Raw genomic sequence first — 144,179 nt, 5'->3', positions numbered from 1 at the left:
CTGAATCGAAGGCTTTATGTGTTTTCCTTACAGATTTATGGAGGTCCTATGAAATGTACGAAGATGGAATTTAAGCCTTCAAAAAGGGCATTTCCCCCGACCGTACGCATCCAGCAACGCGAGACGGATCCCAGCATATAAACTCCAGATCTATAATCAGATGCGCTGGCCAGGAGTGTCAAAGCCGCCATTGAGTAAGTGTCTGGAAGGAGCATAGCCGGCCACACAATGCCGGAGAGGAGAAGATGTGACCCCTCTGTTCAAAGGAAATCTAAGGTCCTGCACATGGGCAGGAAAAAAAGTCTCCATTAGGGTGGACGCTCACTGGTGATTTTTTTCTTTCTTGCGCTGCGAGAGCACAAGAAAACTCTCGCCTCGCAGCGCAAGAAAGACGCCGGTATAGAACCGGCATATCGCTAGTAGTTTCAATGGGGCCAGCAGCAGCGCTAGCCCCATTGAAAACATAGGGAGAATGCCGCGGACTTCTGCCACAGCCGTGGCAGGAGTTTCCTTCATCCCCGCGGGGACCGCGGGGATAAAGAAATCCTCTGTCACAGCTGTGGCAGAAGTCTGAGGCATTCTATCCCATTGCTTTCAATTGCCGATCCCATTAAAAGCACTGCTTTGTCAAGCCCCACGGTATGATTATCGGGGAAGGGCTTAAAATATAAACCCTTCCCCGATAATCAGCAAAAAGTGTTAAAATTTTTTTTTTTTTTAATTACTCACCTCTCCGGCGTTCAGACGCGTCCTCCTGCTGGCTCCCCCGCACTGCTATTAAGCTCTTTCAGCAGGCGGGGATTTAAAAATCCCCCCCTCCTTAAAGGGCTGTGCTGATTGGCTGAGGGCTCAGCCAATAGCAGCTAGTGGTTAGCTATTGGCTGAGCGCTCAGCCAATGACACATAGCCCTTAGCTTAAGGAAACTCCTGCCACAGCTATCACAGCTGTGGCAGAAGTCCCCAGCATTCTCCATCTCTTTTCAATGGGGCTAGCGCTGCTGCCGCTGGCCCCATTGAAAAGACTGGCGATATCCCGGCGTGATGCCGATATCCCGGCGTGATGCTGGTTTTTTTCTCGGACTGCGCTGCAAGACTTTAACTTTACTCTCGCAGCGCAGTTGAGAAAAAAACGCCACATTGATTGGAGTCGGGAAGGAATCTTTACCTCTAAAATGAGGAAAATTGACTTCTACCTCATTGGGGTTTTTACCTTCTTCTGGATCAACATTGGGGAACAATAGGCTGAATTAGATGGGTGTGGGGCTTACTTTTGGCCTCAAGTACTATATTACTGTGTATATTACTGTGTTACTATGTATGTTGCTATGTATATTACTATGTATGTTAAGTATATTTCTATGTTGCTATGCATGTTACTATATATTACTATATTTTTTTTTACGAGAGTAACTAACAGAGAAGTCTGGAATCGTATAAGACCCGATATATCACCGGAGGACAAGATGGTCAGACTCAGACTCACATATTTTGGCCATGTAATAAGAGCAGAGTCGCTAGTAAAATCTATAATGCTTGGACAGATCAGTGGAAAAAGAAGACCCGGCCGCCAAAGGACACGATGGCTGATACTGTCAGAGCGGATACTGCTATGGATACCACACAACTGAAAGAAGCAGTGCAAAACCGAAAAATATGGAGGGAGCTCGCCTTTAGGGTCGCGGAAGGTCATGAACGACTAAACAGCTAACAACAACAACAATATATATTACTATTGTGGCAAGGTAGTTCACAGGATGGCCTGCAGAGGGCGTGAAATCAAGCATTCTGTGTGCTAATCAGTAGGGACAGCTGTATGGGTGTGGCTGGAGGAGTAAAAACCTCCAGACACATTGAGTTCCCTGCTGAAAGCCAGGAAGAGAGGCTGCTGAGGCAGCTACAGGAGCTGCAAGCCTGAGGTCTGGCATGGACCAGACTATGTTGTTGCTAGTCTGACAGGGGAGGACGCCCCCTAGACACCCGTGTAGGGTATAACGACAAAAACACTGCAGGTTCTTTCCTGTGTGGACATTAAAGATGGCAAATGCCCGAGTGTTGAAGAATCCAGTGTTCAGCGTGTCTGAGTAGCACCAACCATCTTAAAGGAGAAAATGGTGGTCCCCAGCAGCGAGTGGCCCCCAGATCGCCACACTATTGTTACTCTGTATGTTACTATGTATATTACTATACTCTTTCATAGGTTTACCCCTTCGCAACCCTAAAGGTGAGCCCCCTCAATGTTTTCCAGTTTTGCACTGCTTCTTTCAGTTGTCTGATATCCATGGCATCGTGTTCTTTGATGGTCAGGAACATGATGGCGGATACTGTCAAAGCTGATACTGGAATGGATATCAGACAACTGAAAGAAGCAGTGCAAAACCGAAAAACATAGAGGGAGCTCGACCTTCAGGGTCACTGAAGGTCATGAACGACTAAACGGCTAACAACAACCTATTACTATGTTACTATGTATATTACCATGCTACTGTGTATGTATTGTGTATATTACTATGCTACTATGTATGTTACTATGTATATTACTATGCTACTATGTATGTTACTATGTATATTACTATGCTACTATGTATGTTATTGTGTATATTACTATGCTACTATGTATGTTACTATGTATATTACCATGCTACTATGTATGTATTGTGTATATTACTATGCTACTATGTATGTTACTATGTATATTACTATGCTACTATGTATGTTACTATGTATATTACTATGCTACTATGTATGTTATTGTGTATATTACTATGCTACTATGTATGTTACTATGTATATTACTATGCTACTATGTATGTTACTATGTATATTACTATGATACTATGTATGTTACTATGTATATTACTATGCTACTATGTATGTTATTGTGTATATTACTATGCTACTATGTATGTTACTATGTATATTACTATGCTACTATGTATGTTACTATGTATATTACTATGATACTATGTATGTTACTATGTATATTACTATGCTACTATGTATGTTATTGGGTATATTACTATGCTACTATGTATGTTACTATGTATATTACTATGCTACTATGTATGTTACTATGTATATTACTATGCTACTATCTATGTGATTGTGTATATTACTATGCTACTATGTATGTTACTATGCTACTATGTATGTTACTATGTATATTACTATGCTACTATGTATGTTATTGTGTATATTACTATGCTACTATGTATGTTACTATGTATATTACTATGCTACTATGTATGCTATTGTGTATATTACTATGCTACTATGTATGTTATTGTGTATGTTACTATGTACATGACTATGCTGCTATGTATGTTACTATGTATATTACTATGCTACTATGTATGTTACTGTGTATATTATTATGTATGTTACTATGTATATTATGTATGTTACTGTGTATATTATTATGTATGTTACTATGTATATTGCTATGCTACTATGTATGTTACTGTATATTATGTATTTTATTGTATATTATTATGTATGTTACTATGTATATTACTATGCTACTATGTATGTTATTGTGTATATTACTATGCTACTATGTATGTTACTATGTATATTACTATGCACTATGTATGTTACTATGTATATTACTATGCTACTATGTATGTTACTATGTATATTACTATGCTACTATGTATGTTACTATGTATATTACTATGCTACTATGTATGTTACTATGTATATTACTATGCTGCTATGTATGTTATTGTGTATATTACTATGCTACTATGTATGTTACTGTGTATATTATTATGTATGTTACTATGTATATTATGTATGTTACTGTGTATATTATTATGTATGTTACTATGTATATTGCTATGCTACTATGTATGTTACTGTATATTATGTATTTTATTGTATATTATTATGTATGTTACTATGTATATTACTATGCTACTATGTATGTTATTGTGTATATTACTATGCTACTATGTATGTTACTATGTATATTACTATGCACTATGTATGTTACTATGTATATTACTATGCTACTATGTATGTTACTATGTATATTACTATGCTACTATGTATGTTACTATGTATATTACTATGCTACTATGTATGTTACTATGTATATTACTATGCTGCTATGTATGTTATTGTGTATATTACTATGCTACTATGTATGTTACTATGTATATTACTATGCTACTATGTATGTTACTATGTATATTACTATGCTACTATGTATGTTACTGTGTATATTGCTATGCTGCTATGAATGTTGTGTTTTCATACCTGTTTCATTTTTTAATATTTTTTGGCATAGGTTCCATAAACAAGAATCCTTTGGGGTTTGCTGTCTGCAGATGATTTATAATCGGCTCCCCTCCATGTTTTCATATTGCAGTCAGGTAAGAGTCAGGAAACAATACAGACTCTCCGCATGTTTATTGTATGGAGCCCAGAATTACATGAAATGATGTGATTTTCATGTCTAAATTGTTTTGGTTCGTTGACTTCCTGGGTAATTACACTGAGCACATCATGTGGATGTTGGAGTATCCTGAAGTAACCTGTGTATTCGGCCTGTAATCTGCGGCGATCTGCAGGAACATTCAGTGGAGCTGGCAGTCCTCATGTTATAAATTAATTATACACTTGGAATGTTTTTTTTCCAAAACTCACAATATTTGCTAATTTTTTAAATAAGCCCATATAATGGCACATTGTTAGAGAACATTCAGTTTCTGATTATACTTACAAGAGGTTACTCATGGCGCCAACATATTCCACAGCGCTGTACATCATGCCCATCAGACTCTGTATCTAAATTTGTATAGAAAGCTAAATATCCTATTAGTTTCATTTTGCAATGTGGGAGAAAGCAGAAGTACTTGGAGAAATCCATGCAAACATGGGGAGAACATATAACCATGCCGGCCTGAGGTGAGATGGGATCTTGGGCGGTATTTTTAATTTTTTTCCCCCAACCTAAAAAACCCCAAATATATATATATATATTGCGCTTATAGGCAGTCTGCCTATATAGTGCTTGTTTCAGAAAGTTGCAAGATAGCAGGATACCCACACCAGAACAGTTCGGGAATAAATACTGTACCAGAACCAAGCTCATAATATCAATACAGCACCAGAACAGCACATTATATAAATACTGTACCAGAACCAAGCTCATAATATCAATACAGCACCAGAACAGCACATTATATAAATACTGTACCAGAACCAAGCTCATAATATCAATACAGCACCAGAACAGCACATTATATAAATACTGTACCAGAACCAAGCTCATAATATCAATACAGCACCAGAACAGCACATTATATAAATACTGTACCAGAACCAAGCTCATAATATCAATACAGCACCAGAACAGCACATTATATAAATACTGTACCAGAACCAAGGTCAGTACATAAATAGAGCCCCAAAAGCAAGCTCGGTACATAGGTACAACAGAACCAAACTCATAACCTAAATTTAGCCCCAGAATGAAGCTCATGACATAAATACAGCAGCAGAAGTAAGTGAATTTGGGGCAGCAATTGTCAGACAGCGGCACCTTGGAACATCAGAGGGGTAGAGCCAGAGCCAGGAGGAGGATAGCTCATGTTGCTCCACAAGATTCTGCTGCACAGAAGAAAAAACATCATGTCACCAGGTAGCCCTGGGGAAGGGGGGGGGGTAATCGCCCCCAGCTTACATATGCATGGTCCTCCCCTGCAAGCTGGTGGCTGATGCCCTATACGACTACGCGGGTCACATGTATCCAAGTTCAGCCATGCATATTAGGTCCAATGAGGGTCCCCACTGCTGGGACCTCAGTGATCATAAAAACAAAGTGGCCTTCAGAAGTGTCAAGTAAAACATGGGGCCAAAGTGCAACTTGACTGCATAATCAGATACAAAACATGTATAAAGGTGGCGATATGTTCGGTAAAAGCTGAGATTCCAGTCGTTGGCACAATCAAATATTCATGGCATCTCCTAACGACACACCAGTTGTAATTATTAGTACAGAACCCCTTTAATGAGACATTATAGTTCTCTCCTAGAAGCATCGCTACCAATAGAGAATATCCCCGTAATATGGTGGCATGTGCGTAGCGTATACGGCTATACCGGTGAGCTGTATGGCTCTATAGTACAAGACCATCCACCCTTGTGTCTTACCAATGGGTCATGTGCTGCTGGATACTAAATAAGATTATTTCAAAAACACAGGCTAAAAAACGCCTCCCAGTAAATTTGGCCCATTTGGGGGTGTCTGAAATTAGAAAATAAAACCTCTGCCTGTTATGAGCAGATGTAGATTTATGCCACCATTTGCACCATGTGGTGGGGTGCGAGGGCACGCACTTCTCTCATAACCTAATGTATTTAGCAAATGCCAATAAAAATAACAACTTTTTGGACAAGTTTGGCATTCATGAAGTTTGCTGAAATAGCAGTTGGACGTATGGAAGATCTTGGGCACCAGCTATAGCTTGCATGTCACATCTTAGGCCGGTGACAAACAAGCGTATTCCGGCCCCATTTATACATCTGTAATAAGGACGGCTGTCCTAGCGACCGCAGGTATCCTGGCCTGAACTACAAGCATCATAGATTCCTCTGATAAAGGGTTCACCAGAAAGGGTTAAAGTAGAATTAGTCGGCAGGCCTGCTGTAGGAAGTAGGGCTTATATTAAGGACATTGAACTGTTGGCCGGTCTCTCATGCTTGAACCTCTGTTCATGGTCAGAGCTATTTAATAGCGAAGGGAGAGTCGACTGTCACCTGGGGTATCGAGTAATCCTTGGGCCATATTCCCACAACCGTATATACGCAGCTATTTAGCTGCATCCAAAAACCGCGACCATCTGAAGCAACGGATTCCGATGTAATCATTCAGATGAGCAATTTTTGGCCACGTAAAAAAAATTGCGCCGAGAAAGATAGCACATCGGCGGCTGTTTTCGGTTGCTAATTTTATAGGCTGTGTCCAAAGATAGGCCTTGCCCTATCTTTGGCTGAGATACACTGGAAGCTCCCATAGAGTTCTATGGGAGCTGAAAAAAAGGGAGAGGGAGTTTACCTGTGTCCAACACAGTGAAAAGATTTACAGCTGGCGCCGCAGTGTATTTTTTATGCTGCAGCCACCCGTGTGAACGGCAGAAATGATGCTGCTAAAGATCGTGACTATTCATCATTCATTTTACAGCGTGTACAGCCGAACGTAAAAATGCATACAGCCGTGTGAAAGAGCCCTTAGGGCGCCCACCCACTGGCGTTTGCGATTTTCGTGCATTTTCTGCGCGTTTTTTCCCGCGTTTTCGCGGCTTTTCCATTATTTTCCATTGACTTTCATGGGTGCATTAGGAGAAAAATAAGGACACATATGCAACTGACAGTTCCTATGTTAAAAAACGCAACGCAACGCAAAAAAAAACGTCAGTGGACAGGAGTACATTCAATTCTAATTGCTCTTGAGAAAAAACGCAAAACGCAGAGAAAAAAAAATCGCCAGTGGGTGGGCGCCCTTAAAGAGACAATGTGAGTATATACTGTAATTGGCCTTTCTAACTGATTATATTGAAGTATTAACCCCCAAAGGAAAGCTGTGCATTATATTCTGTAACCTGCGTTATTATTAGGGCGCCTACCCACTGCCATTTTTTTCCCCACTGCGAATTCGCTGCGTTTTTTTCCCCAATTGCAATGGGATTTTCTAATGTTAAAAGCACAAGGCACAAAAAACGCAAGTTGCCATTTTTGTGTTTTTTGTGCGATGCGTTTTTAACATTAGAAAGTCCCATTGACAATTGGGAAAAAAACGCAGCAAATTTGTAGCGGAGAAAAACTGGTAGTGGGTAGGCGCCATTAGTCGAGTGTTATGATATTATTCACAAAGTTGTTACTGCTACTACGGATTGGTCAGAACATGTTGTTAGTCTTGCATTGTAGTTAGTCCTAAAAGCAATAAGGTACTCGAAGGTAAAAGTTTAGTTGTTCAGGCATCATCATTCTATTGTTCACTTTTATTTTGTGTCTATTGTAGACTTTGGCTCTGCTGCGTCGTATCCTGAATCCTGCGCCGCTGTACCTCTACACGCAACACATTTATCTGCCAACGGCCTTTAATATAGTGAAAGGGATTGGATTTGGTTAAAATATTTCCGTTCAAATAGTAAGCTATTGCCATTATTTGCAATTTTGCTGACCATGTGATTTACGAACTTCAGCTGCTCGCTGAGGAGACATGTTGGCTCATTCCACCACTGGACAACGGTTGACTATTAGATGAAGGCTGGACTGGTGTTGGCGGCATTAGCACTTGAGATGACATGATATCACGTTCAGGAGATATGAAGATAGCGGTGAATGACTATGCATCAATGTTGTTGGTCACTATGCACTGCCAGCCATGTATGTGGACATTTGTGAGGTGTCATTTATTGGAGTCTCCACACTGGTGTCCAGCTGTCTCACAACCAGCTAAAAACTGCCAGACTGAGCACTGCTGTATCCATAGCAACTGAGGCTGTGGGTGTTTGTGGGGAATGTAGTCTGCCCATAATCCCTCATTCAGTGCACAGGGATGAAGAACCTGTAATGACGTCACTGTCATGTGATCAGGGGGGGAGCTCAGAGGCCCGGTGACTAATCACATGATGGTGACATCATCACATGTAACTCACACAGTCACTCATCACTCACAGTTGTTAGTAATGTGTGTTAGGGTGGATTCAGACGAGCGTATTTATGTGCGCACAAAAACACGCGTCTGTTAGAACCATTGGTTCCTTTGATGCGTTCACATGTCCGTGTTTTACAGGTGTGCACACTCGCGCACCTGTAAAAAAATAGGACATGCGTGCACCATAGGTCCGTGGTGCGTGTAAATATTTCCCGCGGGGGTCCCCTTGTCACTGAACACTGTGATAGCACTGTAGCAGTGTTCAGCGACAAGGGGACTCCCCGCGAAGAGTAAAGAATTCCCTGTCACAGCTGTTCTCCCATTGTTGATCGCGATGTTCTCCCATTGCTTTCAATGGCACCACCTGCAGTCCCATTGCAGAAAAGCCCTGCAGGAATTTTCGGGGAAGAGCTTTGAATATAAGCCCTTCCCTAAAAATCATCCATAGAATGTGTTAAAAATAAAAAAAATATATACTCACCTCTCCTCAGCTGCCGGGGCTCAGGCATGTCTAGCCTGTCTTCTCCCTGCACTGCTCTGAATCTGTTTCAGCAGGCGGGGATCATAGGGAGCACTCAACCATTCATTAAATGACAGCTGGGTGCTGCCTGTGATTGGTCACAGCACTCAGCCAATCACATGCAGCACTTGGCCATTGAATTCAATGCTGCACGGACCTGCATTCACATGTGTTTGTGCACGTACGTGAGCATGCGGTTTTGTGCACACCTATGTACGCATACGCTCATCTGAATGCACCCTTAGGCCTTATGCACACGGCCGTGACTGGCTCTGCAAGTGGAATACCGCAGCGGAGTCCGTCATGGTGCCCCCACAAAAACCCCATACTCACCTCCGGATCCGTTGCACAAAGTCCCACATGACGCGTCGACGCGCATGCGCAGTACAGCACATGACGCGCTGGCGGTGTCACATGACCCGCGGGCAGCGTAATAGGACGCGGCCGGCTGTGGGCGGGGTGTGTATTCATGCTATACTTCCGCTGTGCTACAGTGGAAGTATAGCATGACGGGCAGCTTCCATTGACAACAATGGAAGTCGTCTGCCCATATACCCGCGGCAAATAGAACATGCCGTGGGTAATTTCACGTTGCAGAATTCCGCTGTGGAATTCCGTAGCGTGTACATTGAGCTGTTACGCGGCGGAAATCCGGCCGTGGGCATTAGGCCTTAAAGAGGGATTCTGGTTGTATGACATTATGTCAGGTTTTCGCCTATTCACAGGATACTTGATAAATCGAAGGGGATCCAACTGCTGGGATTCCTACTGATTGCCTGAACAGAGGTCCTGAAGGGCCCACAAGCAGCAGTCAGATATGCACATTACCGCTCCATTTATTTCAGCATGTCGGAGATAGCCGAGCGCTTGAACTGTTACATTTGTCAATTCCATAGAGATGAATAGAGCAGAGGCAGCGAGCGTGCCCAGCCGCCAATCCATTCAAGTGGCGGGTACACAGGGCCAGTGGGTGCAGCCAGACCCAAACCGCGATCTACCAGTTATCACGCTGTTATAATGTCCTAAAGAACTAAAGACACAACTGTAAGGGATAATCGTTTTCTAGTGAGGGTCACACGCCGCCCCGCAGTGAAGAAGGTTCTCATTGTAGGTCACTTCAAGGCGTTTGTTCCAATAGAAATGCAGTCAGATTATTCTGCAGCTCATCAAAGGAGGCAAACGGGAGATGAAAGAGGAAATCAAAGATTTAATCCCAGGCTGCAGTTATTAGGATAATTACCTCATGCCGGCCGATTCTACACGCTGGGGGGATCACATTACTGATGATGACAATGGTGTTCACAGTGCAAGACAGTGAGGCATTCTGGGTAACGCTCATCTTACTATATCTACTTGTAGCCGGAGAAGACCGGTCACCATCTTGTTTTATGGGTGTATCGCAATTAATCCGCAGCACTCTATAAGGTTTGTTGACTAAACGCCTGACCTCACAGGTCCTTCAGTGCACATCACAGGTGGGAGTCTGAGCCCACCTGAGAAATGCAGATAACAGTTTATTTCACCATCTTGTTTTATGGCCTGAAACTCTTGAACAACATCATACCGTACGCCTGAAATTCTTAAGATATTCTGAGTAATTGAGGAAGAGACTCATTTATAAGAGTGGGTTAATCTTTCGTCCCGCATTCAGATCACCAGAGGTGGTAAAGCAACAACCACATGGTGGTCTAAGAGTGTGAGATGTTTTTGACCGTCAAAAACAAATGAAAAACTGTATCAAGAACTGCACTACATTTACCACAATTACGTTTACCACTGTGATAGAGTTGAAATGGGGACTCTACGGAAGAGTCTTCCCAGGTTTGGGGTTGGCTGCTGGGTGTTGTAGTCTTAGGGACCTACCTGTAGCTCCGATTCCAGAGTCCTCCAAGTAGAACCTAGCATCCATATCATCTGCCCTGCTCACATACAGTCTCTCAGCCACCGTCTTGTCTACCGCTAAAGGTAACTGGTTCTGCTTAAAGGAGATGTCTTGAGGAAGCAGTGAATTTTTTTTTTTGCCCAGTCCCCCTAATTAAACATACATTACTAATTACCCCTGTAAATTACTTTCCTAGCTGGTTTCTACTTACCGTTCCAGCGTTTCAGCAACTTATAAAACTTTTTCCCAAGACGGCCGCCAGCTCTTTTCGCATCGCTTGCTGTAGCCCGACGTGCGCGCTCCCGAGACGCTACCAGCTGTGTCTCCATGGCAACCAAATGCCCCGCAGCCGCCGACCGGACCCCTGGAGTGAACACCGCCGACCTGTCACCCACCGCCAGGCATAAGGTAACCGGCGCAGCGGCCCCCCCCCCCCCCATCACAGCCCCCGCGGCCCAGCGACAGCCCCCCCCCCCCCGGCCCAGCACTAGTTCCCCCGGCGCAGCGGCAGCCCCCCCCGGCCTAGCGACAGCCCCCCCCCATCACAGCGGCAGCCCCCCCGGCCTAGCGACAGCCCCCCCCATCGCAGCGGCAGCCCCCCCGGCCTAGCGACAGCCCCCCCCCATCACAGCGGCAGCCCCCCCGGCCTAGCAACAGCCCCCCCCATCGCAGCGGCAGCCCCCCCGGCCTAGCGACAGCCCCCCCCCATCACAGCGGCAGCCCCCCGGCCTAGCAACAGCCCCCCCCCATCGCAGCGGCAGCCCCCCCGGCCTAGCGACAGCCCCCCCCATCACAGCGGCAGCCCCCCCGGCCTAGCGACCGCCCCCCCCCCATCGCAGCGGCAGCCCCCCCGGGCTAGCGACAGCCCCCCATCGCAGCGGCAGCCCCCCCGGCCTAGCGACAGCCCCCCCCCATCACAGCGGCAGCCCCCCCAGCCTAGCAACAGCCCCCCCCATCGCAGCGGCAGCCCCCCCGGCCTAGCGACAGCCCCCCCCATCACAGCGGCAGCCCCCCGGCCTAGCAACAGCCCCCCCCCATCGCAGCGGCAGCCCCCCCGGCCTAGCGACAGCCCCCCCCATCACAGCGGCAGCCCCCCCGGCCTAGCGACCGCCCCCCCCCATCGCAGCGGCAGCCCCCCCGGGCTAGCGACAGCCCCCCATCGCAGCGGCAGCCCCCCCGGCCTAGCGACAGCCCCCCCCCCATCACAGCGGCAGCCCCCCCGGCCTAGCGACAGCCCCCCCCATCACAGCGGCAGCCCCCCCGGCCTAGCGACAGCCCCTCCCATCGCAGCGGCAGCCCCCCCGGCCTAGCGACAGCCCCCCCCATCACAGCGGCAGCCCCCCCGGCCAAGCGACAGCCCCCCCCATCGCAGCGGCAGCCCCCCCGGCCTAGCGACAGCCCCCCCCATCGCAGCGGCAGCACCCCCGGCCTAGCGACAGCCCCCCCCCCATCACAGCGGCAGCCCCCCCGGCCTAGCGACAGCCCCCCCATCACAGCGGCAGCCCCCCCGGCCTAGCGACAGCCCCCCCCATCGCAGCGGCAGCCCCCCCGGCCTAGCGACAGCCCCCCCCATCGCAGCGGCAGCCCCCCCGGCCTAGCGACAGCCCCCCCATCACAGCGGCAGCCCCCCCCCCCCGGCGCAGCCCGGCGCAGCGGCAGCCCCCCCGACCCATCACTTACCAGGACAGCTGGACGGCGGGACAGCTGGGCGGCTTCTCCGGACAGCTCGGCAGCTCTGCACCTTCCTCTAACAGAGGAAGGTACAGAATAGCCGCTCCAGCGCGCTCCCGAGCAGTGACAGTTCGTCTGCGCATGCGCAGAAGAGCTGTAGCGGGGAGCACACTGAAGCGGCTCGTGCTGAACGGAGAAGACCGGACTGCGCAAGCGCGTCTAAAAAAGCAAGCTGCCGGCGAATTTAGACGGAACCATGGAGACGAGGACGCTAGCAACGGAGCAGGTAAGTGGAATAACTTCTGTATGGCTCATATTTAATGCACGATGTATATTACAAAGTGCATTAATATGGCCATACGGAAGTGTATAACCCCACTTTGTTTCGCGAGACCACCCCTTTAAGGTTTTCTGGTTTGGCCTCACAACAATGAGAAGCAATGGAGCCCACATCCATCCTCAACTTTAACTGATTTTATTGCGTTACTTGGTTTCTCACTGGACGCTGGGGTGGCACAATCAATGGAGCACAGTTGATCATCCAAGCCTCACTACCTGCTAAGCCTTAAGCTTGGCACACTCTGTAGACTCTCTCTACCTTTGACTTGACTCACACGCTTTCTCTGATTCTGGTCAATTGGGCTAGGACTCTGATTAACATCCATTCATACGGGCTTCAGAATTTTTATAAATAGACTGATTCCCAGGACTACCGGGTCACAAGTTACCATTTTCCTGTTTTACAGTTAATAAAGCCTTGTTTATTCAGCAATGGTGACTCGTGCGTCATATGTCTGTTGGGCTGAGATTGACCTGGAAAACCAGGAAAGCTCCGAACCCGCTGCCTGCGGTCCCTTAGAACTATATAACCATATAATACATGACCAGGCTGTGGCCTCAACACAGGTAAAGACCTGTTGCCTGGTTAAGCAGGTCAAGGGTTAATGCACCATGTGAAGAGTTTGCTGGTGCTGTCTGCCTTTGCTATATTAGTCATGCCTAGGAGTAGGGTAGAGGTGTGGCTTTCTATTCACTCTGCCAGTTTTCAGGTGCAGAGTGGCTATATATTCTCACCCCTCCTGGTGATTAGTGCTGCTTATTCCATTCCATGGTGGAGTCCTTGGAGTTTAGAGCTCTTCCTGCTGGCTGTATTGCGACTCGCAGCTTTCTGCTATTTCTGCTATTGCGAGTTGCAGCGGGTTCCTTTTCAGTTGTTTTCCTGCTGTTCATTTCTGTTTTGCTTTGTGGTGTCAGTTCATCTCTCCAGGGTTTCCTATAGGGACAATCAGGGCCCAGAAAGAAGACCTTTTATCGAGGCGATGATTCCGCTTTAGGCAGGGGCCCGTCACCTCCCTGCTAGATTAGGGCCAGGCTTCCTTTCCCTCTGGAGTGGTGCTACTGATCCGCATAGTGTTGCCCTGCGCCGTGCTCTGGTGTCGCACGGGTTTTACATCTGGGCTACGTATTTCATGCGCACTGTTCTGCAGGACATAAATCTATCTACTACTACAGTTGTTAACATCACCCTGCGTCCGTGATGATTGTGGTTCTTTAGAGCCACACGGATGTTACACAGACCATAGTGGGAGATGCACTTTCTTAGCAGTCCACAATATAACTAATAGACGTTGGGTGTCTATGACATTCAGATGCCTTAATAGGGTTTATGGAAATGGGGTGCCTTTCTAAGAGTAAGAAAATCCCTTTAAATGCTTCCATGATTATATTTGTGATACAGACTCTAATAAATCATTTTAAAGAAGACGCCATATTTTGGCAATGAAGAAGATATAAAATTATATTTTATGGGGACTGATGAGCATTGACGGTGGCGCGGTACTCAATGTACTCCGCCCGGGTTCATAAACCTAGAATGGTAGAGCTCTCAGTTGGAGGCATTGATCTGCGTCTAACCAGGTGAGCATGCCGCGCCTCATGTCAATACATATTTCCGGCCCAGCTGAGCCCATTACACCGCACCATGGTTCTCATGTATTTACAGGTTGTTTTGGAAGTTGTCTGTCGTTTCATATTATCATGAGTTATTTTATGACTTATGGCAGCTCAATAACAAATCCGCACTCATTCATTGTGCTACCGGTATCAACAACGCCTGCGGGGGTCAGCTTAACGTAGCGTGCTAAACTGTAATGGGAAATGAATGAGTTCTTCCATGCATGGAGGTAGGTGCAGTGAGGGTGATGTACTTGTCAAAGGGCACCGGAATTCAGAACAACAACACGGGTGTCAAACTAGTGCATTATGTATCTGTGTTGTAAAGCATGTTGTGTGCCATGTAAGGTATCAGGCTGCTCCTGGCCGCTGACATCAAGTCCAATCAAATCAAAAATACTGTAAAATTCCGACACCCGAAAGTCCATAAATTCTGACAGTCCATCCAGCATTTGTTTTCTTTCTCAAAATTGGCAGATGATCTGTTAGTCTCTCAAGGTACGAAGAAGAATGTTTATGTAACCCAGTGGATGCGCCCTTTATGTTGGCTGTAGGCGTTATTAAAGCTGCATGAACTCATGAGATCTTCAATTTTGAAAATCCGTTTTTATTGACCCTTTTTGTGGAATCTGAGTTAATAGAGGGGGATCGTCTATTCAGGACCCTCACCCTTTGGCCAGAGTGGAGAGTAGTTATAAAAAACATTAACCATTCTGGAAGACCTGTCCATTATTAGACCTATTGATTTGAATAGCCATAGCAATACTTCATTTTCCCTGTGGGGGAGCTGCATGGAAATTGAACACTTACTGTCAGGTTTCCCTAGAGATAAAAGAGCTGATTGCTGGGGGTCCCTTTAAGGGGACACAGGTTGTGATCAGGTTATTGTCAAGGGACCCTTCTAACAAGTAGAAATTGTCCAAAGTAGACCAGACAAACAGACATATTGCAAACTGAAGCAGGGGTGGATTGGCCATTGAACCCACTGGAAAAAAATCTTAGTGAGCTGGTCAGGTCCTGAGTCTGGTGAAGGAGAGGACATACCAGTGAATAAGGGTCATGATTATTGAATGGGGCATAAGGGTAATTATTATTGACTGAAGGTCATAAGGGTATTATTGCTGGGTGAAGGCCATAAGGGGCAATATTACCAACTGAAAACTATAAGGGGCTTTATTAAAGCATTAAAGCCATAAGGGGCATTATTACAAACTGGAGGCTATAAGGGGCATTAGAATGGAGGATATGAGGAACAATATTACCACATTTTCACAGATTATGGTGAGTGGTTCAGCAATTACCTCTGCTGCTTTATTTAGGATCCTAGGATGTAATTCATCTGGATCTGGAGACTTGGATTCATGTAAGTTTGCTATGTGTTCCCTCACCATCTCTCTGCTTACAGATAGCCTGTATTATTTTATTCCCCCAATATCACAGGGAAGATCAGCTGATGTTACATCTACTTTCTGAGAGAAAACAGATACAAAATAGGAATTTAAAACTTCAGCCGTCGCAATATCATTTTTAACCAATACAGCATTTTCATCCTGTAAACTGCCTATAGCATCTGTGACTTTTCTTTTGCTTTTGACCCCAAAATCTTTTTTTCTTGCTTTTGGCCTCTGTTACAAGCCTCAATTCATTAGCTTTTTTGACACTTGTCAACTACATTATATTCTTCCTTAGATATTCCCCCCTCTTTCCAGTTGATAAACATATTTTTCTTTCTGTTTAGCATGTATTTAAGTTCTGTGTTCCCATTCTTCCTTCTTTTAGGAATAATCGATTGTGCTTTGAAAATCTCATTTTGCAATATTTCCCAACCTTCTTGGACATTTCTGTCTTTAAGAGTTTCCAGACATTGAACTTCTCAAACGAATTAAATACATGGTTAAAAAGAGCAATTTAGAGTGCGTTTACAGTACTTATATAATCAAAGATTTATAGCCAGAAACGCGGTGTACAGTAGTCCTGAAATTACCTCTTTCCGAGTCCATTAAAATCTGCCTGTCTGAAATCCAACCTTGAGGTCTGAGTTTTCTCAGGTCTTCCTCCCCTTGTTATCCAACATCCAAGGATATCATGATCACTGCCTCCTAAGGTCCCAGCCACCCTTACTTCCTCAGCCATTCCCTCTTTGTTGGTAAGAATTAGGTCCAAGATAGCAGATCCCCTTGTTTTCTCTTCTACCTTTTGGAAGATAAAGTTGTCAGCAAGAGCGGATAAGAATCTGTTGGATCCATTACTTTTACCTGAGAGATTCCCAACAAATGTCTGGATGGGTATAATCTCCCATGGTCACTATGTTGAGCTTTTTTGAGAGCTTGGCCATCTGATGTAGAAAGAGTTCCTCCATATCTTCTGCTTGTCCTGGCGGCCTATAGTAAATGCCTACAATGGTGTCCTCTCTGTTCTCTCCTTGTATTCTTACCCAAGCAGTTTCTACAGAACTTCCATTCTACTGGGGGGAATAATAGGAATATTTCAATGCATGGTTCTAAGAAAAGAGGCTTCAGAACTGTAACTAAGCCCTTCCTGACATGTGCCTTTATTGTATGGTGCACATCAAGTGTCATTGTATAGCGCAGACTGAGAGTGTTGAGCCTGCTGCATACATGGCAGTTGTGAGCTGTCCTTGACAGCTGACACCTGCCTATAACAGCTGCGATCAGAGATAATTCTGATTGTGGCTATTAACTCTTTAAATGCTACTGTCAATTCTGACATTGGTATTTAAATATAGCAATCGGCATAGAAAGGCCCTGAACTGCCCACCCATGCTGACACTGCTGGGTGTTGTCCTGGCATCATAGCAACCAGGAGCTTTCTGAAGACCGCTAGGGCTGTCATGACTGTTTGCCTATTAAGACGTGCCTATGGCACATCTTAATAGAATGCCTGTCAGAATAGAGTATAATGCAATACTGTAGTATTGCATAATAGTGTAGATGTGATCGAATGATCACAAGTTCAAATTCTCTGTAGGGCCTAAAATAGATGATAATAAGTAAAATAAAGATTTTATTTTTTGTAAAACATTAAAAATGAAAGTTAAAAAAACAACTTTTCCCAGTTGTTTTATAAAAAAAAAATAACAATCGTTATCACTGCGTGTGTAAAAGTCTAATTGATTAACAAAAAGCACGTTATTAATCTCACATCAGGAAAAATATACAGTGCCAGAACTGCTTTTTTTTTATTTCTCATTTTTAGAAAAAATTGAATAAAAAGCTATCAAAAAGTCTTATGTACCCCAAAATATTATCAAAAACTACAGGTCAACCCCCCCCCCCCCCCCCCAAAAAAAAAGATCCCTCACACAACCCTATTGAAGGAAAAGTTAAAAAAAGAAAGGATGGCATTGGCAACAAAGTAATTTTTTGAAAGGCATTTTTAATTAGTACTGTATAAAGAAACTATATAAATTTGGCATTGCCGTAATCATAGTGACCCACAGAATAAAGATAAGATGTCAGTTTTACTGCCTGAATAAAGAAAAAAAGTGATTTCTAGCCACTTGGAAATGTTTTAATAGTTTTCCACTACATGAGGGTGGATTCAGACGACCGTATATCGGCTCGGTTTTCACGCCGAGCCGATATACAGTGTCCTCATCTGCAGGGGGGAGGATGGAAGAGCCAGGAGCAGTGCTCTGAGCTCCTGCCCCTCTCTGCCTCCTCTTCGCCCCTCTGCACTTTTTGCAATTAAAGGAGGCAGGATGGGGGCGGGGCTAAATCGCAAGAATTAGCCCCGCCCAGCCTCTCCTCATTGTAAATAGTGCAGAGGGGCGGAGAGTAGGCAGAGAAGGGGCGGGAGCTCAGAGCACTGCTCCTGGCTCTTCCAGCCTCCCCCCCTGCAGAGAGAGATGCCGTATATCGGCTGGGCGTGAAAACCCGGCCGATATACGTTCGTCTGAATCCAGCCTTACATGGTACCATTAAAAATACAACTCCTCCTGCAGAAAACAAACCTTCATGTTGCTCTGTCCCCGGAAAAATCAAAATGTTATGAGTTTTTGAAAGTTGGGGCAAAAAAGAGAACGCAAAAACAAAAAAGAGTTGCGGCTGGAAGGAGTTAAAGACGCTCCATCAAGGGAAATATGGGGTTAACATATCTTGAATTTCACAAATTAATTAAATAAATGGTTAAGAAGAGCAATTCAGAGCACATTTAAGGTACTTATGTAATTAAAGATTTATTGCCAGCAATGCGGCACACAGCAGTCCTTAATTAGCTCCCCCATGCTCCGGCCCGGGCGCGGCGTGTAAACGGTCAGTCAGACGGCGCAGGTTTTCAGCTAAAAACAAATCTCCTTGGATAAATAAGTAAGCCGTTAAAAGCTGGATTAAAGCACAAACTCACTCTGCCAAATATATTGCAATTTCTTTTTTTTTGCCTTCGCTAGGCTGGATTTACCAGGTTATTCCACAAAGTCATTAGATTGTCATTATTGCTTCCCCATGTAGAACACTAGTCGAATCCTGCAATTAACTATTGAACTACCAAGTAAGGGAGGTGTTAGAGCAGCAGGGTTTAGTGTCTGAAGCACTTAGGTGACTTTGGCCATTGTTACGCCCACGTGTGGTGTCCGGGGTGTCCCTGTGTTCCTGGTAGGCAGTGATTAGTACCAATGTGGCTTTAGTACAATGTGCGCAATTGTGGAATTTATGTCACACTCCCCATTCTTGTAGAAAAAAAAAAAAATGACGTCTATTGCACTGATAGACAGTCTGCCGATACGGAACCAAGCTCATAACATGAATAAATCACCACAACCAAGCTCAGTATATAAATACAGCACCAAAACCAAGCTCAGTAAATAAGTACAGCTCCAGGACCAAGCTCATAACAGGAAAACAGCACCAGAACCAAGCTCAGTATATAAATACAGCACTACAACCAAGCTGACTACATAAATACAGCACCAAAACCAACCTCCGTACATTAATACAGCAACATAACCAAGCTTAGTAAATAAATACAGCACCAGCACCAAGCTCATAACATAAATATAGTTACAGAACCCAGCTCAGTACATAAGTACAGCACCAGAATCAACCTCAGCACATAAATACAGTTACATAACCAAGCTCATAACATAAATACAGAACCAGAACCAAACTCAGCACATATATATATATATATATATATATATATATATATATATATATATATATATATATATCACTGGAACGTAGCTTATAATATAAATACAACACCAGGACCAAGCTCATAACATAAAGTAGCAGACGTTAGTGTGGCACCACTGATAGAATTTACTCGTAACCTCAAATGGGAGGAGAAAAAGCCAGGAGGAGAATGATTCATGTGGAGCGACTGAGACACGAAGAACACCACTGAGGAGATGGCGGGGGTAGTTGTTAGAGTTTGTCACGGTGTCACTAGCAAACTCCTCTCCTGAGGGGCGCATGCAGCCCCCCGCCAAGGCTTTGCTAGGCCTCTTCCAGGCGACGCTATTGCAGCGGGTTACCTGAAAAAATGGTGGGCTTGATAAAAGATGTCACGGGTGACGCCACCGTTCCTTACTCTGCAGGATGTCCAACAGAAAAGTAAGAAAGTTCACACACAAATATTTCACAACTTCAGTCACTGCGAACGGTCAGACGGGAACTTTACTTTCAGAGATTATGACTTCACACACCAGTGCAGGAAGAACAGGTTAAGGAGGTCAGGAAGGAGAACACAGGGTGACCGGGGCTACAGTCTGAGTTATCTGTATGACTCCACTCCTGGACGCACACACTGGAGGCAAACACTCCACTAACACTCACTTGCAGACATTAACCTCTTACATGCTGCAGCTGTGCAATACACATAACTGAAGACAAGACAATCTGCTCAGTGCATCCACATAAAAGACATGCCATGTATGACATTTATGGAGGGGCCGGATATATAGACTTTGGGACACTACACAGTAGCTCCTCAGGATGCTGCTGCACGACAGAAGATTATCTGGCTGGGCAAACCAAAGAGGAGGATCGCCTACAGCCTCCTGCTGCCCCCACTAATAGCTGCTGGCCGACACCCTGTGCAACCAAACAGATCGCACGCAGCTAATGCCAGCCATAGTTAATATCTACCAAAGGTGGTCCAAGGAAGTACAACTGGTGAACTGGCACTGGGGATGTAGATATCCAACGCTCACTGATGGGTGTAGGGACTGCAGTCTAGTCCATCTTGTCTGATCCCACAGAAGACCTACTGCTGGCAATGATTTCAAGTTGTCAGGTCACACAGGGTATTGCAGCTTGTCTGAGGGAACACGGTGAGAACTTGACCTCCAAATTCACGAGAACCCAATCTGACGAAGCATCTGTGGGATGTGGAGAATTATGTCTCTTGGAGGCAGCACCGGGCACCTTACAGGACGTATAGGACCTGCTGCTAATATCTTGGTGCCAGACACCACAGGATACATCAGGGGGGTTCGGGGGTCCATGGTGGCTTTAATTATATGACTTATTCGAAAAGATGTGTGTTTTCCAAAATGGTAACGGTACAACTAAAGCTGACCCCACAGAAAACAAGCCCTCACACGGCCCAATCTGAGAAAAAATAAAAAAGTTACGGGTCTCAGTTTGTGTTTAACCCCTTAAGGACATGGCCTATTTTGGGCTTAAAGGGGTTGTCCCGCGCCGAAACGGGGTTTGTTTTTTTTTTAACCCCCCCCCCCCCCGTTCGGCGCGAGACAACCCCGATGCAGGGGTTAAAAAAACAACCCGCACAGCGCTTACCTGAATCCCGGCGGTCCGGCGTCTTCATACTTACCTGCTGAAGATGGCCGCCGGGATCCTCTGTCTCCGTGGACCGCAGGGCTTCTGTGCGGTCCATTGCCAATTCCAGCCTCCTGATTGGCTGGAATCGGCACGTGACGGGGCGGAGCTACACGGAGCCGGCATTCTACACGAGCGGCCCCATAGAAGACTGCAGAAGACCCGGACTGCGCAAGCGCGGCTAATTTGGCCATCGGAGGGCGAAAATTAGTCGGCTCCATGGGAACGAGGACGCTAGCAACGGAGCAGGTAAGTAAAAAACTTTTTATAACTTCTGCATGGCTCATAATTAATGCACAATGTACATTACAAAGTGCATTAATATGGCCATACAGAAGTGTATAGACCCACTTGCTGCCGCGGGACAACCCCTTTAAGGACGCAACGATTTTTGGCGGATTTTATTCTCCATTTTTCAAAAGCCATAACTTTTTTATTTTTCTGTCGACGCGGCCGTATAAGGGCTTGTTTTTTGCGTGGCGAACTGTAGTTTTTATCGGCGTCATTTTTGGGTACATAGACTATATTGTAAAACTTTTATTATTTTTTTTTATGATAGCAGGGAGAGAAAACGCATTAATTCTGCCATAGATGTTTTTTTTTTACAGCGTTAATCATGCAGCATAAATGACACAATACATTTTTTGTGCGGGTCGGTACGGTTACAACGATACCAAAATTCTTACAGTTTTTTTTAGGTTTTCCACTTTTCTGCAATAAAAACCCTTTTTTTGGAAATCTTTTTTTTTCTAAATCGCTGCATTCAAAGTCCTGTAACTTTTTAATTATTTTATGTACGGAGCTCTGTGGGGGCTTATTTTTTGCTAGACGAGCTGTAGTTTTGATTTGTGTCATTTTGGGGTACATACGGCTTTTTTGATCACTTTTATTGCGTTAGGGAGGCAAAATGCTAAAAATTAGCATTTTGCCTCAGTTTTTTAGCGTTTTTTTAAACACTTTTTCGTGTACACAGTCAAAAGCATATGCAGCTTATTGTACGCATCGTTACGGATGCGACAATACCAAATATGTAGGGTTTAAATTTTTTTCCCCTTTTTAATGCTAATATAAGAAAAAGCATAAAAAAAGGGGTTTTTAATAGAGATGAGCGAACGTACTCGGTAAGGGCGATTTCGCAATCGAGCACCGCGATTTTCGAGTACTTCACTACTCGGGTGAAAAGTACTCGGGTGCGCCGGGGGGCAGGGGGGGGGGTGCGGCGGAGCGGGGGGTAGCAGCGGGGAACAGGGGGGAGCCCTCTCTTTCTCCCTCTCCCCCCCACTCCCCTCTGCAACCCCCCGCTCACCCCCAGCGCACCCGAGTACTTTTCACTCGAGTAGTGAAGTACTCGAAAATCGCGGTGCTCGATTGCGAAATCGCCCTTACCGAGTACGTTCGCTCATCTCTAGTTTTTAACTTTTTTTTTTACATTTTTCTTTTTTATTCATTTTTCTTTTCTTTTTTTTTTTACACAATTTGTGTCCCTCTGGGGCACTTACAGTACAGCACTGGTGATCGCTGTGATAAGGCATGGCAGGGCTACTGCCCTGCTATGCCTTATCGCTTATACAGCGACCACAGGCTATAGCAATACAGGACGCCAGTGTCTGGCGTCCTGCTGCCATGGCAACCAGCCGGGCTCTCTGCCATTATATCGCGAGAGCCCGGGGATGTCACAGAGGGAGCGCTCTCTCTCTGTGAAACAGGTGTTAACCCCCGGTGTTGCAGCGGGAGGCTGGCTATAACTTTCAGCTGGCTCCCGCTGTGGGATAGCGCGAGATCATAAGTGATGTCGCGCTATCCCCAGAACGTACGTTCATGCCCTGTTGCGAGAAGGGGTTAAGGAAAAAATGTAACTACTTTTTAGGGTGACTACCCACTAGCGTTTGCGAATTTGCTGCATTTTTTTTCTCAGGTGTCTATGGGGCTTTCTAATGTTAAAAACGCATCACGACAAAAATCGCAATTTCCAGCGAAATCGCGATTTTGCGCAATGCGAATTTAACATTACAAGTCCCATAGACACCTGGAGAAAAAACAACACAGCCAATTTCGCTGTGAAAAAGAACTGTAGTGAGTAGTCAAAAAAAACTGTACAATTTTGATATCACCGCAATCATACTGATCCGTGGAACAAACTTCATATGTCATTATTACTGCACTGTGGACGCTGTAAAACCTAAACCCACTGAAAATGGTGCAATCACACTTATTTTTTTTTTTATTTCTCCCCACTTAAAAGTTTTTCCATGCATTATGTAGTATATTAAATAGTACTATAAAAATACAACTTGTTACGCAAATGACAAGCCCCCATACGGCTATGCCAAGGGAAAAATGAAAAGTTTTTTTTTTTTTGGAAGGCGGGAATAAAAAAAAACAAAAAAAAATCAAAAATCTCTGGTCCTAAAATGGTTAAAAGAGCCAAAATAAAGTGCAACGTTGCAATAATTATTTCATTTCTTTTTTCCATGGAGTTAAGCATCGCATTGTAATCGGCGCCCCATTTCCACCCATGATGGTTAATTATTTCACACTGAGCTCTGAACGGTGACATAACCATAACAATTACAGCTTCGCCTGGAACAACCATGTTTTTCAGACTCTCCCAGGCTTTAAATCCAAACCATATTTGTAGATGTATTGAATTTTCTGCAATAATTCCGGCCGACAGATGAGAAAATGAAATGAGAAGGGGCCCCTTGCCACCAATTATAGCCCTTCATTATGCAGCAAATATGTCTCCTCTGTTGATAAGTGATGACATTAAACTGAACCGGCTCCCAGCATAAGCACTAGGTTCAATGTTGTGCTGCCAGGATGACTTCAAATCACAGCCTCACCAGTGTATAGATTTGCATTGGCTTGGTATACAAGAGCCAAGCTTCAGTAGGCCTCACGACTCTCATGTACAGCTTGTGCATTAATGCACAATTAAATAAGAATGCCCAGGCTTATACTATCCTGACTGTGCCAAATATATCCAACCAAGCTCTGGAAAGAAAGAAATGCTCCCAAATCCCATCTTCTATTATGTATGGGCTATTTATTTCACATACATAATAAAACTGTAGGCAGCGATCCTAAAAAAAAAACCACTAAAACATAACCATATAGAATCTGGATAGCTTTTTAGTAGAGGAGTAGCATATTTTACTTGCTCATGGGTGGGTTCAAATAAAGCAGGGGCGGGGCATGTTCTCTGGGTGCCCAAGGTGGGGTTTTCAGAATGTCATGGCTGATGGATGGAAAATCATTCACTAAAGGGGTTGTGCCAAAATGGCATGTCCTATTCATATTCCCTACTAGGGCATATGAAGATCATATACTTGGCTTCCCCACTTGGAACCCCTCTCTGTGACACAGAACTGAGAGACCCTCAGTAAGAAGGCTCCCATTCTGGCAGACCTTGTACCTTCTTGCTATTACAAGATGGCCATTCATGTGAATGGCTGTCCTGTAATACTACATTTCACCTGCAGTGGCTGCTAGAGGGAAAATGCTTGAATGGCTGCAGCTTCCCCAGCAAAATCAGCAATTTGCTAGGGTTGCCGAGAGTGGGACCCGGGGCGATCAACGGTTTGCCCTAAACTATGCATTCAGGGGGAGGTTGTGTATAATGGCACAGCCCCTTTTTAATTGTCCCCAGCACGCTGATAGCTCATTGAACCTCAGCACCTAGAGCATTTTCATCAGATTGGTCACAGTCCTACTGGTTGTACAAACAAACTTCAAGGCAAAAGATATGCAGCATCCGAGGAGCAGGCCCTTGCCTGGGAGACAGTGGGGATTAGTGGTAGGTCCTTGTCACAGGAGCTCTACTGTCTCCCACCTGGAGGGTAGCTAGGGGCCCGTCCAACAGGGTCTCTGGCAAGCTATTAAAGTGGGGGTAACCGGGGACTTGGTTACCTGGTTTCTACTGCTGGATTGTCACGGGTGATGCCACCGTTCCTTTCTCTGCGGCGAGGCTAGGTTATAGAAAGATAGTCCACTCACTGAGTAGTTGAAAGCAAAGCCGGGAACGTTCGGCAATGTTGCTTTACTTGTAATCTAATATTAAACAGTTCAAAAGTACATAAATCCAATACAGCACAACTATATATGGAATTAGTAGTGAGACGGGAAGGCAGAACACAGGATGAATATCGGGCTCACAGTCCTAGTTATCTAATCAGCTCCTGGAAAATCACACGCTCTTTCCTCTCCAGACTCTCAACCTGTCAACACTCACTTGTCAGACGCTTCTCAATGCTGCATGGCAAACTCCTCTTGCTCACAGGGGTTTGTAGTTATCCCGCGGTCTCCTGAGATTAGATAAGTCCAAGCGAGACGGGTGATACCTTTCAGCCTCCTCCATTCCTAATAGTTTAGGCCAAACTACTTGCAGATACACTGGCTAGATTAGGCTCTTCACAAACACCCACACATGCACTGACTGACTAGACTCTTTGCAAAGACTGACTTGCACTCACATTCTGCAAACGATAATATCAAGCATGGTCAGGTGACCACAGACTCACAACACAAAAAGCATACATTGCCAGACAGAGACGACTCATGCAGACATTAACACTTGCAGTGCTGCAGAGGTGCCCGATACATACTTCATGCTTGACAATGACACAAGGCTAGGAGGGATAGCTAACACTAGGGAAGAGAGAGAGAGGATTCAAAAAGTTCTAGAAAAGCTTGCACAGTGGGCAGCGACTAACAGAATGGTATTTAACAAGGATAAATGCAAAGTCCTACATCTGAGCAAGAAAAATGAAGAAAGCACATACAGAATGGGAGGAATTGGGCTAAGCAGCAGCACATGTGAAAAAGACTTGGGTATACTAATAGATCACAGACTGAACATGAGTCAACAATGTGATGCAGCAGCCAAAAAGGCAAACACAATTCTGGGATGTATTAAGAGAAGCATAGAGTCTAGATCACATGAGGTCATTATCCCCCTCTACTCTTCCTTAGGCCGCCTACCCACTTGCGATTTTTTTTCCTTTGCGTTTTGCGTTTTTTCTGAAGAGCAATTAGGATAGAATGTGTTCTTGTCCACTTGCGTTTTTTTTTCCGGTCCGTTGCAATTTTTAACATAGGAACTGTCAGTTGCATATGTGTCCTTATTTTTTTCTTAATGCACCCATGAATGTCAATGGAAATTAACGGAAAAGGCGCAAAAAAGCCGCGAAAATGCCGCGAAAAACGCGCCAAAAACACAGCGTTTTTCACGCACGATAATCGCAAACGCCAGTGGGTAGGTGCCCTAAGTCAGACCTCATCTGGAATACTGTGTCCAGTTCTGGGCACCCCAATTTAAAAAAGACATTGACAAACTGGAGCAAGTTCAGAGAAGAGCTACTAGGATGGTGAGCGGTCTGCAAATCATGTCCTATGAGGAACGGTTAAAGGATCTGGGAATGTTTAGCTTGCGGAAGAGAAGGCTGAGAGGAGACTTAATAGCTGTCTACAAATATCTGAAGGGCTGCCACAGTGCAGAGGGATCAGCCCTATTCTCATCTGTACAAGGAAAGACTAGAAGCAATGGGATGAAACTGAAAGGGAGGAGACAGATTAGATATTAGACAGTGAGGGGGATCAATGAGTGGAACAGGTTACCACGGGAGGTGGGGAGTTCTCCTTCAATGGAAGTGTTCAAACAAAGGCTAGGATGAATTAGTGATCCTGCACTGAGCAGGGGGTTGGACCCGATGACCCTACAGGTCCCTTCCAGCTCTACCATTCTATTCTATGATTTATGCACTTAGAAGTTGCAGACAATACAAATGCACAAGACAAATATAAAAGACATTCTGAAGAGGCCTATAGGTCTGGGCCACTACACATACTGGCCACTACACATACTGGCCTCTCCTGTGCTCTTCATGTTGAGTAACAGCTCTCACACACTATAGACAAACTGTCTTTGCAGAACGTGCAATATCGGACAACAAAGCAACTGTGTAGCCAAATTACATAAATGTCATTAGCATGAAGATAAATTGTTTGCAGCTTTTCAGCGAGCGATGTGTGACAAAATATTTAGAGCGCTAAGCAGCCAAATTTGCATTCTAGCAGGTAGCGTATGTCACGTTTAGTCACACAAGTGCGCACATACTAAATTGTCTCCGACAGAAGCAGCAAAACTGGCCAATGCCCTCAGGTGCTGACAAGACGATGAAAACGCTGAACTCACAGATGAACAATATGTCTCCCTCGCTGTGATACAAACGAGAGGAAGAGAAAGAGGCAGAAAACCACTTAGCATTGTAGCCATAACAACTCCACAGAAGTGCGTAGTACTCGGCTCCAATGCCGCCGTCAGCAGCTTTATATAGAGCTGAAATAATGTTGGTAAATGTATTTTAAGGACATTGAAATTGAAAAACTGAGCTGAAGTTCACTTCAAGAGCCTTAAAGGGGATGTATCACTTATGGGTTTTACTAATTAAAACAAAATATTGAAACATTTTCTATTTTTTCTAATGAGTTTTTATTTTCTGACCGCAGACTATTTATTCTATTGTCGGTACATGACTGTATGGGAAGCCCTTTTCCCTGAGTTGCATTTAACAGCATTTAGAGATATACTTTACAGCAGCCTCATGGGCATCATGGGCACAGTGAACATGAGGGGGACTCATTGACTTCTTCAGAAGACTGAGCTAGGCATGTTCTGTGACTTGTGGAGGGAGAGGAGGTGAGCTGTGACAATTGCCTAAAGACATATATCAGAGATTGCTGTGGGCATGCTCTGCAACCTGTGCAGGAATGGGGAGGAGGTGTTGCTGTGACCATCAATTATTGCGACTGGTGGATCCTGTGTTATCTATATATGAGTGTTGCCTCTCAGTGTAATCCTGCCTGTGATGAGATGGAGAGGACAGCTGAGAAGTTTTCTCTACAGAGCAGGAAGTGTCAGACTATTATTAGGCTTAGTGGCCAGTGTGAGAACTGCAGGTTTTCAGGATTTATATATATATATATATATCTACATTGTGACTTAGAACATTTTTAAAAATATCAGCAAAAATTCTCTTAAAATATGCTTAACATAAAAACAACACAATCCCCTTAAAGGGTTTTTCTGTGACTGGATTATTGATTATCTATCCTGTTCCTGTGCCATGGCTGTTTTAGTGCTTACAACAGGGGTGCAGTAGCAATGCAACCAACTGGGAAAATTGCCTATATGGGGCATTATTACTGAGTAGGGAACTATATAGGGCATTAGTACTGAGTGAGGGCCTATATGGAGTATTATTACTGTGTGAGAGCCTGTGAGAACCATTATTGCCAAGAGGGGCCTATATGGAACATTATTACGGAGTCGGGGCCTGTATGGGGCATTATTACTGAGTGGGGGACTATATTAGCATTAGTACTATATTAGAGCATTAGGAGTGAATGAGGGCTTATATAGAGCATTATTACTTAATGGGAGCCTGTGAAAGACTTTATTACTTAGTGTGGCGCCTGTGATGGGCATTATTATTTAGTGGGGGTTTATATGGAGCCGTATTACTGAGTGGGGGCCTATATGGGGCATTATTACTTAATGAGAGCCTGTGAGAGGCATTATTGCTGAGGGGGGCCTACATGGGGCATTATCACTGAGTGGAAGCCTGTGAAAGACTTTATTACTTAGTGTGGGGCCTGTGATGGGCATTATTATTTAGTGGGGGTTTATATGGAGCCGTATTACTGAGTGGGGGCCTATATGGGGCATTATTACTTAATGAGAGCCTGTGAGAGGCATTATTGCTGAGGGGGGCCTATATTGGGCATTATTACTGAGTGGGGGCCTCTATGGGGCATGATTACTGAATGGGGGCTTATTTGAAGCATTATTACTGAATGGGGCATAAGGGGAGCATTATTATTAAGTTGGGGATATTTTTACTGTCTGTGAGACATAAAAAGTGGCACTTACTATGTGGGACCTACAGAGAGTACAAAATGGCAGATGCTACTACTGTGTGGGTCACCTCAGGTGGCATTTTTGCTATCTGGGGCACTATGGAGAGGAAGTTTATGTATAAATTTGGAAAACACAGCCAGGTCCCAGGAAAATTAAGGTGTCAAAGGTACTGTGTCTAAGGGCCCATTTACAGATATAAGATGGCTTTTGAGCGATCATTTTGCATAAACTACTAATTGGTACTAATGCCAATTAGTAGCTTATTAATGCGTGTGAGCCGCCGGGAGCTATATTCAGAGAACAGTGGGTAGTCTGTTCTCTGAATATATTCTCTTTGTTCTGCCGCGGAGCTAACAGCTGAGACAACATTATCAGAGCTCCCCGCGGAGAACAAAACGTAAAGTCCCTGCTCTTCTGCCGAGCGATGGGGTTTATGCGGAACATAAAATCATTGTCTTAAAATCAAGGCTTTTGAGCGCATTTTGAGCGATAATTGTTGTGTGTAAAAGAGCCTTAATTCTGCAGAGACAAGTTGTGATCCGGAGAAGTCATCATGACGATCTGGGCCAGAAGAAGAAAAAGGGAAAGTGATCAACTCCAGTCAGAGGGGACGTCACCTGTGATCACTGGATATAACAGTATTGTAATCATTTATACGGTCGGCAATGTGCCTGTGTAGCTCTAGTATATACTGCTATATGGTCACTATATGGGGCTATAATATTGGTCTTTGTATAGGGTTTTTCTTTTCAGCAACACTATGGTGATATTACGTGGTGACAGTTTGGGGGTATTATTTAACCCTCACATAATGTTATTATTGGTAGTATTGATCTCTGCAGTGGTCGTTATTCAGTGACAGTATGTTGGTATTAAGCACTATGTGGTGGGGATATGTGATCATGGTGTGGCGGGGTTATTTGCCCCTTATGTAGTGTTATTTATAATGTTGGTCTTGGTATACTATGATTTGCTCAGTGACAGCATGGAGGTTGTTATATGGATACGGCGATACTGCGGGTGGTTTATTTTTCTTCACTTCTACAAAGTAAAATAAAGTTGTTGTTTTTTACTGTGAAATGTTTTAATTTACTTTATTAATGTTTATTCTGTTATTTGGACCCCCAAGGGACGTCACAATGTGGTCTCTGGTATACTCAGATAGCTAAGAATTATCCCTTGTGCATCTAAAACTGCAAAGCCGTCTATTAGGTTGTGTTGAAGGCTCTGTCACACCGCGCTCACCGCACGCACACCTTCTCCTGGGGGGCACGTAGCCGTTCGCAATACATTGCATACTGCTGCATGCCGACAAATCCCCATACACTATCCTGATAGTCCTTGTCATGTTCTTTTTGATGCACGCGTTTCGCATTCTGTGTATGCGATGCACCATTGAAAGTAATGTAAGGTTAGTGACCGCTTATTACGCACGCAAAACCTGTGATGTACGAAATGTTAAAAAATGCTCGTGTGAGAAAATCTTAATGGTCACACAGCTATGAAATGCCTAGAGGGCCTCTGGCTGTCATGGTTGCCCATCCGCATCCCGTGATTGTATTTGTAGGATGCCGATGTGGGCAGAGAGAGCTCCCTCTGTCTAACCACCTAGATGCCATGGTCACTAATTACTGTGGCATCTAGGGAGTTAAATGACAGGGATCAGAGTTTTTCTGATCCTGGCCATTACAACGAGGGCTTGGTTGTCAGTCAGCACCGGGATTATTTGGGCGCAGGACATGTGACATGAATGTCCTTCATAGCAGCTGAAGACAAGCCGATCTGTGATGTTCATTTACATCATGGAGGCTTAACGGGTTAGAAATAGGTGGCACTTTAATGTGACCTCCATCCCAACATGCTCTGTGCTTCATTGGAAATTTACTGTGGCGAGCTCTGCACGCCACATAGGCTCCTCCCCTCCTACCACCTTCATGACTGTGGTTGGCAATTTCACCCCACTTGCTGCTGATTTTGGTCCTCATTTATATCATGGAGCCACTTTCTATAGTGGCCCAGAGTTAACAGGGCCCCTCCATAGACGTGAATGCATTTGTCTTGTGCCTACGTGTTGTCAGTGTCTTATATGTTATATATGAATATGATGTGTATTGCATAGCTGCAGCACTGAATGGGTTAACTGTCTAGGTTATGTCTGGGAAATATATCTTGTTGTGTGTCATGTGACCTTGTTTCAGATATGCATTTGCAAGGTGTGTACAAGAAGAGAGAGAGGGAGAGAGAAAGGGAGAGAAGAGGATTGGCCGGAAACAGAACCCCGCAGATAACATGGTCTGTGGACTCGTCTGTTATCCCGTGAATCCTCCCTGTCACACCACTTTGAATTTTTGCACCATTTTTCATGCTAGTGTATATTTGACTTTTGAACTGTTATACTCAAGTAAAAGGAGCCCTGTCAACCGTTCCCGGGTTTGCTTTAAACATTTCCCTGTGTGTGGACCGCTTATTTTCCTACCATCTGGATTCATTGCAGAGGAAGGAATGGTGGCGTCACGAATGACAAAAGAACCTTCCGGTAATCCACATCTTGGGTTACCCTCGTGAAACTCCCCCAGCAGTAACCTGGACTACCGTACTACCCCCAGGGGAGGGGATGGTAGAGCCCCGTGACAAGGCCTCAATCTACCCCCCTATCTCCTTGGCTGTGGGCCCATTCCTCGGACATTGCATTTGTAATTTTCTTCAGAGCCACTTTGATTTCCAATCCGCCCCTGCTTACCAGGTGCAGCTCCATACATTGTATAGTGACATTGTCTGGTATAACGGCTAATCTAATTCACTTGAATGGGACTAAGCTTTTAGCCAGACCATGTGACCAATGAACATAACACACATAACCTCCCTTTGTGAACCCTTTACATGCCGCGATCAACATTTATCGCAGCATGTAAGGTGCTAACAGCAGGGATCGGTGTTCTCACCCCTCCCTGCTGTTGTAGCATGAGGCCGGCTCTGAGTCACAGCTTCTGGGCCTGCACCATCCATAGGACGACGTCCTGGGGAGGAAACTGCTTCTCAGCCACAATGTGAATTTATGTCCTATATCGTTAAGGTGTTAAAGGGGTTGTCCAGGAATGCAACAAAATGGCTGCCGTCTGTGCAGCCCCCCCCCCCTCCTATGATGGGATACATTCTCCCAACATTTGCAGGCAGTTTGTATCTTCTCCCCATATTTTCATAAGTTCCTTCCACACATCAAAAATCAGCGGAGGATAATTTGATTCTTGAGTCACTGACCCAATAGATGTTCTTGAAGGGATTTTGAGTCAATTATGTTCTCTGAGGTTCATCAGGAAAAGGGAAGTCACACATAAGGCTAGGGAGAAAGGACTAAAAAAGACTGATGAATAGGTGCAAAACTCTAGATTTCGTAGAATTAGGAGGTCGTGGATTGAGTAGTGAAGAACTTCTCTTTTTATTGGACAATGTGCAAAGCCAGCATATGAAAACACATTTAGGGGTCACGCCCCTTTGTCAGTTCGGTTGATTTAAAACATACATACAAACAGTTGGAGACCTGGGGGTAACAAAGTTCCGAGAGTTTGTGGGAATCCCAGAAATCCTGAGCAGGGTGACGGGGGACCCGAGGAAACAGGAAAGTCAGCTGTCAGTAAAAAGAGGAAGTTGATGCAATGTGTATTCTAAGCAGGGGTGGAACCCTTCATGAATATTCAGCATAGGCAATTGGAGATGGGGAGGGTCCAGGCCATTGTGCCAGAGGGCAGCCTCAGCCATAACTGTGGACAGCAAGAGGGATTTTGGCTCCCGTAGCCTGGGTTTCCATGGATAACCATTTAGATTCAAACAAGAAGCTCATTGGAACCAGTTCCATACTTTATACAACTGCAATTTACTTAAAACTTCCCCAGAGAGTCTCTGGGGCAAATGACAATAACAGGAACTGTTGTAACTGGGGAACTCAACAAATGTGGTTAGTGAGACGCAGGCCTGCACTGTGGGTGGAGTCTCTATCACTGAACCGATCCGCTCTAGTAGAGTCTCTGAGACTCCGGTACAACTACTCTGGTACCGGACAGTCTCTGAGGCATCACACCTCGAAGGCCGAGGGGCTGTGATACAACGTGTTTTACCTCTTGCAGAAAAGAGAGGCAGATGTTGCCAGCATGGAGTGGGAGGAGCATTTGCCAACAATGTCGCTGACTATTCCATTAATTTTTTGCCTTTGCTACTGGTGGGCGTTGTTGGATAAACCTCTGGTCTCCTTAGGGTAACCGGGGTGTCCACTCTTCAGGCCGAATCCCCAGAAGAGAATTAGCCACTCACATCTGCGCTTGTGAAAACTCTCCTCACTCGAACAGCTCCAGCATAACCAACCTGAGCATAAAACAAGTAAGAAAATGTAAAATAGGAAGGTAGGAAGAAATGCAAGTGGCAAAATGTCACACTCCCCCCCCCCCCCACCTCCCTCCTTGCATCTACAGTTATTTTTCAAAGTGATCTTTGTTCCTGATACGCCAGAGAATTTTTATCGCATGGTTTAGGAAATGAGGACCTATGAAGCAACGGATGAAGGATGTCCCGCTCGTACCTTGGACTGATCACCTCAGATCAGGGGCGTAACTATAGAGGATGCAGGGGATGCGGTTGCACCCGGGCCCAGGAGCCTTGGGGGGCCCATAAGGCCTCTCTTCTCCATATAAGGAGCCCAGTACTATGAATAAAGCATTATAGTTGGGGCCCCTGTTACAGGTTTTGCATTGGGGCCCGGGAGCTTCAAGTTACGCCTCTGCCTCCGATGATTGGTGGTAGAACCTCTGGATTCCATCATATTCGTGAAGCAAGACACTGATTGATTATACAACTCACGTCTGAATGTAAGCGGCCGACGCGGGACGCCTCGGTTCAATTAGAAAAACCAAAAGCAGACAAAAAAGTTCTGGTAAACATTGTCGCAGTCATCTGTCAGCAACACGGACCACGCTACACTGTATACAGAGGAGTGATGTTACCCGGGCCGTAGCTATACATCACTGCCACCTTTTACAACCACAGTTATATAGAGTATATAAGACAGAGAGATATGAGAATGTACAGGGGGTTATCAAAATAATGGAAGCATCTAACGAAACAGGGGCTCTGCCGCAGAGTCTGCTGCCCCAGGATTGGGATTGGCTGATAGGTGTTGTAGTATCTTGCGGGTCAGGAGCCTACCTGGATCTCAGGATGCGGAGCCCTCCACAGGGAACTCGGCCTCCACATCATTCGCCCAGCTCACAAATGGTTTCTCAACCACCGTTTTGTCTCCCGCTCTAGGAAACCGGTTCCCATCCCCATGAGAAACAACAGAGCTCACATCTATCATTAACTTTAACTAAATGTATTGCATTACTTGTTTTCTCTGGGCGCTGCGGTGGGACACTCGGTGGAGCTCAGTCCCCACCTCACATACTCCTCAGATTTAGGCTCAGCACACTCCATAGACTTGAACTAACTCAGGACTGGCTCCCTTTCTCTCTGCCAGGGGCGGTCATGACCCTACAATTTATACCAAACCCTGAATATCAGGGTAACAGGGATTTTTCATGGTGTCCCAGTAGTAATAGCGACCCCCATAGTGATCTCAGTCGTAATAGTGCCACCATAATAGCCCCAGTAGTAATAGTGACTCCCATAGTGGGCTCCAGTAGTAATACAGCCTCCCATAGTGGCACCAATAGCATAATGCACCCATATTAGTCCTAGTAGTAATAGCACCCCCACAGGGGTGCCAGTAGCAATAGTGTCCCCTGTAGTAGACCCAGTAGTAGTGATCCCCATAGTGGCCTTAGTAGTAACAGTGCCCACATTAGTAATCCCAGTAGTAATAGAGTCCTTGTTAGTGGCCCCAATAGTAACATTGACCACCGTTAGTAGCTCCAATAGTAACAGTAACCCCTGTTAGTGGCCCCAGTAGTAATAGTGTCCTTGTTAGTGGCCCCAATAGTAACATTGACCACCGTTAGTAGCTCCAATAGTAACATTAACCCCTGTTGGTAGCCCCAGTAATAATAGTGTCCCCACTAGGGGTCTCAGTAGTAATAGTGACCTGCATAGTGGTCCCAGCAATAATAGTGTTTCTCGTTGTGGTCCAAGTAGTAATAATGTCCCTCAAAGTGACCCTAGTAGTAATATTGACCTAATGGTGGCTCCAGTTGTAATACAGACCCACATAGTGGCCCGAGTAGTAATAGCACCCCCATAGTGGCCCCAGCAGTAATAGAGATGTCCATTAACAGCCCAAGTCTTAATAGTGACCCCCATAGTGGACCCAGCAGTAATAGTGCCCCACGTTAATAGCCCCAGTTTTAATAGTGACCCCCATAGTGTGGCTCCAGACACTCGACAAGCATTTAACACACTGCTAGTCCGGCAGCAGCGGTACCACTGCTGTAATTAGTGGGACCTCTGACTTCTCAACCGGAGTCTGTGTGCAGGAATGTAAACGCCAAGGTAGAAGTCAGGGGTCACATTGTTTACAGCAATGGTGACTTCTGCCACTGGGCCTGGGAAGGGGAGAAGCCTTGACGTGCTTCTTGCCTCTAGAGACTTCGGGACTGTCTCACAGAATCTGGGTTGGTTGGGAGGCATGGTAAAACAGCAGTAGTTCATCCGCATACGGTGTTTTGTGCTGTGGATTGTGCAAGATGTCTGACCTTATTGACTTTCAGCAAGGGCAGATTGTTGGTGACATCTGGTTGGAGAACCTGTCAGCAAAACCACCAGTTTACTTGGTGTATCAATAACTATAGTATCCAAAGTCATAACTGCATGCACAAAACAATAGTGCAATAGTGGCCAAAGGTGTAAACTCAGTTACAGAAACAGAAGGGTGCTGGAGCAGATTGTGACCTCTAATAAGAAGATAACTGCAGCCGGACTCACCGCCGAGCTCAATCATTGTCTGCAGCATCCGGTCTCCATCATTACAGCGTGGAGAGAACGCCACAAACTGATATTTCGCGACAGAGCAGCAATTCACAAACTACTGGTGACACAAGCGAATGCATGAAAACGACTACAATGTTGCCACAAGCACAAATCCTGGTCTGCTGATGACTGGACACATGCCACGTGGGTCAATAATCCTTATGTTATTTTCCACCACTGGACATGTTTATGCCTGGCGAACGCCGAAGGAAACCTATCATCCCACCTGTCTGTTTCCCACAGTCAAGTATGGTGGTGGATGCATCATAGTTTGGGCCGTAATCTCATGGTTTTCTGCAGAACCTATTGTCGCCTTAAAAGGGAGAGACTGCCAAGGAGTCAAGGACTATAGTGATGTTTTAGCTGATCAGGTCCACCCAATGGTGTAAATATCACAGGTCAAGGTATGGCAATACAGAGTTCAGAATACAATGCAGAGTAACCAATATTTATTTATAAACACAGAAATAAAAGTGAACAATGGAGTAATAAGAAGTAAACAATTCTCTCCTGACATAAAGTAATATTAACTAGAACATAGTGATACCTCCAAAGCAACGCTGCTAACACTTTGGTAATGTCAGTACAGTCTCATGAAGATGCAGGTTACGTTGCCTAATACCCAATGCCTCTTTAGGAGTTAACACTTCCTCACCTATAGGATGATTCTCTATTCCCCCTTACAGAATATCTCAGTCCTGAAATCAGCAGTAACCGATGCCTCCCCGATGTCACTTACAGTCCAGTCTCTATAATTGTTAGTTATTCTGCTGCGGCCCCCTAAACAATAATCACTGGTTGATAAAAAGTTGTTTGGTGTAAAGTCAGTTGTTCATATTTGAATGACTTGTGAACATATTTGCATTGAGATCCTCTCTGTGATCAACATATCTGCCAATGACTGAACAATCTGCGCTTTATGTAAAAGCAAACAAACAACTGTTTCTACAATTTAAGCGGCTTTCATGATCCTAACATGTCAATACAAAGATCTCTCCCATCATCTATTATACCCAGGACTGCAACAAGGGGGCGCTCTAATAACTATGTATAGATATATCAGGGGTCAGTACAGAGATCTCTCCCATCATCTATTATACCCAGGACTGTAACAAGGGGCGCTCTAATAACTATGTATAAATATATCAGGGGTCAGTACAGAGATCTCTCCCATCATCTATTATACCCAGGACTGTAACAAGGGGGCGCTATAATAACTATGTATAGATATATCAGTGGTCAGTACAGAGATCTCTCCCATCATCTATTATACCCAGGACTGTAACAAGGGGCGCTCTAATAACTATGTATAAATATATCAGGGGTCAGTACAGAGATCTCTCCCATCATCTATTATACCCAGGACTGTAACAAGGGGGCGCTATAATAACTATGTATAGATATATCAGTGGTCAGTACAGAGATCTCTCCCATCATCTATTATATCCAGGACTGTAACAAGGGGGTGCTCGAATAACTATGTATAATATATCAGGGGTCAGTACAGTGATCTCTCCCATCATCTATTATACCCTGGACTGCATCAAGGGGGCTGGAGTAGGTTGGGTGTAGGTGGAGCCTTGCAGTCTGAGCAGAGCTGAGCTACTGAGCAGACGTGTCTGGAGCCCTTTCCCTCTCCCTGGAGAGGTGAGGGGGCCTCCATGAGTGTGCAACCTAGCACATCCTCCACCGTTCCCCGGGTGAGACCAGCGGGGAATGATGGTGTGTTACTGGTCTCAGGAGGAGAGCGATTAAGAAGATCCCAGAGGCTGATGCAGCAAGACTCCATAGAGAGTGCAGGCCATCCTGGAAAGAAAGGTGAGTCTTCCCAAGGACGGGATGGTGGCAGTTCCCTTATCCAGTACAAGGGGTGGGGTGAGCGCCGTCCCGGGGAGACCACCAACAAGTATAGTACTAGAATTCATCTATGTACTAATGAATTTGAGGCGTGCGGTCAGAGGCTTAAAAAGCTGCAGATGGAGCTGAAATCTTTGAAGGCTCGGGCAGAGACTGCTGCAAGGAAAAAGGACCGTGTGACTATATCAGAAGAGATGGGGAAGGTGAGAGAGGCCATCAAGCTTCATTCCACAAGAAAAGAATACATTTTACAGAATGCTGGTGCATTTAAAGAAAGACTGAGCAACCAAGAGAGGTTCGACAGCATGAGGAACCTCTCTGGGAAGGAGTTGGCAGTAACCTCTGTGTCTGACAGTGAGGAGGATGAGGCAGCTGTAATGGCGTCTCCAGGTGTGATGTCCTGCAGGGCGTCTCCAGATCTATCACCTGTGGAGATTTCCCAGCCCATCCCCCCAAGGCAGCCCAGCCCAAGGCTGAGTGCTTCTTACTCCTCAGATGAGGAGGAAAGGGAGGGAGAAGGTGGTTATTTAATGGCAGAAATTAAAAGAATGGAATCCCCTACTAATCTGTCTAATCTTTCTTTTGGGGACGACCTACCTGAGGAGGGCAAAGAAAGATCAGTAAAAGGCAAGCAGAAGAAAAACAAGAAGAAGAAGCAATTACAGGTCGTATGCACACGTTTTGTACCTTTTCCTAGCCCCTCTGGTCAAACAGACTCGGCATCTGTGGTGGTCCCGGGAATGGATCAGAGGGAGAGAATCTTTCCCAGCGGCACCCAGGGGGAGGATGGGAAAGACCCCCCTGCTCAGCCGACCCCAGTACCAGTAATGGTGTTGGATGCTGAGCAGGGAGGGAAAGCTATGCCATCCGTTGTAAGTCAGGCACCTGCGGTGGGTGTTGAGACTCCCATGGACTGCACGCTCGCGGGTGGCGTGCCGTCTTCCGAGATAGACCCCGCCCTCCGGAGCACGCAGGCATCCGGGGAGGGGGTGCAGGCTATCACCTTGTCAGAGGTGAATCCTGATGCCCGGAGCAGGCAGACATCAGCGGCGGTGTCAGAGTCTGGGCGCGATATTGCAGCTGCTCCGGCAGCACGGGACACCAGGGCATCGGCGGCGGTGCCGGCATCTAGGAAGGGGGCGGAGCCTAGTGACGTTACAGTGGCAAAATCGGTGACATCAGGTCATGGAGGTCAAATGGCAGTTGGAGTGAAGAAGGCTTCTCCTGTTTCAGGGGTACTAGTGTCAACAGGGATGCAGGTGGTGGGACGTGAAAGTGTGAAGGAGGTCCAGGGGAAGGGGCTACATGAGGGTGGGTGTAGCATATCTACTGTGATTGCAGAGGAGGAGGGTGGTAGTAGGAATGCTGGTAGGAGCACTGAGGATGGTAGTGGATCCAGAGTCACAGGAGGGGAGGAGAGGATGTCTGGGATAGTACAACAGCCAGAGTCTAGGGATGGGAGGGCGGTTTGTCCAGAAAGGGATGCTTTGGGGATGATTGCCCACCCATCTGGTGCTACAGATAATAGGACTGGTGCCCAGGAACAGGCCAGGGCTGATGTTGCCGTAGTAGGGGGTGCGGTGGGGGCTGTGTCTGACCCATCTCCCCTCCCGGTGGTGCCTGGCCCCAAAAGTTATGCTGGAGCGGTTACCGGGGGGGCAGAGAGGCCTTTTTCCCGTGGGGCTGGACAGGGAAATTTACAGCGGCGTCTCTTGGAGGCCCTGAGGCGGGGAGAAAAGACGGCCAATATAGAGGGTGAGCAGGTTAACCTCGAGTTCTGGATCCAGCGGCATGGACTTGGGGCCTTCCGAGAGAATAGAGGGAATTGGTCGCTCCCAACAAGCGGGCCATCGGGGGCCAGAAGGAATGTAGTCCGTCTTCGGCACATAGGTAGCAGAGATACATGCCCAAAACGGGGGAAGGTGGTTGAGCTCCTGCTGAATATGGGCTTCAGGGCATATGACATCTTTGCCCTGATCCATCCTTTTGGCACCTCGGAGTTTGATATCAGCTTTGTTCGGTCAGAAGGTCTTGAACTTTTCTGGTCGAATTATGAGCTGGTTCAGACTAGGCCCGACTGGCGGGATTTCGAGGTGATTCCCGTTTCCCGCCAGGACACGGTGAAGTCAGTGACCGTTTTAACCCGTAATGAGTCACTGTCGTTCATTGACATCATGACCTGGATATCTCGTTACGGGGAGGTGCAGGGTAACCCCACAAAGAACCGTGACGAGTACGGCATCTGGTCTGGAGCCTGGACTTTCCTGGTGAAATTGAGGCGGTCCGGAAACTCTGTTACCCACATTCCCTCCTCTGCTTTCTTGGGAAGAGATAGGATCCTGGCCTTTTACCAGGGGCAGCCGAAGGTCTGTCACAAGTGCGGTGACCCCACACATTTCAGTGCGGCATGTACCAAAGTGATGTGTACATTGTGTGGGGGAGAGGGTCACCATGCCGCCTCGTGTACAGACATTCGCTGCAACCTGTGTGGTGTCCTAGGACACCCCTTCAGTCGCTGTCCTCAGCGTGCCCGTGCTGATGTTGCTCCTGATCCGACTGGGGTACCCCGGGGCAGCGGGGCCTCAGCTGGAGAGGGGGAGGGCGGAAGTAGGGGGTCTGGAGGTCCGGTGATGGAAAAAGGTGGAAGAGTGAGTAAGACCAGACAGCAGATGTCCCGAAAGGAGGCAGGGGAAGGGGGGGAATCTAGTAGGATGACCCTGGTCCCTGTTTCCCAAGGGCCAGTGACCACCTCTGAGGACATAAGGGGCAGCGATTTGGAGGAAGAGGTCAGGAGACTGGCAAGAGAGGAGGACGAAAGGTCCAGTTCCCTATCAAGTTCCCATCCAGAAGACAGTTTGGATGAGGAGAGTAGGGAATGGCAAAAGGAAAAACGTAAGAAGGGTAAACAGAATAAAAAGAAGGGGAAAAAGAAATCTTCTCCCCCTCCAGGTCAGATGCTAAAGGAGGGCCAAACCGGCTCCCCTCTGGTCATCTTAACAAACCGCTTTCAGACTCTGGAAGGAGGCGACCCTGAATCCTCCTCATTAGAGGAGGAGGAGGTGGGGGAGCCAAGGAATAGAGTAGTGCCGGTGGGGGACGTCGCTCCCCTCCCCCCTGGGGGGCCACAAGTTCCTCCGGGGGTTAGGGGAGACTCAGTGCCACGGGACAAAGGTGAGGGCTCCTCTCCGAATCTGGAGGGGGGTTCGCAAAAAGAAATAAACAATCATGTAAAAAATATAAATATTGTAGAAATGGATATGTCGGAGTGTTTAAAAAGGGGTGGTAGGGATTCTGGTGGGGAATCGGGTAATGTAAAGAAGAGAGCTGTCCAACTCGATCACCCTTGATGGCGGCACTCACCCCGTTGACGTTGGCGACCATTAATGTCGCTAGCATTAAGTCTGATATGGCTCGCTTTATGGCCTTTGATTTTTTCAGCCGGAATGAAGCTGATATTTTGTTTTTGCAAGAGACCAGGCTAACAGACCTGGCCAGTATCCATAAAGCAAAGAGGGAGTGGACTCATGGGCCCTCCTATTGGTCTCTTGCGGCCGAACCATATAGCGGGGTGGCGGTTCTTTTTAAAACCGCAGCGGTTGAATGCAGACGGGTAATCGAGGTGGAAATGGGGAGGTGCTTGGTCTTGGACGTCCTTATGAGAGGTCAAGAGCTTCGGCTCATAAATATTTATGGTCCTCAGAGCAAGAACGAGAGGAAGGACCTCTTCATAAGGATCAAGCCCTTTCTTTTTACGAGTCGACTGGTGATCTTTGGCGGAGACTTCAATAATGTCTCGAGGCTCTGTGATAGGGGAGGTGCCAGAGACAAGTTGGCTTACGACAGCGTCGCTTTGAATAATATAGTGAGTGAGGCTCGCCTGGTGGATGTCCACGTTCGGCACACCACAGGCGACACGGGGTTCACTTTTTATCGAGGTAGTTGTAGATCTAGAATAGATAGGTTTTATTTAAAGGAGGAGGCTGTCTCCTCACCAATTCTGGTGGTGGAGGTGGAATTCTCCGATCACTGTTTAATTATGTTTTCTCTGAATGTTTCAGAAACCCCTCGGATGGGAAGAGGTTTATGGAAGTTAAATTCGGCACTCCTGGAGGAGGAGGAAATAAGACAGTCCTTTGAGGATTTTCTGCAGAGCCAGCTTCCACTGATGGGCCTTTGTAACAGTAAGTCAGAGTGGTGGGAGATCTTCAAGAAACGGGTTGCAAAATATTTCCGTGAGCTCTCAAACCTCAGAAGTTTGACCCAGTACCGTTTATATCAAGCTTTGAGGAGGAAACTCGAGCAAATTGTCTCGACTGGGGGCAGCCGTGAGGAGGCCTCCAGGGTGAAAGCCTTGCTGAAGGGATGTCAGTATGATAGGCACACATCTTTAGTTTTTGAGAGGGATTTCGGGAAATTCCGCTCGCCCGACCCCTACAGAAACTGTAAGTTGTCAGTGAATAGTAGGTTGGTAACGGGTCTGGTTGATAGTACAGGATCTCTGAAAAGGTCCAGTTCAGGGATCTTGGAGGTCGTCAGATCTTTCTACTCACACCTTTTGGCAAGGAAAGATCTAGATCGAGTCAAGATGTCGGCTTTCCTGGCTGATACCATCCCTGAGCAGGGGGTGGCGTCGGCGCTTGACGTTTTGACGGAACCGATCAGGGAAGAGGAAGTGAGACTGGCCTTTGATGGGCTTGCGCTCAAGAAAACGCCAGGTCCGGATGGCTTAACATCCGAATTTTATAAGACCTTTAAGGAGCTGTTGGCTCCCCTGTTGACCGAGATATTTAATGAATGTCTATCCTCGGGCATTCTGCCAGAGTCAATGAGGAGGTCGGCCCTGATCATTTTGTCAAAGGGTAAAGATCCATCCCGGATTGAGAATTGGCGTCCCATAGCACTTCTCAATACGGACCGGAAGGTTCTTGCAAAGATCATTTTTAACAGGTTAGTGCATTTTGCACCCAAACTACTTTCGGGGGACCAGCACTGCTCTGTTCCTGGCCGAAGTACTTTCAGTGCTGTACTGGGTGTCCGGGAGGCTGTGGAACAGGGTAGGGCCGGTAATTGGAAAGGGTTCTTGCTGTCCTTGGATCAGGCAAAGGCCTTTGATAGGGTTGACCATGAGTACCTCTGGTCAGTCCTTCTGAGATACGGTTTACCTATAGGGTTTATTGATTGGCTTAAAGTTTTGTATGCAGGGGCTGAGAGTTTCCCGCTGGTGAACGGTTGGGTCGGGCGCCCCTTTGGGGTGGGGTCCGGTGTCCGCCAGGGTTGTCCTTTGAGCCCATTGCTATATGTGTTCGCAATTGACCCCTTTTTAAGGCGGTTGAGTGGCGGACCATTGGCGGGGGTCGGGATGAGCCTGGAGGGGCCGGAGTCTGCACTTAAGGCGGTGGCCTACGCTGACGATGTCACTGTCTTTGTCTCGTCCAAGGAGGAGGCTGGATGGGTGATGTCAGAGGTGGTTAGGTATTCGGAGGCTTCCGGATCCCGAGTCAATTGGGACAAGTGTGAAAGTCTCTGGCTGGGGGTAGGAGATCCTGATTTCAGTCTCCCGGACACTCTCCCGGAGCCTCAAGAATTTGCAAAAGTTTTAGGCATCCAATTTGGCCAGGGTGATTACCCAGGGAGAAATTGGGACGGTAAACTGAAAGATGCCAGTCAGAAGGTTGACCAGTGGAAGGGATGGTCTTTGTCCCTGAGAGAAAGGGTTAGCCTTATCAAGACTTTCCTGCTCCCGTTGTTAATCTATTTGGGCAGTGTATGTATCTTGCCGGAGCCTCTCTGGACACGGGTCTATAGTCTGTTCTTCCAGCTGTTGTGGGGGAACCGACTAAACCTAGTAAAGCGGGAAGTCACATACCGCACAAGGAGACTAGGGGGGTTGTGTATGGTCAACCCTGTGGTATTCCTAGTGAATACCTTTCTTAAAACCAATATAGCAAACTTCTGGAATACAGGAAGGGCTCCTTTGTGGGTAGTCTCCTCTAAGGCATGGTTTCAGCCTTTCTTCCAGGAATGGGAGACAGGAGGGCGTGTGAAAGATTTTCGTTCAACCCATGGACATCTCCCGGCTTACGTTGCGCCGGTTCTGAAGGTCATCCGTCGCTGGGGTTTGGGAGCTGAGGAGATTAGGACTCTGTCAAGGAGGTTCCTTGATAATAGGGTTCTGGTCACCCGCTTCCAAAATCCACTGGCCCTCAGGGACTGCCCAGGTCAGGACCTAGAGGTAGGGTTAGTTTTGTTAAATTCAGTAAGGGTCCCATTGAAGTTTTGGGATTTGGCCTGGCGCTCCTTCCATGGTAAGTTGTATGTGAGGGATAACTTGAAGTACAGAAAGGTGGAGGAGAGGGACTGTCCCCGGGAGGAGTGTGGCTCTGTAGTGGAAACTATGGAGCATTTCTTACTTCAGTGTCCCTTTAATACAGAGGTCTATAGAAGGGTAGGGGCTTCCATCGGTTGGCCTAGGCTGGCTGTCCTCTCCTATCCTGAGTGGGCCTATGGGGCATTCAGAGATCTGGGTGGACGGGACAGGTGCACATTATATCTAGTTAGTCTAGTGGTTAGGTACTACACGTGGCACGCGCGGTGTTTAGTTTCGACGCGTCAAAAAATCCTCCCTGTGGATGTGGTGTGTAGGGACATCCTCGGTGACCTGGTGAAGGTGCGTTCTTTGGAGTTCAACAGGTTGGGTGCACTCAGGGCCTCTCGCCTATGGAGGGGTCTTTCTTTTGGAGTGCCCTAGCCCGGGGTCTCCTTTCCCGGTGATGGGCTAATTTTATTCTATTCACTTGATAGCTTTTTGTTTTAGTAAATAGAGGAAGAAAAGAGGGCTTGTAAGCACTGAACTTGAGCTTCTTAATGGTATAAGGTGTGTGGTATGTAGGGTATAAGGTGTGTGGTATGTAGGGTATAAGGTGTCGTATTAGTATAAACTAAGAAGAAGAAAGTATAATATAAAAAAAAAAAAAAAAAAATTTGTATTTCTGTCCATTATTTCTGTAGACGGGTATTTGGGTTATGTTTTCTTTTTGAGATATGGTTTTGTTTTTAGGTTTATATTTAGGCCACATGGGGGAAAAAAGAAGAGGGGGTTAAAAAAATAAATAAAATAAAAAAAAATAAATAAAAAATAAAATAAAAAATTTAAAATTAAAAAAAAAAAAAATTAAAAAAAAAAAAATTAAATAAAAAAAAAAAAAAAAATGCGTGTGTGTATATATATTGCATATGGTAAACTGTATTATGGAGAGTATAATTATCACAAATTAATAATGATATATATATTCAAGTTGTAAGAGAGATGGGTCAGTGCAGCTCCTGCTGTGGCTTCTGCTACAATTTCTGTAACACATCTTTGTGCAGCATCGGTCTTGGTGGGGTATGACCTCGTCAGTAATTGCATCCTTTTCTATTCTGTTTCCGGACGGACGGTAAATACCTGAGGAACACCTGGAGTCCGAAAAAAAGGTCCCTAACCAGAAAACATCTGGCTTACAAGGAAGTCTGAAGTGGGCGCATACTGGAGGTCCCATGGATACAGTTTGAAGCAAACCTGTTTATGTTGTCTTGGACATTTCTGTTGTTTTCTTGGCTTAGTCCAAAAAGGCTTGTTTTGTTATGTTTTTCATTTTTCTAATAAAATAGACTTACAGTGATCTCTCCCATCATCTATTATACCCTGGACTGTAACAAGCGGGCACTCTAATAACTATGTATAATATATCAGGGGTCAGTACAGAGATCTCTCTCATGATCTATTATACCCAGGACTGTAACAAGGGGGCGCTATAATAACTATGAATAGATATATCAGTGGTCAGTACAGAGATCTCTCCCATCATCTATTATACCCAGGACTGTAACAAGGGGGCGCTCTAATAACTATGTATAATATATCAGGGGTCAGTACAGAGATCTCTCTCATCATTTAGTACACCCAGGACTGTAACAAGGGGGCACTCTAATAACTATGTATAGATATATCAGGGGTCAGTACAGAGATCTCTCCCATCATCTATTATACCCAGGACTGTAACAAGGGGGCACTCTAATAACTATGCATAATATATCAGGGGTCAGTACAGAGATCTCTCTCATATCTATTATACCCAGGACTGTAACAAGGGGGTGCTCTAATAACTATGTATAGATATATCAGGGGTCAGTACAGAGATCTCTCCCATTATCTATTATACCCAGGACTGTAACAAGGGGGCACTCTAATAACTATGTATAATATATCAGGGGTCAGTACAGAGATCTCTCTCATCATCTATTATACCCAGGACTGTAACAAGGGGGCCATCTAATAACTATGTATAATATATCAGGGGTCAGTACAGAGATCTCTCCCATCATCTATTATACCCAGGACTGTAACAAGGGGGCGCTATAATAACTATGTATAGATATATCAGTGGTCAGTACAGAGATCTCTCCCATCATCTATTATATCCAGGACTGTAACAAGGGGGTGCTCCAATAACTAGGTATAATATATCAGGGGTCAGTACAGAGATCTCTCCCATCATCTATTATACCCTGGACTGTAACAAGGGGGCACTCTAATAACTATGTATAATATATCAGGGGTCAGTACAGAGATCTCTCTCATGATCTATTATACCCAGGACTGTAACAAGGGGGCGCTATAATAACTATGTATAGATATATCAGTGGTCAGTACAGAGATCTCTCCCATCATCCATTATACCCAGGACTGTAACAAGGGGGTGCTCTAATAACTATGTATAATATATCAGGGGTCAGTACAGAGATCTCTTCCATCATCTATTATACCCAGGACTGTAACAAGGGGGCGCTCTAATAACTATGTATAATATATCAGGGGTCAGTACAGAGATCTCTCTCATCATCTATTACACCCAGGACTATAACAAGGGGGCGCTCTAATAACGATGTATAAATATATCAGGGGTCAGTACAGAGATCTCTCCTATCATCTATTATACCCAGGACTGTGACAAGGGGGTGCTCTAAAAACTATGTATAATATATCAGGGGTCAGTACAGAGATCTCGCTCATCATCTATTATATCCAGGAATGTAACAAGAGGGCGCTCAAATAACTATGTATAGATATATCAGGGGTCAGTACAGAGATCTCTCCCATCATCTATTATACCCAGGACTGTAACAAGGGGGCACTCTAATAACTATGTATAATATATCAGGGGTCAGTACAGAGATCTCTCTCATCATCTATTATATCCAGGAATGTAACAAGAGGGCGCTCTAATAACTATGCATAATATATCAGGGGTCAGTACAGAGATCTCTCTCATTATCTATTATATCCAGGAATGTAACAAGAGGGCGCTCTAAAAACTATGTATAATATATCAGGGGTCAGTATAGAGATCTCTCTCATCATCTATTATTCCCAGGACTGTAACAAGAGGGCGCTCTAATAACTATATATAGATATATCAGGGGACTAGACAGAGATCTCTTCCATCATCTATTTATACTTAGGACTGTAACAAGGGGGCACTCTAATAACTATGTATAGATATATCAGGGGTCAATACAGAGATCTGTCCCATCATCTATTATACCCAGGACTGTAACAAGGGAGCGATCTAATAACTATGTATTATATATCAGGGGTCAGTACAGAGATCTCTCCCATCATCTATTTATACTCAGGACTGTAACAAGGGGGCGCTCTAATAACTATGTATAATATATCAGGGGTCAGTACAGAGATCTCTCCCATCATCTATTTATACTCAGGACTGTAACAAGGGGTTGCTATAATAACTATGTATAGATATATCAGGGGTCAGTACAGATGTCTCTCCCATCATCTATTATACCCAGGACTGTAACAAGGGGGCGCTCTAATAACTATGTATAGATATATCAGGGGTCAGTACAGAGATCTCTCCTATCATCTATTATACCCAGGACTGTAACAAGGGGGCGCTCTAATAACTATGTATAGATATATCAGGGGTCAATACAAAGATCTCTCCCATCATCTATTTATACTTAGGACTGTAACAAGGGGGCGCTCTAATAACTATGTATACATATATCGGGGGTCAATACAGAGATCTCTCCAATCATCTATTATACCTAGGACTTTAACAAGGGGGCACTCTAATAACTATGTATAATATATCAGGGGTCAGTACAGAGATCTCTCCCATCATCTATTTATACTCAGGACAGTAACAAGGGGGTGCTTTAATAACTATGTATAATATATCAGGGGTCAGTACAGAGATCTCTCCCATCATCTATTTATACTCAGGACTGTAACAAGGAGGCGCTCTAATAACTATGTATAGATATATCAGGGGTCAGTACAGAGATCTCTTCCATCATCTATTATACCCAGGACTGAAACAAGGAGGCGCTCTAATAACTATGTATTATATATCAGGGGTCAATACAGCGATCTCTCCCATCATCTATTTATACCCAGGACTGTAACAAGGGGGTGATATAATAACTATGTATTATATATCAGGGGGCAGTACAGAGATCTCTCCCATCATCTATTATATCCAGGACTGTAACAAGTGGGTGCTCTAATAACTATGTATAGATATATCAGGGGTCGGTACAGAGATCTCTCCCATCATCTATTATACCCAGGACTGTAACAAGGGGGCGCGCTAATAACTATATGTAGATATATCAGGGGTCAGGCCTTTGGAGGAGGTGAGGCGGAGCGCCGTATAATATGAAATCAGCTGTGGATACGCGGTTCATTTCCAGTCAAAATCTGCACCATTGATGTGGATTTAGAATTTTTTTTATACGGAAATGCTGTGCAATTTGCCACAGAAATCTCCACTGCGTATATTCCGCAGCATTTCCGCCACGTGTAACATAACCTAAGTCAGATTGAGGTATGCTGCCATGTGCAGAGTGGCCTCATTAGTAATAGTGTCCCCTGTATCAGCCCCAGTAGTAATAATGACCCCAAAATAGCCCCAGTAGTAATAGTGACCCCTCACAGTGGCCTCAGTAGTAATAGTGTCCCCTATATCAGCCACAGTAGTAATAGTGACCCCCACAGTGGCTTCAATAGTAATAGTGTCCCCTTTTCAGCCCCAGTAGTTAGTGTCCTCTATATCAGCCCTAGTAGTAAAAGTGACTCCCACAGCGGCCTCAGTAGTAATAGTGTCCGCTATATTGGTCTCAGTAGTAATACTATTACTAATATTGTTCCCTATATCAGCCCCAGTGGTAATAGCGCCCATGCCCCCCCCCCCCGAAACCCATATACTTACCTCCTCCTTGTCGTCGAAGCGCCTCTGCTTTTCTTCTCCAGGCTGCTGTTGGAGGAAGTTTGTGCGCCGCGGGTTTCCTGCATATTTACGCACGCCCACTGATTTTAATAGCCTTCTACAGTGCATAATATGCACCAAGATAGGACATGCCTCGCATTTTTTCACGTGATTGCGCATCGCATGAAAAAATACACTCAGGTGAACCAACCTATTGAAATCTATTCACTGTGTATTGCAAAATTTGTGTGTGTAATATGCTGTGCAAATACGGAAATGTGAACGAGCCCTTAGATACCCTTTAAGTCCATCTTTCTTTTTTGTCACACACTCAGGGATCCAGGCAGCTGAGATGTGGGCGAGAACAGTACTGCACAGCCCTCATTTAACACATTGAATACTTGCTTTAGCCTAGGGCTACAAGACGACTTTGATCGCACCACATCAAATTTCAGAAAAGTCATACCACCAAGGAACCTGTGTGACTTGTCTGCGACTTGCTGTCACATGACCATCCTAGAGCTGTGATTAGGCTGTTAAATGAAAAAAAGGTTTGGTATCGTGTGGCCAATAAAGCAGAATATGATTGTTCTCAGCAAGAGAAACCACATACTCTTGTAGATATGAGACCTTTTAATGGCCAACAAAAATACATGATGTAATAGCGAGCTTTCGAACCTCTCGGGTTCTTCGTCAGGCTTAAATGAAGTAGATCCGAAGAGGCATGCATATTTATTCACACATACCTATGACAAGGCACAGACATGGATGTGATTAGTTTACACTTAAAGGAATACTGCAACAGAAACAGAAACATTTTTATCTAGACACTGATAAGGGAGTGAAAGTGTTATGGTCCCTGAATTACTGTTGGGGGGTTACCAGGCCAGCAGTGTTATCTGTGCTATAGATGTCTTATACCTCTCAGTCACGCATGAATCCTTGTGAATAATTTAACCCTCTATTGAAAGTGTATAGAAGCTCTATAGAAGAATTTGGGAATATAAATTTATAACAACTTTGACACTTTCAATAGAGGGTTAAATTCTTCATGAGGATTCATGCATGTTCGGGAGGTATAAGAAATATATAGCACAGATCCTAGAATCATAGAATGGTAGAGTTGGAAGGGACCTCCAGGGTCATCGGGTCCAACCTCCTACTCAGTGCAGGATTCACAAAATCATCCCAGACAGATATTTGTCCTGCCTTTGTTTGAACACTTCCATTGAAGGGGAACTCACCACCTCCTGTGGCAACCTGTTCCACGCATTGATCCCCCTCACTGTCTAATATCTAATCTGTGTCTCCTTCCTTTCAGTTTCATCCCATTGCTTGTGCAGATGACAATAGGGCTGATCCCTCTGCACTGTGACAGCTCTTCAGATATTTGTAGACAGCTATTAAGTCTCCTCTCAGCCATCTCTTCTGCTAAACATTCCCAGATCCTTTAACCGTTCCTTATAGGACATGATCTGCAGACTGCTCACCATCTTGGTAACTCTTCTCTGAACTTGCTCCAGTTTGTCTATGTCTTTTTTAAAGTGGAGTGCCCAGATAGGACTGCTGGCCTGGTAACCCCCCAACAGTAATTCAGGGACCATAACACTTTCACTCCCTTATCAGTGTCTAGTTAAAAATGTTTGTTTTTCTGTTGCAGTATTCCTTTAAGTGTAAACCAATCACACCCATGTCTGTGCCTTGTCATCAGTATGTGTGTACATATATGCATGCTTCTTTGGATCTACTTCATTTAAGCCTGAAGAAGAACCCTGCGTTGGTTCGGAAGCTGCTATTACATCATGTATTTTTGTTAGCCATTAAATGTATCATATCTACAAGATTACTTGGTTTCTCTTGCTGAGAACAATCACATTAGCCTGTTAAAAAGACAGCCCAATTGTAGCCAGGTTGCATTTGCACTTGACTTGCATTGCAATCTATGATGACAAAGTCACGTGGGACTTACAACCTGAAACCAAAAATAAAACAGTTTTGGATTTTTTGTGACTATCACATTGCAACTACGTCAGGTCACAGTGCGAGCCACATGCAATGCTACAGTGTGACTGTGTGATCCTCATGTTCTGCAGCCCAAGTCGCCGTGTAGCCCCAATCACATGCAGTTTCTTTGCTCATCTCTGAAATGGGAACAACAAGTTGCTACCGGAATATTTCGTTCCTAACAAATTGTGGATTTGTGAAAAACTGAAAATAGCTTTTATTCCGCAGCTAACCACATGTCCTCGTTTCATCATGTCGTACGCTAGCACCCGGTACATGAAGGGTTAATATATCGCCGCGCTCTCACCTTTGCAGCCAAAAATACCTACAACAAATATTCTCTAGAAATACTTTCTATTTTTAGAGCTAATCAAGAGAGCGAGCGATCCGCCGGCTGCATCCTCTGCGTTTCTGGAAAGAAGAAGCAGCCCGTTACCATGGCGATGGTTGCTCAGATTTTGCTTTCTTCATTAAAGATAAACAGCACCCTAAAGAATAAGATGCATCTGAAAACACAGATGTAATGGTGGGTTTTTATGTCCGGGTGTTTAATAATTGAGAGCGAAGCTTCGTATTCTTTTAATGGAATGCAAAATATGTCTTTTGTATACGTTTCTAGCATCTTGAATAATTTACGTATCCGTGACGCCGGGGAGCAACTAATGAGAGCTCTGCGGCCGTATCTTTGCTATCCATGTTGTTTATATTGCAGGTTGTGAGGAATATTTGCTCCTCTGGAGCAGCAGGAGCTCCATTAGAAGATATGGGTAATAGCGCCGCCGTGGAGGGGCACAAGGGCTCTGCGGTATCTTACTACACAACCCTTTTTATATAGAGGCATATATGGGTTTTCAGGTGGACTTTGTAAGAAAACGACATAAAAAAGATCACTGCATGCTCTATCAGACCGCATACATACAGAGGCATCGTACCCTGCCAGCATGGCTCATTAAAGGGGCCGTGCCATCAAAAGACGTTATCCCTTATCCATAGGATAGGGAATAACTGTCTGATTAGTGGGGTTTGACTGCTGGAAATCCCATTGATTATGAGAACCAGGTAGGTCCTTGCATGAAGGGAACCATGGTTATGCATGCAAACTGCCCCTCTCTTTGTTGCAAAGGGACTGCTGGAGATAGCTGAGCTCCAGCAGTCGTCTATTTCCCATTGAAGGGAATGGAGTGGTGGCATGCATGCTTGACTGCAGCTCCATTCATTCAGGGACCTTTGGGACCCCGGTTCTAACGACCAGTTGAGTTCCCAGTGGTCAGACCCCCACAAATCAGATAGTTATCCTCTATCCTGTGGAGAGGGGATAACTTCTTGTGTTGGGATGACCCATTTATGGAGCCATGTAAGCTCTATGCATTGCTATAGGCGCTAGCACAGGCAACTGCTATGAGCCTGAGCCTGTAAACTGGCCATTAATATTAGAAGAGTCCTCCGGTTCAATGATCTCAGAGATTGACACCGAATGAACCCTTATTAGAGCCCCAACCATCTCATGATTGGTGCTCCCCTGTATGGTAATTCTCCCCGTGACCCCGGAGGGCGGCATAAAATCACGTGACAGGCTTTCCGTGGATCAGTTTCAGTGTGAATCCACATTAGATGGGGAAATCCAGCGTTCGGAGTGACTTCCATCAGCGCTAGACTAGCCGGGGTCTCACTGCCAACCGCAGGGGTGTTTCTCTTGTAACGGTATAGAGAGTATACAGAGAATGGCGCGATCGAGGAAAAACATGCAGGGAAAGGGAATCCTGTGGATGGAAACAACTAGATACCAAAACGGGTCTGAGGAGGATGTCAGGAATCGTTCTGAGGAACGGACACTGCACAGTCAAGAGTAGCGAAAGAGCGCTGGCGCTCCAACTGATGTGTCCAAATGCACAACTCACCACTCCTTCGCACGGATGGGCTATAAGAGCAGACGACCAGTTCCAGCGCCATTGTGTCTAAGAGAAGCAGAAAGGCGAGACACCAGCGGGCAAAAGAGCGCAAAACTTGAATCACTGAGCAACGGAAAAACATCACCGGTCAGATGGAGCCAGATCTCTGTTGCCCCGTGCTGATGGGAGGTCGGGCTTTGGTGCAAGCAGCATGAATCGATGACCCCTTCCTGTCAGCTGGTGGGAACATGTCAGCACCGCCATCTAATCTGCAGCAACTCCAAGGAGCTTCCCGTCCGCAGGGGCCGATATTCATGCAGCACTATGTCATCATCTAGTGGAATCTATGTCACAAGAAATTACTGCAGTTCTGAAGGCCAAAGGAGGTCCAACGCTACTAGATGGGGGTCTACTAAAGTAGTGGCTATTCAGTGGATACATCCTAAGTCGCTGGCTCGGTCACTAACTTATAGCAACGCAGAAAGTAAAGGCTTTGTCTGTGCTTTTTAGAATCTGCCTGTATGTGATCTGCCGCAATGTGAAAGGTTGCAGTTAGTATCTGGCATGATCTACATCTACAGGGAGATAGAGGTACTAAGTGAGCGCAGTGATAAAAGTCTACTTGCTGGTCGGATCATAGCTTTTTCAGATGGTCATTCTGTGAGTATTCACCCACAGAGACACCTTTTCTACAAGGTCACACCGAAATTGAAGACACAAGTTGAATGAAGGCACTTATTCCACCCAAATACAGGGTGAAGCAAAAGTCTGGACACACATGTTTAACTGATGTAATAATGAGAAAATTGACTTCCAATATATGAAAGTATTAATTGGGAGGAAGGCTGCATTTATTGGTAGAGGAGAGGTTTCTGGTGGCCATTTTAGACTCTGCCATATTGAGTTCAGCTCCGGTTTTTCAAATTGGAAGCGGGGTCATGTGACATATCAGTCTTGGCTAGGATTTACTCTGAAAGACACTGGTTTTGCTCTATTTTTACTTGGTTAGGAGTTAAGTGAATGTAAAGCTGGTATTTTGTGTTTGCCATCCAGCACTTTTTTTCCATTGACGGATCACTTATTGGTGGGAAGTCCGTCCAGATGTTACAGGATACCGTATTCCCATCTATGCTCAATGAAAACAGTGAGTTCCCATATTCCTTTCCACAAGATGGCGCACTTCCATACTTTGCTGTGGCTGTATGTAGATGTGCAATTCCCTGGGCATAAGTTTGGGTGAGGAGGTTTGGCTGCCAAGGTCACCCGAATTAACGCCTTTGGACTTTTATCTCAGAGGTGATTTAAAGTCCCTTGTGTATGCGAAAAAAAAAATGCAATATGGTTCACCTGAAACTTCAAATTCTACATGGCTATGAAGACGTATCACCTGAGGTTCACCAGCATGTTCATAAAGACTGGATTAAACGTATAGCCATGTGCATCCGGCAGAGTGGTGGACACATCAAACACGTAACCACTTTGTGAAACTTTATCCTCACATAACTCCTAAACACGTAAAGATAGGGCAAAACTGACACTTCTAATGTGTTTCTGAGTCAATTCTAGCCAAGATTGATACATCACATGACCCCCTTCCCCTATTTGAAAATCCTGAGTTTTTAATTCAAAATGGTGATTTCAAAATGGCCACCAAAAATGTTTCTTACACCAGAAAATGCCGCCTTCTTCCCAATTAATACTTTCACATAGAAGTCAATTTTCTCATTATTACACCAGTTAGATGGGTGTGTCCAGACTTTTGCCTCATCCTCTACATATTGTGGGTTACCCTAATTACATTAAAAGGACCACCTAGTTAACGATAACATGTCTAGCACAAGATCCTTTTACAAGACCGCATGGTTCTTATATCAGAAATTGGAATGTAGCTTTAAATGTGAGCAGAGAAGAAAATCTAAAACTCCAAAGCAGTACAATACGGTATTTAAGAAGGTTCATACTGTGACATTTTGTAAAATGGTTGTTAAGAGTGAAGCATTTAAGGATTTTTAAGGGTTGGCAACACAGCTGGAGGATAAATAGGCACGAGAGGGGAGGAGAGGGGAGCGGGATTCTGGTTCCAAATTTTTTTTTTATAGACAGTAATCAAGTTCGTATTCCACAAAACAGAGAACACGATTGTGTTTCAAGAAATGTGATTTTATGAAAATGTTTCAATTACAATAAAAAAATGTGATTTGAATAATAGGTACAATGCAAATTCCATCCACATGACAACGAAACAATCTGCATCTGATGGTGGTTTATACTACACATGGCGAGGAGAGGGGAGAGGAACGTTGGCTTTTCTGCTACATCTTGAGCGACTTCGAACAATAAGCGCTAATTACATATTCATGTAATATGTTCATGTATTTCTGCCCAAATGAAGGTCTTCTTCAAAAACATTCCTTGGTACAATCTGAGAGGAAGAATTCAACAGCTGACAGATCCTACGTGGTGGAGTCAGCAGCGGGCATGGTTTGTCCCTTTATATACGTTATTAACGCAGCTGAATCCTGCAACACTTTCAAAAGGCAGCGAGCTGTGAAAGAACAGATCGCAGGAAGCCTGCATGCATGCAAAGACGAACTATTTGTGCCAGGACTGTGCCAACTACAAAACAGTTTTCACTATGCTTGGAATGGATATTACATTTAGGTTCCATGGAGCCACCGCTTATCATAGACATTTGGTTGATTTCAATGGAATGTTAGGGGTGCACATGAGGCTCCGAGTTTGGGTTTGGAGACCCGCGGTCAGGCCATCACACACCTCTGGACTCCATACGTAAAAAGGATGATACAAAAGACAATGTGGTTAGCCCCTTCGTTGGGTTCATCCAGCAGTCATCAAATGTCTTTGGGTAGATCCAAAAGGAGTTGTCTCAAGACGACAATCGCTTTTGTATATGATCATCATAAAAGGGCGGGGGGGGGGGGGGTTGGATGCCACCTCTGGGAACCAAAATGGAGAGACAATGTATAAATATAGGCTAAAACATTGTTACAATCATCACTAGAAATACTGATGGAAATAAGGAGTATGATCTAATTGGCAACAAGATCCATACAAGGAAAGAAAAATTCCCCCCTAATGTCTTCCAATGTTTCCTGGAACTAAATTACTGATGAGCAGCCTTAGGCTAGTTCATTAATAGTTGATCAACAGGGGTCCGCCCTTTGGAATCCCCGGCGATCGGCTGATTGAAAGGACAGTGGCGCTTGGAATGCTCTCACGTCATGTGACCAATGGACATGACATCACATGAGTGAGATCGAAACATAGCGCTCACCTGAGTGCTGCAGCCTTTTCAATTAGTAAATTGGCGGGGATCTCAAGCGATAAATGGACTCCAATCAACTATTGATGTCTGATCCTGAGGATAGGTCATCAGTCGTTTACTCCTGGAAAACCCTTTTAAAGCCCTTTCACACGGGCCAGTGATTTGGCAAGAACAGTTGTTAGCCCATCATGTGCCCGTCTGAATATGCTGGTGATCAGCGGATAAATGTGCAGTTTTTGTTCGTGGGCAGACAGGATCTTTCATGCTGGCACAAAAGCGGTCGCTCGTCGGCAGCACAGCAACCCCCACCCCACCCCACCCCCATGTAAAAGGGGATGTAAACTGCTGCCAAATGTAAACCCTATAGGGATGAATGATCATAGTAACAATCATCTATCCATGTAACAACAACTTAGCGAGTATCAATCAGCAGGCTGTTTGTTGACCGGAGTCCGTCACAATGGGTGAGAAACTTCGACCAAATGTAAATAAACTGCGGCTCATCCACTGGACTGAATGAAATAGTTACAAGACGTTTCAGCACTATCTGTGATGGCGCTAATGTATAGTGTACCCGGTTAACAGCCGATGGATTGTCTTGGCTCCATCTTGGCTCGTAAACAAAAGTTCCTTCCAAATTGTATTTTTCAGGAACTCAAAGATTAAATAAGAAGTTCACATTTTACCATAAGTGCAATCAGATTGTGTGCTGTTGGACCTAGATGTGTCACAAGGTCATTGCAAGACCATAGGGTCATTGATTATTATGTCAGAGGGCTTCCAGCTCCATTTCTGAATCGCAGGGTACGTGGACTTCTTTTTATGTCCGATTTATGGAACAATGGCAATAGCACCCATTTATTTGAATGGTGTATGCACATAAAAATCTAAAATTACAGCATGCCCCAGTCTTGTTAGTCTTGTCAGACTTTCAGAGAAGAATCGCACATGTCAATATACTGTGTTCAGCAAATAGGAGAGCACAGTCACAGGATGTCCCATGTGAGCTGCACCAGAGAATCTGGCGCATAACTTTTAAACCGCCCCTATGCAAGTGCCCTAAGGCCTGGTTCACAGGGGAAATTCTATGCAGAATCCGTTCAAATCTGCCCGCGGCTCCTAATCCTGGAATTAGCCAGCCATGTGGACGAGATTTTGCAAAAATCTCATCCACATGGGGCAGCCAATCCATCGTGGCAAAGCCGGGCAGAACCGGCGATTGACAGCCGCAGCAAGTCAATCCTTTTTTTTTTTTCCTTTGCGGCCTCACTCCACTCTATGGGGAGAGAAAGCCACAATGGAATGCCAGTGGCCGAACCGCTAAAAACCCACAGCAAAATGCCACTGGTTTTGAAGTTGCGGCTCTCCTACGGAAATCTTGCGGCTTTTCGGTGCAGCCGAGCCACGAGATTTCCGCGGGATTTCCTTCCCGTGGGAACCTAGCCTAATGCCTTTGTATTCATTCTCACTGGGCTGTGGCAATCTAAGCCGAGACATAAAAAGTCTTCAAAGTCCTTTGTTCCTGCACTATATGGAAACCAGGAAACTCCAAAAATGTTGAGTCGTTGTGTTTTCTTTCTGTATAACAAAAATTCCAGAGGGATAAAATGTAGTTTATCCAAACGACCACGGATGGTGCGCCGCGCCCGTTCAAAATGGTGCAAGAACAATTTCAACAATTTCCCCTCTTTATGTTATTCGCCTGCACATCAATATAACTGCAACCAGCAGAATAGGAGCTGTATGGGCTGAACCGGTGACCGGTGGATCATTTACCCAACTGCAAGCTGAGCGTGAAGATAAAATAGTCATTTCAGCACTTTGCTGAGTGCAGCCGACCATCTAATATACTTAAAGGGGTTTTCTGATATATAAACATTAAAAAAAAAAAAAGTTAGCGATTTCCATGCTGCTAGATATAAGACGGCTCCCACCCCTGACAACACAGAGGTCAATAGGAGGCAAAGTGAATGTTGGGCTCATGTGATGTTACTTTCTTGGAATGGACTAGATAAGTCGGGTTGGGTTAATATGTGATTGCCTTTACTCCGCACCCCACCATCCTGTGTACATTCATACAGTCTGGCTTGACAGGAGGCAGTCAACATGTGACCAGCTCTTCTCATAGTTCCCATGTGCATGCTGACCGCTGGGATTCTGGTGGGTTCTCCTCTATATAAACTATAGGGGAACCATTAGGATATTAGCCCTGATGATGAAGTGTCCAGTGTGGATGCCAGATGTGTATTCTGCTGTATCTGCTTGTTATGTTCAAAATAACTTAGTGAGTGTTTAAGTTTACTCACAACTTTCTTTCTAAATCTTTGAGAACTCCAGTGCCTCCCAGCCTTTCCCTGTTTGTGTACTCCAGCCACACATTGCAGCAGAGTTCTGACAACTATTATGGGAATAACAGTTTTTCTATAGCAACCAATCACAGCCCAGTTTTCAATTTCTAGTGCAAAAAACGAAGTGAAAGCTGTGATGTGATCAGTCGCTATGGACAAGAAAATTAGTTTTTCCTTATGACATTTTTCCTAAATTTGCCCCATTGTATCTGCGTGGTGCCCAACTTTCACCGCTGCCATGCAGGAGCTTTACAAATCAACCGTGTATGCACCGTCGATACACGATGCACTACGGAACGGCCCCGACACAGATGTAACTGCTGACGTCACGCGACTAGACTGGTTAAGATTCGCTCCATCACCCCGCTTTGTACACAGGACTTATGTACAGTAGTCACAAAACATGGCATCCCACAGTCGGCAGCAGGATCGTGTGACTATGGAGACATTAAATTCCTAATGCTCTAACAAGTTAAGACGAGTGTCAGTAATAAGGTCTAACTCCTAAAACCTCTTAAAAATGAGGTCTATGCTACAGAGGAAGTCACTAATCTTTGGGTTTGCTTCACTACCACCAAGCATCCACAGCTCATATCTGGGTCACATACAGATAGGTCTATGTAGATGGAGGCAAAGTCCAGTTAGTCCAACATGTTCCAAAAATTTACCATTTACAGGGTCGAACCTCATAGGATACTCTGTTGACTATAGAGATGGAGGAGAGGGTTGGCTGCATTTGACATTTTGGTTCAATGAATGAACAATCATATGAAAGTTCATTTGTGTGAAAAGGTCTTTTATCTAGCGATAGTTTGTCCTTCGCCTGGTGTCGGTAAACATGAATGGTCCATTTGAACAACTATAAATACCAATATGGACAAAAATATGTGCGGCTCCATGGATGGAACAACTGTTCACCAGACGAACATTCATTCAATGGTTGTTCTTCCATCAACCAACGTCTATCTAATGGGCATGTCCACCTTAACATAGAGGTAAGCGAATCATTGCCAATCCATCCAAGAGTCTGATTATAAATAACAATAGATCTACTCTCTGGTGATCAAAATGGTGAGTTCATATAGGAGATACAATACCTCCAATAACACCTCTGGATGTATCAATAAGCTGGAGCACCGGAACCTTCTTGGTGTCCCAAACTGTACACCAGACAAGGATCAGCTAAGGTGCCCATATACTCATTAGACTAAACGCAATGAAAATGGAAGATTTCAACCAAAGTGGTTGTTCATTGGGTGAAATTTAATAATAAACTATCAATTCAGGTGACCGTTGACCCACTGTCATCGTTTGGAGAGTCTGGAAACTTTTCATCCCATAGTTTGACAAAAAAAAAAAAGTGATTGATCCTTCCTTGAAGGAATGTTTCCAGAAAGTTCTTTCACCCATCACCCAGTGTCACTGAACATATATGGCCAGGCTGAACGACAAACAGCCAATATGGACAAAAATGTGTATTGCTGCATCTGCAAAATGATCGATGATCAACCAGTTGCTCAGTGATTGTTTGGCCATCAACCTGCTTCTATCTAATGAATATGGCCACCTTAATACGTAACTCATGCCCCTTTGTTTTGGGTAAAGCAACCATTTAAAACGTACAAAAATAAAAACTGTACAATAAAACGGGCTCCAATGAAGTTGCTCTATTATACCCCGATTCCCCCACATTATACAATCCTCTACCGAAAAGCCCAAATCAGCTGTGACTCAACCACAGTACCAAAAGCAACACCTTCGTCAGTCTTCATAGAGCAGCTTGAGGTTTTATAAAGACGGGAGGGGAGAAAAGTCAAGACAAAATGACGTAAAACCATGAACGTTAGAGAAACGGTGACAGTGTCAGTTATTAACATCATAACACCTTCATGTGCAAGGAGATAAATCCTTAAGAGCCGTTTGACACAAGTTGTTCCAGTTCCATCGTTTTCCCAAGTGCATCAAGATCAGTGCAGGAAACGAAGAGCTTAGAAAGCAGGTTGGTCCGTGGTAGGTAGTGTCAGTAGACCACAGTATGGTTTATTTCAAAAAAAGTTTAGTTACAGCAGAACTCAGCACTTGGTCCACAGAAATGTAACAGGATTGTAACATTTGTGGAAATGTGTCCCGTAAAAATGGTTGATATTTTGTACTGTACCAGACCGAGCTCGTGTGACTCCCTGCCATCATGGAAGTGATGAACTCAATGCATAAAATAAATCACATACAAATGCTCTTGATACAATGAGGAATATTACAAAATTCACATTTACAAATATAATGAACAAGTTGTCCTCTGTCTACAAACAGGGTTTGAGTCCCCAAATAAACCACAGTCCTCAAAAAGCCATCCAATCAGCAAAATCCATTCATATCGGTAGAGTTGAAACTGGCATAGCCTGGGCTCATCTGCTGCAAAGCTGGAATTCGAGATTCCAATGGGTTTTCAGGTTTAGGAGAGGTAACCTGACTCCTCTTTCTCAACATCTGTCCAATGCCCATCATAGGAAACCGACCACGGCTTCGTACAGAATTTGGGCTTCCCAAGTTGTTGGATATATTGTTGTTACAAGATGGAGAATGGGGAGAATGGGGAGAAGTTGGGGACATGGATTCCGAGCTAGATGGGCTACTTTTGTCCTCGTAGATGAAAGAAGAAAGAGTAGAATGAGCCTTCACGGGAGTTGTGTTGTCAAACTGAAAAATGGGGGACAAAATTCTTTCATTGGAATGGCGTGGGGAGAAGGAAGGCGGGGAATCAATGACACGATACTGGTGAGATGGAGACAATTCTATTTGGTCTTCTCTGTTCACGGACTCAAAAGAACGTACGACATTCAGATGAGGTTCCCTCATGCGGACGCCCATGTTCATGTTCACAGTTTCTTGGGAGTGGGAGTCTTGACGCCTCATGATTTTAGGTGTTCTTGGATCTGGACTTTGCAATTCCAAGTATTCCAAAGAACAAGAGGTGACGCAGGCTGGCTTGTTTAATCTGACTTCATGGAAAGGGCTTAACCTAGTGATGGATTCTGCAAAAAAAAGGAATAGAGCATTAGTTGTTTCAAAATGGGACGTTCTTACATAGCTAATTGCTAGACATTAGTGCTAGATGTACATCTTCTTTAACCACCATCTCCTCCTAGATGAGTAAAGAGGAAAACTCGGGACACATCCGTTTAACCGATGACCTTGACGGCCATTCTACCAGATAAGGTGCAACTGACACTTCCAGTGTGTTTCTGAGTAGATTCTAGCCAAGACTGATATATCACATGACCCCCTAGTATTTAAAAAACCTGAGACGAATTCAATATGGCGAAGTTCAAAATGGCCACCAAAAAGGTTTTTCTCCACCAAAAATTGCGGCTTCAATTACTTTCATATATTGGAAGTCAATTTTCTCATTATTACGCCATTAAAATGGTGTCTCCAGACTTTATATCTTTTACCTCACCCTGTATAATGGTAACTTACTTGGAAATATCAACCACATTGTGAATACTGTAGAGCGGTAGCCACTTTTTGAGCCTTCAGTTTATGAGGCATGCCCACTATTGTCCTTCCTGCTATCTATATCCTCAGTCACTACTGAGATGAATGGATGGATGGATGCCAGTTTCCCATATATGGTAGAACACGCATTGGTGTATGTTTATTCAAGCATGAAATGTATCAATGTTTACATGTAAAGTGAAAAGGCCTTCAGCTCGGATTTTGCGTGCCACTGAGCCATCAGCCTGGGAAAATAATTCAATCAACATATAATTGCTTAATTACATAAAGAGGATAATTGCTTACAGAAACCCACCCACGTATCATATTCATATCGCTGGTTACATAATGATATGTTTTAGGATTTTGACTTTATTATGCAAAATAGAATATAAAACATTTAAAGTCAACATTTATCTCAAAATCAAAGGACTATTTTAATAGAGAGACAACGGGGCTTATTTACTATACGTTAGTATTCAATATATGTTTTTAGATACTTTGACAGGTCTGGGGAAAAGGGGCGTGGCCTAAATTACATCCAAAATTGTGTCTAATTTCGACTGAATAGACTTCATCTAAATCTGATAGATCTGTCATTCAGTGATGAATCTGGTGCATTTTAAGACGGTCTAGTCTTAGTTTGCACGGTCTAATTTTTAGACAGTATTAGTGAATAAGTCCCAATGTGTGTCGGTATCAGAGCTAAATTAGCTAGTTAGCAAAATAGGAGTATTGGAAGAACATTTAAAGTTGTACATAGACCACCCATAGCCATCAGTCCGAGGCTCGTTTGGCCGACAGCCATGTATTCGGACTCCCCCGTAGACATGAGCACTCAGTTTGGTTTAGTGTTGTTTTTTTTCAATAGGCAGAAGGACATAAGGACATTTTTACGCACAACGACTGTTGGGCATTTAAGTCTCCAAGAACGGTACCAACAGCTAGGAGCGATCATCGTTCAGTGAATGGAGGTGGAGCGGGCCAGAGATCTCTTCCAGCAGTCCGTCTCAATTCACAGGCAACAGGTAGGTCATAAAGGGTAGGGCTGATAGTTGGCCCGTGTGAAAGTACTCCAAGAATGAACTGGGCCATTGAATTTCAATGCTTTTGTTCTAGAGGAGATAAGATGTCTGACAGAAGCTTATCTCCCTAGAACAAAAAGGCCTGAAATCCAATTGCCCAATTCATTCTTATCTGCAGATGTTGCGGAGGAAGAATCAGGAGCCCCCCCCCCCCCCTATACATTAGATCAGTGGCGTACAAAGAAGAGAGGGGGCCCCATAGCAAAGCTCAAAATAGGACTCTTATTAAAAGGTGTTGGATTTGGGCACCCAGGACAGAAGGGTCTGGTGTCTGCTTTCCTTTTGAACCGCTTTCCATCACTCTTAAGACAATTCACAATTCCTTTGTTTTTGAACAATACAGTTCCTTTGAAGAATGGATTCCTACACTGGTCCCAGCCAACCACTAGAAAAGGGGTGGGACCAAACCCTTCTAGGCTCCTCTCTTCATGGGCCCCATCGCAGCGTATAGTCTCTCTCTATGGAACGTACGTCCTTGCTTTAGAGGATTGACCAGCCATCTAATGTATATGGCCACTCTTAGGCTTGAGCTAGACAAGTCCTTCTGCACATGTATATACAATAGTGGCGGCCCATTAGAATAGGACATCGACAGAGCGGCCACATAGCTTCCACTAACTTTAATGGATGGTTAAAAAGAGCTAATCAAATCCCATAAATGCATTTAGTGCAATATACAGTATCAACAGTGGGCTCACCCGAGCGTCCACTGCATATGTACTATGTAGTTAAATCCATAACGGCGTGGGAAATAGGGGAACAATTCTACTTCCCTGCAGTGCACATTTTTGAACATATCCAATAGAAGCCTAAAACATACCTTGGGAGCATTATTGAAGCGCCCCCTCCCCATCCCCCACCTTCCCCCACATAAAAAGTAATAAAAAAAAAGAACTACTTAAAAGGAGTTGAAAAAGTTGGAGATTTTTCAAAATGGACCAGGGTTCCCAGATTGTCTGATCACAGGGTATGATGTAGCTGGGACCCACAGCAATCAGCTGTAGTCAGAGACTTCAGTAGCACGTGTTAAATTTTCCTGCAGCGCCTCCAGAGGATTAACGAAGCATTACACAATTTCCATTCAAATGACTGGACTGTCCATGTAATGCAAGGATTTGATAGTCCTCCAAAGAGGAGTCCCAGAATTTAACACTTTAAGGTTTATCATGATGCTGCAGGCTTTAGACCTTACCCCGCTCAGACTTTGAGGACTTCCTCTCCTTGGCGGCAGGCTTGGAGTTATGGCCTTGGGTAATGGCACAAGGGGGCTGCCTGTGGGATGGGGAGCATTTCTCCATCTTCTTTTGGCCGCAGCGCTGTTCTCCTCGTTTTTCTGAATCTTTAGGTTTTCTCTCCTGTTGAATAGAATCACATATCTCAGACATCGCAGGTCAGGAAGTCAACCAGTCATTATATTAGCCAGGTTTTATCTTTAGGGGGCAACATTTTTATATAAAAAGGGGTTTTACCACTAAACACATTTATTCCCTATCGGGAGGAACTCTGATCGCTGGGGATTAGACTGCTGGGACCTCCAGCAATCCCACGACCAGAGCAAATGAATACCCCATGTGAACTCGCTGGTGCGCATATTTGTTTGACCGCTACTCCATTCACTACTATGGGATAGATTGCTGAGGGCATTGATCTCCACCTGTCTCATAGACGTGAATGGAGCAGCAGTAGAGCATGCACACCACCAACCCGTTAACATGGAGCATTTGAGTGCATCAGTCTAAGGTTCGCCGAAGGTCCTCGCAGTCAGCCCCCAGCGATTAGATCTAGTCCAGTCTAGTTATAAACTATTGATGGTCTGCCCTCAGGATAGGTCATAAATAGTAGATCGAGTGTCTGCTGCATGGGACATTCATCAATAAGTTGTTTTCTAGGCCTGTGTGTATGTACACGGAGCGGATTTTTGCAGGAAGAAGACAGCTCCGTTTCCGCTGCAGTGGCCAGGCTTGGTATTGCAGGCATTGAAGTGAATGGCAACTTTGCCTGTAATACCAGGCCTGGCCACTGCAATGGGAACGGAGCTGTCTGCTTCCTGCAGAAATCAGCTCAGTACAGGAGTCCACAGCTGATCAGAGGGAGTCCCAGGAGCCAGATACATGCAAATCTACTATTGATGAACTGCCCTGAGGATAGATCATTAATTATTTACAAGTAGACAACCCCTTTAATGGGAAAACCCCTTTAATATATCAAAGTCTTGTCCATTCTGGTCATGTTATTAACTATTTAAGTGTGGGAAAAACAAATGTGTTTGCCATCACAATGCCTCACTGTTTGTCACCCAGCTTTCCTAGAAACCTGAATGATAATTCTAGTTAATTATACAACAATATAGGAGTCAGGAGGTCGGATTGTAACCGGCGGCGCAAATGGAGACGCCAAGTGGGATTTTTGTGGCGTTTTATTATATTTTTGAGACAGGTTTTTAAGGCTTTTTAACAGTGTGACCAAAAACAGTGACTTGCCAAGTAAGTGCGTGTTTACAGGGACAAGTGGGATATCGGTCTGAGCCCCTTAGATTGATACTGCACTTGTAAACCCGGCTCACATCGCCCGGCTGCACTCCACTTGCACCTTCTCATAAAATGTTGGAATGTCAAGAATCTTTGTCTCTTTCTTGTAAGTTGGCCCTTTCGTGGTTTTAGTTCTTCCACTGAACCTCAAGTTCGAAGGGACCTTCCAATATTATTTGTGCCATTTCTTGTTTTCTGTAGACAATGTCACATGCAGACAGTAAGGCACACGGGCGTCCTATAGAGCCCATAGGGGTGTATGGGGCCCTACTGCACATCTATATGCTTCCAGTGTCATAGAGAGATATATATACACCGCTTCCGGATGAATCCACTAATCAACACTACTGTGGCTTGCTCCATCCAACTCACTGGAAGCACTGGCCTAACTATAGGGGATGCAGGGGATGCGGTTGCACCTGGGCCCAGGAGCCTTAGGGGGCCCATAAGGCCTCTCTTCTCCATATAGGGAGCCCAGTACTATGAATAAAGCATTAGAGTTGGGGGCCCTGTTACAGGTTTTGCATTGGGGCCCAGAAGCTTCAAGTTATGCCTCTGCATTAAGGGGTTAAAAGAAGATAAACCTTTGCACGTGGGCCCCTGAGCCTTTAGGTATGCCCCTGACTGGAAGTATTACTATATTGCAATACAGCACAATATGGCAGCACAAGTCGTGGCCATGGCTCCATAGTGTAGAGCTGCCAGGACTCTGTACTTCCCGCTGCTCAGGGATCCAATTTTTACGCCCTTTTGCCCACTGGCATCTCAACTTTGTTTCTCTTAGACACAATGGCGCTGGAACTGGTCGTCTGCTGTTATACCATCCGAGCTAAGAAACGGCGAGTTGTGCGTTCGGACATATTAGTTGGAGCACAAGCGTTGTATTCAGCTGACTGTGCAGCCTGTTGGTCAGAACGATTCCTGACATCCTCCTCCGACCCCTTTCAGTGATGAGTTGTTTCCTTCCCCAGGATCTCCTTTCGCTGGATGTTTTCCTTGATCGCGCCATTCTCTGTATACTCTCCACACCGTTACATGAAGAACCCCCTTGTGGTTGGCAGTGACATCCTGGCCCTGGCTAGTCTAGCACCGATGACCGGCCTCGTTGGAAGTCGCTCCGATCGCTGGATTTCCCCATCTAATGTGGATTCACACTGAAACTGATCCGCGGAAAACTTGTCACGTGATTTTATGCTGCACTTCGGGGTCACAGGGAGAATTACCATACAGGGGAGCGCCAATCATGAGGGGGCCGGGGGCTAATAAAGGGACTGTTCGGTGTACATGAACAGTTCTTCACAATTTTCACAATTTCTGCTTACTGGTCTTGAACAGAAATCGGATCTTATGCTGCTCACAGTTGCAGGTTTCGTTACAGTGTATCAGATCCTACTTTTGTAAGCTGTGCATCTGACATGATCACAGAGTTCTCTGTCTCGGAATGTAAACCACATTCACTGACAGCTTGCAGAGATTTTGAAAATGGAGACAAATTGATAAAAGTTCTGCAACTTTCCAATATACTTTTTTGTTTCGAACTGCATGTCAGTCTGACAGTCTTTGTTCTTTTCCCATGTGCTGCAATGGGTTAATCCTCGCACTGCTGGCTGAGGAGGGCGGATGCGCCGTTCCCTTGTATCACTCGCCCGGCACATCCTCCACTTTCATTCCTTTAGAAAGCAGAATCCTAGGAGGAGTTTCCGATGGTCTTTTCCCTTTTCGTTGAGCAGGAAGCGACTGCCCTGACCGCTGCGGAGACGCTCCATCCGGCAGGCCTCGGCCGCATGTCATCGCCTCACTATTGTACAGCATCCTGAGCGTGAACCGCGTCTGCTTGGGGGTTCAACGTCTACATAATGGGGGCTGCAATACTAGGCATCTACAAAAGGCGCTTCCTTTACCTGTTCCCAAACACCGTGGTCGCTGCGACTGCCTCACATCTTAGCGGCTTTCCTATTGTTTTCCCAAGTGCGATGCTTTCTAACATCCTCCATGTATATAGCGCCAGCACATTCCGCAGCGCTGCACAGTAACGGGAGGCAGTTTTACCAATACCTTGTACATTAAGGCTGGGTACATATGGGACTGAAATTCTGCGGAAATCTAGCGGAATGACCGCACGGAAATACCGTGAGATCTCCACGGGAGAGACGCAGCTTCAAAACCCACGGCCGTTCCCCGCTTCACCGCCTGCATTCCGCTGCGGCCATCTCTCCCCATAGAGCGGCCGCTGCGGAAATAGGGAAAGAATTGACATGCCGCGTCTTTGAATTTCGCACAGCATGTCAATTTCAGCGCGGCTTGGCCGAGCGTGGGGACAAGATTTTTGCAAATCGTCAACTTTGCGGCTAATCCCGGGATTAAAGATGCAGGTGGAATTTCTGTGCAGAAAGTCTGCATGGAAATTCCACGCCAATGTAACCACGTGTGAACCCAGCTTAATGCTTCTGCGTCATCTATCTGCCCCCCCATACCTCTCGCCCCCCCCCCCCTCCCATGGCGTGCTTCTCATCATTTGCTTTGCATTCTAGGAAAAAAAAAAAAAGCGCATGCGGCTTGCGGGACGCACCTCGTAGGAGTTCTTGTTCGACTTGTACTTTTCGAACGCGTGCATCTGGTTCTTGTGGCAAACGTTGTCATTAATGTCGGGTTTCTGCATGAGAAAGAACAGATGTTAATTACAGAGCGCTGCAGATAACAGAACAGCAGCATCGGGGCTTGTAAATCATCCTTCCCGTAATCCCCCCATCTCCTCCAAAGACCCTTTCCCCCCCTCCTTAAAGCATAAAGCCAGACGGCAAGTTAGACCTACCCTCAAAGTGATCAAGTAACGCTCCAGTTTTCGGTTTAGCAGGAAGTAGACCGCGAGGGTATGACACGCGCGGTTGGAGAGAATGACGTTGATGACATCACTGTGCTTATAACCGAGCTTCTCCGACATGTGGCGGATCACGCTCTGACTCAAGTCTTCAAGATGGATCCTGGAGGGAAGAAAGACACTGGACGTTAGTGGCTGTTCCAAGGATGAATATGCCGTAGACTTGACTCGTTTTTGTTCGCAGACTTCAAAGTTTTCAATGGGATTTGCCAAGTTAGGGTCATGTTCATGCTAGACACGGGTCCTGTGGTTTGTATTATGGTTTGATGAGATATGCTGAAAACAAGCTTTACTTTAGACACCTAGAGGCTCATTTACACACAAAGACAATCTTTCAAAACATTGAAAGATTGACAGTTCCAGCGATCATTTTGCATAAAGTGCTAATGGACACTAATGCCCATTAGCACTTTATTAGCTTCATTTGCGTGTAAATGAGCCTCCAGGAGCTGCTTGCAGAGCACAGCAGGTGGTCTGAGCTCTACAATCAGCTCCTTTGTTCTCCATGGGCTGTCAGCTGAATACAATGTAATCAGCAGCTCCCGTGCGGAACACAGTGTGCAGTCTGTTTTATCTACTCTCAGGCTGAAGGATGGATTTTAGGCTCACCTTAAAATCAGTCGAAGAGTGAGCGATGGTAGCATTAACACACAACAATTATCACTCATATGCCATCGATTGAACAACTTTTGAGCGATAATTGTTGCGTGTAAATGGGGTTTAAGACAGGCAAAGTAATGATACATTCTTGTTCACGGCCTCGGAGTGTTCCAATTAGACTAATCTCCTTAAGAAGCAGATGTGTTCCTGACCAGCATGTGTGATACTCAACACTTCTCCCTACTGGGTTGTCTATGCATGGCCAGCCTGAGCTACGGCACAGGGTGCCGGCCACCAGCTTGTAAGTGGGGCACCCGGCAGATGTTGGTTGCAGCGATCGTCCCTTTTGCGTCCGCCTGGCCAGATGATATTTTTTTCAAAAGAAAGCAACACTTTCTTCTAAATATCCAAGCATGCGCACAATTTTCTAAAAGAGGAGGCGCCACTCGATCAGTGTATTAATGTGCAGAGCTTGGTTCTGGTATGGTATTTATTTACGGACTTCTGCTTGGTTCTGGTATGGTATTTATTTACTGAGCTGTTCTGGGTTTGCTGCACTTGCAGAGTACAGGCAGTACTAACAGTGCTATATGTATTTGTTTTTTCTTAAGATGTGGAGGGGCAAAAAAATCTGCTAAAGTGCCATCTGACTAATGCCAGGCACTGTATATATGTTACAGATCACATCCATCTAAAATCGCTAAATTCCCAATAACTAGTTTACACTTTAAATGGGTCACCAGTCAAAGAAATATTGCCCTATTATGGCACATGGATGTCAAGGCGAATCTTCCCCTCCATCTGCCAGAATGAAGAGCGTGCCCACAGGTTGTATGAAGGGTCCTTCGTGCGGACGGCTGGCCTAGAATACTACATTCCTGTTGCAGCTTGGGAAATCTATGCCTGGATGTAGCGGGGATATAATTGGCATATAAATGGCATCGAAGGGTCTTGGGTGTTAAATAAACCTCAATATCATAAAACATTGCTTGTTCTGGAGGGGAAAAAAGTCCTCGCAGCATTAAGGCCGCCCGCTGATCCCATTTACACAGCCATTAAAGGCATAGCGCCGCGCTCGCCCCAGAAGGAGCTTTCATGCCACCGAGTACACAAGCTGCACTTGAAGGGATCCTTGTAGGCGACTGCTGATTATTACAGCTTTGTCTGCATGTAAATACAATTACCCCCTCGGTGACCACAGGAGGCCTTCAAGGGATCCTGTTGGAGGTTTATCTATTGTCTCGCAGGAGCTGCCAGAATCACATTCAGAGAAGTCATCACTAGTGGCTACAATGTAGCGGTACGGTCACGTTCACATGGCAGTACTCGCTGCGGATCGGACGTGGGATCCGCACCCGTTTTGCAGCAAAGTCCACATTCAAAAGTGTCCCATTAAGTTAAAGGGAAATCCAGTTGGACCTTACTCTTTTTTTTTTTTGCGCATGTGAAAAACGAATTGTCCACGGACTGATAAAAACAGTCGAACTGCAATCCGAAATTGCATCCATCCGGTATAAATCCGGGAAATCACCGGTATAAATACGCCACACGGGGCGCCACAGTGCAGATATGGAACATTTTTGAATTTGGCCCAACTGCTATGGATATGGCGATGTGTTATCTGCAGGTTTACAGGAGCCCCTCCTGCATCGCCGCTCCTCATGAAGCACAAGGGGTTAACTCCGACCTCTGCTACATCTGTATCCGCTGCTACTTCATTAGACGAGCAGCGCTTTCCGTGCAGCAGAACCTTTCACGTGTTTAGAAGTGGAATTTCTAATGATCGCTTCTGGAGCTTAATTAGTCTTTTCCCGATCCGCCTCATTGACCAGCGAGATGCAGAACAATGGAGCGCCGGGGTCCGCGGACGCGCCTCGCTCTACATTACAGCGCAGCCGTTTAGAAACGTTCGTTTTATTTCCAAATTGTTTGATACAATGAAACCTGGAAAAGGAGGAGAATTTTAGGTCGGAACTACGAGAAAACCGCGGTCGCATCTGGAAGACTCCACGAAACGAAGACGTGGCCGCAACACTGAGGCGTAAACGTTATCGGAAGAGACGTCATAGATTGGTGCATTTAAAGGGTTAAGACGTGATCAGAAGTCACATTGATTACGGCTGTTGCAGGCGGGTGTCAGCTGTCAAAGACAGCCAGCACCCGCATTGTGTGCAGCAGGATCGGCTCCTGATCTCGCTCCGAACCTCTATGATGTAAGTATACGTCCTAGAGCATTAAGGGGTTAAAGGTAGTTTGTGGATGCAGATTATACATCAGGGGGTCCAACCTGCGGCACACGATGGCTATGAATGTGGCCCAGCACAAAGGGGAAGCTGAGAGGAGGCCGTAGGCGGTACCTGGCAGCGGCAGGCTTACGGTCGCAGACAGCCTCATACAGACGAGGCGGCAGCGGGCAGCACCTGCAGCTCTGTGACTGTCTGAATCACTCCGGCTGCGGTGGCATTTATCCTTCCAGTCCTGACCCCCCTATGCAGTAAGGAGGTGAGGCCGACGCGGCGTGGCCCTTCCCTGGGACCGTGGCCGTGAGCTGCATGTGAGCCTGGATAGGTTCCTGTGCCCAGGCTTGCATGCAGAGGCAGTCTGCAGTCCGTATGGCCTGGCGGTGGGGTTGGTGGAGGACCGAAGGACGATAGAGGACAGTGGATTGGGATAACTATGTGAGGACTTCTGCTTATCTGTGGTTATTTGGGACCTTTTGCTTCCGTTACTGTATCTAATGGGCGGCCCAAGACAACTCCTCTCCCAATGTGGACCAGAGAAGCCAAGAAGGTTGGACACTTGTTATACATCACATGTTCTATACAGTCAGACGGACAGTTTGGTGATCTACCTGTTCGGATAGGTGTGAATTCCTTTCCCATGAGAGCTGTCGTTTAACCATCGATTTGCCAGTGCTTGCTGGATGTTGGGTCTTTTCAGTGGATCCGGTTCCAGCAGAGACCGAAGGAAATTAATAGCAGCTGAAATACAAAACAATCGTGTTACAGAAGCTTCTAGAATACAGCGAATACAGCGAGTACAGCGAGTACAGCGAGTACAGCGAATACAGTGAATACAGCGAGTACAGCGAGTACAGCGAATACAGCGAATACAGCGAGTACAGCCGTCACCCAAACTGGGAGGTTCTATATGTGGTCAGAATTAAGAAAAAGATGGTTGATTTGATGTCAGGTATATCTGAACGGCCGCTTTATTAGACCCCCGCATTAGATCTGTTTTGGTCTTCAGAACCGCAGCAGTTTATCGCGGCGTAGATCCCACTCAGTGATGAAATGGTTCTGCAGGAATATCGGCCCCTGCGGACAGGAAGCTTCTTGTAGTTGCTGCAGATTAGATGGCGGTGCTGATATGTTCTGACCGGCTGACAGGAATGGGTCAGCGATTCATGCTGCTTGTGCCAAATTCTGACCTCCCATCAGTACGAAGACACAGAAATCTGGATCCATCTGACCAGGAGATGTTTTTCCGCTGCTCAGTAATACAAGTTTTGCGCTCTTTTGCCCGCTGGAGTCTCGTCTTTGTTTCTCTTGGACACAATGGCGCTGGAACTGGTTGTCTGTTGTTATAGCCCATCTGTGTTAAGGAACGGCGAGTTGGGTATTCAGACACGCAAGTTGGAACAGCTGTGTTTTATTTTCTTGCTCTTGACTGTGCAGTACCTGTTGGTCAGGATGATTCCTGACATCCTCCTCTGACCCCTTTCTGTAATAAGTTGTTTCCATCCACAGGAACCTCGTTATGCTGGATGTTTTCCTCAAATCACACAACTCTCAGTATTCTCTCCGCACCGTAAACCCCCCCCCCCCCCCCACGGTTGGCAGTGAGACCCCAGCTAGTCCAGCACTGATGACCGGCCTCGTTGGAAGTCGCTCCGATCGCTTTAGATTTTCTCATCTAATGTGGATTCACACTGAAATTGATCCACGGAAAACTTGTCACGTGATTTTTCGCCGCACTCCGGGGTCACGGGGGGAATTACCATACAGGGGAGCACCATGAAAGTGTGGGGGGCTCTAATAAAGCAGCCATACAGAGTATATCACTCCAACCACATAAGAAAGTTTCCATCATCACTCATAATGTGCAAAAACTGTTCACAAAATCTGCAGCATAAAAGCTTTTTTTATCTACAATCAATTCTATAACTCCTACTTTTTGCTGTTGAATGCAATCTACTGTTCACAGTTATCAGCTGTTTTAGCAGAGAGACTGGCTGTGGAGTTCTTTAACAAAAGCAATCTCAGCTCAACAAGTCTTCTCTGTACCCCATTAGGACATAAACATTGTCGATGGGCATCTTATTCAGGACGGCAGTGACTTCACTTAAATGGCCACATGTAATACCACATTCCGCCTGTAGTGGCAGCGGTGTGGTCTACGATGACACAGCCCTCTTTAACAAACAAGGTCACATGAAATCTAAACTGTTTTTGGATTGTCCCCCTCTGATCTCCTTGTTCTACGAAAGCTAATCCCAAAATATTCCCAAAGTACATTAATTAATATTTTTAGTCATTTTAACATTTTCTATAATTATTTGCCACAAATTACAAAACCAAATCTACAGCAGAAAACCGAATAGAAGTACTGGAAGATTTTCTAGACGTGCAGGGAGGGCATTCATCTGAAAATGCTAAAAGTCTCGGCTCACCAGCCAGCGGCTCTACAGAATGGGCAACGCGGGCGTTTTCACACAAAACACTGAGATTGCAGAACGGCTAATTTTCCTTTCTTGAAGTATTAAAGCCATTATAGAAAGTGTGGAGCAACATGTGAGCGCTGCCCGGCGCCGGCGGATGAATGGCCCACGAGATGCGGAATGACTTACCAGGAGAGAGGTGGGAGGGCAGCGGATTCATGGCTTTGTCCACCATCTTCTGATACAAAGCTCGCAGGCTAAAGGGCTCCACGGTGAAGGGCAGCGTGCCAGTCAGCATGGCATACATATTAATGCCACTTAAAAAGAAAAATAGTGAGCGTCAGTTTAAGACGGAGGATGGCTAGATACACCGCTTGTCATTAATAGCCCACCGAGGACTTGGTCCCTTGACGCCATGGTGGAACTGGCTTGGGATTCATGCCACCTTGTTGTTAGTACTTTGGTCTGGTGGCATTTTCAGATGACACATGCAGTCCTGGGACACAAATGTATCCAGAGACTGGAGGGGGGAGAAGTTATATTACTTAGTGCCATCCTTTCCCATGTTCCACCACCATTTCTCCAGGGATCGGAGAGGGGGAGTGTTGCATTACCCGCTGCTATCCTTTTCCCAGTTCTACTGCTGATCTGCCTGTTCTTGGAAGTCCATTGTGGTGTTCCAACATGACCACCACGCTCTTGATATACAGCATGCATCAGTAGTCAGACAGTACTGCTTCCTAATTGGCCAGCACTGCTCACTTAAGCAGCGCTGGCCAATCAGAGCCGTGTAAAAGGTCTTAGACTACATATGTATTACCAGTGTTCATCGGGCAGTCTAAGAATCACCCTGACCATCTTAGAGGGGCACTAGGTGGATCGCCAGCTGAACCGGGAAGAGGATGGCATTAAGTTTTAAAACTCTCCTCCGGTTCTCGGGCAAATTTTTTCCCAATATCAGAGGGTCCCTTTTAAAGCTTTGAAAGGATTTTCCAGGACTTATTATTATTGATGGCCTGTCTTCAGGCTAGGTCATCAATAGGTGATAAGCAGGGGTTCACCACTGGAGATCCCCAATGTTCAGCTGATTCCTGGCACTGCTGTCAGTTCGGATAGAGCTGGGAGCAGATAGTGCTGTCAACATTGCAGTGCCCCGGTTTGGTACTACAGGCGCAGCTGCCACTGAATTCAGTGTCTGCAATACCAACCTGGGCTGCTGCAAAAAGTTATCAGGCAGAATTATCAGCTTCCAGCGCTGTTCACACTGACAGCAGTGCTAGGACTCAGTGGATTGGCAGGAAGCGACAGACCCCCGCCAATCATCTATTGATGACCAATCCTGTAGATCGTTCATCAATTGTAAAAGTCCAAGAAAAAGGCCTCTCAGGAGTATTTCTATTTTAGATGCTTTATGGACATAGAGAAACTAAAACAGTCAAAAGATAAAGACAATGACTTGTGTTCACAGCTCCTACACAGACCGATGTGTCTTCATGGCAACAGAATACAAACGCGATGCAGTCTGATCCCTTTAAGCTTTTACCCACTTCAAGATAAGATTCATCAAATAGGTGAGAGAAAAGGAAGTAGGACTGCAAGAATTGGTTACACAGGGTTGTTTGTAGTCTGTCACCATGGAGACACATAGGTCTGCATTGGAGCTGTAAACATAAAATGTTAGGAAAAGGTTTCATGTAATAGATAAGAAATCAGCCCATTTTGAGAAAACATTTCCTACTATACTTTATATCTAGAGATGATCGAGCGTACTCGAAAAAGCACTACTCGCTCGAGTAATTTGCTTTATCCGAGTATCGCTGTGCTCGTCCCTGAAGATTTGGGTGCCGCTGCGGCTGACAGGTGAGTCGCAGCGGGGAGCAGGGGAGAGCGGGCGGGAGAGAGGGAGAGAAAGATCTCCCCTCCGTTCCTCCCCGCTCTCCCCTGCAGCTCCCCGCTCCATGCCGGCACCCGAATCTTCAGGGACGAGCACAGCGATACTCGGATAAAGCAAATTACTCGAGCGAGTAGTGCTTTTCCCAGTACGCTCGCTCATCCCTATTTATATCCCAAGAGAGTTATCAAGAACTTCCATAATCACTCCTGGCACATCTTGGACATTTTCCCATAATAATCATACATTTTTTTCAACCTCCCAAAATAAAGCTTTTCTTTTGGCCTCTTATCCTAGAGAAGTTGGGTGGTTGAACCAACTTCAAGGACAATCCACACACACGGACGTATTGGGGACCTCCTTACCAGTAATGATCTACTGAACTGTCTTAATGGTGTGGCATCAGCAATCATGGCCGCTCTCCCATTTGGTGGGTACAGGTGCTGGGTGATAGTGTCTATCTGGACTCAGGATAAGCTCCTGGTGATTTGACAGGCTATTCTGAGATTCCAGGGGAGGAGGCGTTACCCCATTATGCCATATTGGGAAAACCTCCCCCATTAGAGTGAGTACTCAAGATCACTACTCAACCACTATTCTCCTATTTGAGCACACAGCTAGCTCTCTAACAAAAACCACTAAACATGTCCCTGCTTGCCGTTATTTGTGGAGGTGGACAGCCTGTTACTACTTATTGCCATTGAGCTTTGTATGTAGTAATGGAAAGCTAACTTTTGGTGAAGGACATCTATGTGAACAATAAGGTCAACAGCTTCCCTTATCTACATTCCACTACAAGAGTGAAGAGAGGAGTCAGAGATGGGGATGTTGTACAGCAGGTTTCCTTATCTTGTACCAGAGGCAGCCAAGTACCATGTAAGGTAGGCATGGACTCAAAGACTTGTTGCTACATTAATCCAACAGGAAAGATACATAGAAAATAGGTTTTGTGGAGAATTTTTCCAATTGTGTCAAAATTGTAAAAATGTTATTTGTGCATTGGCCAACACTAAGCATTTGGCCTACGATCATGACTAGCATCTAAGAAATGAGTCAGAAATGATCATTGTATTTCATAGTATTGTCCGTGGCTAGAAGGTATTACAGTCTGCCACGTCTTTGCCATCTAAATCACATCTAGTATAAGTGGGATGTGGGACCTGCTGCTGTGTAAATTGGTAGCTTTATTGTCTGAGATACGAGCCTTGACCCGTGAGGTATGCCAAAGCCAGGTGGACCATCAATGGTCCAATGGATGGTTCAGCTCCCTCTCTGGTCCTTCATCTTGTAAGCATGGAGTGGTGATTGGCACCTCCAGCTCCGGCCGCTGGAAACATCCTGCATGGCAAGTTTTTAGCACATGCATTGCATTGAGGGTTTGGATGTATGCACAGCGACTAAAGGGTTCTTTTACACAGGACGACTGTCGCTCTAGGTTTAGGTAGCAGAAGTAAGGCAATAGGCTACATTTAAAGGGGTTGTACCAAAATACATTTTTATCGCCTATCCATAGAATAGTCCTTCTCACTGCGGGTTCACTGCACCTCCCGCAGCAAAGAGTAACCCAAATGGAGCGGTGTTGAGCATGCACAGTGCTGCTCTATTTATCTTTAATAGGACTGCCAGAGATAGGCAAACTCGGCTATTACCGTCAACCCCAATGATATGAATGGAGCGGCATTGAGGATGTGCAACGGCTACTTCATTCAAACCCCACATCACAGGGAGTGGGTACAGCGAGTGACAAGAAGAGGAAGACGCGGGTGCCCTGTTCTCGGGGTCATGTGACAAAAGTTAAATTTGGTACAACACCTTTAATGGCCTACTCACGGACCATGATCAGGGTTGTAATGCAGAGGCGTATAACTTGAAGCTCCCGGGCCCCAATGCAAAATCTGTAACGGGGCCCCCAACTATAATGCTTTAGTCATAGTACTGGGCTCCCTATATGGAGAAGGGAGGCCTTATATTTAGGAAGGGGGCGTACTGCTCTATGAAATAATAGTTATAAAAACCATTCAAAAGATACCTACATAGACCAGACGTCCACCTTGGGCCCATATTTCTTCCTTGCCAGCAGTTCTGGAGCAGCATAGGCAGGACTTCCACACTGTGTGCTGAAGGGGTCCGTATAACCCAGGATTCCGGCACAGTTACTCAATCCGAAATCTAAAAATATACATAAAAGTATAATTAACCACCAAATAAACCAAGCAGCTTTCATACAGGTTCTTCTTCCAGCTACGGCAAAGTATTGAGCAGAAGTGTATACGGAGAAAGCAACACAATATATCTGCTCCATCTGAAAGGCATGACGGGAGGGGAAGTCTTGGTCATCCATCAAAAAATACTCAAAATGTGGGCCCCAGTAGCATATTTTTGGCCTCATTGACTGTATTGTTGCAGTAAGATGTCCAGTCCTGAATATATAGTAAAACTGTTTTAAAGGTGTTGTCCTGATGTAAATCATTGCTGGCCTATCCTTAGGACGGGCCATCAATAGTAGATCGGCCGGGGTCCTTCACTCGGGATCCTTGCTGATCAATAGTTCACTGGGCTGGTACACTTATATACTGAGCAGACTTCTGCAGGAAGCAGACAGCAATGTTCCCACTGCAGTGGCCAGAGCTGGTATTACTTTCACGTCAATAGGAACTTTGCCTGTCATACCAACCCTGGCCACTACAGTGTGGATGGAGCAGTCTGCTTTTGCAGACATCACCTCTGTGCATGAGTGCACTGGCCTAGAGAATAGCTCATTGGTCCTGGGCAGCAGACTCCCGCTAGTCTACTATTGATGGTGTATCCTGTGGATAGGTCATCAATAGTTTACAACTGGACATCCCCTTTAACAAGGCACCTAATTAGTGCCGGATTACCACATGTTCAAGTATATAAAACTCACTAGTAAGTATTCTATGATAGAAACAGTTCGGAATAATCAGATTTTCGGGATTAAAAGGAATTTCGCTGCATAATGAATGAATTGAACTCTTCAAATTAAGTCAAATTCCACAATTTCGGGAAAGAAAAAACTCCCCAGTGCTAATGTGTCACTCACGGCCCACACTGAACAAATTAATGACGGGGCGCAGAACTTCACAGACAACTAACTGCACAGTCAGCAGTGAGGTTTGGCAGGAGGAAGAGGAATACAATAGAAGCACAGAGACTCCATTGAGACAACATGCGATCTCTGCTTGGACAGATCAGATGCGAACGGAGGAGACAATGTTAATGGGAGCTCATTAAAGAATTTACATACCGATCAGCTTGATGTTGTTGTTCTCATCTAGTAGCAGATTTTCAATCTTCAAGTCTCTGCGGGAAAGACAACAATTAATGACTGTGCAGATTCGTGGGAAGCAGCGATCATGCAGGGGTTAATGTCAAATTACAAGTCATTATTATCGAGGCTTCTCTGGGCCCGGGGAGAGATTGCTAGTCATTATCAGGGCGTTCAGTTCTGAAGATAAAGTGCTGGCTCGGTGATATATTAAAGGGATATCAGCGCAGCAAGTGTTCAATCTCCCTACAGCTCCTCCACAGGAGACATGAAGTATTACACAGTGCCTTTTGAAATCAATGGATTGTTCATGTAATGCGTGAACATGTTTAGTCTTCCAGGGATAAACATACATGGATAATTGATGGAGGTCCAAATTGAAGGTTTCTCTCTATTAACACAGAATGTGCTAATGGGCTACATTAAAAATGGATTTACTACAGCAGACAACGCCATAATTAGTAGCTCTCTAATAGTCGTATTATTGGAATCATTTGGAGGAATCACTTCGCTGTCATTGCATTGCTAATCGGTCTGCAAACTGCTAATTTATGGATGATTGTTATGGCGGTCTGTGTTGCTGCAGACTTACTTTGAGGACCCGTGGAGAGGGCTCCAGCTTAGTTTGGCTACATCAGCATATGTATTGGCATCTGATAGAGCAGGGTTATAATATCTCGAGGTGGGGGAAGATGCATGACCGGCCTTAGCTACATCAGACAGGACGCTGGCCACCAGCTTCTAAGTGGGGCCCCGAATTGATACAGACTGGGGGCGATCGCCCACCTTAAGTCTGGCTGTACAGATGATCATCTTCCTCCGTGCAGCAACATATTGTGGAGCTACATGAATCTTGTCTCTTCCCCTTTGATGTTACAAGGCGCCGTTGCAGCCCATCAGTGCCTCCGCAACATAATTGCTTAGTTTTGCTGCTGTATTTATGTACATAGCTTGGTTCTGTGGCTGTATTTATGTTATGAGCTTGGTTCTGGTACAGTATTTATAAGTTTGGTTATATGTTGTATTTATGTATTGAGGTTCGTTCTGGCATAATATTTATTCACTGAGCTGCTCTGGTGTGGATATGATGCTACGTTGATGCTTTTTGCACAAGCAGAAAACAGGCAGACTGCCTATCAGTACACATATATATATATATATATATATATATATATATATATATATATATATATATATATATATATATATACACACACACTATATATATAGCGTTTATTCCCATGATGAGGGGTGGAGGCAGCGCCAAAGCAAATTGCACACAGTGTGCCATCTAATCGAAGGCCGGCCCTGTGGACAAGCATTGGAAGAAAGGGGGGAAGTGGGGCTCTGATATTGTGCAGTACCCTAGAGAGGGGTGCAGTTTGGAGTTGTTTTTCCTAGTTTCTGTAAGTTTGCGGTGGTACGAACACATTTGTGCTCTAGAACAAAGTCTCATGTTGCTACCCACCCTGTGTAATGCCTCTCGCAGGGCGATAAGTGAACAGCGCTGATCCACTGCTGCAGAGGAGCAGCTTCAGCAATCAGGCAGTAATTGTACAGAATAGAAAGCATTTGTCAGTTCCCATTATAGGTGATGCTGCCTGTGGGCTGCAGATCATCGCGTCTACGAGCCTTACACGCCTCTGTGGCTCCTTGCTGAAAATCTTTATAAAAGGATCTTCTATTTATGTACAATCAACATCTTGTATTTTTCCTCCCGGCTTTATGTTTTATGTATTTCTACATTTGATGCATACATTTTTCGTGCAGGAATTTCAATCTTTTATTAAAGGGGTTTTTTTTCTGCGCGCTGCCGGGAGCGTCGAGTCCGCTGCACTGAACTTCAGGGATGACAGCGCAGGCAACAGGAGGTAAGTATAAACCAACCTACCGCATGAGCACCAGAACTTAGTTTAAAGGGAATGCATTACCTGCATATACTATGCGAATTAAAACCAAACCAGGGAAACATTTTCCATTTTCCTCATCTTTGACTCATTGACTTCTATGGGTCATTGTTGGGGGCATGTTCTGTAATCAGTGCAGGGAGGCAGAAGAGGTGAGCTGTGACATTACCTATTGTGAATTATGGATCCTGCACCTGCTTATGAGCTAAATTTATAATCGCAACACATTTTCTCTTTGTTGTGGTCATAAAATAGCAGATAATACGAAGTGCAGGAGAGGAGAGAGCAGAGGGAAACTCCCGGTCTTTGTTGTTGAACGGATACCACATGACCACTACAGCCAATCAGAGGATGCAGCGTCACCGTTCTAAACTCCTGGCATCATAGCGCCTGAGCACTGATGGCAAGAGAATGGACGGTGACATTGCAGCCTCTGATTGGCAACCACCTGACATCCTCTATCACCGCAGACCGGGATTGTTGCCAGAGCCACTGTGCTGTTTGCCGGGGATGGAAGAGGCAAGTATTGTTTGTTTTGTTATTTTATCGCATGGCCAGATGTTTAACATTTTTTTTAATGTTAGACGACTTTTAAAATGGAGCAGAATAGAAAAACACGTAATAAGTGTCAAAAAGTGACAAAAAAATGTATTTATAGACATTTTATTTGTATCAGTTTCTAGGAAAGTCGATACTGTTACACTCCACTTCTCTGCTGCCATACATCCATCTACTTCTTTCTTACTTTGTTAGTAGGCATGAATAGTCTCTAATCATTGTAATCCAGATAGGAACACTTCAAGCAAACCTAATGCATGGCCCCGCCTACTGAGGGGCGAAGCATGATACATTCTCTTGTTGCTGTTCTTTGTCTTTGTGTCATGCTCCGCCCCCTGAGTATCATTTTTAGGCATAACACAGTACATCAACTTTACCTGGCGCTTCCCTTTAAGTATCACCTGAACTGACTTTCTAACACAAGACTCGAGACTTGAAATAACCGTCAATTCTTATTTTAGAGAGCAAAGCTATGGAATACAATAGAATTCTTCATCGTCGCTCAGTAAATTGAGGTCCCTGAACTTTCCTTTCTACGGCATCTTGAGAATTCTGAAGGAGCGGAGCATTTCCTGTCCCCCAGGATTATTATTTCACAAAGCCCCTTCTGTAGGATCCTATTTTAAACTTCATCCTCTACACAAAGGCGGCAGGTACATCCATGTCTTGCCCTGACTGCTCTCCCATTGTATTTGGATCTCCTGTCGTTCGTACATTTTTTTTCTCCCGGCAGAAATATAAGAATAATGGAAACTTCACACAAAGTTGTGATCTTTCGGCTAACAATATGGGTGACTCATTCATTCATTCATAGAAGGCGGCACATGGGAGCTGCAAATGTTTTCGACAACTAAAATTGTACTGTGCCATTTTTAATGCCGCTGTCGTAAATAAATGGCCTGTTTTCTGCTTGCGCTCCGCTTTTGTCTTGGTAAATGCTGGCGTAAGCGAGAAAAATATCAAATGGCTTCTAAATTTGGAGCAATTATCTGCCTTTGTGTTCATCTATAAGTAGATCAGAGCTTCGGTGCAGAGTAAACATATGTCAATCCACCGGTAATTGCCATGCAAATCTCCTGACCTTCAGGCCCTAACGACTCATGACCTTAATAACAGACGCTCCGCCGCATAATGAATTTAATTGGAAAGCAATGGCTACGATTTAATAAAAAAGGACACAAATCAGCAGGACAATCATCGCTGTAATGGGGTTTAATTAAAATTGTTGCAGCGTTTGCCTTCTGCAGCTTTTACATATCACTAATTAATATATATATGTATACATTATCTATAGACATTGCAGCCTAAGTTACAATAGAAGATCCGTCAGTGAGGCTGGACTGACTGCTTGGTTTTAAGCCCTTAGCTCTCCTCTCCTGCACTTTATCAGCTCGGGGTCGGACTGTCCCACTAGTCACCAGAGGATTCTCCCAGTTGTTCCAGATACTGAAATAATACCATGTTTCCCCGAAAATAAGATCCTGTCTTATATTAATTTTTGCCCCAAAAGAGGCACTGGGTTTTATTTTCGGGGGAGGTCTTATTATACTTACCTAGCAGGCTCGGTCCGCATCCCTTCTGCTGCTCTCCAGAGCTCCAACAGGCTTGCTGTAGCCCTCTGCCACTCACAGAAGATCGCTTCCTGGTTATGGGATTCATAAATCCTGCCTCTTGAAAGTGAAGGCTCTGATTGGTTCTCAAGCGCTGCTCAGCCAATCACAGCCATCGCATTGATTTATGGAGTGCTGCATTGATTGGCTGAACAGTGCTCGAGAACCAATCAGAGCCACTGCTTTCTGGAGGTGGGATTTATGAATCCCGTAACTTGGAACCAATCTTCTGTGGGTGGCCGAGGACTGCAAGAAGCCTGCTAAAGCTGTGGGAACAGCTAGGTAATATATTGCTTTTTTTGGTAACTCCGCTGGGGCTTATTTTTGGGGTAGAAGTTATATTTCAAGCCTCCCCAAAAATCCTGAAAAATAAGGATAGGGCTTATTTTTGAAATGGGTCTTATTTTCAGGGAACCCGGGTAATGCTCCAACAGAAGAAGACCTCCTTTGGTGGTGACTTTGGAGACAACTGTAAGGACTATAAGTTAATTGTGTAAAAGTTTGGGGATATGTGCCTTTAAATTTATTTTTCTAATACTGTCAAGTCTGGTACGGCGGAACTGGAAGGTGGCGGGGCCCCATGTTAAGGGTTCAGGGGTAGAGTAGAACGAGATACAGACAGGATGTAGAAGAGGGTTCTTTGAGCCTCCAATCTTTATTAACAGTTTTACTTGTTTTAATGGTTTTATACATTGTGTTGGTTTAAGTGGTCTATGGATGGATGATGATGACACGGCGGCCCTCTCTTGCGAGAAGCTAAACGCTGCAAGATGTCAAAAAGCCGAGCACAAGAATCTCGCTCCTCAGTGGTGATGTCGTGTTGAGTTACGGTCATCCGGCAGAAGAGAAGCGCTCTCCCGTGGGATGCCACTTGGAAAAGGTTGTTAAGCTAGTTGTCCCATGCAGTAGAGTTGGACGACTGCGACATCGCAGAAGTCCAGTGCGAAGTGTTCCTCCAAAGGAAACTGCGACCGAGAGTAAAGACGGTGCTCCCTCCCTGTGCTGTGACCGCGGCTGACAGTTGTCCTGTCTTACAGAGTTTGTGTATTAAAAGACGTTGAGCATGTAGCAGTTCCCTGAGGGTACTTGGCAAACCCCCTACTGGGGAACGTCTCACAGGCGCATTTTAGCTGTCGATCACCGATCGACAAGCGAGCCGATCACCAATTTTCAGCAAGCACAGAAATGCTTGCCAATTGGCTATACGTCTGCCCTTGTAAACCCATGATAAAATGAGTGCGCCGCGGACTTGTCCATTTGCGCTTCCATTGTTAGTGAGACATCTCACTACTAAACTGCACTGTAATTAGGCAAAGATTTAACAGCCCTTTTTGTGATCTGATGGAAATCATGATCAAATCATCGATCTAAAATGGGACTCACTTTTACTGATCAAGTCCCCCAACTGCTATAGAAAAAAACGCCCCAGTGAAGTTAACCTTATAGATGAGGAAGCCATTTTGAACCAACAGCCTACAACGGTCAAGCTAAAACTCAAATCGAATTGCTGGAGCGGATGAACATATGATCAGCATTGCCAGCTGTACTAAGTCTCCAACTTCGCTGAATTACCTTATTGCTAGAAATACAACGTGAAGCTGAACAGTAATTATAGTCACCTGTGGACGACTCCGGCTCGGTGCAGATGTTCAACGGCTTGGATCAGCTGCCGAATGTATTTTCTTGCTTCGTGCTCTTCAAGCCTTTTTTTCTCATAAATCTTATGCATGAGGTTTCCTCCGCAGCACAGCTCCATCACCAAGTAATAACTGTTCTCCGTCTCCAAGATATCGAGCAGCTGCGTAATGTTGGGGTGTCGAATCATCTGTTGGATCTGACCCTCCCGGCGCAAGTTCTTGGTGACATAAGTGTCTTTCTTGGCCTTCTTCTTATCGATGACTTTCACGGCCACCTGCACAATAAAGACATTGGTTTATTAATGGGGGCAATTAAAAAACAAATGTATCAGTTTATCGAGTTCCTCAAGGCCAAGACTACAGATTTACGATTGTCTACTTGAGTGAAGTTTAGTAGAAGAACCAAAACAATGTTGAGGTTTACAGTTTTCCTTTTAAACATTCTTGGTGTCCGGGGACCATTGGTGGACATATTGGTGCGTTTTATAGGACAATGGTTTCTAAGCTAGAATGGAGAATTGCTGCAAAGACTTTATATGTCCGTTAAAAGCAGATGGAGGGGGTACGTTATTCTCCTTGTGGAGAGCACCAAGTAGGTGTAAAAAACTTATAAGACATGCAATGCTCCTCTGGGAAATTTGGTATCCAAAATGTAAGCTGGTCCAGTGTCTCATCAGCTCCACCCATTGGAAGGTAGCATCCCTATAAGTCAATGTCCAAACTTCTAATAGGCCTTGCAACCAGTGCTGACCTTTGGTTCGATGGCACGCTGCAGATTGTTTTTTGCGCGACCACACCCTATTATAATAAAACAAATATTCATTGCATTGATAGGCAGTCTGCCTGTATTCTGCTAATGCAGAAAGCAGCAAGATAGCAGAGTACTCACCCACACCAGAATACCTCATTGCATAAGTACTGTACCAGAACCAACCTCAGTACATGCATACAATACCAGAACCAAGCTGATAATATAAAAAAAAAAACAGTCCCTGAACCAAGCGTAGTACATAAGCCTATATCTGCCCGATGCCTTCCCGACAAGCTGGTGGCTGCTATCTTCCTTACACATGGATAAGGCTCATGATGCTTACTCTGGAGGAGCATTGTGTGGCCTCTAAGTCTACTTTGTGCTTTCCACATGAAGAAACAGCACCTGTTAGAAGGTTGGAGCTGCAGAAACATTATGCCACCTCCAGAGCAACAGATGATCTACTGACTTCATTGATTGTTGAGATGTAGCGTTGCTGTAGAAGAAACAGACATGGGGCAATAACAGTCGAATTCAGGGGCTCCCGAGAAGAAGAGGGGTTTTCCAAAGTGCCTGGATCGCATACCATTACATGATCGTATATCTGTCCTCTTAGGACTACACAACATCGATTCATTACAGAACTACAAAAATATCCAGTTGTTCCTTTAATGGTTTCTTCTGAGCTCGTGTTTCATCTGCAGGTATGAGTCCCCCGAGATCTTACACAAGTTTCTTACCAACGTCTTTCTTAAGAAGCAATTACAAGGCAACTTACTTCTTTTGATTCTTTACTGGAACACTTAAAAGAACTGAAATGCTCAGGGATGCGAGCGGGAAGCCTGCGAGTAAAAATATTTTACAGCCTATCTATCATCAGTCAAGGAAAATGGGGTAATGGCAAGACGAAGAGAGAGCGGGGGAGGGGAGAAGGAAAGAAGAAATCGTAGCGTTTCTTGGTGGGTCTTGGATTATTATTGCACTAGATAACTAATTTTGCAAATATGCTTTTTGTATATTTGCAATATAATTGGATAGACTTGATCAGGTTATAGCAAAGCAATGACCAGGGACTCTGCTACCGTAAGTGCCAACATCAGACCTGTTGGCGTGGCATGCCACATCTAAAGTAGATTGGTAGTGCTCCACTTCGTTCCATTGAAGAAAGCATTGATCTATTGGAGCAGGGGAAAAAGAAATCTGGCACTGTAGGAAGGACAATTGGACGCTTAGACCGGGTTCTCCAGCATGGTTCAGCCCCGATTCCTTGTTCCTTGGGGAGAACATGGTGCTGCACATACATAGAGTGCCCATGGCTCTGTAACATGGCTACTTATGGCACTATACAAGCTCCATGCACACAGCTTTGCTATGCACATGAAGCCTAAAACTACACGACTGGTTTTCATGCCTGTTTTGGACACTTATAGTCTAAGGGGTATCAACAGTGACTGGTGTCAGGACCAGTGGATGTAGACCCACTTTTTCACACACTAGTGGGGTTTTGGCCAAATCCAGAGGTGAAACCCAAGGTACCCGGGTTTTTCCCCTTTAAAGGGGTTACACCAAGATTTCAAGTTATCCCTTAACTTGCTGATCGATGGGAGTCTCGACTCTGAGAGCCCAACCAATCTGAAGAATGGGGATCCCGTGTCCTTCTCTGCCTGTCACTGTAGGGATCACTTCTTCCCCCTACAGTGACGTCAGAATGAATGAAGCGCTGGCCAAGCATGCGTGGTTGGCACTCCAGTCACTTCAATGGGGCTCTTGCCGCTCGGGAATCTCAGCAGCCCCATTGAAAGCAAATGTAATTTCGGAGCACTTATGTGACCAACGCTCCATTCATCCTCCTCCTCACTGCGGGGGGGGGGGTGCAGTAACCCCACAGTGAGGACGACAGGGGACATGTAACCCCCGTTCTCAAGATCACCATGGGATTGAGCGTGAGACCCCCACCCATCAGGAAGCCATCCCTTATCCTGTAGATTAGAGATAAATTGTAATCTTGGTACAACCCCTTTAGCCCCATCAATCGGGATCTGGGCTTCGTTGGGGGGTTCCCAGGCCGTTACTTAGGAAATGGTTCCAGTAATGTGACAACTGATGCTACTATAGACCAGGATACGGTACCTCAGCATGTGAACAAAGGTGCAGTCAAATCAGTCTGGGTTGGGGACGGTGGCGTCACTTGAGAACAGTCCAGAGGGGTTTTCTAGTCCATTATCAAACACCTTATTAGGAAATTCTGAACAGAGAGGGGTCCTCTATTCAGGATCCTCATCTGGTGAGCATAGAGCAGCTACAAAGAGTGTTTTTCACGCTGGAGGACTCATCTTGTCCTACATTACACAGACAACTCTTTGATTTGATTGGACATGGTGTAATACTTCATTTTTCCTGTGGAGGTGCTGCAGTGAAACTGGACACTTACTGCGAAGTCTCTCCACAGATCCCGATCGCTGATCTCAGAAGGACACTCTGTGACTCTGCTCAGCTTACTTTCAGGGCGCCCTCCTAACAAAAAGGAATATATCTCCCGCAGAATGTTCACACTTGTAAATTAGGTCTAATTGGCTATGGAAAATTTCTTTTCTTCCAGAGAAATAACGACTTGGCAAGTTATCACAAAATCAAGCAAATATTATATATATATGGCCGCAGTTAGCGGTCTGTAATTTAATTGTAATCCTTATTATTCCAAAATATTATTTTGCAGCCCTTATTGATCTTTTTACCCGACCGTGACTTTTGGCTTAAGGAATTCCTTTTTCTGCCTGTGCCCCGTTGTAGACAGATAAAGCTAATGATGTTCTGCTCCCCTCCCGCATGACCTGTGCCCTAGTTAAAAAGCCATTAGAGACCACCAGCTATCCGCAAACTGCTGATTGTTTTAATTAACAATCCGGTCGCAGCAGTTCATAATATTATTTTAGCGCGGACGCCATAATGGCCAATTACACAGGGATTTTGGAAGTCAGCCGGTCCTCTGTACCCTCCAAAGCCTCATGTGGGTTTTATTAATAATTTAGGGTTTGTGTTAAATGAACTGAGCCGGTCAGAAGATACGAACCCTGCAAAGTTATTGCTTCAGTGCGAAGACATTGTAAATTATTTAGCGCTATTTTGCTTTTAACCTCTCAATAACCCCCAATGCAAATATCCCGAAAATGTGAAGGTGCAACTGTGGCTGCGAAGAGTTAAAATGAATGAAAATAACCAGAAGTTTCCACATAAATGCTGAAAATGTTTTTGCCTCCTGACCTCATGGCAGAAGTACAAAGCGAGGGCATCACAGGGCCAAGTGATGGGGTTCAGGGCAGAAGAGTACTTAAAGGGGTTGTACCAAAACTGACTTTTATCAGCTATGCATTGGAGAGGTAGTCGCCTGCTTGACCATCTCTGGTAGCTCAGGATAAGTAATGTATGTACACAGTGACCCCACCAGCAGAATAGTGAGTGCAGCTCTGGGGGATAATACAGGATGTAACTCAGGATCAGTACAGGACAAGTAATGTATGTACACAGTGACTCCACCAGCAGAATAGTGAGTGCAGCTCTGCAGTATAATACAGGATGTAACTCAGGAGCAGTACAGGATAAGTAATGTATGTACACAGTGACTCCAGCAGCAGAATAGTGAGTGCAGCTCTGGAGTATAATACAGGATGTAACTCAGGAGCAGTACAGGATAAGTAATGTTATGTACACAGTGACTCCACCAGCAGAATAGTGAGTGCAGCTCTGGAGTATAATGCAGGATGTAACTCGGGGTCAGTACAGGATAAGTAATGTATGTACACAGTGACTCCACCAGCAGAACAGTGAGTGCAGCTCTGGGGGATAATACAGGCTGTAACTCAGGATCAGTACAGGATAAGTAATGTATGTACACAATGACTCCACCAGCAGAATAGTGAGTGCAGCTCTGGAGGATAATACATGATGTAACTCAGGATCAGTACAGGATAAGTAATGTGTGTATACAGTGACTCCACCAGCAGAATAGTGAGTGCAGCTCTGGAGTATAATACAGGATGTAACTCAGGATCAGTACAGGATAAGTAATGTATGAACACAGTGACTCCACCAGCAGAATAGTGAGTGCAGCTCTGGGGGATAATACAGGATGTAACTCAGGATCAGTACAGGACAAGTAATGTATGTACACAGTGACTCCACCAGCAGAATAGTGAGTGCAGCTCTGGAGTATAATGTAACTCAGAACCAGTACAGGATAAGTAATGTATGAACACAGTGACTCCAGCAGCAGAATAGTGAGTGCAGCTCTGGGGGATAATACAGGATGTAACTCAGGATCAGTACAGGATAAGTAATGTATGTACACAGTGACTCCACCAGCAGAATAGTGAGTGCAGCTCTGGAGTATAATACAGGATGTAACTCAGTAGCAGTACAGGATAAGTAATGTATGTACATAGTGACTCCACCAGCAGAATAGTGAGTGCAGCTCTGGAGTATAATACAGGATGTAACTTAGGATCACTACAGGGTAAGTAATGTATGTACACAGGGACTCCACCAGCAGAATAGTGAGTGCAGCTCTGGAGTATAATACAGGATGTAACTCAGGGTCAGTACAGGATAAGTAATGTATGTACACAGTGACTCCACCAGCAGAATAGGGAGTGCAGCTCTGGAGTATAATACAGGATGTAACTCAGGATCAGTACAAAATGAGCAAGACCACTCCTTTATCCAGACAAGATTACCAGTGACAGATTTCAGTTCCACCATATTATATGCATACCAGCCATATTTGAGAAGACCCTTTTTCTGTGCAATTACAAAGAGATTTCACTGCATTTACAAAGTTTTTTGACTTTTTTTTGCAATTCCTCTTAATTGTTTGTTAAATACACTGACGCATTCTTCTAAAAACTGTAAAAGAAAAAAAAATCCTGCTTTAATAAGATTCAGTAAGATTAATGAGATTTCAAGTGTTACAAAGTCCCAGTAAAGATGCTGCACACGTGTTCCTGGAAAGAACATTCTCCGGTTACGGGTTTATGGCCCTCAGCCTGGGGAGGGTGGAGGCGCAGGATGAGCTAAGGTATACAAGTCATGTTGTAAAACTGGTTCCCACATGTTCCTGGCCTTCGGTTTTGGATACCAAGTTCAAACAAGATCAGTATACAAACCCAAGGTTCAGATGTGGATCACATGAGGTTAACAATTTGTAAGTGATTGACTAACGGATTACATTTACTAACAAACCCAACAACGGATCCTACATGCAAAAATATACAAAAAATATATATTTTTTTTGTTAAAAACACCATTCCAGCCCACTTTAAGGAAAGATAATTGGACTCTTGCTGGAAGCTCAGATTTACCCCTACGTGGCCACACAAAAGTTTTGGGTAGAAGGTTTGAAGAGTTCGTCGATCCAACAAACAGCAGGAGAAGATGTGACTGCAGAGGTTCTGTGATTTGCGCTGTCAGAAGAGATCTTCCACTTCTGCCCACCAAGATTAGATGCATGAAAAAAGCGCGGCTTTCCTACAAGGACTTCCAGCCCGCTAGATTCAATTATGTCTGAGGAACAGGTTGAGGACGTGAGAAGTAGGTTAGCTGTCGGAAACCATTACTTTTCCACATAGCTGCCAGTGTTGGAAAGTTCACAAAAAGCTATTTTTCTCTTCATAAATCGAATGACAGTTAAGGTTGGAAGACAGAAAGGTCACGAAACCAGGAAATACGCGGTTAATGGAAGACATATTTCTATCTATAAAGGGAAAAAACACCACAAGCATCCAACCAGCCGCCTAGAATGGAGCGAGCAGTGTGCCGTCATGGGCCGCTTGAGACCGAACTGCTATACCAGACACCGCCCGTGGACTGGAGGGGTGCGGTTACTAATATCCCAACTATGTATTTATTTCAAAGGGTAAAAGGAGAACACTGCCAAACACAAAGACATCGGCCATGTAGAAAACAGTCGCCATCTGCCAGTGGGGGAAGGTCAGGCGGCCCCTGAGTCGTCAACTGATGCAGCCAGAATCGGTGGGTTTTTACGACTTATCATATAGGCATCTATTCCCATTGACCCCGAAATTCTAGGTAGATCAATTATGTGATATCTTTCACCAATAATCTGTGAATATTAGAAGATAATAAATGGGGCTTATATATGTTATCTCAGGCAAGAATCAGTGTCATAGGAAGCCAAGTAACCAACACTGAATGGCCACTTTGTTATATCTCCTGACCCTCTCATAATTGGCAATTAACTATTTTGAAGTTCTCCCTGTTACCCCAAAGTGTAGCATAAAGTCATGTGACACGTTTTCCATGTCAATCTATATTAGATGGGAACATCCAGTTATTGGAGTGACTTCCAGCGAGGCCCGGTCATCAGTGCTGGACTAACCGGAGCCAGGATTTCACTGCCAAACGTGTGGGGTTCTATCATGTAACAATGTGGAGAGTATACAGAGAATGGCGTGAGCAAAGACATCCACTGAGAGGTAATCCTGTGGATGGAAACAACTAGTCACCGAAAGGGGTCGGAGGAGGATGTCAGGAATCGTTCTGACCAACAGGCTGCACAGTCAGCTGAATACAACGCTGGAGCTCCAACTAATATGTCCGAACGCACAACTCGCCGTTCTTTAGCAAATATGAGCTATAACAGCAGATGACCAGCTCCAGCACCATTGTGTCTAAGGGAAACAGTAAGCCGAGACTCCAGGGGGTAAGAGAGTGCAAAGTTTGTAAAAACATCTCCTGGTCCGAATTTTGTTGCCCCATGCTGATGCAAGGTCAGAATTTGGCACAAGTAGCATGAATCGCTGACCCCTTCCTGTCAGCCGATCAGAACATGTCAGCACCGCCATCTAATCTGCAGCAACTACAAGAAGCTTCCTGTCCGCAGGGGCCGATATTCCTGCAGAACTATTTCATTGTCTAGTGGAATCTACACCACGACTAATTACTGCGGTTCTGAAGGCAAAAAGGAGTCCAATGCCACTAGATGGGGGTCTCTAATAAACCATTCAGTGTATGGTTATTCTCCATTGAGATGCTAAGTCCAATTATACAAAACAGTGTAGAAGGAAAATCCCCAGAATCCACTAACTGGTAAATGCTGACTTAAATTAAAGCTGAACCCTACAATTAGGAGGTGCTGAAAAAGCTGTTCTCTCAGCATCTTCACTGCACGATGTGAAAGCATGTAGCAGCCCGCGGGTGAGGAGGGCACCTCTATGTGAGGCTGGCACATCACGCATGCATCGCCTGGTGCGGTGACAAATATTACCCTCCTGGAAGGTTTCTGCAGAAAACGCTTACACGCCAAGGCTCCTGCGGAGAGACGCTCTGCAGGCAGCGCTGCGACTCTCATCCCATGCCGTGATCACCCGCAGAATACCAACCCAGCACTGAACTGCCATACGGCGCAACGCTTGCAACTCTTGTAAAAATATTTATAGAGAAACTTGCTTCCCTCAGGATAGAGAAAGTGCATACCGAGGAAATTACACGCCGACTACCGGATCAGAGATATATAGAAGTCTGGGAGGCTTCCAACATCACAAAGTCCACAGAATGGCAGACCAAGACGTCCTACAGAATGGCTGCATATTGGCCTCCGGTAACGTCCCGTACAAAGGGGTTGCTACAAATGTATCCAATGCTGATGAATGGCAAACCTGCTTATTCAGCAAAGGGAGCCGAGGAAGTATCACCGCATAGGGGGAAGATTAGCAAATGACTTGGAGAACAACACGGCAGACAAGACTGGAAGCAGATTACTGGCAAGCGGATCATCGTCTGCCGCATGTGTCCCGGGTCAGATATAAGACGGTGACTTCATAACAAAAGCCGTGTCACGGGTACAAACATGTATTGTATGTATAGAGTATTCCCCACAGGCAAACCTGAACTGCCAGAGAAAGAAGTCCATAGTACTACAAAATAGGGATTCAGAAAAGTTGAAAAGTTTCTTTGTACAAACTGTTGTTGGTGTGACAGTGGTGCATTGCAAAAATTGTGCCACGTATAGGGGAGTAGCTATAGGGGGTGCTGGGGCAGTAGACAATTGTGTCCGAGTGCCTGAGGGACTCAAAGTCTCTTCTGCCACATAAGAGGACACTAGAATTATAATGCCCCTTGTAAATCCAACTTCTACGTTCTTCTTCATTAATGTGAATGAGAGTTATTATAGAAACCAATCTTAAGTGAGAGGCAGTGTCAATGGAGAATGATGGTGCATGTATGATCACAACAAGAGATGAACGAGCACGCTCGTTTAAGGCTGCTGCTCGATCGAGTAACTGTGTACTCGCCCTTAAACAAGCGTGCTCGCTCATCTCCAATCATAACTGAAGCCGAGGAACCCTGATTAGATTCTCTGGGACTTTTGCTATAGATGACCTATCCTCAGGAGAGGTCTTCAATAATTGATCTGCGGGGGTGCAATGCTCAGGATCAGCTGATCCCTTGGCCAATGGATAGTGCCTGCAGTAATGTTGACAGTGCCATCTGCTTCAGGCGCTGTGTACTTCGGTGATCAGCTGATTGGTGCAGATCCTGAGCGGTGAACCCCATGCTGACCAACTACAGTACTGATGACCTATTCTGAGGATAGGTCATCAACAAGTCCTGGAGAACCCCTTTAATGCAAGTATATTACAGAAATGATGAGGCTAACACAAGCTAGCAGAAGTTGTCTGAAAAGTTACTGTCCCTTTAAATTTAGTTGACATAACTGGTTTAGTCCCCTGTGTGTGGGCCACTTAGAGGTTATTCTTGCCATATACGTTAATGTTAAACTCAGTCAAGTGAGCCCCTTTTACGCAACACGATCATCATACAAATCACTCATTGGATCGAGCGGCTTGTACGATAATCGTGCGGTGTGAACGCATGCAGAGAAAGAATGATCAGCCATAAATCGCCGATCGGTTCTTTCATGCAGGCCTAACAATCGTTGGTATTCTGTCACATCGTTTCATTCTATCAGCAATGTCCCGTTTACTGTGAATTGAGGCATGCGGGCCGGAACGATCTCCGACGCACTCCATTCACTGAGCAATGATCGACTATGGGGCACTGAAGTCCTTGACAGTTGTCCCATGTTACTGGGGCTTCAGGCATGCGGACGAGCTCCTCGTAGACTACAGAGTAACACAGTATCTTAGGCTGAAAAAAAGACTCGAGTCCATCCAGTTCAGCTTATTTTCCTGCAATGTTGATCCATAGGAAGATAAAAAAGACCCAATGAGGTAGAAGTTAATTTTCCTCATTTTTGGGAAAAGATCTAATCTTACATCGTCGTTCCCTGACTTTTCACCTACCTCTAATTTTGTCATTGGTGCTAATATGTACCATGACCGTTGGATCCTCACCAGGACCTCCCAGTAATCTGTCAGCCCCTCCCCGTGATGTGGGAAACTCAAGCGCCAGGAAGACAACACAAGGTTCGACGATCCCAGTCTTTGTGGCAGATTGCCCTGGTGTCCCCCAACTACCCACTACCGGGATCTGTCTAGCCTGCCCGGCGCTCCCCATTCCTTCCTTCCTGAGCAGTCATCTCCCTGGCGTTCAGATGCCATGTCGTGCTGCAGTGGGGCTAACCCTGTAATGGCATCCACCTCATCTGCCAACTTTACAAACTTGTTGTCAGTTCAGGACTAGCCTTTCTGGATCTCTTCCCTCCATCCCTCCTCCTGTCATTGAGTTAGTTGCCTGCGACAGGTTGAAATCTAGAACAACCAACTTTCCCAGATGGACGACTTGGTGGACTATTGGGCGAATCTTATAAACTTAGTGAATGATGTCAAAATCGGCTTGACTTGCCCGGAAAAAAAAAAAAAAATTTACATCTCTGGTCAACTGACGAGAACTTCTGGTGTTACCATCCAGGGTACTCTGCCATCTCGGATCGAGGCCATATATGTTCCTTGGCATCACAGATAAATAATCCTATAGACTGCCATTTTTAGTTAAAAAAAAAAGTTTGAAATAAATACTTTCCTAGTAAAAACATCCCTCGCCCATCTGTAATACTACGTTTCATTTTTTGGAGATTTTCCATACATTTCCATGCAGTCGGATGCAGTCCCTGAAAAAAAAAAAATCTGTCTTTTGTACAGAACGGAAAGCAGCAACCTGATAGCCCCTAATAATGAGAGGGCTTCAGCTACGATGGAAACTCAATCCAAAAGAAAAACAAACCGCCGAGGGTTTACCGAGTTATTTCCCTCTGTTAGCAATTTGGAATACTCCGATTTCCTCACACATTGAAATGTATTTTTCAGATTAAAATAGCAGGGAGGGATTCTAATAGAAAAATGATGTAAACTTTACTGAGGCTGGACTGTGATACCGGAGCCCGAACTGCAGATCAGTAACCCAATATATCATTAAAGCTCCCAGCTGGGTGGAACAACAGCATGTAACAATGTTCTTGTGATAAAGTCAAAATTTGCAAACAATTTTTTTTTATCAGGGACCCACAAAAACATGAAGAACTGATACTTAATGGCCACATTATTAGAGCCCCTGGACCTTTATTACAGCTGGAAAGAGTTGGAATGTATCCCCGTGACCCCCGAGCGCAGCATAAAATCACGTGACAAATCACAGTTTCAGTGTGAATCCACATTAGATGGAAAAATCCAGCGACCTGCTAGTTTATATCTATACTCCTTACTTGTCCTTCTGTGTTCTTCAATAAACATTGCACATTTTTGGTAACTCCATCTGCTGCATCGTGTTCTGGAACCTGCATTGTGCACCACCAACTGTAAACCCAGCGATGACTACAAAGACCACAATGTAATTCTACGTGCACATGTTCTGTGTAGATGGAGGGTGGACTCTCAGAATCATGTCCTCTGGCGCGTCCAAGGAACCCCCACTCCGACTCCAACATCTTAACTTCTTTCTTCAAGCAAAGTGTTGTGAAGATCAAGCGGTAAAGGGTTGAATTCTCTGTAGTGAGCTAAGGGTATTATAGGCTCTTCAGAGGGTCAGACGTGGGATGATACCAGTGGGAATAAGAAGAGTGCACCCGGTGTAGAAGGACGCCACGCTAGCAAGGAACAAGTGTAACGGCGCATGAGAGGCCTAAATGCAAAAGCAGGAAGAGAGGCGCTAGCTTGTTGTGACGCAGCAAACCTATAGTGCAGTGGTTCCGCCACCATCGAAGAAAAGGCTAGGCCTGAAGTGAAGGTGAACGCCGAAAGAGAAGAAGATACCCGGTATTCGGGTGAACAGTGCCGCACCAAGTTTCCTGTGAATGCTTCCATTTTGCTGGACAAGATAATCAGCCGTACCAGCAATGGGGATGCCTGGAAGATGAGGTATACATGACCCCACTAGAGACTCCCCAGTCCAGATCAGGGGAACGATCCATCCAGAGACCCCCCACTCCCACATGGACACTTCACAACCAACATGTGCACCAAGTCCTGGTACTTTTTGCAAGGTGTTGTCTCTATGGGCACTCAGGCAAGAGTTCACTGGATACCGTCTACATTTCCTGCACTCTATTTTGTACTTGTCCCATTTTATGGATTAAGCGCGTATAATCACTACACGGACACGCAGAAGACACTACTGGAACACACCGACACGTCTGACTCTTGACCTGACTACAACCCGCTCATCGGCAGGATTTGGTAACTTTCGAGCCTCCGGTAATCCTGTGCGTCTGGTACAGAATGGCTCAGTAATGACATTTCACTGTCTGCGAGGCTAAAAAAAAATTATAAAACCCGCCCTGCGATGTTCTTTTCTTGCCTGATTGACACAAACCTTGGGCGAAGGGTCCAGAATAAATGCCCTTTTGTTATTGAGGATGTATTTTTAGCCACTTATTATTAATCTCGTAGAAACGCTCGGATATTTTTAGAAATTCATTATAAAAAGGTCCAATTCTGAATAATCTGCATCACAAACACTCATTAAGCAGAGAGGGAAGTGAGGGGGCATCTCGTCTTTATAGACTTCCAACCGAACACAGGAATGAAGCTTTGGAATAAGAATGAGCAGCCGAACGTCACGCGTGTGCATTTCCTTTGTGCACAATGTATAAAGGGACCTCGTGCAGAACAAACAGTTCTCGCTGCTATGCGACCCGCGTTTCACGTCTTGGACACAGAAGATCACTTGATCGACACAATTCCCGGCATCTCCTTCAAAGGTCTTGATGTCAAGGGGCTAAATGCAGTGGATGGCAGGGGGCATGTGTAAGGGGGTCGCCCATCTGAACCTTACAAAAATGATGATGTTTAATAGGGTCCAGTTGGATACAATGTATAGCATGTTACCTGCTGGCAGGAATATGTGTTAATGCTGACAATTACTGAGGGTAAAGCTGTACTTGCTGGAATATTTACCCGGGCAAATAAGCTATGTGTAGTAATGCGGCCATTCATAGAGTTAGATAGAGAGTGTGAATGTACGCTAGTGAAACCTACATGGAAATTTATATTGCTGGACTGAGGGTAGATGGCACCTTGTAAAGAATTTCAGCTGTGCCACCCCCTCCATCACAAGAAATAAAACTATATATATAGTGCTGTATTCTGGTTGTATAGAAAGCGGCAATATAGTAGCACCCGCTTCCCCACCATAACAGTTCAACGAATAAATACAGCACCATGACCAAGCTCAGTACATAGGAACAATACCAGAATCAAGCTTATAACATAAATACAGCCCCAGAACCAAGATCATAACAAATATGGTCCCAGAAAGCAGCACATAAACAGATCAGAAATCAACCTCAGTACATAGATACAGTAGCAGAACTAAGGTGGTGGCACCTATGGTCGGACAGCAGTGCCTCGGAACATAAGAGGGGAGGAGACAGTAGGAGAAGGATTCATGTAGCTCCACAAGAAGCTGCACTTGTTTCTCTCTGACGTTCCTCCAATTTACCAGTTACTTTTAGCTACAGAAGTAGTCTGAAGATTGCATCGGCCATCTTGGATGGCCAGAAACAGGAACCGGTCAATCAGAGAAAATGGCAAAGACGACCAGCTGCAGGTAATATACTCCTCCACCGATTCTGTCCTGAAACTGGAGGGTCACTTTAATGCCACTTCTCTGGCGTATAAAAGTCACACATTTTTGGGCGCACTATAGAGGAACAGAAGTTCGCGATCACTTTTGAAAAGTGTCCAGATAAGGGGGGCAGATTTACCGTAACTATGATAGAAATTATAGCGCAAGTCTATACAGCTCATGGCAGGCATAGATTGATATTTCTGGCACACGGACGGCCCAAAGATGCCCAAGTTTATTAAAAGTTGTCGCCTCTTAATAAATCTGACGCATCTTACGCAAATGGACTTCGGTTTTTGACGGGCGTAAGAAATGCCAATCTTAGTAAAAACCCTTCAATGTTTGAAAGTCTTCCATCCTTGAATCAATGTTTGAGTTTGTGGTCAAATACGTGTTTCTTCAATCTCTTGGGGAGGAAAATAAGAATCTGCCAAGGAGTGGCTGGAGATGTGAAGATCCACGGCCAGAGTAAACACGAGCTGCAGCCAGGCGGTACAGCGTGATGGAATTAATCAGCCATAAGATGATGAGGAAGCGATTCATCAAGAGGCTTATGTATAAATCTCCTCCTATGCCGTTACCTGCCTGCTGTTACATAACCAGATTACAGACTTCCAGGTGTAGATCTGATGCGTCAGCTAGCGGCACCTCCAGCCAAGTGCCAGCGGAGCCTTATGTAACGCCAGGCCCTTCCACTGCAGGGTCATTGTCGGGGTAAGTCCAAGAGCAGATACTATAGTCCTCTGAAGGACAGTTTTGCACACAGGTAGATGTCTGAATATACACAGCGAAATATGGTTTTGCAAGACTTGAGTTCCGGTCGTGTCGTCTATCGTAATGTAGGATAAAGAAAAGTGAGAAAACCGTGAAGTAGACACAACGGCGTTACAAACCAAGGCAGCAGCTCTGAGCGGTGTCACATCAGCGCCCGGAGTTCTGCGTTCCTTCGGGACAGAACTGAATAGCGCTGGACGGACCTCATTGACTATAATACGGGCCATCTGCTTTTCGCCCAGCTCCCCGGCTTTTGGACGTAAGAAAAAGCGCTGCAAGCAGTGCTTTCTCTTCCGGCATTTAGAGCTGGATCTGTGACGTTACTTCCAGCCGGACGTTGCCACGCAGATGTGAAACCGGTCTTTGCAAGTCAACTTTGGGAGAAAATAAAACCCATTATTTCCAATTGGCTTATTTCCACGGGTGATTTTTCTCTTGCAGCGATGCTGCAGGATAGAAGATCACAGGATGTCCTATTTTTGGGCAATATCGCCCATTATATCCTATGGGACTAAGAAAGAAATGTAAAAAAAATGCATCACACTTCTGTGCAGATGCGATCATCATGTAAGTGCGATGCGAATTGTAGTTTTCCTATAGAAATAAATGCGATTTTCATGTAGGTGGAAATTTCGTGTTCAGCGATACAATGCGTTTTTCTTGCAAAATGCATCGCACTCGCAGGCAAACTTGCATGTTTGTGAGCGTGATATTGTTTTGAGTTTCTTGGACCAATATCGTGCTCGCCCATTTAAATACACCATCTCTAAGGGTTCTTTTACATGGAGCAATAAAAGGGCTTATTCTAAAGTTTGCAAGTTACAGGATATCCATAGGATAGGGAATAACTTGCTGATAGGTGGGGTTTCTCCGCCGACCTCCAGGACGGTACTTCCTTGTCCTGCTTTGACTGTTACCGTGGAGGTCGCTTCTTCCCTCATGATGACGTCACTGTGAATGGAGCCATGGCCAAGCGTACAGCTGGCAGACGTACCCAAGCGGGTGCCATTCAGGTCTTGTGCAACCGGCGCTCCATTCAGTCTTTTCATTGTGGGGAGTACAGTAACACCACAATTAGGACGACTGGGGGGTGGGGGTGGGAGTAGGGGGACATGACTCCACCATTCTCGAAAAGCCCACCAATCAGCAAGTTAACCTAATCCTGTGGATAAGGGATAACTTGCAATGTTGGTACAACCCCTTTAAAGGAGTTTCCAGGCAAATACTATTGCTCACTGGCGTCCACGGCTCTGTACCCCGGCCGATCAGCTGATTGGCTGCCCGCAACACACCGAGTTACAAGGCGGCAGCAGTTAGCTTCAACCCGTGTAGTTTCCGGCACCGGTAATTGTAGGAGCAGCTCTTGTTGACTTATTAAAACCAATTTATTTCCAAAACACAGCCCCAATCTTGTCCATCCAGTCCAATATGGCCGAATGTCGCCTTTATGAAATACACAACACTCTGGAGGCCTTGCCATCACCTTGAACATCTCTTGCCAGAAGGAACCCTCCAACAGATGACCTTGAACATTTATAGTCAGTAACAAGTCAAACAGAATATTCTCTCTGTATTATCTGCACCGCGGAGACACTCCGGCTTCTGAGAAATCAGGGGAGAATATAGGAGATGTCAAGGCTTATTTCTTCCAGGGTAGGAGAAGACGCTCCACATCTACGGTGATGGGCACGAGGCAAGCTGTCGGGAACAGAACAGTTAACAGATAACACGGCCCTTACAGAAGAAGGGACAATTCCCAAGTCTCAGTCTATTCTTATTCGCCCAATGAAAAGTATCCGGCGTCTATTCATAGAAACCATTACAAGCAAAGGTACTTGAAAACCATCCAACATGGATTTAGTAAACTTGGGATATAGAAAGAACATTGCATTGAGGAGATTAGGACACAAAGTATCGGAACTGCTGGATCATGAGAGGTAAAATACTGTCACACTTACTAAATCAGTTCCTGGGCAAGAGACATACAAGGAAGCCACGTTAACGAGGAATGGCCATGGGAGGACCCTTTATTTATGAATGAAGTCACCCCACCAAGACTTCCTGCCGAAGGTACAAGTGGGCGTATGGAGATTCTGACCTCCTAACAGTATATGCCAAAGTCACAATTTTGTAGACCAGGTTTATGGTCCATATTTTGACCACAAGACCTGAACCTCATATGGTTTGAGTCATCCAAACTTAGATCACCATTGAAGTCTATGGTGATAAACATTTAGCTCAGTAAAACAGCATCCATGTCGGACTGGCATCACTATGCATCTGCATTAGGAATATTGGAAGCAAATAACCAATCTCATATTATATTATCACTTGCACCATGGTCGAGAGAAGGTCTGCAGTCCAAACCTCTGGACTTTACATTATACCGAATGCAGGAGCAAAAGAGCCCGAGTCACAGAGATTAACACTTGGGGGTCTCACTAAATCATGTCTAAAGCTGCTCGTAGATGCAAAGACTTCCCATCTGACAGTTTGCAGAAATACATTGAATGACCCGTCTATTAGACCCCCTCATGATTGGCGCTTCCCTGTACGGTAATTCTCCCCGTGACCCCGGAGTGCGGCATAAAATCACGTGACAAGTTTTCCGTGTATCAGTTTTAGTGTGAATCCACATTAGATGGGAAAATCCAGCGATCAGAGCGACTTCCAACGAGGCCGGTCATCGGTGCTAGACTAGCCGGGGTCTCACCGCTAACCGCGTGGGGGTTTTCTCATGTAACGGTGTGGAGAGTATACCGAGAATGGCGCGATCAAGGAAAATAATCCAGTGAAATGGGATTCCATGGACAGAAACAACTTATCACTGAAAGGGGTCAGAGGAGGATGTCAGGAATAGTTCTCATGAACAGGCGCTGAACAGTCAAGAGCGGCCCAAATACAACGCTGGAGCGCCAACTATTGTGTTCGAATGCACAACTCGTCGTTCCTCCACACGGATGGGCTATAACAGCAGACGACCAGTTCCAGCGCCATTGTGTCTAAGAGAAACAGAAAGATGAGACTCCAGCGGGCAAAAGAGTGCAAAACTTGTATCACTGAGCAGCGGAAAAACATCTCCTGGTCAGATGGATGCAGATTTCTGTTGCTGATGGAAAGTCAGAATTTGGTGCAAGCAGCATGAATCGCTGACCCCTTCCTGTCAGCCGGTCAGAACATGTCAGACCCCCATCTAACCTGCAGCAACTACAAGAAGCTTCCTGTCCGCAGGGGCCGATATTCCTGCAGAACAATTTTATCATCTGGTGGAATCTACACCATGATGAACTTCTGCAGTTCTGAAGGCCGAAGGAGGTCCGAAGTGCTTCTACATGGGGGGTCTAATAAAGTGATCACAGAGTACATTTCTTCAATGGTGGGAATCATTCTTCCATGAACAATCCAACAGTCGGGTGCCAAGTAACGACCGCCTCAACTTGGAAGTTCTCACCCAATTATCATCATTACTATATTGTTTAATCACATCTACTAAAGCAAATCATTGAAGCGCAGCAGGTAAATGTTCCAACCAATAGATTAAACCTCCATCATATGGAAATGATCATCGAGTCCAATGACTATCCAAATGGCCATGTTGGCCAAATTATCGGGATAGTTTATAAAAAGCTGACGGATTCTCTTCCCCGCCGAATATATGAAAGAAGAAGAAAAAAGAAACAGCCGCCCAGACGCAGTCCGGCCCGATCTTCACGCTACCGGCTCTCCTTTGAAACGTTAACAGGGTGATCATTACGTCTCGCCCTTCATCCTCTGTGTTCTTGAACTTGTGACCTATATTAAAGCATTATCCTGGGTTTATTCTAAGGAAATAATGGGCAGACCCGAGTACACACCAAATGTAAGTCTTCCCAGGTGCGGGATTATAAGCAAGGTGAGCGCAGCTGCCAGAGGATCTGCAACGCTTCACGAAATAACAAGGGCTGAAAGGTTTAGAGGCGTTTGGGCTTGTGAGAGGCATGTTGGAACCCGGCCATAGGATGCTCGCAGAACAGAGCTCGATAAAGTCAAGAGTCTTGGAAGATGATGGATGGAAAGCTTATAAATGCGGGACCTCTGAGGGGTAATCACATATAATAAATGGCGCTGAGTCTCGGGACTATAAAATGTATCCGTATAATGGGATGATCTCCGCAGCTGAAGGGACACCGGGCGCAAAAGTTTATATAGCTGCTTATCGAGGTCAACTGAAAAAAGCCTTCACATGGAAACAGCTCATCCAAGGCGGGCTTTGGTGGTAAATTTAGTGCACTACGGTATTTGCAGTGCGGACGCCCGCCGCCGATTCCGCAGCAAAAATCTGTTCGTGTGCAGGCGGCCCAGGTGACTAGATAAGGAAAAGCATGTTTCCGTCTCAGACCGTTTACTCCCAATTCCATCTTCCCGGAGATCTCCATCTAGATGCAACCCCTTCTGCTTCCAATTAGCGCTCTACAGCTGTACGGCTCCCACGAACCAGCTCTGATGGGCTCCATGGGATTATTCCGTTCATTCAAATCACAGAAACAACAGAAGAAACTTACAAGAAAACCCAAGAACAGCACAAAACTCTCCAACCCCAAATCTGCACCCTCTCTGCAATCCCAAAAATCCCCCTGAGGACGGAAACATGAGCCGCAATAGTAGGTATCGCTAACAAGCCTCCTCGCTCATCTAGCAATAAAGATAGCGAGAAGAAGAAGGATTGTGTTACTGGTTTTCTTCCTGTGATCGTATGTAAGACGTTTCTCTTGTGGGAAATGTCTTGGTTCGGTCTTGGCCTCGTTAATTGTGCATAAAGATAGTTTGAGGCATTTTTTTCATTTCGGAGTAATTTGTCCATAAATTCAATTCCAGGCTAGTATTGAATATGTATGACCCCAAATAGCTGTCATAAGTGCTCTCATGGGCAACCAGCATAAGATGAAGCATGTAGATGCCAGTAACTGGCATAAAATGCCAAGGGCGCTGGGCAAAAGATCCTGGGCACGTGACTCTGGTGACTGGGCTTAACAATGCCCTGGTCCAAGAGCAAGAGACTCAAGGTATAGGAAGCGCGGCTGTGGGAAGGCGAAGTCCCAGTAGGCGCACTCACTGGGTGCCTCCTGTATTGGGTCAATGGAGAAAGCAAAGGAGTCGCCTTAAAGCACTCCAGCAATTTGGGGACGGTCATCCTTCTATATCAGTGTCCCTCTCATCTACTTGTTTGGGATTCTGTTTTCAGCCATCTAGATGGCCACTGTGATTTTCTAGTTTCCCAACGTACACTATGCACTGCTCCGATTAGCCAGCAGTGATCATGTGACCAGTGGTAGCCAATCAGAGTGCATTGGTAGTCTAGGGGATTAGGTAGTCTGAGGACTGCATCAGCACCTTGGACAGTTGAAAATAGGACCTGGGACCAGCGGATCAAAGGAGCTTCAGCGTAAAAGACCAACAGCAGGTAATGTAACTGCCGCCTCTGAACCCAGGACAAGGCTTTGTCCCCAAACTGGAGGGTTGCTTTAAGGACCTGATTATTGGGCATGTATATTTGTTTGCCAACTGTTCATTGCTTTTGTGCAAGCATAAAAATGCTCGCTGGTTGGCTCTACATCTCCCCATGTGAACAGGAAGATGTGCTGCTGACCAACGCTAGATGTGTGAGGACCAAGGGTCATATGGACAATCCTTCGTCCCGCTAATACTCTATACTCTGCCCTCTAGAGGCTCATTCACATGGGTGTATTTGCGCAGCGTATTACGCCCGTCATACACTGCTGAATCCTCAGACGGGCGTATCTTTACATGACTTTCAGTTGCGTAAAAAAAAAAACGCAGCGTGTCCTATTTTGGCGCATATCCCATTTATGACCAAAAATTGGCCCCGTAAAAAGGACCCTTAAAGTGCGGATGGTCATCGTGACAACTCCTCTGCGCTCCACTGACGGAATGCAGCTGGCAGAATCAGAAAGGGCCGCCGACAGGAGGTTTAATCTTCATGCCAGCTCCCATCTACCCAGAAAGGGAGCAATTTACAGCAAGTCGCAGAATTACATTGGGAAATTGCTGGTAATGCAATTCCCTAATATACTAAACAATGGAAAGTCCATCAAAGAGGAAGGTGCCCTGCGACTATAGATTCTCCAACACTAACATCAGACTGGTAAATGATGCAAAGGATGGGCGATGCAAACAATAGCGGAAGGGTTGGGGGGTAAAGTATCGAAGTTGTTAGGGTCTTTAGAAGTCCTTGAATAAAGGATACAGTGATCACGGACTTATCTTCATTGTTCTTAACTACCTAATTGCACACTTGCACCGCGTCATTGTTTTACCAGCTTTTGTTAAGCCAGGTGTGCAGAGTAAAAGCTCCCAGAAGGTGTGCAGCTATTACAGCTGGAGGCGCTTCCTCTCAGAATGGGACCACCTAAGGCTTCCCACAGACCCAGCATTCCCAGGCTTGTTGTAGATACATTAGACAGTACCAGCTGTTGAAAGAAAACGAAAAGCAGGAGGATGGTAATCTGTAGGTTTGTGGAGTGTGGAGGAAAAGCAGAAGACATCCACGCAAACATGGGGAGAACATACAAACTTCATACAGATGTTGCCCTAAGTTAGTCTTGAACCTAGGACCCCAGCGCTAACCACTGAGCCACCGTGCCACCCATAATTCTTTCCATGGCATATGCACTAGATATGACACAGAACTGCAATGGTGGGAGCTCAACCAGGGGACTGATGCAGAGAAGAGGGTTCCTGGTATCCATTCATGACTCAGGAGTGATGTGAATGCAGTCACTCTTCATTAGAGGGGCTTTCAGCACTAAACTATACAATTTGATAGGTCATTAATAGTTGATTGGTGGGGGTCTGCCACTCAGGATTCCTGCTGATCAACTAATTTAAGAAGCTGTGATGCTTGAGTGAGCGCTGCCCCTCTTCTCAAGCATGTGATGTCATGTTCATTGGCCACATGAGAGCAGCTCAGTCCAATTCAAGTGAATGCAACTGAGCTGTAATACCAATCACAACCACTATACAATGTACGGCGCAGTGCAGTTCAGAATGGACTGAAGTGACAGCAGTGCTTACCTGATCAGCTGATCATTGGGGATCACTGCCAATTAACGATTGATGACCTATCCCAAGTATAGCTCAATAGTTTAGGGCCAGAAAACCCCTTTAAAGTGTATGAAAGATAAGGAAACTGCAGAGTAATAAAGGCAATTTGTTGAAAAAAATGCTTAAAAGGGCTGATTGGTGGGGTCTGACCACTGATCCCAAGATATCTCTGGTGCATCCCATGCGTGAGCACCTCTGCCCTATTCATTTCAATGGGATTCTGGAAAGGTGGCAGTGCTGAAGCATTTAGCTAGAAGATACTAAGCACCCCCACACAGAGAAACAGGGGCTCAGAGTCGTCTCTGTACAATGCTGAGACTATATAATTAGCAGATAACATACAGAACATCTACTAATTCAGTACAGCTCTTGTCATTTACATGCATCCTAGTTAACACGGCCGTCTGGTCACCCTATTCTGGGTGGTAACCCCCCCCCCCCCACCACCTCCTTCTCCTAAGATTAAACTGTCTGTTATTTTAATAAATTGACACCAAGCAGAGGTTAAATCCTGAGCCCAACGGGGAATCTCCAAGGAAATCAATGGATTAACCTCCCGATGCACCCAGCCATCGAAGCCGCACCGTCCTCAGCCCCGACCGACACCAATATGCATTTCACAGCATTCAAAGTCAGAGAAAGAAAGAATGAAAACCCTGAGCTCCCCGCACCCCCTGTATCATCGGCGGGATCGCAGATCCTACTGGAAATGGTCAATAGAAGGCGGCTTCACATGACCAGACGCCTATTGCGGAATCCGCAGTCGGCATCCGCATGGAGGATCTGCAGCAAATCGAATGCATTGAAATTTGTACTTACGCTTTTTTTTTTCCCACACTCGCGGAAACAAATTGCATATTGCGCAAGCGGAGGAAAAAAAAAAAATCGCATCATGCTCTTTTTGATGCAAACGACCTCCATAAAAGTCAATGGAGTCCATCCGACCCGCAGCCCATCCGCAATTAACATTGCGGATGGGCCAAGTGTATCCGCGTCATTGCCTAGTGGCGGCACAGGAAATACAGTTTTTTTCCAATTCTGTACTGCACATGACCGACAGTGAGCGTCTACGGTCATCCGCAGTACAGATTTTGCGGGTACACGGGGTCGGGGTCACAGCCGGATTTCATATGCAGAATGTGACCCGGCCGTGTGCATCACTGCGAGAGAAAGATCGCACATTTAAATAGACCCATTTAAAATGACGGGCTATTGTCCTATGAATCTCGCAACACACAGAAAAGCGCACAAGAAATCGCCAGTGTGAGAGTGCAGTCACATGGGCGAGCGCGGTCTGAGAAACGCAGGCTAACATCACTCTTGTAAGCCAGCGGCTTTCTATACAAGTGCGATGCGGTTTTCTCATGGTACACGCAATTTTCACTCACTTCACACTCGCATTAAACCTGCTTTTACGTGTGAATGCAATGCAAATCTTTTGTACTCCCATAAGGAATAATGGGAGATTCTGAAACAGAATTGGCCAAAAATAATCCATGCGAACATCGATCTGACACTGCAGCTGCCAAACATCGCTTGTGCCAATTAACCTATTGAAGTCAATGGATGCTCCCCAAATGTACCACTCTGTGAATTATTACATTTAGTTGGTAGCCGAGTCACAATTATAGACAAACCAATTCAGACCGCATTGTAATCAAGGCAGACATCCAGGTCATTCCAAAGGGTTCACTTACTTGTTCTTCCAGCTGTATGTCTATAATATGATGCCTGTGTATACTCAGTATTGTGTAGGTTAAACTTTAATTTTTATTTAACAAAATAGTTTAAGTCACAAAGGCAAATATAGAGTTGCAAGAAATATAGTAAGTGAACCCTTTCTGCACGGATTACTACTAGAATGTGCTCAATAAAAGACCTGAAATGTCCAACTCTTTGCGTATTATTAGTTTAGTTACATTGTGTCGGTTTATAATTGTGACTTAGAAAACAATCAGGCCGCATCATATTAGTGATCAATGCAGACAAACAGGGAATTCTTAAGGGTTCACTTACTTTTCTCTTGCCACTGTATTTATGTAATACCATACATACTATAATACGATGCATGCCGGTACTGCGGTGTATGCAGCACTCGGCACTGAAGGTGTTAAACTTCAGTTTTTATGGAACGACATAATGTATTACTCATGCAGGAAAATATACAGTTGCAAGAAAAAAGTAAGTGAACCCTTTGGAATGATCTGGATTTCTGCACTAAAATGTGCTCAACAGAAGACATGAAAACTACAGATCTTTGCGTTTACTGGTTATTATCACGTTTCCTATGAGGATGCATTCACGTGTGACGTTTTTGCTGCCATTTTCAACCGCAATTAAAAAACGCGCCCAAAAAGCGGCAGTTTTTAACAACTTCTTTTTTTGACATATGTCATTTTTTTAAAACCGCGTGCATTTAAAAAATGTGGTTTTTTAACTGTGGTTCAAAAACGGCAACAAAAACCGCCACGTGTAAACGCAGCCTAATTGTGACTTAGATGACAATCAGACGACATAACAGTAATCAATATAAAAATCCAGGTCAGTCAGGAGGTTCACTTACTTTTTCTTGCAACTGTGTTTATATAACACAATATATTTATGAACTATGGAAACAATACTATACAATGTATCCATTCTTAACCCCCCCCCCCCCCCCCTCTTCCCCCATGCATTGCAGGACAGCACTCTGCTGCCTCTCACTTACCCTCTCTCCAGTCACCACATGCAGCCCTTCTCTGACTTTGGCAAAAGAGCCCTCTCCCAGCTTCCTCCCAATCAGGTAGTTGCCCACTCTCTTGGTGTGCTGGAAGTTGCGCAGGGTATCCCGGGACACGTTGCTCACGCAGGCTGGCAGGAAGGAGTCTTCAAGTTGCACTGGGGGCTTCTCCCCAAGCATGAACCTTGGTGGAGATTCACTGATGCCATCTCCGGCTGCAGCGGGCATCCTGGAGGAGACAGAGGGTCCACAGGTCAGATCAGAAGTACAGTAACCCTGGTAGCTCTAAGAAGTTCAATAGCCCTGCAAGTCCTAATAGATCCGCCAAGGGTTCAGCAGCAGCTGAGTGCAAGCTCTACTACTGTGCATGATCCAGATGAGCCTGTGCCAGGCGGTAGCAGCGGGCACTGCTCTCTATTTAATGAATGGAGAGCACAATCAGAGTGGGTGGTTGCACATGATCCCTGATAGTCCCAGCCGCTCTGCTAATGAATGCACAGCCCTGGAGTAAAGGAAGGGAAGGCAGAGAAGGCAGGACAGAGGTGCAGTGACTGAGGGCTCCCTGTCTAAAGAGCCTCATTCACTCAGAATGTGCAGTAATTTAATCCCATCACAGGCGGCAGGAACAGATGTGATCTAAGCTCAGCAACCCTGAACAAACCCCTTTCAAATCCTTCCCCCTCCTCCTCCAGTGCCTGCAGCCAGCCAAAAGCCTGTGTTTCCTTCACACACTCCTTAGTCACTTCTATAAGGGGGGGCGGTGAAGGCTGGACTACCCGAAATAAGACACAGTGGTCAACCTGGCCTCCGAAAGCAAAGCAAACCTCCATCTGGAAACGTAGATGTTACCCAAGACTGATCTGATTCAATGTGGGCAAAAAGTAACCAAAACTATCTATTTTTACTTGGTTTCCATGAAGACGTCTAGAAATGACACAATGTTTTCCTCCTGGAATAAACGTAATGTTCTAAAAGGGGGGAAAAAAATAGGTATGCGGGAAGTTAATAGAAGGTAAATACAAGCGGTGGGTAAATAAAAGAGGGCGCCCACAAGTTCCAACCACTTGTAGGACTGCGGCTGCTGGGTGATGCTGTGATTTACCAGCTAATTGTACACAGGCTTATTTTTATAGGCCCCTGTCTACAAATATCCACCACCGGCTGTGTGATAGTTTTATGGTTGCGAGCCCGTAGGAGACTTAAGTGCAGAGTTGTGGCCGGCATTAAGAGCCATTATATCCCGAGCGGATTTATAAATACCCTCCGTGTAGACGTGCTGCGTTAGGAGGGATTAAAAATAAAGCACCGCAAAATGGTTTTGGTTTTAGTATGGTCGGCGACCAAATGTCAAAATAGAATTCAGTGAAGTGACAAATCTAGTAGCTCCTGGATTGGCTGGGTGTTCCATCTACTGTAGGGTAGGGCATCTGTCTCCTCGTATAGTGACAACCCTTCTAGGCCATATGGCACCCATGCCGGTTTACTCTTCTTTAGTGTATTATAGTGGTTGTGCCAGAATTGACTATATCCCCCATCCACAGGATAGGAGATAAAGGTCTAATCAGTAGGGGTCTCACTGCTGGGACCTCCACCAATACCAAAAACAGGGGTCCTGCATCCCTCTCTCCTCCTTACTGCACCCCCCTATAGTGAGGGGGGAGACTGAATGTAGCAGCGGTCATGCATGCACGGTGCCACTTCATTCATGTTCAGTGGGGCTGCTGGAGATATAGGAGTGCTTATACTCAGCCTTTTCCATCAGCCCCATTGAAATTAATGGAGTGGCGCTTGGCACGTGTGACCATTGCTCTATTCAAGCTCCTCTTCACTGCAAAGGGTGAAAAGAAGAGGGGGACAATCATTCTCAGGACCGTAGAGGACTCAGCAGTGAGACCCTCACCAATCAGAGTTCTATCACTTATCCTGTGGACACGTGCTAAATGTCCACTGTGGTAGAACCCCTTTAAAGGCATTTATCCCCTATTTGCAGGGGGTCTGACCAGTGAGACCCCCAGTGATCCCAGAAATGGTGTACCCCAAATGCTCCATATGAATAGAGTGGTGGAGCATATGACAGACCACCACTTCAGTCACTTCCATAAGACAGAGGAAGATCACCTAGACCAGTGGTTCTCAACCTTTTTCAGCCCAGCGCCCCCTTTAGGTATCGGGATGGTGGCCAGCGCCCCCCAAGCCTTACTAGTTTAAACCCAGTCAAAGTTTACCTTATTTACAAAGTTAAAAGTACAAATTAAAATACTGAATACTTTTTTTGGAAAGTTTGATAGTTTATAACAGATTAGCATTAATTGTGAAAACAGGTCTCCAAAAATTAGCAAAGAAGTATTTTAGTAGATGCTAAATATTTAACATCAGGTTAATTGTGGATCCAATAATAAATAGGTTTTATTGCAGAAGATAATTTTGGGGGGAAGCGAGCAATAATCCCATCTTTATTATCATTCAATAGAAATGCACAACATATAAAGAAAATGCAAGATACACCTTAATCCTTAATGGTCAGAAGACGAATCACAATGCAAGAACAATGAAATTCGACTAATACTAATGTTTGCCACAATCACTCTGTGTCATTAATGGCCGCCTTGGGCCTGATGAGCGGACGCTAATTTAACGATATCTGGTTGTATCTTCATCAACCGCAGTCTCAAGTCGCCCCTTACACATATCTGAAGTTTGTTTCTCGCTTTTGTCATAAGCTGCTGAACTGCGCTGAAGCCCCTCTCCACTAAGTATGTAGATGGAAAAGCAAAGACGAGCAACTTAACCTCCTGCCACAGGATAGGAGAGGGATTCTTTACTTTCACCCAAAAACATTCATAGCCACATTGTTGGGCCAGGTATAGCAGATTTTAAATGGGCTATAAATCTATATATCGACCAATCATGGATGCAGCTCTGTCGGTTGCACAAACAATCAGCGTTTACCTGTTTGTTGGTTCATGGTTGGTACTTTTACAGGTCCTGATGATTTGGGCAAAAGAGCATTCGGGCAAATGTTCTTGTCTGATAATCAGGCTGTGTAAAATGCCCTTCAGTGATACGGCGAAGCTTCAGATACAAAGCAGTTATCAAGGACAAGGTAAGTTACATATTTTGGTGTAAATGTAAAATCCAGCTTTTTATCTCAATGGTAGCCATAGCTAAGAGCTCCTCACCTTGGAGGACCTGTCCAATATTACAGGATTAGTCTATCGATTACTATGAGCACCATGCAATGCTTCATTTCCCCTATGGGGGTGCTGCAAGGAATTTGATTACATGTTGCTGGGGTCTCCCACAGATTCCAGCTGATCCTTCAGGGTCAGGGACACCCTGAAATTAGTTTGTCATCAGCGAAATCTTCAAACAATAAGGAATTGTCCAAAGCAGACAACCCTTAAGAGCAATGAGGGGTAACATGAAATTCCCTTCAGTCCCAGACTTTGTTATTAGAACGATTCTTTAGCTTAATGGGAGCAATTCCAGTAAAAACAGTAGAATTATTACATTAGGGGATAAGTGTTGGAGCGGGTCCAAATGTGAAGCTTCACTTTAACTCAGGATTAAGGAGTAGCAACATAAGAGAGGCAAGAAACACCGAATACCTCAATAATGAAGAATTCCCCGTAGAATGGTTGGCTGCATTAGAACTCATGGGATCGGTGTCAGGCCTGGGTTAGATGGCACATTGCGCAGAATTACTTTTGGTGCGCCCCATATCAGTAGAAAAAATAATATATATATTGCATTGATAGGCAGTCTGCAGCAAGATAGCGTCGTACCCACCCACACCAGAACAGCTCAGGGAAGAAATATTCACCATCCCCAGATCCTCAGGCAGAGAGCTCCAGAGTTTCACTGCTCTTACAGTAAAGAACTCCCTTCTATGTTGGTGTAGAGACCTTTTTTCATCTAGATTTAGAGAGCGCCCCCTTGTTACAGTCCGGGGTATAAATAGATGATGGGGAAGATCTCTGTATTGTCTCCTGATATATCTATACATAGTTATTAGAGCGCCCCCTTGTTACAGTCCTGGGTATAATCGATGATGGGAGAGATCTCTGTACTGACCCCTGATAGATTATACATAGTTATTAGAGAGCCCCCTTGGTACAGTCCTGGGTATAAGATGATGGGAGAGATCTCTGTATTGACCCCTGATATATTATACATAGTTATTAGAGCGCCCCCCTGTTACAGTCCTGGGTATAATAGATGATGGGAGAGATCTCTGTACTAACCCCTGATAGATTATACATAGCTAATAGGTCGCCCCTCAGCCGTCTTTTTTCTAAACTAAATAATCACAATTTTGATAACCTCCCTGGTATTGTAGTCCGCCCATTCCATTCATTACTTTAGTTGCCCCCTTTGTACCCGCTCAAGCTCTGATATGTCCTTGAGTACCGGTGCCCAAAACAGTCCACAATATTCCATGTGTGGTCTGACCAGTGACTTGTAAGAGGAAGAACAATGTTCTCGTCATGCGCCCCTAGACCTCTTCTGATGCACCCATGATCCTATTTGCCTTGGCAGCAGCTGCCTGACACTGGTTGCTCCAGTTAAGCTTACAGTTACCTACAATCCTTAAGTCCTTCTCCCTGTCAGTGTTCCCCATTGGTTTCCCATTTAGTGTGTAATGGTGACATGGATTTCTTCTGCCCATCTGCAGAACCTTACATTTATCAGTGTTACACCTCATCTGGCACTTTTCTGCCCAAACTGTCAACTCATCCAGATCCATTTGTGACCATATTCTGTCCTCTCATGTTAATCATTTTACATAGTTTTGTATCATCTGCAAATATTGCTATTTTACTATACAATCCTTCCATTAATAAATATATTAAAAAGAATAAGGCCCAATACTGCCCCCTGTGGTACCCCACTGGTACCGGTGACTCCTCCAATACTGCCCCCTGTGGTACCCCACTGGTAACTGTGACCCCTCCAATACTGCCCCCTGTGGTACCCCACTAGTAACTATGACCCCTCCAATACTGCCCCCTGTGGTACCCCACTGGTAACTGTGACCCCTCCAATACTGCCCCCTATGGTACCCCACTAGTAACTGTGACCCCTCCAATACTGCCCCCTGTGGTACCTGACTAGTAACTGTGACCCCTCCAATACTGCCCCCTGTAGTAGCCCACTGGTACTGGTGACTCCTCCAATACTGCCCCCTGTGGTACCCCACTGGTAACTGTGACCCCTCCAATACTGCCCCCTGTGGTACCCCACTGGTACTGGTGACTCCTCCAATACAGCCCCCTGTGGTACCCCACTGGTAACTGTGACCCCTCCAATACTGCCCCCTATGGTACCCCACTAGTAACTGTGACCCCTCCAATACTGCCCCCTGTGGTACCTGACTAGTAACTGTGACCCCTCCAATACTGCCCCCTGTGGTACCCCACTGGTACTGGTGACTCCTCCAATACTGCCCCCTGTGGTACCCCACTGGTAACTGTGACCCCTCCAATACTGCCCCCTGTGGTACCCCACTGGTACCGGTGACTCCTCCAATACAGCCCCCTGTGGTACCCCACTGGTAACTGTGACCCCTCCAATACTGCCCCCTGTGGTACCCCACTAGTAACTGTGACCCCTCCAATACTGCTCCCTGCGGTACCCATTAGCAACTGTGACCCCTCCAATACTGCCCCCTGTGGTACCCCACTGGTACCGGTGACTCCTCCAATACTGCCCCCTGTGGTACCCACTAGTAGATATAAAAAGCAGTGCTTTGCTTCAACGGTAGCCATATTGGAGAGCTCCTTACTTTGGATAGATTAGTCCATCGATTACTATGAGCACCATGCAATATTTCATTTCCCCACTGGGGGTGCTGCAAGGAATTTGAACACATGCTGCTGGCAGACGGATGAATAAGACCATCTGATCATGAGGACCTAAGAGGAGCGATTGCTCTTCCCCTACATCCACCTGATAGGTAAGGTCGGCCATGCATGCGATATCCGTTCAGCAGCAGTGCAGTACTGCATTAATAACTGTTCCTCGGCATTCCGTTCATGACGGCCGGTATACATATGATTGTCTGATCAATCTGAGACTCCATAGTGCCCTAGTAAGACATATACGTGGAGGCTGCCTGATTCCCGCCCCGCTGCCTCCTCCCGGGATCCTACAGGCATCACATACAACTAAATGCTATGATGATTAACATTAGAAAAATGCAGCCTTGTAAAGCAGTAGGATGCGGGAGATGTTGGGTCCACAGAGGGGGTGCTGGCAGCAGCACGCCCATCAGGCCATAAAGCGTGAACATGTGTGCTAATGTACAGCTGTGGACTGCGGATAGGAGTCATTCTAGGTTCCTCGTATAGTTAGCGAGGGAGCAGAGATACATCTGGGCTTTGCCAAATAAAAAGTTGAGCTGTAACCGCATAAGGTCATGGAGGTTGTGATGAACGGTCTGCATGCAGATGTTACACAACCGGATCCACAGACTTCAATAACATAAGAAAACGCGAGAGAAAACTTGGCATCCGGACACAACCTGCAGGCCTCCTGATGTGCATCACTGCTATTTTACAGGGGCCCCGACCCCATCATTGAGGTTGAGCTCCTTTGAATTCTCTTTACGTGATTATTAAGGAATAACGGCATACAATGTCCTAATTAAAGGACTCTTCTTAGTTTGAGGTGTGCTTGGCGAGCTTCTCATTCTAGAAGCTTCCATTAATTCTTCTATTACCTCATAATCATTTTTTCCTCTACAGATTCAGTTTTGAGGGGTGTGAAACTTGCAATGCAATAAGTATACGTCCACCTGAAATAGCAAAATTCAGTACCGATTCATTTCTTAATATATCCTTACAGCTGCTGGAACTCAGTCTCTGTTACAGAGCAACAAATCCCCTGCTTTCAAAAAAAGATCAGATTCTGGCTACCTGCGGCCACCACTAGGGGGAGCTCATGGCCGTACTGCATACTGTTTACAGCAAACTCTACCTAGTGGAGGATACTAGAATTGTAAAACTTTAGCTGTATGCCTATGCAGGGGATTTCAGTTTCAGTTTCTGTTTCAGAAAAAAACAGCTGTAAAGATACATTATGACTTTATTAAACACGGGTGTTAAAAGGTGAACATTCACTTCAAGCTTCAATCTGCCCATGATAATCAGGCCTTGTAGAAGGACATCACTGCTGCAAAATCAGAGAGAAGGGAAGGATTGAAACCCCATATACAGGGGCGTAAGTAAAGGCTCAGGGGCCCTGATGCAAAAGGTGAGCTGGGGCCCCCCCTCTATCTGTATCTGTACCCGTACCAATACCTAAACCATGGTGCACAGAGGCGTAATTTGAAGCTTCTGGGCCCCAATGCAAAACCTGTAACAGGGCCCCCAACTATAATGCTTTACTCATAGTACTGGGCTCCCTATATGGAGAAGAGAGGCCTTATGGGCCCCCTAAGGTTCCTGGGCCCGGGTGCAACCGCATCCCCTGCACCCTCTATAGTTACGCCCCTGCCCCATATGGGAGTTCATGCTAAGTTTTCTCCCTCAACGTTTGACTTTCTTTATTGGATGATCTATGGATACAATTATATTGCAGCTTCGCTCAGTTGTCAATGAATGTACTGTATACACTTTATTAGACCCCCGGCCACTTTATTGGCGCTTCCCTGTATGGAAATTCTCCCCGTGACCCCGGAGTGCGGCATAAAATCACGGGCCAGGTTTTCTGTGGGTCAGTTTCAGGCCTCATTCACACGAGCATTGAGATTTTACGCCGGCTGCAAAATTGTATCACTAAAGAATAGCTGCGATCGAGTCCTGTGATTAATCAGCGTTTTCTCGTCCAATCACATGGGCTTATTGCGGGAAAAAAGATGATGCGTCTCGGAATTCCGTTGGTCGGCAGAAATCCTCGTAATGACTTCTAATACTGAAATAGAGCCAGCTGTCTTCTTTTCCGAGCGCCGGTAGACTCCCTCCCCCTCCCTTTTTTCCAGCTCTCCTAGGAGTCTATGGGAGCCTCCAGTGTTTTTTATCAAAAGATAAGTCAAGACGCGATTTTCGACTGCGTAAAAACGCTTGTGCGAACGAGGCCTCAGTGTGAATCCACATTAGATGAAAAGTCCAGCAATCTTAGCAGTTTCCAACGAGGCCCGGTCATCGGTGCTGGACTAGCCTGCGCTAGGGTCTCACTGCCAACCGCATTGGGTTTTCTTGTGTAACGGTGCGAAGAGGGCAGAATCTGATGGGAGGGCAGAATTTGGCGCAAGCAGCACGAGTGTCAGCTGGTCAGAACATGTCAGCATGGAGCTTCCTGTCCGCACAACTATTTCATCACCTGGTGGGATCGACGCCACAAGGAATTGCTGGGATTCCTAAGGTCAGAGTCCAATGTTACCAGATGGGGTCTAATGAAGTGGCCTTCAGAGTTCGCTGCAGATACATTGTACACGAGGGAGTGTTACATATGTAGAATGACCCTTCTATTACAAGTTGCAGCAAGGTCTCAGCATTCCTCCGCTAGAAGCAATTCAATCACGGAACAGATGGTTAATGTGTTACAAGCCTGGGGGTCGGCCGAGGAGGTCAGCTGGCCAGTTCCAGCATATAGCGTACAGGTGTATCTTCTGGACAGGTACGAGCGCCTGCAGTCATCTTATCTTCTGCTCGCTGGGGATATTAAGGCAGCAGAAACACAAAGATATCAAACAATCATTTGTCCCGCGGTATAAACAAGCCGTCCCGCTGACGGCAGCGTCTTCGCTCATTCATCAGCCGATCGCTGGCGAATCCCCACAGCCCAATGATGCCACAAACAGTTGGAGGAGTATTTGGGCCAGGTGAAAAACATAGACTCAGGCTCAATGAGATAGCCCAAAGATGCGCCAATGTATCACAATATTGTCCGCTGTTCAGAAGCTTTGGCGCATTCCTGGTGCGCATCGGGCGGAGTGTCCTACCTTATATCGGCTCTTCTCTGAAATACTTTCAACCAGATTTGCACACGCCAATACTAAAGTGGCGCATTTTACAACTCAAGAACTTGGAGCATCGCTTTTTGAGAACTGTCTAGTAAAGCGCATAAATCTGTTCTTTTGTGGCGCCAATCATTAATATTTATATGGTGCGGCTTGTGCAGAGCGTTAGCTCGCAAGTCACAACCTTCGTTCCCAAATCACTAATAAATTTGACTAAAATTAATTCTGCCAAAATTTTGGCGCAGTGGGAATAGTAAGCCCGCCCCAATATGGTGGTTGTGATTGTTGGCGGTCGGGGGAAAGACTAATCTGATAACCCGCAATTGCAAAATGGCGCATCCCTTCAATGTCATCTGATCCCATAGACCAGAGGTTCCCAACCTTTTTTGCCCTGTAGACCATTTGCTGATTTTTTTCCGTAGACCCCCTGCTGGCCTAATATGGAACTTTCCTTGCCTTATTAAAATCAGATGCGTTTTCCCGGCTGACTCGGCGCGGCTCACTTGTAGGGTTTTTGTAGAGCGGACGATTGTAAAAAAAAAAGAAACACGTACAATTTTTATTCAGATCTTTATTGAAAAGACACAAAATGCAAGTAAATATTTGGATTCGGGACGAAGCAAATCAGAACCCGGTAAAATGACGACAGAGATAACGCTGTTAGTGGGAGGGACGAGCCGGACGCTCTGATGGTCTCACATCTCCACCTCCAGGGATTTGCAATTGGTTGCTTTTTTTCCTAAGAAGATTGGCGCTGCGCTAAGACCCCTTTCCACGAGGTATGAAGATGGAAGGGCTTTCAAAACCTTTCGTGTGATATTCCCTAATGAAGGACAAGCGGCAGGTACGGCGCGATGTGTCGCTGCCGGTATGACAACTTGCAGAAACTTGCTCATGACCATCGCACACCACAAAGTAGATGGGTAGAGTTTGCACAAAACTTCTTGGGCTCCGGCGGATCACATGAAAACGATGCGCAGCAGGAACTTTATGTCATTTCCAGGAAGCCTAAATGTTGATGACCTGCCTACATGGAGTCGCTCATGTGGACCCCCATTTACATCTCGTACACCCAAAAAAAATTTTCTTGCTGACATGGACCCCCAAGCAAGTCAAAATTAACCCCTGGGGTCCATATAGACCACTTTGGGAGCCTCTGCCATAGACTAAAATTACCGTTACAAAGAATGACTGTCGGTTGCATAAATGCCTGACAGCCAACCCAGCGACTATTTCTGCTGTGCTTTTACACAGGTGTGACAGTCTGTCAGATAATGGAGGCGGAGTGGCTGGAGTCTCTTCTGGTTGCCAACCACCATTCACCGTAAACAGGACATGTTCAAAGACTGAACTCCTGCTTAGGCCGTATACGTAAAGCCCTAAGTGAGTCGCGCAGGGTTTTACCCCTCTGCATCCAGTGGTGAGTCGGCCTATCACTGTGTATGGCAGCGATATTGTACTGCGCACGGCAGCGTATTTCACGCACGCTTTGCAATGGCGTGTATATATATGCCACCCATACGCCATGTAATATTCCGGGTGGGGTGTGTGTAAGGGCTCTTAAAATGCCATACACCCCTGGTCTAGAGACTGCCGCTCTGTCAGCCACCCGCCGGCACGCTCCCTCGCCGCCCCTCTGACCGCCTTCATCTCTGCATTCGCGGTTGCAGCTTCTGGATCTGCACTTGCTGATCTGCTAATTACTGTCATTTGTTTGTACTGAAGGCTGGATGAGTCTCCTCGGTGCACCGGCGGTAATAGCAGGGTGCAGCGAGTTACCGAAGCAGCCGGCTGAACCCTCATCATAGTGCAGAAACCATAAAACATGCACAACAGAACATCTACGATTCCAGCTCTGCTTCATCTCAGACACTTCGCTCGCACCTCCAAGGATGTGATCGCACGTTCAGCACTGTTACCGGCGGATGAGAAGTCTGCATATAGGGGAAGTGTTACAGACAACATCCCTTAAAGAGGCAGGAAGCCAATTGTGCTTCTCATTAGTTTCTGCTTCAGTTTGATGCATACATAGTAATTCCCCCGCCTGCAGGTACAATCGCTCACCTGTACCAACATGGGAGGGGCGCATGGAACATAATTGCAGATTAAGGGGTCACAGCAAATAAGGCCAGGATCACATGACCGGGTCGGATTCCACATGCGGAAGGAACACAGCGGATTCCGGTTGTGAGCCCGGCGGTGACCCTGCGTACGGCAGTTAAATGTATTGCGCATGACCGCGGAGGCTCGCAGGCGGTCATGCATAGTGCAAGGATTTTTTTGTTTGCTTGTGTTTCCCGCGCCATCGCTTAGCAATGTTGATTGCTTATGGGCTACGGGTCGGACACCTCCATCGACATCAATGGAGGCCGTCCGCAGCCTGAAGGAAAATTCGAAAATGCATGCCATGCGTTTACAGCGGATCGTCCACGCGGACGCCGGTCGCGGGATCTGCAATCCGAATCTGGTTGTGTGAGCCCGGCCTAAAGGTTATTCTTTGTAGAGTAAGAGTTGCACAATTTTCCAGTAGACGTTCTGCATCCATTCCCTGCTGTCTGAGACCTCTGCTTGCTGTCATTGAGTAAAAACCTCCAGGGCAACAAATCTGTTATGTGATGTACGAGACTCACAAGTGCTCTGCAGCGTTTACGTGTTCAGAACCTCGTCCAATCACAGCAGCCAATGGCTGCGCAGTCTTGCCGGTAAACCCTGCACTATTGTATGGCCACTGACCGCCACAGGTAGGTGCAGTTTTTAAAACAGGCTGACATGTAAGTGCAACATTTATTGCCTACCGTTTTGGATTCCTTAGTTACCGGTCTAGGTGAAAACACAGCAGTGACTGCGGACGAGCTCTCACTTTATTTGTCAGTTTCTAAAAGTGGAAGAGAAGTGGCCAGAATTGCGTGTAAAAGCTAGGATGCGAACCCTAACGACCTGCGGTGGCCGGCTGTAAGCTGATTTTCTTCCCAATGGCAGAGTCATTACCGAACTGCTACCGGCTGTTACAGCGAAGGATATTTGCGAGAAGATATGAGAATTTCTAGCAAGTTGCTGAGAACACACAGACTGTCCGCCGCAGCAGATATATGTCCTTGAGTCACATTTTTCTTTCCAGTCACTAACAATTCTACTCTTAAAGGGGTTGTCTGGAACTTTGGGCATTTTTACATTGATTCCCAGCACCGCTGTCAGTACAGACAATGCAGGAAGCAGATAGCGCTGTCTGTAGTGCAGTGGCTGGGGTTGGTATTGCACTTCACTAGGAGCTGCGCCTGCAGTACCAACCGGGCTGCTGCACTACGGATGGCACCATCTGTTCCTGCGCTGTCTGTAGTGACAGTGCTGCTGCCAGAAATGAGTTCATCAGTGGGGTCCCGAGCGACGGCCCCTGACAATCATCTGTTTTTGACTATCATGAGGACATCAATAGAAAAAAATGCTTGAAGTCCCGGAAAATCCATTTAATGTGCCCACACACACCTTCAATAACTGTCGCTTTGCCAACAGCTATTTCTCTCTCACCCCTCACATGCATGACTGTTGGTTTGGCCATAAGAGCTGAGAGCAGCTTAATCCTATTCAAGTCAATGCAACTGAGCTGCAATACCAGGCACCACCACTATGCAATGTACGGCGCTGTACCTGGTATGGACTGAAGTAGTAGCCGTGCTCACTCAAATACCACTGTCATTTCAATCAGCTGATCGTCCGTGGACCCCCACAGATCAACTACTGATGACCTCTCCTGAGGAAAACCCCATTAATGCTTAAAATGTTGATTTCTTCAAACAGACTGAAATTTGCATGTCGCGCACCAATCAAAGGTTGATATATGGAGTGACAGAATTATACTATATACCTCATTGGGGGGATCCTCTGGATCCTGCACTGAGCAGGGGGTCGGAGCTGATGACCCTCGAGGTCCCTTCCAACTCTACCAGTCTATGAATCAACATTGAGGGGTAATAGGCTGGCCTGGATGGACATACTGTGTTACTATGTTAGTCATAAGTGATGGCAAGAAACCAATTCATTAATAGGTTAAAGAAAGGGATGGAAAGAGGGTTTTTTGTGGGTTATCTTTTTAAACGGGGTTAGTCTCACTGGATTTTGGAAGTGCCTTATTAAAGGCTTGTAGGGGGCAGGGTTCATGCATAGGACAGGTTGCTGGCCTTGCAGCGCCGGGGTCCTGGGTTTGCATCCAAACAAGGGCAACATCTGTATGGAGTCTGTATGTTATCCCTGTGTTTGAATGGATTTTCTCCTGCACTCCAAGAGTTAATTTTGGAATTTAGAGCTTGTGAGCTCAGTGGAGGCCAATGTAAGTGATAGCGATCTCTGCTCAGCACTGCGGAGTATGTATGCATTGTAGAACCCATAAAAGGTAGATCTTAAGCTGCTTCTTCTACTTTTGTTGTTGCTTCCTATGAGCATCAGCTGCACTGCCATCTAGTGGCCACATATGTGCACTGCTGATAAGCGGTACAAAAATGATCCTTTGTCTTCCTCGCTCCATTCTTACAAACATCGCGCTCCGTCTATTATTTTTGCTAGCTGCAGGCGGCTTCTTGTCGTCGCTGCCAATCCTAGAGCATTTTAGGGGAAGAATAAAACAGCCTGTTATTAAAGAACGCAGGAGTTTGTACAATAGAGAAGACACAAAGGGATCTGTTTATGTTCTGCGTCGCAGCGTGGAATGATTTCCTATTTACAGCAGATGAATAATACGCAGCTGTACGCGCTCGGAGCGCTGAGATGGAGTTGGGAAAAATGCAAGTTAGTATTACTGGGCGTGCAGCGCAGAATTACAGTCCCTTCCACACCGCGGAACGATAAATTACACGGCTATTGTGGATATTTTAGAAGTATTCAACGTATTTCCACTGCCAAATAGCAGCGTGCATGCTGAGCCGAGCGCCGGTGATGAGGAGAGGAGGGAATCCCTGGCAAAGAGGCCGGACGACTGATGATAATGGCCCTTTCATGACGAGAAGACGTTCTGCTGCACATATTAAGATAGCCGATGTTCTGGAACAAGCCGTACGGATGGCGATGACTCACAAGAACACACCGGAACAAAAATGTTAAAATATCTCTGGATAATGTCGCCTTCTGCCAGCGGTCAACAGAATTATTATATAATAAAACCAATTGCAAAAATGACCCTCGCCCGGACGTGAGCGCTGTTTCTCCAATACGCCCCAACCATATTATTATGACTTGCGGTACATTTGTAATAGTTGGGCAGTTAGCCCTCACCATGCTAGATCACAATGGAGTGCAGCTGTGGGAACATATCGAGTGAGAATGCTCTGGGCTCCTGATTTGGGACCGATGACATCATCAACTCTGTATGATGACATCAGCAGTTGAGTCTGGATTGGCGAGGGTTTCTACTATCGCCTTTGTGGGGCAGAACTTGGGGCTTGCTGCAGCGGCTCGGCACTAAGGCATGTTTGATCACCCGGCTATCAATATGAAGCTTTACCAATGATGATGTCATACTATAAATGGTCTATATGTAAGGCGCGCAAAGAAGAAGTGCCCGGAGGAAGGAGCGCAGCAGCAGTTAGCTGTGAATCGGAGGGTTGTCTACAGCAAGTCAGACCGGTTGCTGCTTCTGCCACTCGTGGGTGAACCACCAGAGAGCACCACAAGAACAATGCTGAGTAATGAGACTGTTAACTTGTGAAATGCCGTCTTGAATTTCCTATTTTCTGGTACCCAGCGCCTCGGCCGATGGATTCAGCTTCCTTACAAACATATAACTATCTTGTTAGTTTGTTTCTCACAGAGCCTCCACATATACCGCTGCTGTTCTCTTATGTAGCACAGAGACCCATGGGTACCCCAACTGCTACCTCTTCACCCCAAGCTGGAGACCACACCAGGCCAGCCTGGGTGGATAGACTACCAGGGTCTTGTACGCTTGGGTTGCCCCGTAGATCTAAGAAACCATGTTCCTGTCTCGTCAAGCCGATGGTAGGATAGTCAGCGGGCCACATACACCTGGTAACGGCCCTGCCCGCACCCCTAAGCTCTATCCTCGGCTTCCAGTAGGCAAATGGTAGAAGATAAACGGCGTTCCTCGTAGACCTGAATTCTCTGGCCCATTTTAATTGGCTAAGATAGAGTTAATTCTCTCCGATAAGCCGCCATGTTTGCTCTGTATATTCCGATCAGTAGCTTGCCTCTCAGTCATTCTTCACTAGCGCCTGCCAATAAATATCCTTCCTCTGCCCACGGGTCTGCCACGAAGGACCACGAGTGGCTGCCATATGCTAACCATTTTCTGTTCTAGTTCTCTCAAGTATGATCTGGAAATGAAATGGTTAAAACGCACTCGATGGAAGGAATTTTAATGATGGTGAATCAGTCCGAATGGAGACTTTGGTCATTTCTTACTCTTCTTGTTTTTCTTTCTAGATTGCTCTTCCCGGAAGAAAACTGATATTTCCTTAAAGGGAGCCTGTCTGACCCTGAAGGTGCCCGGGCGCAGCCGGCACAGTATAATGACAGATTGGCAGACCACTGAAATCAGCTTCTTATACCAATCGATGCAGGAGTTTTGTAATACCCCCATTTATAAGTGTGCAGCCCGCAGCAGGGAGAAGTCTGATGTGGTTCATTAATATTCATATCTTCACTGCTCACTCCACCTCTATGCCGCTGATTGGCAGATGTCTCCGCAGGCACACAGTGGCAATTAGTGGCAAGCAGTATATATATATATATAACTATATATATATATATCGTACTCGTCCCTGCCGCTGGCTGCAAACTTAGGCACGTATTGCAAAACTCCTCCATCTATTGGTATCAGCGACAGACCGCTGGAGTCACCATGTCTGTCCCTTCACTGTGCTGCCCGTGGCCAATCAGCGTTAGGGACCTGACAGGCTCCCTTTAAATGAGTTGCACAATTATTGACCTTTATCGCCTATACACAGGATCAGTAATGAAGTCTGATCAGTAGGAGTCTCACCACTGAGACCTCCCACCAGTCCCAAGAACGGGGGTCTCGTGTCCCTCCTTTCCCATCACTGTGGGCTCACTGCACCCACCCACACTGATGTCAGTTGGAATTTCCCAGCGGTCGCACATGTGCTGCTTCATTCATTTCGACAGGGTTGACAGATATAGCCAATCATTGAGGTGAAGAGAAAACTGGACCCCCATACTTGGGCTGGTGGGAGACTCAGTAGCGAGACCCCAGGGAACAGACTTTTATCACCTATCCAATGGTTAGGTGATAAAGGTCAACTTGCATGCTCTACTTTTTGGTGCATTTGTGCACCAAAGGTCCTCATAAAAGTCAATATGCAAAAAATACAGTAAAATACGCAAATATGGTCACGAAAAAGCCTCGTTCTTTCAAGAAAAAAACGCAGCACTCAGGCGCTTGCAAATGCGCATCCACTCACGTGAAGGAGCCCCTGGAGAGCAATACATGGCATTAGGAGTATGTAGATAGTCATTTTTCAGGCAGGGTATAGTTTCTCCTTAGGGAGAGTACCTAGTAGGTGTGAGGAGACTCATAAGGCCATTCAAGCTCCTCTGGGAAATATGCAGATAGAAGATCAAACAATACCTCTGCAGCGCCACCTATTGGTAGGTAGCATTACTGCAAGTCACTGTCAGTTCTTTTCACAAGCCTTGTAACAATGACTGGGAATATAAGCCAAAGCCAGAGTCTCCTCCAGCAGGAAAAGGTAACCTTGTACAGACAGACGGTTTGGGGGGGGGGAGTCGCCCTCATCAGTGTGCAGCAGGTTGTTAGTCTTCCAGCAGGTGGTGCTGTAGAGGCATTGTTCCATCTTACCATTTGCATAAATTTCCCAGAGGAGCATGGATGGTGCTCTCCTTAAGGAGAAACCATACTCTTCCTGACCCACATCAAGGCCTCTCACCCAACCAGGCCAGCAAACCTACTGCTCTGCAACCTACTGCTAGGATAGGCAAGTATATCATGAGGTCAATCTAGGTGATATGTTCACTAGGCAATGCCGCTGATACCTAGGCTTCATAGGACTACTTATTAATTAGAAGGTAATTCATTAAAATTCTAACAAGAACTTGGCTTGCAGAAGTAAAGATGGAATCCAAGACACTGCTATCATATCCGCCTTTGGAGAGGATTCCCTCCCCTGTATGCTCAGGAACAGCAGTGACACATCATTGGAAATGTTTGCCAGATAGGAAATGAAGGAGATACAGAAAGTGCCGAGTTCCATCTCCAAGAGCAACAAAGGCAGCTGCTATTTGGCCCAAATGAAGTCTTCCATCCTCCTTCTGTGTGACTCGTGAACCTGCACAACGCTCCTGCTACACCGGGATCTCCAGACTGGCATCAAGGGAAGCGGAAAGCAGCTTGAAGGCAGCAAGTCTCGTCTGCAAGACCTGGGTAGCAGACCGTCTTGTTACCCCCACCTGGGGGGGGGGACGTTTCTGACATTTGTATCTCTGTTCTCTGATTGATGGAAGTCAATATCTCTGTCTTTGCACGATAATCGCTACATGTAATATGGACTCTAAATATATGTTGTATACTGACTACACTGTACCGGCGGCCAGAACTTCACATGGTATCACACATCATCATGACATATGTCAGGAAGTGTTCTGATTACCGTTGGTGCACAGTCAGGAGCGGCCAAACACAACGCTGGCGCTCCAAATAACGTGTCCAAATAAACGCACAACTCGGCGTTCCTCCGCACAGATGGGCTACAACAGCAGACGACCAGTTCCAGCGCCATTGTGTCTAAGAGAAACAGAAAGGCGAGACTCCAGCGGGCAAAAGAGCGCAAAACTTGTATCACTGAGCAGCAGAAAAACATCTCCTGGTCAGATGGATCCAGATGTCTGTTGCACTGTGCTGATGTCAGAATGTGGTGCAAGCAGCATGAATCGCTGACCCCTTCCTGTCAGCCGGTCAGAACATGTCAGCACCTCCATCTAATCTGCAGCAACTACAAGAAGCTTCCTGTCCGCAGGGGCCGATGTTACTGCAGAACAATACCCTCACCTAGTGGAATCTACCCCCTGATGAATTGCTGTAGTTCTGAAGGACAGAGATCCAATTCGGTACTAGATGGGGTCTCTAGTAGTGTGACCATTAGTGTAATTTCTGATGATTATGGAATGATATCATCGCTCTTTGGTAACAGCCACTTAGAGGGGTGGAACAGAACTCGATCTTTAGGCTCCCAAGGCACAGTCATCTGTTGCGAACTATCTCCGATTTCCATGCCATTCTCTACTTAGGGAGAGCACCTAGAAGGTCTGAGGAGACTTATAAGGCCATGCATGCTCCCTTGGGAAACATGCAAATGGAATATTGGACCAATGCCTCTACAGCACCACCTACTGGAAAGCAGAATTCCTGCAAGCCTTGTAACAGTGATTGGGAATATGAGCCACAACCAGAGTCTTTGCATGGCTATCTGTTCCTTCTGGAGAAGACTCTGGCTTTAGTTCATAATCCCAGTTATTGTTACAAGACTTGTTAAAAGGTCTGACATTGACTTGCAGGAATTCCGCTTTCCAATAGGTGGCGCTGTAGAGGCATTGTTCCATCTTCCCAATTGCATTCTGAGAACAAGTCATCATTTCCCCCTCTACTTGTATGGATAATTTAAGAATTGCACAGTAACATATGGAGTTTGGATGCTTCTCACACATCCACATGAGGAAAACTCCAATAGCTCATTGCCATATTAGATAGATGTGGCCGGGTTTGATTTTCTCATGAGTCCCTTGTGATCTCTTTGAGGATATCGTTATTCAGAATCTTAATTCCATGCAGCTTTTTGAGATGTTTATTAGAAAATCTGGACTAAAAAAAATACAACAGATTGATTTCTAAGACATCCTGGCAAACTGAGGAGCCATCGTTCCATCGCTGTAATCCTTCTGGTTGTTCTCCTGCCGTTCTGTTCTTCTATTTCTCAGAATGCAATTCCTGCACTGTTGGAGCCATCCTATTGTCTCCACCATGCTCCACCTAGTGGTCATCCTACGGTATGTGCACCAGTCCTTGGCGGTTCTATAGGCTACTGTAGGGGCTGTAATCATCTCATTTTGCTTCTGCATGTGGAATATTTAGTAATATGCAAAAAAAATACTAAAACCTAATGTTCCTTGTTGCCGTGCCGGATGTACGGGTCCACAAGATCCCTGCTATTATATTAACATGGAATCAGCCTACTAATGAGAATTTAATACCACAAGTTCCCTAATTTAATGGCAAAATAATGACTATAATTATGTATATTGCAGCGTGTAGCCTGGACTATAATAAACTGGTGAAGGAGATGAAAGGGCAAAAGAAGTCGAGGAGTTCAGAGCCTGCAAAGAACAAGTGTTTACCAACCTTTTGAGACGTCTTGACCTTATATATAAGAAAACTGCTGCTGTGTTACCCTGCACTTCTATTAATGCAGAATCCCTTGCGCACATTCGGCCAGCACAGTCAAGGAAGGGTTGTGGCCGGTAGAAGGCATGTTTAGTAATGGGTGTAACTAGCAGAGTAGAGGATATAGCAGCCTAGGGGGCCACTATAATGTGTACAGTGAAAGCGTGGTCACGTCTGGGTCCTAGAGCCTCAGGGTAGCTTCAAACACAGCATTTTTTGGAACTCACACTTGCAGAATTTAGTGCAGTCCTGAATCATATAAGACCTGATATACCACTGGAGGGCAAGATGACCGGGCTCCGACTCACAGAGGACAAGATAACTGGTCTTCGACTCACGGAGGACAAGATGACCGGGCTCACAGATTTTGGCCATGTAATGCGAGCAGAGTCACTAGAAAAATCTATAATGCTTGGACAGATCAGTGGCAAAAGAAGACCCGGACGGCAAAGAACACGATGGCCGATACTGTCAGAGCGGATACTGGCATCACACAACTGAAAGAAGCAAAACCGAAACATGAAAGGAGCTTGCCTTCTATGCCACCTTATATACACCTCATCACTTACTGCACCTTGTGTCTGCATGGAAAATGTGTCCCCATAGTGGTTGGATCCCAGCTCATCTGACACCTACAGCCATGACTACAGGTGAATGCACAAGCATCAATACATGTAGGAGGTATCCTAGAATGGTAGAGTTGGAAGGGACCTCTAGGGTCATTGAGACCTCCGGGGTCATCGGGTCCGACCCCCTGCTCAATGTAGGATCACTAAATCATCCCAGAAAGATGTCTATCCAGCCTCTGTTTGAAGACTTCCATTGAAGGAGAACTCACCACTTCCCGTGGCAACCTGTTCCACTCATTCATTACCCTCATATACACATGGTACATATTTATCATATCACATCTTGCTTCTTCTGTGCTACATGCAGGGATTGAAGGAAACACTTCGACGGCAGAAAATCCTCCTTTTTGGTACATTGTATACTCTTCGGGGATGCAATCCATTACTGCATGTTACATAACGACTTGTTGCGAAGCACGTGAGTCTGGAGTCCTTAAGTTCATTTCCACAAAGCATAAAGAGAGATTACTGAAGCTCGTTGCTTTAGTAACAGCCACAGGCATTCACATGTATTATGGAACAGACTGCACCGCCATCCACCTGTTAGAGCGGACGAAAGTCAAGACAAATGGGCTACTCAGAAGCACAATATGTGCTAAATACCCCTACTGTGACTCTTCCACTTACAGACGGTTTGATAAGGGATTATCATGAATACATCCCTCTCATGGGATCTGCTAGACATTTTGTGCCCTTCTCTCCCCTGACAAAACTGGTATAAGGAGCGCCCGGTAACCGCTTATCCCTCACCATAGAAATTACATATCTGTTAAGCCAACATGTTACTGCTGAGCAGACCGCGCTCAAGTATCTTCTGTCTATGAGCAGTATAACGTAACACTGATCCCCCTTCCCATCGACATTAGCAACAGCAAGGGAATGAGCAGCTCTCAGGCAACAATAGGGGAAACAAAGGAATAGGACAGGAGTAGCCCATCCTGCTCTTGGCTGCCCCGTGATGTCACCTCTCAGCTGAGGGTGCTCCACGTAGGTAGGTCCCATCTAACTTGGTGGAGTCTGATTGAAAATATTAACCCTTTCCAATCCAATTGGTATCCTGGTTTTCCTTGGGGGCTTACTCGTTTTCTGCCGGTATACAACAGCGCTATATGCTGGCTAAAGCCAGTACTGCATGAGGTGACACATTGGATAGGCAGAGATGCTGGCAATATACAGTAAGAGAACCCCGACGGACGTCTACCAACATCGGAGCTGTACAGCCTTAAATCATAATGTCTTCAGAGTTCAGACAGTGGATTGGAAAGGGTTAAAGGGGTTGAACCAAAATGACAAGTTACCCTTCATCAAATAGCATAAGGGATAACTTGCTGATCGGTTGGGGTCTCACGGCTGATCCACCATGTCCTGTTCTCCTGTTACTGTGGGGGTCGCTTCTCCCCCTGCAGTGACATATGCATTAAAGGAGCACAGGGCGAGCATAAACGGTCAGTGCTCCATTCATTTCAATACAGATGGAAATACCCGAATGGGTGCCACTCAGGAATCTCAGCAGTCCCATTGAAAATGAATGGAGCGATAGTGCAACCAGAGCTCCATTCATTCTCCTCCTCCTCACTGTAGGGGGTGCAGAAACCCAGCAGTGAGAAGGGCAGGGAACACAGGATCCCTGATCCCAAGATTAGTGGGGATCTCAGCAGTGAGAACCCTCCATCAATCAGTAAGTGATCCGCTATCCTGTAGATAGGAGATAACTTGTAATTCTGGTACAGGTTACAGCTAAAGGCACCTTTACTTGGGACGACTGTCAGTTGAATAATTGCTTAAAAGTGTAAACATGGCCACCAGGGTGACAAGTGATAAGTTACTAGGAGTTTCATTACAACTTACCAAAGAAAGAGAAAAAACAGACTGATAGAAGGAGTCCATGCTTCTGCGAGCCCTCAGAGGGTCAGCAGGTCCCATCCAACTTGGTGGAGTCTGATGGCAAATATTAAATGTCTATGTCCAGCTTAACCCCGGTCCGACTAACTCTGTGCTAAAAGAGGACTTTTGGCTGATATCTTTCATTGACTGAATTTTTTGCAATAAGTGCCAATGAAAATCGTTCTTTCCTACAAGGACCTTTCACACTTGGCGGTACTGTCCGCAGGACGCAGCACAGAGGCAGATTTTGTAGCATTTTTAACAGCAAAATCCGCGCGTCCAAATTTCATTTTGTGTTCCCTTAAAGGTCCCTAGGAGATAATATTGCGCATCAACTGGATTATCTACAAGTGTACTGTGATACTCGGAGCACGGGTATTTTTCATGCCTCACAATGTGCAATGTTTGCTGGAGACGGACCCCAACGCTGCAGGGTATTTCTGCAATGAATGTTCCCTGTTATCAGCCATCAGGAGGCAGAGAGGCTGACTGTGGGATCTATCAATGGCATCACTGCTGTAGGTTCTGCTCCCCTGATCTCTACTTTATCTAACATATCTCCAGCGCAGAAGCCCTGAATTCTCATGTGTCTATTGTCAGGTCTCCTTATAGACTGCTGATCTTCGGGTCTGTTCACACGTGCAGGTTTTTTGATGCAGTTTTTGCAAGCAAAATCACAAAATGAGAGAAAGTATAAGACCAAGATAATACTTCTCCTTGGTTCAGCCGCTTCTGGTTTTGGCTTCAAAAACTACATTAAAAGACCTAAAAAACCCTGCAGATGTGAGCTGTATTTACATGGTGAGTGTGATATCTGTCCGAGAATCTCAGACCGATATTGCACTCTTAAACATGATTTTCGAAAAAGGGCATTACGTCGCCATACATACCATTGTGAAAATTGTTTGCTATTTCAATACTTGCAAGCGATGGTGTGGAGTTTGATCAGCCCAAGAAAAAAAGTAGCAGTGAGTGTAGTTGTGCATAGGGCTGTGTGAGGCCGCCCTCAGGGCAGCTTCAGACGACCGTATATCGGCCGGTTTTCTCTGTAGGGGGAGGAGGCGGGCTGGGCCGGGAGCAGTGCACTGAGCTCCTGCCCCTCTCCACTATTTGCAATGGGAAGGGGTGGGAAGGGGAGGGGCTAAGTTAGGGACTTAGCCCCACCCAGGCCATGCCCCTCCCATTGCAAACAGTGCCGAGGGGCGGAGGGGGCGGGAGCTCAGTGCACTGCTCCCGGCTCTTCCAGCCTCTTCCCCCTGCAGAGAGGGACGCCGTATATCGTCCGGGTGTGAAAACCCGTCCGATATACGGTTGTCTGATTAAGCCCTCAGGCTGTATTTTCATGGGTGAGAGAGATATTGGTCCAAGACAAGGAGATCTATATTGCACTCTTAAACTTGCAATTTTTATTGCAAATGCAATGATTTTTGCGAAAAACAGCATGGTACGTGCACATGAAAACTGCATGTTGCTTCAATAGAAAAAAAAGTTTAAAAATCGCATCACCCTTGCATGTACATCCAGGTGTGATGCTATGGCTAACTCACTCATGGCAAATAATGGGCGAGTTTTCTGCAATCTCATGTAAATACACTCATTGAAAGCAACGGGTTCTGTTTCCGTGTGAGTTTTGTGCATCTTGCAACACACAAAAGTCGCACCATAAAATCATCCGTGTAAATACAACCTGATATATATATATATATATATATATATATATATATATATATAAAATCATATTTAAAGCTTAGGAAGGCTCTCGCTTACACGGACGATTTTACCGTATGAGTTTTGTGCGTTGCAAGATGCAGAAAACTTACCTGGAAATAGAAGCCATTGTTTTCAGCGAGTGTATTTACCGTATATATAATGTATAATAAATCTATCCACACACACATTCACAATAGAGCACTACTAGCTAACAGTAAAGCCAGCAGAGTCTACACAACTCGCATTTCTTGCTGCTTCTATTATTCTCACAGTTGGTTCAGAATTATCACATTTGAAATGGAACATTCAAAAAAGGCAAAAAGCAATGGCAATATAAATCAGGTCACGGAGCCTTAAAGGATGAGGCAGAGTCTCATCCAATACACAGTGGGATCATGCCAAGCTGTCACAATGATAAACGTCCCTAACACAAGGCTGGCAACGTGGCACATTGAGGCCATAGTACTATCACACTGTAGTAAAGCCACCGGCTCAGGCTGTTCCTTTGTCTCGTAAACAGATGTTACTGTTACGCTTCTCCTTTATTAGATCTAATTGACAACCTGGTTAGCAGATACAGACAAATGCAAAAGGGTAACGTAGCAATGCAAAACAAATAACAGCAAAAGGATACAAATTTGTAGCAAAAGTCAAAATTTAGAGCTGCAACCGAGAAGCAATAAAACAATAGTGTGCAATTAAATGAAGCAAGTAGCCAATGCAAAGCAAAATATTACAGAAGGAGAAAGTAAATAATCCTGCAGGTGTGAAACCTTGTATTGGCAACAAAGACAAGGAATGTTAATGCAAAGCATACAATGTAACGATATGGTCATATCAATGGAAAACTCTGAAATCATGGACATGTAACAAGATATCTTGCAAGGATTTTTGCAGATGAAACAACTCTGTCAAACCATTGCATGGTATCTGTAACTCAGAGTATATATACCATATACAGATAGATAGATAGATAGATAGATAGATAGATAGATAGATAGATAGATAGATAGATAGATAGATAGATAGATAGATAGAGTTTGCAGAATGCACATATGTATACAGCTTTGCAATGTGCAGTATATATATATAATAAAACAAACGTTTACTTGTTGCCATGATCATCCTCTTCCACGCTCCATCCCTCATGTTCCTTCCCATTATTCTCATTAATACAAGGTGATCTCAGGGTAGTTAGGACAACCATGTTTTCTCTGATGTGTCTAAGCTGAGCTGCATGAGATAATGCTCAGCCTCTGCATCCAGGCTCCTTCAAATATAAGAAAATCAGATGGAGCCAGCGACGCTGAATGGTTCTGGTTGGTTAAAAATAGTCACATTATCAAACTAGATTGCACGATTTCCTGCATATTAACACGGGCCGTGTTATAGATCAGGGAAACAGACATCGGTTTCTTGTTGCTTAGCAACAGCTGAATAGGAACACAGGATGCAGACAACAAAATAGTGGCGAAATGATGTACATCGTGATCATGCACAGCCAGGGACAATAGAAGCATGAAGCGAAACACAAAAGCCTGTCACGATAAGACAGAGCAGCCTGATTGTTCATTAAGATGGAGGGGGGGGGGGGGGGTGATATTGGTCTGAATATCATAATGGCTCCCAGCAGATATGGGGTGCAGTGATTTAATGGTATTATAATATGTATCATCACCAGGGATTCTTAAGCCTTTCTCATTTAATGCTTAATGCAAAGTGTTGCAGGAATATGTAAATAAGCGGCTTTCTGCAAAATAAAGGATGTTTATAATAAAAGCGTATGATAGCTGACACAGTTTGTGTACTGATGCATAAAAACATTGATTTTTCAGTATAAGTGAAATTCAAGCTTTTAACCACCAATTGCAAATTGATTAATTTAGAGTAGCAGCTAAAAGCTCCATTCACACGCAAGGATTATCGATCAAAATTCACTCAAAAAACATCATTTGAGCAATAATCATTGTGTGTAAATGCTCCCATCTTTCACTCTTTGGCTGAACGATGATTTTTAGGTGAGCATAAAAGCCATCTTTCAGCTGGAGAGCTGATAGTAGGGACCGCATGCTGTGCTCTCCATGGGGAGAACTGATTACATTCTATTCAGCAGGCAGCCCCATGGCAGAACAAAGGGGTTGTATGCAGAGAACAGACCACCTGCTGTTCTCTGCATAAAGCTGAGGAGGCTCATTTACATGCAAATGAATGTAATAAGCTGCTAATCGGCCTTAGTGCCTACAAAAGTCCATTTACACACAAAGATAATCACTCAAAATTCATCAGAAACTGACAGCTTTGAGAAATCATTTTGCATTATGTACTAATGGGCTAATCAGTCCATTATTAGCTAAATAGCTTCATTTGCATTTAGAGAACAGTGGGTGGTCTGTTCTCTAAATGCATTACTTTTGTTCTGCCGCAGGCTGTAGCCTGCATACAATGCTATCAGCGCTGCCCATGGAGGACAGAGCATGCTGTCCCTCTTATCAGGGACGATGGCTTTTTTGCTGAGCTGAACTTAACGATGGATGAAGATTGCACGGTAAGTGCATGATGGGCACACATTTACTTGCAACGGCTATCATTCAAAAGCTGTCGTTTGGACAAATTTTGAGCGATAATCGGTGCGTGTAAATCAGCCTTTGGCAGCTTGTGCAAAATGATCACTCAAACTGTCATTCTCCCTATCTTTTAAACAAATTTTGAGCAATCATCTTTGCGTGTAAATGGGGCTCTAGATTCTGATGCATAGGATGCATATACAACGTAACAATCAAGTATTCTGTTGTAAAGTAAAAGTGGGATTACTGAGCTGACAACGGAGTCTGGCGGTGGGATGTCAGCAAGTGTAGAGCTGACAACGGAGTCTGGTGGGGGGTTTTACTGCAGTGATTGAAGCCAAAGGCGGCCCAGCACTGTATTGAAAAATATGAATGAAGTCAAATTTTATCGTCCCTGTCTTTATTCAACATACTCCTGGAGATTAGATAGTGGTGCTGACATATTCAGTTCAGCTGACAGGAAGGGGTCATCAATTCATGCTGCTTTTGCCAAATTCTGACCTCCAATCAGCACGGGACAACAGAAATCGGGATCCATCTGACCAGGAGATGTTTTTCCGCTGCTCAGTGATACAAGTTTTGTTCTCCTTTATCCACTGGAGTTTCGCCTTTCTATTTCTCTTAGCAATGGCGCTTAAACTGGTCTTCTGCTGTGATAACTCATCTGTGCCAAGGAACGACAAGTTGTGTCTTTGGACATGTTAGTTGGAGTACCAGCATTGTATTTGGCTGCAATTTAGTTCACTCTGTACGCCTGGGTGAATTGTGTGCCATCCTTGTGTTACAGACGGCCATTTATATCAATGGCTGTCCTTTAATACTGTTACCTTTTACCCGGACATATTGGTTACGCCCTGAAAGGAAGAATAAACACACACAGTATAAACGTGGATAACACATAAATGTCAAAAGAAAACACAAAGAGGAAAGATGGGAAAACTAACCTTAAAGTGAGAGTAGACCCTGCCTATCAGTGGAACGCTCTCCCTGATAAGGGCAACCCCCATCAGGAACCTGTGGCTACCTTGAGTTTCCTTATATAGTGATGATGGGAAAAGTAAATGACACTGAAAAAATAATAAACCACAAAAGTGCAGAGAAATACAGTATTTTTTGGAATAAAACATACACTTTTTAGCAAGAAAACATTTTGTTAATAAGTGTATTAACTTGCGTCTGCTGTGAGGAGGAGCCAGAATAAGTGTACACAGACTAAGGCTGATTGGTGGGCTGATTCCCACCTCCCAACCAACCAATCAGTCCATAATTTAGGGTTATAAAGTTGGGCTGAATTAAGGCCCATTTACACGGGCAGATGATACCAAAAAGATCGCTCAAACCACAGTTTGAATGACAACTTCAAGCGATCATTTTGCATAAACTATTAAGTAGCTACTCAGCTACTTGATAGCAATTAAGTGTGCAAATGAAGCCTTTAGCTGAATGCAGTTAATAGCCTGAGGCTCCTATCTGCTCAGATCCTTTGTTCGAAACAATGCTATCAGCACTCCCCATGGAAAACTGCTGATAAGGCTGAAGGACGATTTTTAGGTTGGACTGAATTTACCGATCAGGTAGCAGTGCCCAAAAAGCGCATGATGGGCGCACATTTAGATGCCACGATTATCGCTAAAATGATCGCCAATTAGCGATTTTTTAGCAACCATTGGCTGGTGTAAATGGGCCTTTAGATGGGTAGAACGCCAATATTGTTACTAAGTATTGTGACTAATTAGTCAAACTGCCTATAGATGATGCAAAGATAATACCTTGATATGACAAGCAGTCCAATCCAACTGTAGTGTACCAGGAAAAGGACATACACCGACAGAGATTTCCCACAGTATGATTTGTTTATATGATAGAAAAGATCGTATTCTACATTTTTTCATTGCATCTAAAGTACTTTTTTTCAGAGGAAACTAAATGAAATGATCCGAATGTTTACTGCAATAATGTTTGAAAAGCGAATAACAAATTTCCAATCAATAGGACAGATTTTCATCCATCTGGTCTTTTGTTTCCTTCTTACGATTCAAAAACCGATTATTGTGGACAAGCATGGAATGGATAAGAGTGTTAATGATAATTGCTTCGTCTACGGCTGGTTGTAGTTTCCTGCTGTTTAAATACCTTTTACATCCATAAAGGGAAATGTATCAAGTAAAACAAGTGCAGTAGTTGCACACGAGGAGCGGTGACTATCTCTTTGCTGCAGGGTCCCCAGGCCGCGACTCGCAGAAGTAGTCTCAGCTATGCAACAGCAGACACTACACGAGACAGAGGTACTTGCGGGTCTGAACGGAGATGTAACACAAGAGACTTAGCCAAGGTCGGGCTGTTAGAGCAGGTGCAATACGATAAACAGCCCGAGTCGGTGCAGGCAACTGGTAGAGAACGCAGTCAAATAAATGTAGCTGAAGTTAGGGATGGAGAAGTCAGAAAAGTCAGGAACAAACAGTAGTCAGGAAAGTGGGAGAGCGCACAAACAACTGATCAGGCTTAGACAACCAGTGGAATCAAATTGTTTAGACATCCACCTTGGTGGGGGATTCCCAATATCATAGAATCCTAGAATGGTAGGGTTGGCAGGGACCTCCAGGGTCATCGGGTCTGACCCCCTGCTCAGTGCAGGATCACTAAATCATCCCAGACAGATGTCTGTCCAAGACTTCCATGGAAGGAGAACTCACCACTCAATATAGCCAGAGCTGTGTGGAGATAGGTTAGGGAAGGATTAGCAGGATGTGTGCTGGTCCTTTAAGCATGGGACCGGGTGCATGCAGGTGCCCCATGGGCAGAGACTAGAGACCGAGAGCTGGAATGGGTGCAGCATCCGCTGAATGAAGGGGAGGACTGTGAACACAAACCATCCATGGCAGCAGCAACAGGAGCGGGTGAGCCAAGATGGCAGCCATGACATATACTGACTCTTTTGTTCCCCGCAGTCCTTCACCTCTAGACTTTGCTTACATGGCTGAGTCGGTAATAATCATATCATCACTACAGGCAGATAGAGAAAGCCTGGCAGGGAGAACTCGATAGGTGGGTTCCGAGCAGTGGAGGAACAAGTGATTCTACCTTATTTTATATAACCAGACAACCCCTTTAAAAGGGGTTGTACCAAGTTTGCCCAGCACTCCATTCAGTCTCCTCCTCTCTGCGGGGGGTGCAGAAACCCCACAGTGAGGACAAGGGACCTAGAACCCCAGATCTCAAGTTTGGCTAGGTCTCAGTGGTGAAAGCCCCACCAATCTGCAAGATACTATCCTACGGATGGGGGATAATTTGCAATCTTGGTAAAACCCCTTTAAGAGATGTTTGGTAAGATTAGGTTAATACAGTGCAGTCATGGTTTTTATGTTGTTCCTTCTGGCAAAGAATCTCGTAGACTTTTATTTTTTACAATTAAGTATCATTTTAACAAATTAATTGCAGGTCATCGAACGTCCGTCAGCCCGGCGCTGCTTTGGTCCCTGTCAGCTTCACTTGGCTGGACTCAGCTATACCTTGAGGGTGATAGACAGGCCATGGAAATATATAGCGAGTCCCCAGTCTTTGCCAATACATCTAAGTGTTGGCAAGGAAGGGTGACAGGAGCCAAATGGGATCGGTGAATCAGTTTTAGAGGTCACTGAGGATCTCAAGAGAAAGACCTCCTCTGGCAACTTCTGACATACAAATTCAACACTTGGAATCAACTCCAGACATTTTACCTCTACAATTAGTCGTAATATAAGAGGTAACAGGTCACACGGGTCCATGAAACGGCTTGTGACTTGTCCAACTACTTCTTAACCTAGAAAAATGGATGGACTGTGCAATAATGACTGCGGTTCCTAAACAGTAAATGTAATATATTTGCTAAACCCCTTGAATAAAAGCTGAAAGTCTACACTTCCATCACATATTGATGACTTTAGTCTCCATGCTGTAACCCCACCAATCAGGATGTGGGCTTCGTTGTGTGGTCCCCACGTTGTTACTCTGGAAGTGGTCCCAGCAATGTGGCACCTGACGCTACTACAGTCTAAGACGTGGTACCTGAGGCTGAGAACAGCAGCATGGTCAGATCAGTCCAGGTTGGGGCGGGCAGCACAACTTCAGAATGAGGAACAAGCCATAGGTCAGGGCAAACAGAACAGGTTCAGCACCGTAAAATAGGCCAGAAGTCGGGGCTTTCAGCAGATAGGAGGATGGTCAATGCAACAAGTGGAGGTCAGGAGAAAGAAGCGAGGAATAGTCAAAGTCAGCAAGCAGAGAGTCAGAATACGTGAGAAAGCACCTTCAAGGGGTTTCCCAGTTAAATACTACTGATAGTACTGATAGGTCATCAATAGTTAATCGGCCGGGTTAGTCGCTCGGGACCCCGACCGATCAGCTGAGCGGGTGCACGCTGTCAATGCCGCAAATACACAGAGGCCGGAGCGAACGCCTCCGCACCAACCTCTGTGTAGTGGCCAGCGCTTGTAACTGCAGGCATGGCTCTCGTTGATTTCGATGAGAGCTCAAAAGGAGTGGGAACGGGCAGTCCAGGGAGCTGTGTTTTATACTCACCGGATTCCCCGCTCCTGCGAAGTTGGAGCATGGACAGGACAGGAAGTGGCTCTTTTCTGCCTGCTCTGTGCATGTGCTCTCCCATAGAGACGAATGAGTGATATGTACACAGTGCAGTCCGAAAAGAGTTACTTTTTGTCGGCGCTCCAACTTCAGATATTATGGTGTTAACTTTCTTTACCCAGGCAACAAACCGTGCTCGCTAGCAGATGGTGTCTTTCCCTATTGTAGAGGAACACAGTCTCTGCTTTTTTATAAATACTTGTCATCCATCTGTTAAAAGCAACAGAAATTATCACTGCTGTGTACAATAAATCAATAATTTCTTTTTCATTATCTAATGTTGTTTTGCTCTTCTGAGTTCATTTTTTCCTGGTTTTAGGGGAGAGAATGCTAAAAATCGTGCCAAAAATATGATAAAAGGTTAGGCCAAACGTTCTATTCATGAAGGCAGGTAATGCACTATACAGGCTGCATACCGCCACGACCTGTCACATCTGCGGGCGATGATTATTGAAGAGAAGAACACGCATAGAATCGCCATCACTAGGGTAAGAAGTTCACTCCAAGACAGTGGATTCTGTTTCAAGCTGGTCTGTAGTAGTATTTATTGTGCAATCCATGGCACAGCAAACACATTACATTACACCATACTTGGAGATAACTTTCAAATAAGGAAGATGGAACAATACCTCTGCATCGCCACCTATTGGAGGGCAGCATTAATGCAAATCAATGTCACACCCTTTGCACAGGTCTCTAGAAAAATGATTGAGAATTGAAAACCAAGCAAAAACCCATGCACAGACGGCCTATAACATGAGTAGGGAGGGGTATCACTCCTTAAGGAGAACACCTAGAAGGTGAGTGAGGAAACTTATCAGATAACTTGTATTAGGCCAGGCTCACACAGTCATAATTTATGTGCAAGAGACACACGCACGAGCATGCAAAAGAATTTGGGAGTACAAATTTATGGCCATGTTTGATACCTTCCACAATGGAATGAACCTCAACCCAGGATTCTTGCATAAGTGGAAAATATGAAAGGTCTGAAGGAGGTCAATTGGGATGTCCACTTCCCAATCATTTTGTTTCTTTCTTTAAAACGTCATAAAAATTCAGAACTTGACTTGTAATAATGTTGCCATCCAATAGGTGGTGCTGAATCTCCTTCCATGTGCAGGTTGAAGGAGAAATAAGACACATCATAAAACTGTCCTGAGCTCAGTGGACTGATTTAGGATTTATGGCTCCACTCAGTTTGTCTGTTGTTTTAAGTTTTGAGTGCAAAACAGTCTCAAATTTCTGTGGGTGAACATTTATTTAGATCAACAGGAATTTGTTCTCCTCCCCTCTGCATCTGTATGTTATAATTATGTGCCATCCAAAGTAGTTTCATTCATTGGCCTGGCGAAGGGGGTGAGATATCCCTGGAAGCTCGCTGTAACATCATGTATTTTTGTTAGCCATTAAAAAGTCTCATATCTACAAGATTACTTGGTTTTACACACATGGCTAACAAAAATTAAACTAGGGACTGGGGGGGAGGACAAAAAGAGAAATAGGGGGGTAGTCAGTGTAGCTAGCGACCTGGGTCTAAGCAATGGGAAGGGGAGTCGAGCAGGGGGTGGGGTTAGTACAGTTAGAACTGACAGATCAGCCAATAGTACCATTAGTAACAAAATTAATTTAAAGAACAAAAAGACTGTATAAATTGTATGACCACAAATGCAAGAAGTCTGATCGGTAAAGTGGGTGAGCTTGAAGCGAGAAGGACTGATGAAAACTATGATATACCGTATTTTCCGGACTATAAGGCGCACATAAAATGCTGAGAATTTCTCAGAAATAGAAAGTGCGCCTTATAATCCGGTGCGCCTTATATATGAACCCGACAGTCCAGGTGCTCCCCGACTTGCGAACAGGTTCCGTTCCGGGAGCCCGTTCGCAAGTCAAACAAGTAGTAGTATGGAGCGGGATCGCGGGTGGATCCTGCTCCATACAACGTCGGGTGCCGGCTGTTCTTACAGCGGGCACCCGGCGGCAGCAGTTCCGACGAGCCGCGCCGCTTGTCAGAACTGTTAACACTTTAAATACCACTCTGACAGCGGTATTTAAAGTGTTAACAGTCCTAACGAGCGGCGCGGCTCATCAGAACTGCTGCCGCCGGGTGCCCGCTGTAAGCACAGCCGGCAACCGATGTTCAGGGGGCCCGTACAGCGTCCCACGATGAGATCGTGGGACGCTGTGTGGTTGCTAGGCGGCCGGGGACCTCCTGAAAGGCCCCAGGGCTGTCTATGCAGAGTGCCCATCTAGCGCACGACTTGCTAGGCGCTCTGCATAGACAGCCCTAGGGCCTTTCAGAAGGCCCCTGGCTGCCTAGCAACCGCGATCTGACCGGACAGGCTTCTATCAGGCTTGATAGAAGCCTCTCCGGCCCCTGCACAGCACTAATGTGCTGCGCCTTATAATCCGGTGCGCCTTATATATGAAGCAAGATTGCTTATAAGGCGCTCATAGAAGGTGCGCCTTATAATCCGGTGCGCCTTATAGTCCGGAAAATACGGTAGTCGGAATAACAGAAACATGGCTGGATGATAAGTGCGATTGGGCGGCGAATTTACAGGGTTACAATCTCTTCAGAAGAGACCGTGGAAACCAGAAAGGGGGAGGGGTATGTCCGTACGTTAAATCGTACTTAAAGCCGAGACTACGGGAAGATATAGGAGTAGGAAAAGAACAGGTGGAATCTCTGTGGGTAGAAATACAGGGAGAAAAAAAATAAAATCCTGATAGGGGTTTTCTATAGACCACCAAAAGCAACAAAAGAAACTGAAAACTTACTATTAAGGCAGATAGAAGAGGTGTCAAACCGCAATGAAGTAATTATCATGGAGGACTTTAATAACCCAGATTTAATATGGGAAAACGAAACCTGCAAATCACATAGGGGCGATAAGTTCTTGAGATCAATTAAAGATAACTACCTGAACCAACTGGTGCAGGAACCAACGAGAGGGAGGGCCACTCTGGACCTAGTACTAACTAACAAACCGGACCGAATAAAGGGGGTACAGGTTGAGGGGCACTTGGGGAACAGTGACCACAATATAATCAACTTCCAGCTGTCATTCAGTAAGAAGCCTTATCAGGGAGCGACAAACAAACTAAACTTTAGTAAAGCAAAATTTGATCAGCTTAGAACTACTATCGGTAACATTAAATGGGACAACATCCACAAAGATATCAGTACAGAGGAGAAACGAGAGGAGTTGAAAAGGATCCTAATCACCTCATGCGAGCAGTTCATTCCCTTTAAAATATAAGAACTACAAGTAAAAGGAAACCATTGTGGCTCGACAAGACGGTAAGGGGGGCAATAAACGAACTACTAAAGCAAAAAGGCAGCGAAGAAGCGCTAAAATCGTACAGGGAAAAAAACAAAATATGCAAAGATAAGATCAAAATTGCTAAGGAGGAGGCAGAAAGACTAATCGCCAAAGAGAGCAAAAACGACCCCAAAGTATTTTTCAACTATATTAACAGCAAAAGGATTTGCACTGAGAGCACTGGCCCTTTAACAAATAATGGAGAAATCATAGAAGATGATGGAGGGAAGGCAAACCTATTAAATAGTTTCTTTTCAAGCGTATTCACGAACAAAAAGGAAATGCCACACGAGATGCAGGGGAATAAAGTGAACCCATCACAAAATATCTCATACCTAACATAGGAGGAGGTGCGGAACCGGTTAAAGAAGATTAAAATCGATAAATCGCCAGGCCCAGATGAAATACACCTAAGGCCGCCTGCACACGAGCGGAAATCCCGCCGCGGGATTTACGCCGCTGAAAGTTTGCATAGGAGTGCATTAAAATACGCACTCCTATGCAGACGGGCGCGGTTTGGCCGCGCGAAATCTCGCGC

General features: G+C 45.3%; 1 protein-coding gene across 1 annotated transcript; it reads right to left on the bottom strand.

Moving 5' to 3' along the window:
* Positions 1 to 60,660: 60,660 nt before the first annotated feature.
* HUNK (hormonally up-regulated Neu-associated kinase) lies at positions 60,661 to 134,348 on the bottom strand. Its single transcript, XM_066599069.1, has 11 exons — positions 134,238 to 134,348; positions 109,512 to 109,752; positions 85,126 to 85,418; positions 79,411 to 79,466; positions 78,179 to 78,314; positions 74,444 to 74,571; positions 72,446 to 72,575; positions 68,929 to 69,097; positions 68,686 to 68,769; positions 64,781 to 64,943; positions 60,661 to 62,040 (listed from the first exon to the last, which is right to left on the bottom strand). Exons 1-11 carry the CDS (start codon positions 134,333 to 134,335, stop codon positions 61,364 to 61,366), a joined length of 2,175 nt encoding a protein of 724 aa, XP_066455166.1. The 5' UTR covers positions 134,336 to 134,348; the 3' UTR covers positions 60,661 to 61,363.
* Between the last annotated feature and the right edge of the window lie 9,831 nt (positions 134,349 to 144,179).

The sequence above is a fragment of the Eleutherodactylus coqui genome, chromosome 4 (assembly GCF_035609145.1).
Source record: "Eleutherodactylus coqui strain aEleCoq1 chromosome 4, aEleCoq1.hap1, whole genome shotgun sequence".
Classification (NCBI taxonomy): domain Eukaryota; kingdom Metazoa; phylum Chordata; class Amphibia; order Anura; family Eleutherodactylidae; genus Eleutherodactylus; species Eleutherodactylus coqui.
The sequence above is the reverse complement of the archived record's forward strand: the minus strand, read 5'-3'. Positions and strand labels throughout refer to the sequence as shown.

Coding starts and splice junctions, on each gene's coding strand:
- HUNK (XM_066599069.1), bottom strand. CDS start 134,335: ATGGTTGTCCTAACTACCCTGAGATCACCTTGTATTAATGAGAATAAT. Junction 69,098..72,445: donor ATTCACACCTATCCGAACAG/GTAGATCACCAA, acceptor TCTTCCCTCCAG/GATCCATCTTGAAGACTTGA. Junction 64,944..68,685: donor CGAACAAGAACTCCTACGAG/GTGCGTCCCGCA, acceptor TCTATTCAACAG/GAGAGAAAACCTAAAGATTC.